The 121,896-nt window shown below is 37.8% G+C and overlaps 6 protein-coding genes across 11 annotated transcripts; 2 read left to right on the top strand and 4 right to left on the bottom strand.

Moving 5' to 3' along the window:
• The first annotated feature begins 18,539 nt into the window (after positions 1-18,539).
• cgref1 (cell growth regulator with EF-hand domain 1) lies at positions 18,540-27,378 on the top strand. 2 transcript variants are annotated; one of them, XM_088935220.1, is made up of 6 exons: positions 18,540-18,797; positions 19,576-19,687; positions 20,933-21,010; positions 21,535-21,608; positions 22,903-23,027; positions 25,580-27,378. In XM_088935220.1, exons 1-6 carry the CDS (start codon positions 18,788-18,790, stop codon positions 25,955-25,957), a joined length of 777 nt encoding a protein of 258 aa, XP_088791346.1. In that variant the 5' UTR covers positions 18,540-18,787; the 3' UTR covers positions 25,958-27,378. The 2 variants fall into 2 exon arrangements, with proteins under 2 accessions (XP_088791346.1, XP_088791340.1); XM_088935214.1 differs by having other exon boundaries at positions 18,646-18,797; positions 19,564-19,687.
• prkg3 (protein kinase cGMP-dependent 3) lies at positions 25,171-52,913 on the bottom strand. Of its 3 annotated transcripts, none has more exons than XM_088935174.1 (22): positions 52,840-52,913; positions 48,517-48,614; positions 47,093-47,155; positions 45,528-45,663; positions 44,647-44,813; positions 43,908-44,021; positions 42,856-42,961; positions 41,459-41,522; positions 40,789-40,866; positions 39,758-39,846; positions 38,756-38,821; positions 38,162-38,209; positions 37,569-37,610; positions 36,989-37,100; positions 35,847-35,983; positions 35,180-35,269; positions 34,251-34,392; positions 33,057-33,220; positions 32,374-32,490; positions 31,496-31,558; positions 30,557-30,632; positions 25,171-28,576 (listed from the first exon to the last, which is right to left on the bottom strand). In XM_088935174.1, exons 2-22 carry the CDS (start codon positions 48,602-48,604, stop codon positions 28,490-28,492), a joined length of 2,049 nt encoding a protein of 682 aa, XP_088791300.1. In that variant the 5' UTR covers positions 48,605-48,614; positions 52,840-52,913; the 3' UTR covers positions 25,171-28,489. The 3 variants fall into 3 exon arrangements, with proteins under 3 accessions (XP_088791300.1, XP_088791290.1, XP_088791280.1); XM_088935164.1 differs by lacking the exon at positions 52,840-52,913 and adding an exon at positions 49,055-49,180; XM_088935154.1 differs by lacking the exon at positions 52,840-52,913 and having other exon boundaries at positions 48,517-48,837.
• A 4,570-nt stretch (positions 52,914-57,483) lies between these two features.
• On the bottom strand, positions 57,484-72,194 carry LOC148839929 (phospholipase ABHD3-like). Of its 2 annotated transcripts, none has more exons than XM_088935184.1 (9): positions 71,124-72,194; positions 70,322-70,482; positions 68,193-68,375; positions 65,986-66,031; positions 64,140-64,252; positions 63,161-63,334; positions 63,020-63,068; positions 62,747-62,912; positions 57,484-62,337 (listed from the first exon to the last, which is right to left on the bottom strand). In XM_088935184.1, exons 1-9 carry the CDS (start codon positions 71,268-71,270, stop codon positions 62,129-62,131), a joined length of 1,248 nt encoding a protein of 415 aa, XP_088791310.1. In that variant the 5' UTR covers positions 71,271-72,194; the 3' UTR covers positions 57,484-62,128. The 2 variants fall into 2 exon arrangements, with proteins under 2 accessions (XP_088791310.1, XP_088791317.1); XM_088935191.1 differs by having other exon boundaries at positions 72,017-72,165.
• A 5,929-nt stretch (positions 72,195-78,123) lies between these two features.
• LOC148839930 (uncharacterized) lies at positions 78,124-86,249 on the top strand. Its single transcript, XM_088935230.1, has 5 exons — positions 78,124-78,254; positions 82,035-82,352; positions 83,384-83,572; positions 84,438-84,481; positions 84,801-86,249. Exons 1-5 carry the CDS (start codon positions 78,212-78,214, stop codon positions 84,900-84,902), a joined length of 696 nt encoding a protein of 231 aa, XP_088791356.1. The 5' UTR covers positions 78,124-78,211; the 3' UTR covers positions 84,903-86,249.
• Positions 86,250-87,417: 1,168 nt separating this feature from the next.
• On the bottom strand, positions 87,418-100,905 carry ctsba (cathepsin Ba). The gene is made up of 10 exons (XM_088935204.1): positions 100,765-100,905; positions 93,342-93,465; positions 92,327-92,412; positions 91,625-91,739; positions 91,197-91,312; positions 90,343-90,428; positions 89,970-90,116; positions 89,471-89,587; positions 88,976-89,104; positions 87,418-88,650 (listed from the first exon to the last, which is right to left on the bottom strand). The coding sequence occupies exons 2-10, from the start codon at positions 93,462-93,464 to the stop codon at positions 88,574-88,576; spliced, it is 996 nt and encodes a 331-aa protein (XP_088791330.1). The 5' UTR covers position 93,465; positions 100,765-100,905; the 3' UTR covers positions 87,418-88,573.
• Positions 100,906-103,842: 2,937 nt separating this feature from the next.
• Positions 103,843-119,134, bottom strand: fdft1 (farnesyl-diphosphate farnesyltransferase 1). Of its 2 annotated transcripts, XM_088940013.1 has the most exons (8): positions 118,901-119,134; positions 116,667-116,764; positions 113,980-114,163; positions 112,734-112,862; positions 111,519-111,710; positions 107,565-107,741; positions 106,545-106,697; positions 103,843-106,213 (listed from the first exon to the last, which is right to left on the bottom strand). In XM_088940013.1, exons 1-8 carry the CDS (start codon positions 118,997-118,999, stop codon positions 105,992-105,994), a joined length of 1,254 nt encoding a protein of 417 aa, XP_088796139.1. In that variant the 5' UTR covers positions 119,000-119,134; the 3' UTR covers positions 103,843-105,991. The 2 variants fall into 2 exon arrangements, with proteins under 2 accessions (XP_088796139.1, XP_088796132.1); XM_088940006.1 differs by lacking the exon at positions 118,901-119,134 and having other exon boundaries at positions 116,667-117,181.
• Positions 119,135-121,896: the final 2,762 nt, after the last annotated feature.

The raw sequence follows: 121,896 nt of genomic DNA on the forward strand, positions 1-121,896 counted from the left end.
GTAGGAAGGTATTCTAACCTAATTCGTAAGGCAGGTGGTATTCGTTATCCAAAAGGTAGCAAGACAAGCAGGCGGCGAAAGGGATAGCTCAAATAAGTAGAACTCAATAGTGAGCATGGAGAGGTGAGGTGGAAAGGTTTAAGTAGAACAAAAAGGGGAACAATGGTTGGATAATAGGTTAATTCGAGTGGAGAGAGCACGTTGGAATGCGGCGGCGGGTGCGTGGAAGCTCTGACAGGAAGGCACTATGGGTCCATATCAGACTATGGTTTTGTTTTTGTGTCCTTTCCTTTATGTAACTGTTCATGGTTTCTAGGGGGTTCTACTGCAGTATTTGCTATTGCTCTGTGTTTCCTGAGTTTTTTTATTTTTCTGTTAGAACACCTTAGTGGTTTAGCGCCTTGGGATGGGATCATTCTATGTTCAGCAGGGTATGTGAACAACCCAGTGGTGCTTTTGCACATAGCTAATTCATTATAATTTCATTGCACTTTGCACTTCTTACCACAAGGAGGTACCAACAACACAGCATATTGTAGCTTGAGGGAAATATTTATAGAAGTCAGTTTTGTTTGATCATGATTTTGGTATTTACTCATAAAACATCTGTCTCATATGAAATATTGTTAAAATTGGTTTATCTACAGTCCTTGTCTGACACAGAGAAGCTAATAAATGATTTTCTAGAATAGAAATTCATTCTAGCTTCTAGAATGAATTATTGTCAACATGGTTATCTGGGACAGTATTTTTATTACTCTACGTTCTTGGCAGGAGTTCAGGTCCTGGGAAAACTGACCACACCATCCCTAATTATACCTTCATTATACTAGCATTAATTATAGGATTTTACTTTAAGTTATAAGAACATAACAGTTTAGAACCAGCGTACTGAAAGCGTATTGTAGCGCTACACGGGGTACTTTAGCCATGCGCAAGCAAGGCGGGCTGGGAACAGCGCCTGGGGGCGGGACTACGGGGCTGTATAGAGTGAGGCGGAGGTTGGGAGACAGTCTTTTCCCTTCGTGTCTGTGTGTTAGTGAAGGTGCAGCGCTATAAACCCTGTCCCTGTGAGTGTACCTTTCCCCGGTTCGAGTTGAAAAATGTGTTGTTTAACCCCATGTCTGCTCCATTCCGTACCGAAACCCGCGGTCGTTACAGTATAAACACTTTTACCGGTACAGTATATTTCATCTGGGGCTTGATAACAGCTCGATAGAAAATTATGTGTGCAGTTGCTTCAAGGATCAAAGAACCTTTACTTATCCCGAGTCATGAAATTCTGTTTCCTTGAATAAGGAATGTAGATCGTATCAGCAGTTTTGTGTCCAGCTCAATGCTAAACACTTTTATAATGATTTTCAAACACTTTTTGATCATTTTATTGCTTTTTCAGTGCATCTTCCAGAGTAGAACCTTATTCTTTAGTAAAGTCAGAGAAGGTCATTTTTCACAGTATGTCATCGTTGTCTTGGTAATCTTTTGAAAAAGTTAGATATGTATACAATTTTCAGGATAAACATCGTCAAGATTTGTGGTTTATAAAGTGGGCAACGTGCCTAATTCCTGAAATTGCAGAGACAACCAGGTGTTGCAAGGTGGAGTAAGTGTGGAATGGGGGCGTAGAACTCTCCCTTAGGCCATTGACGTTTGCACAGCCACAGCATGTTCAGAAAGTATTCACCCCCCTCGGATTTTCTCACAATTTGTTATGTTGCAAACTCAAATAGAAATACATGTACTGTGTATGTTTTTTTGTCACTGATCTCCACAAATTACTCAATGACATTGTTACAAATTATGTTAAACTGAAAAAAATATCAAAAAATACTTTATATCTCTTTTTTTAGGCTGGTTAGGCATTATATAGGTTGTGAATACTTGGTAGCAGTCTGGAGCTTTTCTCGTTGGTCAGGATGTAGGTTTTTGAGACTCCTTGTTGTAAACAGTGTAACTTGCATGTTGATGTTCAAGTAGGTAACTCCGTCAGCATGCATAGACAGAAAAGGAACATGTAAAGTTTAATTCCTTTCTGAAAAGTCAGGAAAAGAAACACAATGTTTTAGCTGTGGAACCTTCTTCAGGTGTGAGGGAGAAAGGCAAAGCAGCAGGTAAATAAAAAGTAGGTAAGAAAGGGTGGGAAGCAGTAGGGAAATGGGCATAAAGCAGGTGAGAAGAGATGTGAAAAGCTAAAATCTGCAAATGAACAGAGAATTTAGAAGGAGATGTCGTTAAGAGAAGGGGGAAGTTATGATCCAGGTTTTGGCTGTTGTTCTGCAATAGGAGTTCCAAAATCCCTCCAAGATGGGCCTTGAGGAAATTGGAACATTGGCACTTGGCCTCCAATGTTTCTCTTACAATGATAGAAATGAGAGTAGAGGAGTTACTGGGGTTACCAACCTTGTGGAGAATATAGCCAGCTGCACACAGCTACACAAAGATCGCTTTTGCCTCAAAACGGAGCATCCAGCTTCAGACAGGACAATACTCTGCCAGCAAATTTGTAGAATGGAACGATGAACTGATGAAACTGCTCTAGAGCCTTGATTTGACATTAGATCTCATCTTCCTACAGTACTTCTCACCTAACAAGTATAGCAATGACCATTGCTTGACAGACCATCACCATAGAATGCATATGCAGATTTCGCTCTTCAAATTACTCTGTCTTAGGCAGCCAAAGGAACTACTGTAGATGCACAGTATTGAACTTCTTAATTATTGAGGTCTGCCCAGGTATGGGAAATCCTGAACTATTTTAAGAACGCTTCTGTCAAAGTTGATGAAGCAGGAAAAAACAAGATCCACAACAGAACTAATAACAGTAATGAAATGTACTTTATTTATTGACTTAGCCTCATTCAAATGTGCATATAACTGTCCTAAATGCCAAATACAAAACTGCCTTGGTCAAAGTGGATTTATTTATTTCTTCACTCTATCACAGCACTTTACATGTTCAAGAACTAACACAAATACAGGTGAACTAACATGCGTGCCACATTAATTTTTTAAATGTGGATTACTAACTGCATTCACACAAAGGTAATCTATTCCATAAACCATCACAAAAACATATATACCGGCATAAAGCGCTGATCTATCTGTATTTGTGAGTATTTTTTAACTTCTTAGCTGTGTCTCCTCTGAACTTGCAATGTTGCACTTAGCTTTGTAGACTTCTTTTCTAACAGAGACTCAGCCATGATGTTGTCATAGAAACAGCCAATTTTCAGATAGAAACTGTGTTAAAAAGGGGGCAATGTCATATTATGTGTCACCAAAACCCTAGTGGATTTTCCACATGGCTGTATCTGTAATTCTGTGACATTATCTATTGTTTGTTTAATGTAAATCTGGTTCGGTGTTATAAATCCATTCTCTTCAGTTTAGATTGCCACTTTATGTCTGTGTCTTTACAAAAAAACGCAGTGTTAAAAAATTATGATGCTTATCAGTTCTACTAAACACAATCCTTCCTTGCATTCTGGGAAATATTTGTTGTTTTTCTTAAATTAAATCTATTAAATATCAGGTTTGGCACCTTAATACAGAGTTGCTGAAAATCCCTGAAGCTAGACAAAACAAGCATATTTTAAGGTATCTTTTTTAAATCAATCATTTAGCATTGCATTTACGATCTACACGTTCTATTGGCAATATGTACAAAATATGTGAAAAATGTCCAAAGACATTAACAAGGTAGATCATTTAACAAATTCGTCCGTCTTCCTGCCCTTCCCCTTGCAGTTAACTGCTCTGTGTGTATTTAAATAATTGACAAAGGTTACAAGTGAACAGTGAATAACAGTGAATTGTTCTACCTAAGAGAAACATTTGGGTTTTCCACCTCAGAACCCCTTAGGTACCTCGGTACTGAGCCAGATCCCATGCCTGTTCAGTTGCCTCAAAAGTATTAAATTGAAAATATGAGGCATAGCATAATGACAATCATAAATATTCACTTTTTTTTGTCCTTAACTTTCATCAGACGTAAAGACCCATAATCATTATTCTTCAATGAACATAAAATACACCCAAAATTCAGACTTGGGGTGCATTTTTATGCACTTCACTAAGATCACTTTATTAGCCATATACAATTTCTTGCATTAGGAATTTGTCTTTTCGCATACCCCAGCTTGCTCTCCATGAGACACAGACAGCGAGAGAAGCTTGGGGTCAGAGTGCAGGGTCAGCCATTGTATAGCGCCCCTGGAGCAGTTGGGGTTAAGGGCGTTGCTCAGGGGCCCAACAGAGTAGGATTCCTCTGCCAGCCTCAGGATTTGAGCTGACAACCTTTCAGCCACAGGCACAGCTCCTTAGCCACAGTGCCACCACTCCACACTAGCAGTCTTGAAACTGGTACCCTTGTTATTTCCATGGAGATTTTGCAAGGCCATGAGGATTATTTCACTGTTACTGTAGTAGTTCTTATAAAAAGGAAGCAGATCTTCCATAGTGCTGTTCTCTGTTACTTTATTAGTTACTTTTAATATTTAAGTTAACAGTCACTGTTTCCGTTTCTCATTTTGTAAACACATGTTGAATAATCCCATTGCTTGGGTAAAAATTATATAACATAATGATCTCGCAAAAGAACCTTGTATAAAATCCTTTAATTTAGTTAATACATTTTAAAATATGATTTACAGCAGGGGTGACATGGTGGCACTATGGTTACCATTGCTGCTTTACAGCCCTAGAGCCCTGGGTTTGAGTCTTGGGGTGCTATCACCATGGAGTTGGTATTTTCTCCCTGTTTACACTGGGCGCTCCAGTTTCCCCCCACAGTCCGAAGACATGCTGGTTGGTTTATTGGCTTCTGAGGAAGTAAGCCCAGGTGTGTGTGTTTGCTTGTGTCAGTGAAGGCCTGCGATGGACTAGCATCCTGTCCATCCAGGTGTACCCTGCCTTGTGCCTGTTGCTTGCTGAGATAGGCTCCAGCTTCCCTGCGACTCGGTATTAGATTAATCAGCTAGAAGATGGATGGATTTACAAAAGGTCACTATTTTATAGGTAAATATAAAATGCTGAAATATACAGTACATAAATACCGTAGATTAATTTCCAGTTCAGTAGCATTTTATAAACGTAAAGTGAGTATGAGTTATTTCATTCATCGGCCAGTTCTCTCTGCTTATTGTCTCTGTCATTATTTTTGTACGTGTCTTTAAAATCTTAAAATAACTAAATGAAGAGATAAACAACAAAAGTAGCACATCAAACCAGTTCAATCAATTGCAAGGCAATTGTTCAGAGGTAACAGTAACCCATCTTAACTTTCCTAAAAAAGTGAGACCAGCCACTGTACATCTGCATATTGGGGAAGAGTAGGAAAGGGGGAGGTAGGATAGGAAACCTATCAAAGTTAGGGGTTTGGGATTCTTAATTTCAGAATTTGTTATATATGTTGATTAAATAGTTTCAGTGGGTTCCTGTGATCTGTGTTAGACTACCGAGGTTAGCTCCTTGGCTCTACAGACAGTATAAAGAGAGAATATTAGAGAGAAAATAAAGAATTCCAACAGCACACATGCACTTGAACAGAGGTGGAAAAGGAGGTAGGTCACTCTCCAAGACTCATACAATAAGCCCACACAGAGATGCCCATGTTTAAAGACTCTGCTGGGTGAAGAGGCAAAAGATGAAATAAGGGATACTATGTGCCACCTGCGGCAAAACCATCTTTAGCAATCCAATCTTGTACATGTTACTATCCATTTAACCTAATCCAGCATCTTGGTTTCCCACACACCTCTTACTGTATATAGCTATGGCTACTATTATTTTACAAATAAATGTCTTAGCAGCAGTACATGCAATGCTTATCATCACAAAGCTTAACACTTATGTCTACCTATAACCTCACACACGAGAGTGCAGCACTGCAGGCAGTAGAATAAGGCACATTAGGATTCAAGGAAACCATTTTTTTTTCATTTTACAGTATTTAACTCTAAACAAACTCCAATGAACAAGAATAAGAACTCTGTTCTGTGATATAAGTTTAATTTAGTTTAGTTTTAATGGCAGCAGTAGCATCGTCCATGCAGGAGCTGCTCATTGGTGGAGGTGCAGGGCAGTCCCCGTTACCTGTAAAGCGCTTTGATGGAGATTCATTAGTCGCATGCCTGAACAGACATCAGTATCTGCAGTACAGTGTATTTCTGTTGTATGCATTTGTAGTTGTAAAGGAGATGGAAAATTCTATTTTAACGTATTTTAGGTTTAAAGAAGCTGATATTCAGTTACTACCTGTCCCTTGGATCTTGAATCTAAAGCATACTGTACGTTTGCTGTTTCTTTGTCAATAGCAAAACCAAATGTGAAAGAACTCGTAGAATAGAAAGAGGAACATTTCAAAATATCTTCATCTAGCTACTAATGGTAGATTAGCCATCTTAAAGCGTATAAATTAACATTTGTGCTTGAACATAAAACTCATTTTCCTCTGGAAACTGAAGGCAAATAGTACATCAAAATTCAATGCAAATCATTGTGCCCCCAAAACACTCCTCTTTTATTACAACACACAAAACAGAGCATTTTTAAAAATTGCCATTTTTTAAAATGTTTGCATTTATTATTGATTGCGATAGTTTGGAAGTGTTTTGAAAACATTTACTGACTCAGTGGCTGACTGCGTCATAGAACCAACCTGGCATACGAGCTGAGAGAACATGCTGAGTGCCTTCACATAGCCTGCTGCCTTCTCCCTTTGAGAGCCTTTCAATGAATTCACAAACCAAATGGAATTATACATGATATTTTAATGTAGTTTTCTTCACCCGTATATTTTACGTCTTTAATACACTGCGCTCCAATTCTTGCATTTCTAAGATACAGTACATCACAACAAAAAGGTTTCATCATCTAGGAACACATTTTTGGAGTACACTGTAAATGATGTCACATGAAAATAGTTATATTTTCCCATTCAGTGGTTTCTCATTTTTGGAAACTTGGGGCTTCTTTTATTTCTAGTTGGTTGTAATCTTTTTTTCTGTAACTCTGTAAAACAGTTCTACAAAGCAGGTCATTTTCTGGGGTTATTTAAGTTGGTACACCAAGGGACTACAAGAACAGAATGCTTTAAGTAACAGATGGAAGAGAGGAGAGTTATATTGTATTCATCACCCCTAGAGGAACAAAAGAAAACCATGCCCACCAGCAGAGTAAATGTTCTTTCCTGAATAATGAAAAAATGACTATTTATGGTATGGGGTTTTGATTGACATTTACATTCAACTCACAAAGCTTTTATTTTCATCCCAGCCTACACCGTGACAGATCCTCCTCCATATGTCTCATTTCCACAACACAGTGTGACAAGAAACGTTCTCTCCAGAGCCACGTCTGTTTGTCTTTAAAACCAATACCCACTCTGTTTTTGCAGAGCAGGAACCCAGTTATTGATGTTCCATCTATCTTTATCGCCGGTTTAATTACCACAGAAACATTTACATCAGGGGTTTTAAAATCAGTACCTGGGGAGCCTGTTGTCTTCTGGTTTTGTCCCTTTGTAAGTGTGCTGCTCCGTGTACTGTAGGTGGCCTGCTATACCATCTCAATACTAACTCAGCACATCTCTATCCTACAGTAACACTCCTCTCTTCTTTCTGTCTAAACTGTGGTACATCTATAGGACACATCTTTTCCTAGCAACCTACTGTACTCAATCCCTGTACTTGTCAGACACTAGCACTTTGTAGACTGTTAACTGCAGCTCTCTACTTGCAAACCTTTCTTTCTGCTTCAGCAGTCTACCCTCTTGAACTCAATCATAAATCTACAGCTTGTCATGTGTTTACTTTGCTTGGATTCTTTCTTACACTTCCTCTCCTTCAGTCTCTTCATTATTCCCTATCTCTGCATTCATCCAGTTAAAGATTGTTGAACTCTTACCTACTGTAGCACTCTACATCTCTCTGCTTCATCCTACCTTATTGTCTTACCTTAAAATCTTTCACTTCCATTCTTCTCAATTTACTAACTGCCTAATGCAACCTCACCTTTTGTCTTTTTTTTCTCTCCAGCCCACTTTTTTGCTTCTCCCATACCTCTGGGGTAGAACCAGCTACCTTTGGATCTTCCTGATCAACTTTTAGCACCTTTGCAAAACTCATTTTTAGATTGTACAGTACCTGTGATTCCTACCCCGATCTCCTGATACTTGTGATTCAGAACTGCACTGTTTGATATAAACTAAAACATTAGCATTATTAAATCACTCTGCTTCTTGTGTGACTAATTTACATTGCACAATGGAACTGTAATACCTCATTACAGAAATCATGATCATTTAAGTCATCCTGAGTAAAGGCATCTGTAAATTACAAAAACAATTCTGTATTTATGTACAGTATATATACTGTATATGTTTTACTTGCTTTCTCCATTCCATATGTACAGTATATTACAGAAGCATCTATATTTAAAATTTCTGCTTTTCTGTTGTTTGCGAAGGCCCTTCAGAGCTATGGTTGTGATCCCTGGTCCCTGTCTGTTGAACTAAGTTTTCACTGATGCTTGGATGTTTACCCTTTACCGCACTTTTTAGTTTAAAACATAAATCATACATAGATTATAGCCTACTTCAGCAAACAGACCTTTATGCAGTTATTTCTTCTCTATCTTGTTAAGTAAGAGTTTAGCTCCCTTATTTCTGTCTATGCAGCACTAAATGGCCAGTGAGAATGGCCATCTACAGTATCAGACAGTCCCACAGTGCTGCTCCCCTTTCTCAGAGGTCCAGACGAATGAGGGCAGGTCTGTAACTGGGGAATTAGTACAGCAGTGATACATATTAGAGATACTGTAGCATTCCATACATTAAGAGCTAAAAGCAAGTGTATTAATATGCCTTCAATAGATGATTTAAAGTAATTAGCCTGTGATTAAGAATAAAACCAGAAGAGAGAGGGATCATCCAGGATCAGAGTTTGTAGTTTGTAGTCTCTGTAGCATGCATTTTTCTTTTACCATCTTTTACCATCCTTATAGAACCAGTTACATCTCATTAAAAATGTCAGCTGGAAACTAGGTCAAATAAAAAGAAGTACAGTAGGTAGACATTTGCCATTTGATTATGTAATTATGGAAACACAGATCATATCAAATCATGGTGAATGATCTGGAACCATGCGGGCAAAGAGAAAGCTAAGTTTTATTTTTTAAAATTTTTTAAATGTTCATAATTTTATGAAAATTCATATAACCGCTTTAAGTGTATAGGACACAATAATCAATAATTTAGAGAATTACTGTTACTATTATATTATCATTAATGACACCTGAAGAAGGCTCCACGGCTGAAACGTTGTGTTCTCTTTCTTCTTTTTTTCAGCATGGAATAAACCTATTACTTGTTCCTTTGCAGCCTATGAATGCTGACGCAGCTACCCACCTGAACTATTATCATTAATATTTAAACTTAAATATTGTTAATATTAATAAATGCACTAATATTCCATCAACAAATAAACACTTATTTGCAGGTTTTAGAATTCTTCTCTGTTCATATATTTTTTAACTTTTTCATTTATGCCCAAAACTTCATTTTATGCTGTTTGAGGTGTCTTTACTGAAACTGATACATTTGCATTTCCACCCAGTTCATTTCAAGATAAAGAAGAAAGCAGACTGCACTGTGACAGTATTATCCTACTGCATGGTTACTTCACAGCTACAGTTTTCTCCGTAAACTTGTTGTTCTGAGAAATTCCAGTAAGGTTTATATTGGTCACAGTTTTGAAAAGGAGAACCCAGCTGTGCTTTCATGTTTTACATATTGCTATTCATTAAAGTAACACAGGTAACTGTAGAAACCTGTCCAAACTTGTTATTGCTCTTTCATAGTTCCTCCTTCCCTCGCTCTTTTCCCCTTAAGAGAATGCGGTGAGGTACAGTATGTTCGCGCAGTACCTTGCTGATTTCATTTTTAGAAATATTACTTGAAAAGTATTCCAATTCATTTCTGCATTCTTCAGTTGTGTTCTTCCACTATGAGGTTAGGGTGAGGAGCTGCAAAGGAAAAAGTAGAGACTGATTCCATGCTGAAAGTAAAAATAGAAAAGAAAAATATGTCTGGTACATCTGATGAAGATGCTATGAATGCAATCTTTTTTTTCTTATATAATTTTTATTGTAGAGTTTCTTCAACTGTTTCAAAGTAAGAGATTAGGAAAAGCCTGTAAGGAAAAGCCTATGGACCAACTCAGAAGTGAGACTAGTTAAGAAAAATGTCACTTAGGTTAAAATATCCATCTGCTTGTCATTTTAAAAGATCAACATTTCACTGACCACTGACAAAAATGTACACAATTGTTATTGGACAGATGGAATGTATTCTGTGGTGACACAAAATCACACAATTTTAAAACAATAGAATATGAAATGAGCAGAGTGTACAACATAATATGGATGTGACTCATTTTATAGTTAATTTTCCCTGAATAGGTAGCAATTCCTGCCTTTGAAATACACAAAACCCTATAGAAACTCATAAAGAAGGCATAGAATAAACATATTACTTGTTCCTTTGCAGCCTACACATGCTGATACAGCTACACACCTGAACAACTTCCACATCTATGTGATTATTGCAATATAGGATAGAAAGTATTGTAATGTCTGAATATAATAATATACAGTAATAAGATTAGACTTGGGTATCTTTTACTGCATACCTTTACACTTTTTGGATCAACCCACTGGATCTAATTTACAGTATGTCTAAATCAAAATAAATGGTGTAAGCCTTCCACCTGCTGTCAGTTTCATGAAATAACAGGTTTAACTAACTTTCTTAGGCAGCTGCTCTCCTCCTTTTCAGTTAGTGTCAGTGTTTCTTAGTGCCCAAGAGAAAACATGATTATTGTGTACATCCTCAGCAATTCTGTGCATAACCCAAGGAAATATAGCAAAGAATCTAGCACAGTTTTATTCAAACAGCTCAAATTTTTCTTAACTATATTCAGCTTAGAAAGGTTGAAGATGTAAATTACATGCACATGCTTCACAAGACATTCAAATGATTTAATAAACTCACTTATCACAATCATTTTCAATATCCAGTTATCCAATTCAGGGACACAGTGCCTATTCTGGGAAGCACTGGTCACAAGGCAGGGTGGGACACTAGTCCATCACAGGACACACACAAACCTTATTTTTCTCTTAAGTTAATCTACCCATAAATCTTTGGATTGTGGAAGGAAGCCCAGGTGAACACAGTGAGGACATATACTGTATAATCTACACAGATAGCACCCCAGGAACTGAACCCAGGACTGAACCCACTGTGAGGCACCAATGCTCACCACTGTGGCACCATGCCAGCCATTGAAGAAATTAGTAATGACCAGGTTAGTTAGACCAATTAGTTTTATCCAGTAATCATTTTAGAAGAATTTTAATGTGTTCCAAAGTGCACCCCCTCAAAACTAGACTTACACCCACTTGCTCGCTTTTTTACTTGACTGTAGGAACTCTTGCATCTAGCAACTTCATTTCTATAGTTAAAGACTTGTAGTGATTTGATGGTTTTAATTTACTTAGACAATTCAAAATTTGATCAGTAATATCAGAGGATATGTATAATAATATAGTTTATGGCTATTGGGAATCAAACAGAGCAACTAAATTACACACAGTATATTACAACAATCTCAAAGAATACAAGATACAATTTTTTAACACAATAATAAAATGTGACAATTTACAAAGGCAAGTGTAAATACAGTATAAGCCAACGTGTTATGATATATGCAAATGACTGATAAATCACTCTGGGATTGCAACTGCTGACTCATAAGGAGTTAAATAGCTTAAAGATACAGTAGATGACAGTGTGGTCAAACTCATAAAGTCTCAAATCATGAAAATGATTATTTAGAGTAGAAACATTTAAAGAAGACAGGTAGATATTATACCACTGGTATGAATTAATATGTTTGGAACAATGGTTTAATTCTAGAGTGTTAAATTGTGAATATTTAATATTTTATCCATCCATTTTTTAACTGTTTTTTCTAATATAGGGTCATAGAGAAGCAGAAGCCTATCTTGGCACGCAACAGGCGCAAAGTGGGATTCACACTGGATGGGATGCCAGATCATCACAGAGCACACAAAGAAGACATTCATACACACTTAAACCAGGGTCAATTTTAACAGAAGCCAATACCTACCACTATGTCTTTGGAGTGTGGAGGAGACCCACACAAACACAAGGAGAACATACTGTACAACCTCCATGGAGATAGCAGCACGGGAACTGAACCCAGGGCCCCAGCACTGCAAGGCACCAATTCTAACAGCTGCACTGCTGTGCCATCTTGGAATGTTCTACAGTATACAGTGTACATAGGAATTAATACGCTTGACCATGCAATGTTTCCCGATGAAGACGGAAAGTCCTGTGGTGATAGAACTAGCTGAACCCAGAATCTATATTAAATTGTATCTGATATTCAGTCATGTTGACAAATAGCACATGTCCGGAATGTCCTACTTTATTACTTGGTTCTCCATTAAAATCACACTTAAGAACATTCCAGAATTTGTCTGGTTGCCTAAGAAGCTTTGCATAGTATTCTGTTCTGCACAGACTCTTTCTCGGCACAGCAATGTCTCTTGGCTGAAATTCTTTTTTCTCTGCAGTTCAGTGAGGACAGTTTGTCTGCTGTTAATGTAGTATGTGGTCAAGTTGCCAGGACCTCGGAGAGAAAGCACAGGATGTGGTGAAACAAGTTTTCAGTCATCCACACGGATGGTGATTGTTGGACATATGGCAGACTCATGTGTTATTCTGCTTACTGGTGTGTCATTCTGGCCCTGTGATTGGTGACAGCTGCCACCCATTCAGAGCTCAAGTCCGGATTGCAGTCTTCTGGGAAGACCTGGTCATAGACTTTCTGTTACAGAGTCCTAAACTCTTTCATTGAAATCTAATTGTGCAAACAGCATACCCTTAGCTATGAAAGTTTTCAAATTTTTCATCATTAAATTGCAGTTTTCCTAATAAGGAAAATAGACGAAAGAAAACACAACGTTTCGGCTGTGGAGCCTTCTTCAGGTGAACAAATGTTTTCCAAATGTCCATCACTGAGTGTATAAATATTATTGTTCTTGCTGAAACAGATTCCTTTTGACAGAAATAATCATTTTGCAGGGTTATGTCACCAACATTAAAGTGAAATAGAAATTGGAGTATACAGTAATTATAAGAAATCTCTTTGTTACAAATACTTTGTAGAACACTTCAGGGCTGTGTACTGTAGGAAGCCAAATTAAGTTCAAACCTTTAGAATCTAAAATCTATTAGAATTAGAATCGAGATGCTGTTCAAGGACTAGGGAGTATTCTGGATTGTCTTTCCACAGAAGGTGATATAGACGTTCAGCCTATACTTTACATATATTTTATGTTTTAAAAAATTGTCTCTCCATCGCTATGGGCTGGAACCCCCTCCAGGGTGTATTCTGTCTTGTATCCGTTGCTTGCAGGCTCTGGCTCCCTTGCAACTCTGTATTGGATAAAACAGTTAGAAAATGGATAGATGAAAGTTGCCTCTCTCATAATTGCTGTTCTCTAGTTCTTTTTCCAAGCCCCCAATACTTGCTTTCAATGAAATAAATCTATTTTTATTTCTTTTTTAACACTATGATGAATAATACATGAGCAGCAATTGTAAGACAGAAGCACATAGCAGTACTTTCTGAGATGTGTTTATTAAGCTGGTTTCGTCTGTGTAGGTGGATTACAGATGGAAATTGGATAAGAGAATGGCCTAACTTGTAAGAGTGAGCCCCCCAGGTACACTTAAAATCTATCACTTGACATACTGACAATAGGTTCAAACATGGGCAAAAGGTTTTTTTTTCATTAAATTATTTTTTCCCGTACTCTAGATTGAAATGGAAGTACTGTGTAAGTGTTATAGTTGAAATCAAATCAATAGAAAACATCAGTGGGACAGTATAATCAAGCTCCTTTAGAAATACCGGTTGAGTTGAATATCGACAGCACTTTGAAAGTGTATGAGTCATCTCATCTCAGCATAATATTTTTTATCTCTTTCAGTAACTGAATACATTGGCCTTCTTTTTTTGTGTATATATGACAATTTGGCTAGTTAAAACACCAACTTACATAATTAATAATAGCCCTTGCATGTTCTAGGTAAAATAAATTACATTAATAAATTAAAATAATTTATGTCAAATATCAAACTGAGATAACAATCTTACTGTGCAATTAATAAATAGCATAATACATATAATACATGAGCTCCACAGCCGAAATGTTGTGCTTCTTTTCTTCTCTTTTCAGAAACCTTTACTTCTTCCATAATATAATATTGTTTTTTGACCCACAAAAATGTTAAATAAAATGATTACGTAATATGAATTTAACTTTCTCCCATGATTGCATTGCCTCTGAAAACAGTTTAGGAATTTCAGAATAGAAATGTTAAATGAGTTCAGTTTGTAGTCACCTACAGTATCTCTTTATCTGTATCAACCTCTTCGAGGCACATGGCTGCAGGGTCTCATGTTGCACTGTATTGGGCTCATGACGCTGAAGAATCTTGCCTTCACATCTGGAGCCCCAGACATTCCGAGGCCACTGTGGGTCCTGATTAAAGAGCCCTCGGCAGGGCAGGAAGGATTTGTGTGTTCGCAACACTGAACTGTTTAGTTATTAAAGATACGAACATTTTACTTTGCCCTGTGGTGTGTTTATTACTAGACAGTACAGTAACATCTGAGATATATTTACTTCTCAAGTTTTTAAAGACCTTGATCTTTTTACCATGTGGAAAACCTGCAGTGTTTTATTACCTTGGACACCTCTTGCGCTTGAGGAATTGATTTACTCCCCATTTTTTAAATTTACAGTGCCCTCCAAAAGTATTGGGGTAGTGAAACTCTAAACTGGGATTTTCACTATGAATTGTAATTGGAATTTCTCATAAAAATACCACGGATAACTACAAGTCATAGGTTTTATTTTTGATTAAGCTACTTTATTTCTACGACCCTGTGTCAATTAAATAGTTTTGAATGTCTTTATTGCAGTATGAAGGAGGAAAAAACATTGGGAAAATTGGCTGACAGGTGTTTGTTGTTGGGCAATTAGTCACTCATAAAAGAGGTGTGGACATTCTCTCAGCCTGTCTCCCTTGAAGTCTGTCTGTAGCTGTCAAACTGAAAAATGAATTTTTGTTTAAAAAGCTTTTTTTTTGTTCTACCTGAAACTAATAGAAAATACAACCTTAATCAGAACTACAGTACAGTAACTGGGCAAGCCCTACTCATCTATTTGGAATATAATGAAGAACCAAGAAAACACAGGCAAAACAACTACCAATTAACTGTAAATGAAAAGCTTAAAACAACTGTCAGTGAAATCACAGCAACCTTCAGAGTGCTGGGGTGAAAGTAACAAAATACACCATTTCAGAAGGCTGAGATGCACCAGAAGACTCTGTGCACAGATAGGACCAAATTAAAGCTTTATCAAAGTGACAGATAAGTTAAAGTGTGGGGAAAAAAAGAAACTGCAGATATTCCAATAGCACCAACACACCAATGAAGCATGGTGCTGGTAATGTCATGTCCTGGGCCCACATGCCCACCTCTGAAACTGGCTCCCTCCTCTTTATCAATGATGTAACTGTTTATAGCAGCAGAATACATTCTGAAGTTTACAGGAACATTTTGTCTACTTATGTACAGTAGTACCTACTGGGCTGTGCTTTACTGTGCAGTATAACAGTGACCTAAAACATACAGTAGGAATTTATCAATAGGAAAGAAATGGAAAATCTTAGAATGGCCAGGTCAATATCCAGACTTTTGTGAATTCAGTGAGTCAGTGACATCATAACATTATTGCCTCAAACGGATATAAAACCAAATACTGTATTTTATACACTGAAAGTACTGGAACTGAATGTGTCCCAGACTATTCTCAAAAACATTACCAAACATTGCTCAAACTCATAGATCTCTTTGACCCTCAGACAGTTGCTTCCTTCTCCCTTCCCTCTGCTGATGTTGCAATGAACAAGATTTGCCCTCAGTCCTCCAGACAGCAGATATGACCAACTGTTGAAAGCCTCTGGTTCCTGCTTTTTAAACTCTTACCTGACCAGTCATCATCCACTAACTAGCCAAGTGACCAAGGGCTGCAGCTTATTATTCACAGCTTCTTAGGGAAATTTGTCTGGATAAGGGCTGCCATCTTCCCTGGACCTGTTTTATCTGTTTATACCATCCTGCAACTCACATCTGGCAGCCCACTGAATCTCAGTAGATGTGAGCCTGGCCAGTACCTGGATGGGAGACTCCTGGGAAAGCTAGTGTTGCTGCTTTAATAGGTGTAAGTGGAACGAGTAGGGAGCTCTCATCCTGAGGGAGTGGGTCTTTATGCTCCAGAATAGTGATGGGGACACTATACCATAAAAAGTGCCATCCTTCGGATGGGACATAAAACTAAGGTCCTGAGTCTCTGTGGTCATTAAAAATTCCAAGGTGTTTTTCAAAAACAGTGAGGGTGTTACCCCATCGTCACAGCCTAATTTCCCAATGGCCTTTAACAATCATGGCCGCCTAATAATCCCCATCTCTGAACTAGCTTTATCACTCTGTTCTCCTCTCCACTTACAGTATAGAGGATGTGTGTTTAGAGTACAAAGGGTCATTTATACAATGCAAAAAAGGGGGCTCAAATTTTTCATTTACTTCCTGGAAAATGATATTCATATTTATTCAAAGACTAGGAACACTGTAAAGCTCATAATGTGTCTAGTGGACTTACAGTATTCATCTTAATATCCAGCAGAGCAGTTCTTTTTGTTTGCTGTTCGTGATGCTATTTATGGTCTTTCAGAAAAAGAAATATACATAAAGCTAAAGAACATTAGTGTAGTCACTACATTTCAAGATTCCCGTGACTTTTGAAGTTTATTTTTTCACTTGATCTTGCAGAAAGTAGAGTAAATGAAATGTCCTTGTAAATATTTTTTAAAATCTGCTCAGATGCAATAGATATTTTTTCTCAACTTTCGCATGAAATATAGGAAACCAGTCTGAATCATACAGTATACTGTTTCCTTTCCTACCATGATTTGGTTAGATTTTCTTATAATGTGAGGGCCTATTGTGAGATAAGGCTATGTTATTCTGTTGCTGTGCTGTGTGGCTATTAAAGTATAAATAATCAAGGGATCCCAATGAATCTGCTGTTCCTTTAGTGGCTGTGTTGTCCACAGGTAACTCAATAAGCTTACTGTAGCTAAAGTAGTTAAATGAGTATACTGACTTTCATAAAATTAATGCTTTTTTCTTTAAAACAATGGCTTTTATTTTCACCACTGAGCAAAATATAGAGGGAGAGATTTTGGATTTACTTTATAGACGTGTACTGTAGCTGATAAACAGAATTCTTTATTGAAAACCAAACTATTATTCATATTATCAGCGGATGGTATTTATAATATCTATCAAACAGAAACATCACATTGAAAACACATAATTCAGACCCAGTATAAAAGTCCAAGACATAATCCCTTAAAATGTTGCTGCTCTGTGTAATATCTCTGTCATATCAGAAGTCTGAGAAATGTTCTGTAATATAATGATGGTAGTACGGTGTGTAGTCTTAATACTGAGATCCTCTTATCAACAAGCTCTTAGCAACCATGCTGGAATAATCTGTCCATTCTAAAGTTCCCCTTAATTGAATTGGTGAAGCAATTCTCAGTTATCTACCAGGTTTTCTGTATAGTGTGGCTGCTAGTGCATAATGTCTGCTGCCCATCAGTCAGGTGTTTGGTGCACTTTAGTAGGGGAAGAAGTTGGTACCCTCGTATCTTTAAAGTGGTGTTGGACCTTATGAAAGGTGGTCTATAAATTAAAGCAAAGAATAACAGATGAGTAAATCTGCCAAAATGGCCACTTATTGTTTGTAACCTTTATGTTATCATGAGTGAAAATATTGTATTTACTATGCAAACGACTATACAAATGAACAGTAAAATAAGGTACCTACCCCAACACCCACCCACATCACCCTTTTCCAAATAAGTTCATGGTGTTTCTCTGCAAACACCATACCATACTACACATCGTTTTTAATCTTTTCATTCATGTGAAAATAAAGACCTCGAACATTACATTTTAGATAGGAACTACGATTCAGGTCAGTTGTAGCATTTTCATTTTTTTAAGATTTGTTTTTACCCTCCGCGATGATAGTAGCGCTTATTAGTCAGAGGTACTTATGAAGAACGATAACAGTTGTTCTAATTACCGAATCAGTAGTGTAACGGTAGTGTTGTGGCTTCATCCAACTAAGTATCTTCTCTGTTTCAATTTTGCCGTAGGACTACGCTGTAGGAAAAACGAAAAGGTTTGAGTTTAAAATATCAGGTTTAATTTCGAACAGGGTGAGGGTATAAGTCGCTGACGAGAAGTTCAAAATGTGTGCGTTCTCTTTGCCCACTACAGCCAAGATGAGGAGGCGCTGCAGCTACGTGGCGCCAGTATCAGATGGCCCAGAAAGGCGGAAAGACGGCAAGGCGAGGCGGAGCAGGCAGTGCGGTACCGAGAGAAACGCGACACGTCCTCGCGATCCACGTGGAACCTGTCATTGACCAAAACAGAGCTCCGCAGTGCAGAACACCGGGGTCGAGTCGATAGCGAGTGCTGTTGCAATTTGTGTACAGTATTTCCCTGAGGCAGCGAAGAACACATATCTCGACTCAGCAGCCATCATGACACAAGGTACAGTACAAATGCACAATATACGGCAAGTGAGCTATGGCTATTCTATACTGCATGTATTGCATATTTAGAAATATGGTAAATGGTTAAAGGTCTAACTTGGATTGCATCAGTTTGTATTAGTAACAGGAAAAGCTCATGTACTGTAACTGTACAGTACCTGCTTCTGTTGCATAGGCTACTGTGCGGAATGTATTACTGTTGCAGAATTGGAGCATTGTATAGTAAATGCATTAAATATGATTATCGGTAATACAAGAATAGTGTAAACGGTATAACAGTGGAATGTATGCCTGATCTATATGGTTAAATGTATTAAAATTTTAATTTCGTTTTCGATCTCTTTTCTATACTTGAAAATAAAAGGCATTAATTTCCAACAAATGTTTTATTATCCTTTCTTTAGAAAAAAAACGATTGAAAAAAGACCATTCAAACGGCATATGAGCTGTGATATAATCTGCTTATCGAAGATAATATTCTAATTGCATTCATAACTATTTGTACGTACATTGGAAAATTGGCATTTTATCGCACTTGCAGCTTTCCGTGTAATTATATTAAGTTGCATACATGGATTTTCTTGCGTTTCTTTTAATCAATGTATGTGTCCGATGGACAGAAATAACAGGCTACTCCTTTAAGGAGTCAGTTCATCTTATTGTCACCTCTGAAGTGTACTCTGCGCGATCATTTACACTGGATCCCGTTGTCAACCTGCAGCAACTCAGAGCGAAACCCGGAAACCTTTTGAATTACTGCACAGTGTTGTTTCTAGGGCTGGCGTCGTGGGTCTGTGGACACAAGGAGGTGCTGAAGGCGACCGTGGTTTTGCTGCTTCTGTTTTCACACCAGTGCCTAGCGGCGCCTCAGGTCTCTGCCTCTCAAAGGTAGGCAACACGACCAGCGACTGGACTTGTTTTGTCACAAACAGTATTCCAGAAAGTTATGTTTATGTGAAGCAGGGGGGATTTTACAGGTATTTTTTTAGTACCAGCTGCCCTTGTGCTTGGAGAAAGAGTGGGTTTTATAATTAGAGTACTTGGCAAATACAGTATCTAAAACTTTATGGCCTTTAGAGTAACGAACATACCCTGGACGAGAGAACACGGACACTAGCTATTCTTAATAATATATTTAATGCCATCCTACTTCATTTTCTGTAGTGTAAATGTAAAATGTCAAGCTTTTCTTGGTTATGATTTGGAGAAAAATATTTTTCAAAATATCATTTTCACCATAGAAACTTGAACTTTATTTACAGTATTATTTATGCTACTTGTATTAATGTTTGTATTCTTGAAAGAATACTGCATTTGATGTATGTTTCCTTTTCTAAAAACTGATCAACAGGCAAGGCAAGGATCAAAGGTTCATTTAAGCCCCAGAAAAATAAATGTTCATACATATTCAAAGGTTGGAGCAGAATTACAAATCATTTTTAAGAAACAGAAGCAGTAACTTGTTAAAACAGGTTATTTTATTAGTTTTGTAAAAGTAATGGATGATAAAGTTTTCACTTCAGTAGTCTACTTTAATATAGTATGCCTGGTAATGTACAAATATAAAAAATACTTTTACTTATATTAGTAACATTTCATAATGGTCTTGTTACCTTGTTTCTCAATAACAAGTTATGACAGGATCTGGAATGTTTAACGCAGGCTAGGAAGAAGGTCAAACCCTGACCTCTCTCTTTTCCTCTCACCTACATGTACTGTAACTATCTTGATTCTAGGGCACCCCCTCGTGCATCATGGGCTGAATGGGTTCATTCATTTTTTTTAACCTTTCTTATGTCCTTAATTTCATCTCATATCCCTCCCTATACTCCATAATCACTCTGGCAGCAGCTTGTAGGCTTCTCTTAAAGGAACGGAGGAGTAATCCTCATCCTTCTGTTCAGTAATAATTTTATAATTAGAGTAACCTGTTCAGGTTGTCATTCTCACATTCTCAGGCAAGTTATGCAAACAGGAGAATTCATCCTATGCCTTCCCAGCTGTGCAGATCAGGGAATTCCCTCGGACATCTGCAGCGAAATTGATGTTCAGAGCCTTTGCTTTTCCATTCTTAAGGCAAAACCTGGCACTGCATTTGGTAACCAAATACTGTATGTCCATATCTTTTCCCAGGGCAGATGCAGAGTTGGGAGAAAAGTCTCCATCTTTAACTATGACAAATCCGTTTAGCTCTGGAGAAGAAGAGCGCAGGTAAAACTTTCTTTCTCTCTTTCATGACCTAAAAACATTCTTAGTGTAGTTGTGCAATCTTGCATTATGTTGAGCCTCCAAAACCAGAATAAAACTACTGTACTATTTGTTCAGCTATCATGTGTTATACCCTATATCCTATGGTTGAAATGAAAAAAAAAAGCTTATTTAATGTCTGTTATCTGCACAAAAAATAACCTGGTTTGTCTTAAGCACAAAAGTCTGAAATGGATTTGTGCCTGGCACAAAAATGATGGATTGATAGAAGATAATGACACCACATTCACTGTCATGAAATGTGTAACCCCTATAAGCTTTGAAGCTTTGCAAAATATATTTGATATATTTGAAGTAAAATAGTTACTTCACGCATGAAGCTCATTAAATTGCATTCACAGAGGGGTCAGATAATTTAACATATTACTGTAAATTCAATTAGTCAGTGTTGAAGTGTCTTCAGATCTATAGTGGTAACATGGTAAAGTGGATGATAGCTATAATCATGTTGTTGCTTTCTTGGACAGGCTACTTAAGATGTACATTAATAGTAATTTGAAGGAAGTACAAGGGAGTCCTGATCACATGACATGGGAACAAGGTAAACAGCAACAAATATCACTGCCTGTTGTTTTTGGGGGGTTTTGAGTCCCACAATATTCAGATTTTTTTTATGTACATTCTTCCTCTTTCAAAAAAAAATTGTATATTGGAATGATAAGGGTAAATAATTGTACAGTATACTTATGGAAAGGGACACAGATCTGATGACACTGAGTAGACATGAGTGATAAGTAATTTAAGATCTCCCACAATTTAGTTGAAAAAACCTTGCAAAGGTTACACCCAAGCAACATTTTGGTCCAATAAAGTGTTTATTTAAGGAAATTGCTCAACTGAAATGAAAACTAGCAGGTTTTTAAATTCCCAAGAACATGATTGGGAACCTTAGACAAGAGGAGAATTTCATCTTTTGCTAAGATATTTGGAAGATTAACATTTGCTCTCAGACAATAATCTAAATTATTTAATTTTTTTGTTATTATGACCCATCAGTTGGTATTTGACAACTGTCATTACAGTTCACCATTACAATCCTTCTGCTAACACAGGAAAGAGGAAAGCATGTGCCTTCCACCAAAGTGTTTTTCACATCATGCACCTTGAATGGAGCAGCATCCCATTCCGATTGATGCTTTTGTCAGAGCCAGTCAAAGTGGTCATTCTTTCATAGCACGCTAAAGATATCCCAGCTGTTCCAGACCCCTCCAGTTTTGGCTGGGTTTGGCAATTATTTCACAACAACTTGGAGATTCCTGATCACAGTGACTTAATGATGATGTCTGAACCATAGGGCTCAAACTGTGGTCCAGCAAAGTGCTTTCATTGGTAGAGCCACACAGGGTCGGATTGAAATATTTGTCTTTTCAATTTGAATCCAACATCTTTCGCTTTTATGTGCTTCTTAACTGAAATTCACTGTCTGATCACCTGGCTGTCCCTTTTCACTGCTTGGCCTTTAAATCTCTGTAGTACCACTGTTTAGGTTTTCTGTTATTGAGCGCTTTTTGTATATGCAGTTGAAATTTAGTTTGATTCAATTCTGATATACTCTTTTACACTTGAAGTTTTATGCATTAAGACTACCACATAATTTGTATTTGCTAGATCACACTGTCAAATTATAATTGTTTTCAGCTTTAATTTCGTTTTAATAAGATTTTGCAAAGTAATTATTGTTGCTTTTGTGTCAGGACTCTATTGTGATAGAGCACTTAGAATATATGCAATTTTATGGTGAAATTGTAATAATACCAATTAAGCTGTTGTCAGTTCTTCTATAACCCAGGGAATACTTGCTGTCTTTGATGTTTAATTCTTCTTCCTGTTTACAGAGATATTCTACTTGTTCTCTCTCCACGACTACGATAAAAGCGGAGAAATGGATGGATTGGAGCTCATGAAACTGCTGTCTGACTTCATTTCTCATCAGTCTCTGACACAACAGTCATCAGAGTCTGTTAGTAGCACTTGAGTCTTTTGCGTCACAACAAAGTGTGAAAGTTTGTGTGAGCGTGGGAGTGTGACAAAAAACTTTTCATGTGTTTGTTTCAAATCATTTTAACTATGGTATAAAAGTGCAGTTATTTCCCCTTTTTCATATTCAGTTAGAAACCAACAAAGAAAAATACTGAAACTTTATCTTAATGTCTGGTAAGAAGTATCAGAGTATATCAGTTACACAAATATTCCTTCTTTAGTTAAGTTTTCATTGTAATCTGGCGTTTATTTGCTTCCCTCCTACACATCTGGGCAGTCAGTTCTTTCACATAATTTGAGAAGTTGATACTGTCAATATAGTAGCCCTATGAGCCAGCAGCCATATAACCCTGCAGCCCTCAACTGGCTACCCACTGAAGCTAAGCAGTGTTGAGTCTGGTCAGTACCTGGATGAGAGACCTCCTGGGAAGCTATGGTTGCTGCTGGAAGAGGTGTTAGTGGGATCAGTGGGGGGCGCCCACCCTGCGGTCTGTGTGGGTCCTAATACCACGGTATAGTGGTAAGGACTATACCGGGGCCCGGTATAGTGGGCGCTGTCTTTCAGATGAAACATTAAACCAAGGTCCTGACTCTCAGTGGTCATTAAAGATCCCTGGGCATTTCCAACAGGAGTAGGGAGTTATCCCGCTGTCTGGGCCAAATTTCCCCCCTCAGCCTTTACATGACATGAGTAGCTCTATGAACCACAGCAAATACAGAAGCAATTAAAAAAGTAAAACTTTGCTCTAGTGCATTATACAGTATGAAGCATGCTAGGGATGGAGTAACATATGATGTAATACATATGATATAATGTTTTGGTTAAATAATTGCACAAAATGTTGTGAACAACAGTCGGAGAGCCCTGGACTCAATTCCAGACTTGGGTGTCTATGTTTAATGTCATCCCCCTGTTTGCATGGGTTTTTACCAGGTATTCCTGTTTTCCCTATCCTACCAAAGAAATGGTAGATTAGAAAAAGTGATCCCTATGGACTTAACTCCCACCCACTGGGAGAGCAATCAGGTGTTTGGAATGCTGCTATGCATCCTGTAAAATTCAGGAAAGGCTCCGGTATCCTGTGACCATAGGATTACTGAGCCACTTACGGATCATGAATGCATAAATTAATGCACCAAAATATTTTCAGTGTTGCTCTCTTATCACTCATCTCCACTTAGAGTATAGATGCATTGCAGTTATTTTTTGTTTTAATTTTTCAGATAGTTGTCTCGCGCTGTATCCAACATCTGATGGTATTGTAGCTGACACACTGTGTTTATTATGTTAGTGTCAAAGATGGCTTTATTAGATTTGTGATCAAGACTGTTCCTGGGTTGAAATCTATTCCTCTTCACATACAATGCTATGTACAGGTTATGGACTTTGGGCACCTGAAACATAGTTTGGTAATGTTCAGAGGCAACAAAATGCAGTAGAAATTGAAAGCTTTTTTGGCTCCAAATATCCAAAGTCGTTATCCTTTCTCGTTACATATACAGTGCCCCCCATAAGTCAAAATGGCTATTTTTGCTGTATAGCCAAATAATTAGAATTTGAGATAAAAAGAAAAAGTTACAGCTTTAGGTCACAAACATAGATAAACCTCTAACCAAGTGAGGGCAAGTACAAGTATGGAGAAAGAAACGAGCTGCACATCATCCAAAGCATACCACTTCATCTGTGAAACATGGAGGTTGTGTCATGGCTTGGGCATGCAAGGCTGCCTCTAGAACTGGCTCACTCATTTTTATTCACGATGCTTCTAATTATTGTAGCAGCGGAATGACTTCAGATGTACAGTATGTGCAAGAAAATGCCTCTAGACTCATTGGCCAGTGCTTCATCATGCAGCAAGACGAGTTCATCAGGAGGAAAAATTGGAAACTCTTAGACTGGCCAAGTCAATCTCCTGATTTAAATCCAATCCAGCATGCATTTCAGTTACTGAAAAGGAGACAGAAGTCAGAACCCCACAAAATAAACAGCAACTGAAAATGGCTGCAGTAAAGGCTTGGCAAAGCATCTCAAAAGAACAAACCAAGTGTTTGTTGATGCCAGGCAGTCACAAGATTGATGCAGTTATTGCATACAGTACAAATGATTCCCGACAAAGTTCTCAGTTTTATACTACTTTAATTGAATTTAAGTTAATTTGTCCCAATATCATCTAAAATGGGGATGATGGAACACAAAAGGTGGTATTTTTCTAAAACATCAAAGCAAATATCCAGGAATAAAAGGTAAAATTTCTGTATTTTGCCTCATATTCATCTTTTCATGTCAAATCCAAATTGCTTGAGTTTACAACAAAATAGCCATTTTAATTTCACTATCCCAGTACTTATGGTGGGCACTGTATGTCTTTATATAAATATGTTGACCAAGTTATGGAATCACATTACCTCTAAACAGTAACTCTCTTTCTATGGCTAATTTTGCGCTCAGTGATTCACCTTTATAAATGTGAGCCTTTTTTAGTTTCATTGCAAGTGTGTGTGTAGTTACTCTCCTCCCCCTGCATTTCCCAGGTGATCTCCATGGTGGACGTTCTGTTGCAGACCCAAGACCTCAATCAGGATGGAATGCTGAACCCTACGGAACTGCTGTCTCCCCCCATAGAGCATCGGTCAGCACCAGCTGATCAGCAGCCAAACCAGGTAGAGGCTGACACCACTGCCCATGCTCCACCAGAGCAGGGAACCCAACCAGCATCGCTGCTGCAGTCAGAGGAGAGTGTGCCGCAGACAGAGCAATTGCAAGACAGCAAGGCACCGGAGCCACCTGGCTCTCACAGTGCAGAGCAGCACAGTCTGGAGATCCAGGACCAGCAGATACAAGAAACAGGGGAGGAACGGGAGGAGCAGTTCAAGGAACCTCCAGGGCATCAGGAAGAACCCGACATGTAACTGCACTGAACAGAATTAGGAATTAGCCATATAAGAAGCCACTGCAGGCACAATTATTAACATCCTGTATTTGCTTCTAACAAAAACAATGAAGTTGCTTTTTGTCTTGCAGCCGCAGTATGCAGTAGAGATGTATTTGATTTTTTTTATGATTTGTGCTCCTTTTGGTATAAAACCACCAAAGCAGAAAATAATATTTGAAAACAACTTCTTTTGTTTCGGGTACGTTTCCCCCTTCTGTCCTTAAAATGTATATTATGAACATTAGTACTGATGTTTAATTCTTGGTATTTAAAATACAAGGAAAGCTTTCTTGTGCACTTTTGTAAATAGCTTCAAAAAGTTTTACTTTTAAAAAATTCAAACAGTGTCTTTTCAAGCTGATTTCTTCATAAAGGAAATGGCTCTGATAAAAAAAGAAATGGAAAACTGAAGAATAATTCAGTGGCTGAAAACAAGTACTTGAAATCAATATCTGTCGTATAGACTGCACTGGCTTTTTAAAAAAAGTGTACTGTTTTGTTTTTCCATTTATTTTGATCTACAGTATTTGCTCACCATACACAAGTACTACTATGTAGCTTTCAATGTGCATAGTGTTGCAAGTGAGGGATACAAATTTTATTAGTTCAATATAAAATTATTGAATACTGTAGAAATTTACAGACCACTTATAGGGCCTGTCAGCTGGACAACTGACATGCATGAAATAATATAGTTCTATTTACCAGGTCATTCAAAATTTTAAATAGATCCAATCCTATGCATATAAAAGATGTTGTACATTTATTCTTCTGCTGTGGCTTTAACAGCTCTCATTAGCAGTCTAGAATCATGTAGTCTGTAAGACATGTTCAGTTTCTTCCAATGTTTCTCATGGAAAACAATACCAGTCCTTTAAAACTACAGTTTGAATAGTTTCAATATTTTGTTTCACATGTCAAAAGGCAAGGCACTGTGTGTCATTTTATATTCTTTAATGAAAAACTATTGTATCCATTAGTTAGCTTTCATAAAACCCCATACTGTATTTCTTAAATATTTAAATGCATTGATTTCATACTTGGGAGCAAGGTGGTTGTTTTTCATACTATATCCAGGACTAACTGAGGGAGTTAAATTGTAACCACATAGTCTCGATGAGCCAAAGGGCCTCCTCTCATGTGTGGCCTTTCCGATATTCTGATTTCAATAGTTGAAATGAAAAACAGAGAATTGAATCTCCCGGGAACAGGAAATCCAGTTGTCTAAATTGATTGAACTACAGTATGAATTACTGTTCTTTTTTATTGTATTTACAATTTGGAAGTTTCTTAGCATTTTGCACCCTAATCGTGGAAATCAATTGAGCATGCCAAACTGCCTTTGAATTTCTAGAAGAAGATGTAAAATTTGAATAAATAAAGACATTTGTAATAAAATTGGTGTTGGTGTTGTTTTATTCCTGACACAAGCTTTTGCATTGGTGAATTTACTCCTGGAGCTCAACTAACAAATTTACTGTACAAAGCATCTCTGGTACATTGGGAAAAAGCTTTATTAGTATATTATAATCTGTCTTTTTTAAATTAGGTAGAAATGAGAAAACACCTATAAATCCATTGATAAAAGTTGTTACCTTTTCTTTTATCTTAGATCTAATGCTAATGTCAAACAAAAGTGCAAGAGCTATTTTAAGGCCTTCCAACATTATAATGAAAGTTATAAATCATGAAGGAATTCTTGAAAGCTCTTAGACAAAATAAGTACATACAGTAACTGAGTGTAGGCAGTATGTAGTAGCTTCTACTATAGTGGTAACCTGATGGCTATAATAGTTTAATAAACCAAAGGAGGTCAGTAGTACATGTAACATGTTATGTAATTTCATCTGTACCTCAATGTCTTTATCAACTTCCCTACTTTAGAAACTGTGGCATTTCTAGGGCAAGTATACAGTATGGGTTTTTGCACCTAGCCGCTTTTGTTTCCTTAGATAAACTTGGGCTGTTCACACAACCTCCCTATATATATTTTTTTTTTATTTTAGCACATGACATTGATGGCATCCATACACTAGAGGTCTCTTTTGTTTTTTGTGCTAGTTTCTGTATAATAGTTCAATAGAATAGTTCTCACTCCACAAAGGAAGGGTGTCTGTATTTCAGCCTTCAGCATTTTTTGCTGTTCATTATTTACATGCTAAAGGCTTTCTCTTCTAGCACGAGAGGCAGTACTTACACAGTGTATAACAAAGAGGCAACGGTGACCCTTACAGATCATCTCTTCAGTGCTGTTCTGGAGTAAGAGAAGGAACCAACAAGATGTTAATCCTGTTCATTGATTGAATATTTGTGTCCTGAGACCCACACAATAATTTACGGGCTTAGACCAGGCATCATTTCTGCTGGACTAAATGCTTAAAATAACAATAGAGGAGATTCCTTTGTTGTTGCAATCTCTGAGGATTAAATGGACCTGGACAGTCCCATTGTGTCTCAGCAAAGCCAAAGATAATAGCCAGTCACAGACGAGCCAAGACATCTCAGAAATTCAGAAATCATCATCCCAGCCAGAGAATTCCTCTTCTGCCTGTGTATTATCTGGAGGGATCCTGTCAAAGTTCACATATAAAGGACCCTAGAGGAAGACAATTAGAGACCAGTTCAATTAGTATCAATTTTCTGTCACAACTACCACAATGGAAAAACAATTTCATTTAGCCTGGCATGCCATTATAACCATATTTAGACATTGATATTTACTCATGTGTTTTCATTACATTTTCTGATTTTCTGAACCAGTTTTATATCTTGAACCATTTTTGCTTTATGTGCTTTATACCAAATCTCAGTCGTCATCAAAGAAGTATCCATCAAAGAAATCCAGAAATGGAATGCAACGGCTGCTCACGACAGAAGTTGTACCCATGGAGTGGAGAATTCCTAATACATAAGAAGGGTAACAAAACTGAACCACATAACTATAGACCACTCCATCTGATCGGAATATCCTAGTGGATAGTCAGCATGGATTTAGAAAACATAGGCCTTGTTTAACTTATATTTAGAACTACAGCAGTGGACACAAGCACAGCAAACAACATGGTGTATTTAGATTATTGAAAGACTTTTGACAAAATTCCCCAATAAAAGATTAATTCCCAAACTACAGGCAATAAGCACTGGAAGAAAATCACAGAGTAGAGATGGATGAATACTCCAACTGGGGTGAGTAACAGGGATCAGTACAAGGGCCAGTGCTCTTCCTAATTTACAGTGTATCAATGATGTGGATGTAGCAGACTACCAAATATGATAGAAGCAGCAAATGAAGTTCAAGAAGGTTTGGACAGAATTCAAGACTGGGCAAAACCTCAGTAAGTGACATTATAATATAATGTAGACAAGTACAGTGTTGCAGTGATTTAGAGCTGATGTGAGAAGCATATTTGACAATTGTAGGTGCACTGGATGTCCTCCTAGTATGCTGCCATTGTAGTCAATGTTTCAGTTTACACTGGCATTGTGTGCAACACATCAGCATTGCAGCACAGTAGGAGGTTCTGCATCCCATTTGGGTCTGCAAGGGCTCAAGCCCAATTTTTTCTCCTACTTACATTACTGTAAGTGTATAGGGTGCTTGTAGCGATGCTGATGAGCCTCTTGCTCGCTTCCCTGTGCTATCATGTAAAGCATTATGGCCAACTGATGACGTCGTGGGCCAAGTAAATAAATGCCCATAAATTAAAGGGTATAATATTTAGTTTTGTTAAATGGTTAAGTTGGCATCTGTGCTATATTTTATACAATAAAGAAATGTCGAAGAAGTTGAGAAGTTTGTGTTATTGTTCAATAGGCAGTGGTGCAGAATACACTTTGGAGATTAAACTAGTACCGAACCCCATACCGAATCTTAAAAAATGCTACACAATTTGAAAACAGTGTACTGTAGGTTCAGCTTTACACGAAGGTAGCAATGACATAAAATACAGAAAAGATGGGAAAAGCTGACCTTGAAGAGACTACCTAGAAAAATGACCTATTTAGTGACAACAATGAATGTTATTTAAAATGGAATAATGCATTAGTAGAACCACAACTAGGTTATTGTGTTTAATTTAGGTCAAGAAGATACAAACTATGTTTTTAAAAATAAATCCAGAGAAGAGTAACCAGATACAGTCTAGGGTTAGACGTAATGCCCTATACTGACAGATTAAATTTAAATTAACATTTTAGTTGTTAAATTAACAACTTAAAGGCAGTGATATCCTCAAAGGCAGTGCTAAAGTCAAATCACAGAGTTTCTTCAGAATAAGTAGTGAAACACAATACAGAGAACACAACTGGAAATTACACGCAGGAGCATTTAAAACAAAAATCAGGAGGCTTTTGTTTACATAAAGGGTTGTGGAAGTATGGAAAACGCTATGCAGCCATGATGGTGAAGCCCATAAACTGGCTTTGTTAAAAAAACAAGTGGTTGAGATGCTCAGATCAATTAGATACAAACTACTAGAAGGGCTGGATGTGCCAAATAGTCTCCTCTCACTTGTAACTATTCTTATGTTCTTCATCCCCCTGCTGTCTCTTGGCACTATAGGCCTTCAGCCCTTACCTTTCGTATGAGGCACATAGTGGGAGCGTCCAGTTGACAAGCCCGCAGCTTCTGCCAGTTGAGGTTATTAAACCACCTAAACACACATATGAAAAGCGGTGAAGGCTGTTGCAGTTTCCAAAGTGATGTAGGCTTTTTACATCAAAAATATCAAATATACTTTTGATATATATATCATATACTTTGATATATCTTTGTATCTTCTTACAAATGTAAAGACTTCTATGACAGCAAATGCAAATTAAAAAGCAAAAAAGCCATATTTGTTACAGCATGTTGAAAATTAAAACAAAAACATGGTTTTAGTTTTAACTCGATTAAAATGCAATTTAATGATCTGAAAGTTAATTTTTAAAAATTTAAGTGTTTGCTTTGTGAATCAAACCAGAGAAGATTTCTCCCCATACATTATTTTACATAGGGGATATGGAGAATAAATTATAGATCTAGTAGTTTGCACTTCATTAACATTAAGGGCTGTGGGGGTATCAAACAAGCTACCCAGCCAAGTGGTTGATACACTGTTGATATACTGGTTTCTTTCAGGAAATGACTGAATGTGGTCCCGAGTTCATTTACCTGCTAGAAACCAATAGAATCTAAAGGGCTAAAAGGCATCTGATTTGTACTCTTTCTTATTTTCTTAATACATTTCTTAAATATTTGTCATCTAACAACCAGAAAAACTACAGTTAACAATGCTTATTCTCAGATGATATACTGTACAGTATACCAACCACTCAGACAACTATATATCACAAAAGGATACAATGTCAAATATAACCAAACAAAACTGGTTACAACAAAACTCACTGGACACAAGTAAAAGAGTATACAGTATATACATTGTTTTAAACTTTAATTGCTGTAGGAACATACACTGTAAATCAAATCTGTTTTTGCTATGAACTGAATATCCATATACTGTAGTTTCAGTACCTGTGGTTCCGAATATCCTTTATTCCATTTTTAGTGTTTCCCAACCGTTGGCCTGGTCGTAGCCTGTGGAAGAACATACTGCATATTAGAAAAGAAATATTGTAAGTCTTACCTTAAGCTAAGACACACTGATTGCATTTTTGCAAAGGTTAAATTGCCTACAGTACATCATATTTCTGAAAGACAGATTGATGAACACATTTTTTGACTTATTGTTTTAGTGATTAGCTAATTGACTTTATTAAATATTACCTTCTGTGATGGAAAAAGCTGAAAACACAACTAAAAAATCACCCATAACCTTTTATGATATATAGCTCATACATGATGTTGTTTGTATATTAAGAGTGGTCAATTTCCCTTGATATAATTCTATACATGTCCACGTCTGAGGCACACAAAAGTGGTCCATGCATGAATGACATGTAATGTCTTCTGATAATTACATAAAAACAAACAACACCATTTTCCTAATTTCATCACAACACACTAGCATAAAACTTTTCATCTTAATGTACTGTAATTGTTGCAGATGAGCTTTGTAAATGATAATTACATATGTAAAATAGAAGTTTTATTATAAATGGGTTGTTGATGTCTTTAGAATATCTGTGTCTGAATGTATTTTTTTCTTTTTTATACAGTAATTGCCAAAAAAACATTGAAAACTTTATTTGTTAATAAAAGGAAGCGATTTTGGTCATTTGTTAATATTTCTTTATCTTTCTCACAATGAATATGATGTTATTTCTGTCTTCTCTGATTTTTACTATCAAAAACCTCTTCATTAAAGAGGTGTTTTCCCTTTAGTGCAGGAAACTTTAAAGCAGTGTGAGTGAATGTTATGCTTCTGAAATATGGCAAATAATGTTATTTACCTGCAGAGCTTACTGATAAGAGATCTGGCTCCTTCTCCCATGTAATGGGGGAATTTAAGGATCCCATCAAGAATCTTGCTGTATATTCTCTGAGGGTCTGAGCTTGTGAAGGGGGGGCTGTGAAAAAGCACAAGACACCATGCATTGGCAAAGGCGTGGCCAAGACCCCCCCCCCCCAAAAAAAAAAATTATTATAATTAAATGTTCATTCTGTTCTTTAAAAAAAAACATTGATTTAGACAACTACTGTATAGTTGTCAATCTGCTTTTGTCTACTTTATCCTTTAATCTCTGTTTCACTATGGTAGCTTAATTCTCAACTGAATTAAATTATTTCATCATTCAAGACATCAATTCATCAATGCACTGACGCTAACAGTATCTAACAAGATAAGGGCCTAAAACATTCTACTCATTTTAATTATTTGTATCGTGAATACAATGAGTTCATCATTGCACTTATCTTACAATGGCACATGGCACTTATCTAACAATATGGCTGGAAAACATACTATTCATTCCACTGCTACCTGGTCCTGGAAAATAAATTAAAGCACACTGTGGCAGAACCAGCAAATTTTAAGGTAACACTTGCTGAGTTTTTGAACATGTACTGTACATAGGAAAAAATATGAAAGCATTGAATAGCCAAATTTATAACATATTTTTTACCATAGACTGACCTGCCTGCCAACAGCTCAAACACCAAGACTCCCAAGGACCAGAAGTCAGCAGCAATGTCGTGGCCTTCATTCTTTATGATTTCTGGCGCCAAGTACTCAGGAGTGCCACAGAATGAGTATGTCTTCTCTCCTCGAGATAGTTCCTTTGCAAATCCAAAGTCTACCTATCAATGGCAAAGGATCTATGATTAGATACAAGGATATGAAGACCTTGTATCCAGTTATGGACATTGTAGATATGTGGTTCAAGTAGGGAGCTGCGTCAGCATGCGTAGGCTTCAAAGGAACAAGTTAAGGTTTATTCCATGCTGAAAAGGGAAGAAAAGAAACACAATGTTACAGCTGTGGAGCCCTCTCTGGGTGTGAGAGAGAGGAAAACTGGCAGCTGATAAAGCGTAGGAGAACAAAAGCCAGGATTGGAGAGGAGGCGGGAACAGGAGAGAAGCAGAGTGGACACCCGGTGTGAAGGTCGGTGTGGTCACAAGAGTTGAAGAAGGGTCAAAACCTGCCAATGAATAGAGAAGATTGGAAGGAAACAAGTCTGTCATAGAGAGAAGGGGAAAGGTGTGATCCTAGTTCCAGGAAAATTTTGGATTCGGATGTCTTTCTGCTATAGGAGTTCTGAAACCCCTCTTTGAGAACGCAGACGGAGAGATCAATATGATCATGGCCGTTAGAGGTGAAATGGGAAACTATGGGTTTGCAGGGATCTTTGACATGTTCTCTGAAGCGGTTTCCCCTTCCTGTGTCACCAATGTACTTATGTACTCTACTTGTAAATGACTGTTGGGTAGCTATAGTGTAAAACCATGTGAACCAACTATTAGATCAAACTAAAAATAACCTTAAAAAATAAGGTTTTAAGAAGGGGACAGCCTTGTTGTTTTAATTCATCAAGAAAAACTTGTTCTTCTTACACCTGTGGCTAAACCCAACTGTCCAAAAAAACAAAGCCACTGTATTTGAACTCACATTTCAAAGCAGTTATAAGAGAAGAAATAAAAGTTATTAGGTAACTACTATTTTGTATTTCTAATGATCTCTCTGGAGCAAATAATTCAGTATTTTAATTAAAATAATAATAAATTTAGTAAAAAGATTATAGAATAGATTATAGATTATAGAAGTTTAAAAAGTTTGACTGTTATGAAGGAGCACTCACTGAAAATGCAAGGGAAAAAAAGAAAGTCTTACCAGTTTCACATATCCCATCATGTCCAGCATTAGGTTCTCAGGCTTCAGATCCCGGTAAATAATTCCTTTCATGTGGAGATAGGCAAAAGCCTCGACTACACAAGCTGAGCAGAAAATTGCTACAGGTTCCTCAAAACGACCTCTGCAAACAGGATAATAAACTCTTTTACATAGGCTCCCAAAGTTTACTTTACTCCTTGTTAGTTTCTGATATCCCATTCTCACACAATCAAAATCAATTAATGTTAGTATCTGACTTGTTAATCCGTGCACACCTACAGTATACACATTATGCTGGCAAGGACTGATTAAGGACTATTTTCTCAATATTGTTCACTGCTGGGTGCTTAAAAATTAGATAAATATAAACATTTACCTGTCAAATTAGAGGAAAACACACATAGAATGTGACCTTTCTAAGATATATCAAATATAATTATAATTGAGATCTTCTCAATTAAGATGATAATCAAAGAGCTTTTTGCTTTCTTTCACAAATGCTTGCTCAAATGCTGAACTCACTGAGCTGGTCATGTCAAGGCTATTGTTCCAGAAGCAGCTCAGTCCTATAGGAAGAGCAAATCTGTTTCTCCTCCTATTTCACAGACACATGCTCATAAATCATTTATATAACATCTAAAATAGTCCTCCAGAATGCAAACTTTTGGAAAATGATCAAATCATAGTAGATGACTGAGTGATCTTGACAAGTAAATAAAGGAAACAAATCTTATACCGATTAGTGTAAATTCGCCCTTTAGACATGAGCAAAATAGCTTTCAAGTGGACTTTGCTCTGCATGATCTCTGGGGCCAAGTGCTACAGAATGAGTCATAAGTTATAGCTATAGTAATGCCTACACATAAAGCAGTGAGAAAAAAAAGTAAGCTCAGATGCTGTAAAGGAAATTCTTAGCATTAATTTCTTACTTTTCTCTCAGTTTGGTCCATACTTCCCCACCAGAGCAAAATTCTAAAACCATATAGATGTTTCTTGTGTCCTTAAATGCAGCATAGAACCTGATAAGAGAAATAGAAGAGAGATTTTGAAAGTGCAAAAAGAGAAATATGTTGCTCTCAAAGTTGCAGTATCCAAAAATACAGCTTCATGTTATGCAAAACAATCTAATTTAATATATACACACATCTTGAACTAAAGCTTGGTAGCCTTAGTTCCCAGAATAAAGGTTTCTGTATGCAATTAAAGCTGGGATAAAGTTTGTTTTTTTTGTCAACAAGACTCGTTTCTTCTGGGATGCAGGTCTCCCATCATGCCCCACAATTATAATCCATTCAGTAACTGGACTTCGATAATTGTTTTCAGTTACAGTGTTTCACTTCAGCTGGATATTCAGTCCCTGTCAGAAGTGAGAATGTAATACTACTGTAAATATGGGGCACTTATAAAAAGAGCAACTTCATAATGCTTTTCTCCCAAAAAACTATAGAACAAAGACAAATGCCTGAATTTTCACAGCACAAAGAAAAGTCATATGTAAACGTTTGCCAGTCACGATTCAATCTTTTCTGATTTGCAGTATCTCATGACCCTATTTAATACTTTATTCAAAGCCATTTCACTAATTGTCAAGTTCACCTGACAATAAAATTGCATTGTATGTCCTGGAGGATGCGCTTTTCCATTTTGACATGTTCCTGCTGTTGCTTAGCAACAATATGCTTTTTGTTGACACGTTTCAGGGCAAAAAACTTGGAATGCTCAAGACTTGTCACCTAAAGAAAAAAAAAGGTATTAAGGATATAAGTAATATCTTTCAAAATTACACTTTATACAATATGGTTTAATTTATTTACGTTATACAGGTACTTCATATAGAATGCAAAGTTATTGCAACAAATCATGCATGCAAATACTATATATAAATTCAATATTATAAGCTAATATAGGAGTAAGAATTCTTGTAAATAATTTCATAAATAATTAAAGTTTTATTTGATTAGTGTTTCAGATACAAAAATCTTTGTTGAAGAAATTACATCATGTACATTTTGCTGTCCTGTAAATGAATTTCATTTGTACGTAATTTGGAGGACATCAATCAAGCTGAAACACAATGTAATAAGGCCAAAAGGTTTTCATTCTTATCACCTTTCATATTGCTACTCAGTTTTCAGCTCCAGCATAAGCCCAAGTGCTTTTCTGTTAATCGTGTCTTAGACATCTATTTTTTATATACAGTATAGTAGGTGTTACACATTAGGACGAAAAAAAATAATGATATGTTACTATATAACTCATATTTACAACATAAAATGTACATCACACACACATGAAATTGCTGAAATACTGTAGTTTTACATTGCCTCAGATATTTAGTGAAATGTTGTCAGAAAATACAGGGGTATTCATGCCAAAATTAACAAATCTTTAGAAAATAAAGGCTTCATTTGCACTACAGGCTTTGTAGTCATGAATGTTTTTTAAGGTAAGATACAGTATAAATGGTGAATGGCATGAACCTTTACTGCTGTTTTACAAATTTTGTAGAAATATCTGGTGACCCTAGATCTATATATATCTCAAGTATTTTATTTGGATTTTTAATTGGAATCTTTAAAGGACTTTTCAATGTTCATTTTGGTTCTTCATCAAACACATCAAAATCACGCCAGACCTGCAACAAACATTCTTCCAGAAGACATTCAGCTGAATGTCAAACAGTGGACAGATGTTATGGAGATTTTGTGGACGGCTTCTCTTGAAGTCTGTGAACTTACCAACTCAACTCGCCCAAATCCTCCCACTCCAAGTGTGACAGGCTCTCCGTGGAACCGGCCTTCTTGGTACAACACTGGAATAAGATCCTGCAGCCGTAATGTTGCACCTAGCCTGGAAGAAAAGAAAAGGGCAAAATATTGGCCTGTCTGATTATTTATTTCCCTTCAAACAACACCAGCAAACTTATCAGTTGTACTAGTACATTGGCTTTATTTCTGGTTTGTGTCTGAAAATTAGGAGAGACTCATAAATAAATGGCTTTTCTTAATTTCACAGTAACTGCTAGTCTACATTTCTAAAACACAAATAACGCTGCACAATTTGATTCTTTGGAGAAATCTAACTTAAATTAACAGTATGCGTCAAGAATTAACAATGGAGGATATTTAAGCTTACATATGAGAAAAAATTATGAATGTATTCACAGGTATTAGTTATTGCAGTATATAGATGACATACCATTTTATGTCCTCCTTAAATAAAGCATTAAAACATCATATGTTTCAAAATATGGCTAATGCATTTAAATATACTCTTGCAATATACTTGAATAATCTTCATATATTTAGAGATACTCACCTCTTTCTCTCTGGCAACATTATGTTTTCAAAAACATCAGAGCTTTAAAAAGAACAAGGTCATATTAAAAGTATTGCAACATACATTACAACATTCTGGACAGAGGTTTATGAAATACACCATTAATTAGCCATACTCTATATGAGAACTTCTCAATTCAGCCACATGGCAAAATAAAAGAATAATCACAAATTCTGTTTTCTTAACAAAAAGAGTGACAGGAAATTTGAGTTGAACAAAATCAGCAGTACAATAGAGACTTTTCCAGTCCATTAAGGGAGGTGAGCACAACTCCAGTCCTAGAGGTCAGAAGTATGGTTTTCTTTCCACCTGTGCCCGTAATTGCATAATTGAACTCATTATTGACTTAATTGGACAAGTTAAAGCCTCTCCATGTTCTTAGATTTAGAGAGACCTATAAGACATGCTGGACAGTGACACATCAGAGCTTAAGCTGGTCTCCCCTATGTTAAGGTATACACTTGCAGGACCTTTCAGAAATATTAACAATAATTACATTAAAGACATATTGGTAATAGGTAATAAAGGCTATTGCTACTACTAATAATAACACATGCTTTAGTAATACTCACTCATCAGGCAGTTCTATATTCTTAATTGGTATTGTTTCTTCAAAAACCCTAAGAAAAAAAGGCACATTTATTAAATTATGTACAACGTTTTAATTTCACTTAACTACTTGTCGCTGAGACAAGTTTAGGTGGAAAAGGCTGTTGATTCTAGGATCTTACTAAATTTCATTAGAGACAACCAGACTTTCTGAAACTAGCACAAAATGTTACATCTCATAACAATTGCAATGTCCACAAAATGGGGTTTAAATTTAATGACAGTGCTTCATGTAGTACTACTGATTCATAATTGTTCAACAATAACAAATCAATCGAATTGGTCTCTAACTCACTTTCAGAAGGACTATTTCCAAGCTTCGGCTTTGATAATGGGATGTCCTTTTTGATTATCAAGTCCAATAATTTTAAGGGCTTGATTAATCTATAATAAATCTAGCACCAAATGATGGCTTTTAATTGTGAGTGAAGTTATGGACACAAAATATAGCTTTCTGATAAAACAGGTATACTGTATGTTTGTTCTTAACTAAAGTATTTTATCATTTTAATTAAAACTTAATTCACCTCAAAGGCAAGTATAAAACATTAACTTACTCTTTATCGATGGAAATACATGTGACAGATCCCACTGCAGTGCATGTTGCAGTTCTGCAAATTTCACTGAAAACAGAAGAAAATTAAATATAATTATTTACATTATATGCCCATATTTGAAGAAACTAAATCTAAGCAATAAAGACCAACTCAATGTCTTTCTATTATGGAATAATGTATATATCAAAATCAGAATTTCTAAGTGATAAAATGTTTAATCTGTTATAAGTGTTTTTCACCTTACAGAAAATGAGGCCTAAGAAATGTTTCACAATTCTGCATTGTTTTCTATACTGTAGACATCAAGACTACAGAATTCCACCTTTGCCATAATGTAGTAGTGATGTAGAAACATCATGCAATGAATAGTAATTATGAAATGCCATGATTAAAATATTATTACGAAAATGTTCCTACATTTTTATTAACATGAGCCCTAAGGACTAAACAACCGCAGTGTGAAGGGTGTTTGTGTTTTTGAGATTTGTGGTTTTTGACATGGGATATTGCTGTTGGATAGCAGATAGAAACAAAATGGACTGGTGGTGGCAATTTGGAGCAAACAAACTAATTTCACTGAAATATCTAGAATTTTCAACAGAATAGAACAGTCTGAAATATGCTATACACAGAGCACATAGGAAAGAAAGAAAGGGACAAAGGCTGTCCCTTTAGACTCGGTCACCCAAACAAGGACAAGAGGAAGAAAAAGAAATCTCGACAACGATAAGAAATGCATTTCCCAGGGGCAATGAGGGCCAGCACTACTGTAAGCCCACTCTTGCAGGTTCAAACAAATAGACAGATTTAACACACAGCATAAAAATAAGTATTTTGAAAGGCTAGTGATATTTAGAATAAAAGCATGATTTAAAACTGCTTCTTTTTGTGATTTTAAATGTATGGGAGGGCTTCGGCTCTGCCATTTCCAGGCAATGTTCAATAACACATGTACAGTACTGTAAGCAGGGTAATGTTGCATACTGTACCACCTGACATTACCGTATTAAAGCTAGTTCCCCAAAGTGCTCCCCTTTTCCCATTATCCGGATCTCCTTCTGTTGCCCATTCACCATTTTTGTCACTTGCACCTGAAACACAAATATTGCAAGAGAACACAGGTGAAACAATACTTTCAGATCTAGGTTTATAGCAATAATTAGAGAAAAAAGCAGAAGTAGTGAGAAGTGCTGTACATGCAAAACTTGACTTGCGAGACTGACAAATGACATTGTATACATCATAAGAGCAGGTGGAGACAAGATTCCCTATTTGGGAATGACCAGCCATCTCATGTCACTTGAACAATTGGAAGAAGGCAATTGGTCAGGTGACATTCAGAAACCAGGAAGCATCAGATTCCATCAAGCTCTGCTCTCTAGAAATAAAACAGAGCCTCTGATAAGCGCTGCACCAGAAGTGAAGGGAGCAAGGAAGCAATCCATGGGCACATTTAAAATGCGTTTTGAGACTGATACTTTGGGATGGGGGGCGGTTTGTTGCCTGCCCTTAATCAGTTTAGCTGCACAGCAACATGTCTTGAGAGGACAATTAAAAATAAGTTTTGTTTGCAGTTTGCACTGTTTTTCCCTCACTACAAATAAAGTACAATTTGTTTTAACTTTAGAGCTGTTGTGTGTCCTTTTACCAAGAAGTCCTGTTAAAGATAGTTGCCATGGCAACCTGCCCAGGTGTTAGAATTTGTATCCATTTAATAAAGCATTTCTAGAAAAATCTGAATTTTGTTAAATCCTTTTACATTTTTGACAACAGATCCAAGTTCACAAAGGCAGTCAGAGAGCCTTGGTTCACAAAAGTCAAGATGATGAAAAAGATGCATTTTTAAGCAAATGTTCTATAGTGCTGCATTTTGATGGACACACTTGTCTCATTTACTGTTGCAACTTTTGCTACCTTTTTCAATAAAAGTCTGAATTCAGACAAAAAACAAACTTTTATTATCCATATGAACTATTTTCTTCTTTGGATTAACAGTGTGTCTAAAACATACAATTAATAAACTGAACACATACCTCTCCTTTCAGAATGATATAAAATGTATTGCCCTCTGTTCCTTCTCGGACAATAACCTCATTATTTTGGAATTTACACTGGAAAAAAACAAAAACATACACAAACTGTATATGTAAAGAAGATCAACAATCTTGTTTTTAACATTTTTCAGCTATTTTTGGCAGGACTATTTTTGTAGTCATGTATTAAACACATGTAAAGTTTGTCCATTTTCACTCCGAGTAAACGATAAATGGTGACTGTGCTAAATACTGTATGTTAATGCAGAAGTGAGATCAAAGCTTAAATGCAATAGTCATCAAAAAATAAAGACCATTAATATTGAAAATGCTTTTAGGGCAAATTTGAATCTTCAGTGTGAAACATTCAGTCTTTCTGAATGACAGAACGTCAGATGTGTGTTTCCAACTTTTTTGTTTGGATATTACAAAGTTGAAAATGACAATGTAGCAACAAAGTAACATTAAATAAAAAATAAGGCCTTTTCTGTTTCATTTGAAATGCTGGTACACAGCAGGACCCCACAAAAACAAGATTTTACTATTGATGAATATTACAGTGGCCTTCCACATTCCGGCCATTGAATCAGCATTGTGAGTAAATTATTGAGGTGGGGATTGGCACCACAGTGTGTTCAGAAGAGAAAGCAAATAAGACCAGAGCACAAACCTCTTCCATGGAATCAATTATTTTTGAGAGCTGTGCATCACTTAGGTCCTTCAGAGTTCGGGCTCTGCAGGAAGTCACAGGGAGAGATGCTTTTATCTCAATTTCTGTAACATTATATTTATTCTGTACAGCTTACTGTTAGAATTACGGGTAATGGTGTGCACACACTTTGTGCATAATGAGGCCATGTAAACGTTTGGGCAAAGAACAAACATAATGAAATAAATATCCATAGGCAGTAAAAACATATTACCAATTGTATTTAGGTGAAAAAGTGTGCAGGCACCCTATGTTATGTAAACAGTGTAAATAACAGCATCCTCTGTAATACTGTGTTACCCTTAATAAGGGTAGAACTGTATTTTAAAGTACGATATTATTTAAAATTTATTGTTAATTATTTTATAAATTTGGAACTGGCAAATGTTAATCGCCTAGATTCACTGCTAAAACTCTCAGACCAGCATAGTGAATGAGGGTTGTGCACACTTTTTTTCAAAATACCTACTGTATTGTATTTCCAAAATTTGAGATTTGTGGTATTTCCAAATTCACCTGATATTTTCTGCAGGACCTATAGTTTCTAGCAAGAGAACAGATAACAATTTGATGTATGATGAATATCTAAATGATGGAGCTGCAGACTTGCTGCCTGGAAAACTCCAGAGATGACTGGGAAATCTAAGATTTCTTCTCTGACACAAGTCCTTTCAAATCCAGCACACCTGGACTGGGTGAGTCCTGGGTACAGGTAAGATTACAGCTCAGGTCCAAAATGAAATCCCTGGTTTATAGAACCCATCTTGTGCTATGATTGAGTGGTTTTATTGGTAGAACAATAACTTGGAATATTACAAAGCTTGTGAATCCCAAAGTATACAAAGTTTGGCTACTTAGCAACCAATATGGTGTCTACAATTGCTGTGTCTGTAGGAGCCAATGACACAAGGTTTGCACGTTCATCAACAGCTCATGTAGTAAACACCAAAGCCAACATTATAATCTGATGAAAAATATTTTAGGAAAAAGATTATTATATTGACAACACCATTCTGAGGACTTGCCAATACTAATCTTTATAGACTGTGCCATTAGATTCCACAAAATTGTAAAGCGAAAGCTTATGTTTTAACATTATACAGGTAGTCCATAACAATAGAAAAAAAAACTTTGCTTTTCAGTGCTTAAGGTTTATTATTTTCATTTGCATTTGCAATTCTCTCTCAAATTCTTGAGGGCTGAGATCTTATAGCCACATGCTCCTTAACGAGACAAAAACACAAAAATGGAATATGTTTCACAGTAACTCTCAAAAATATGCTACTGTATTGAGAATATCATTTCAATATCAATATCAGTACAGTATCAATAATGTTTCTCTTCACACACACACTTACATCTTTAAAAAACCCATAATTTGCTCCCTTTTCCGTTTTGACTTGTTGGTCATAATCATTCGATATGTCTGCCTGTCAATACACCACAGTCGGATGTCTGTGATAGCTGTAATAAGAGAAAGGGAAATGGAAGGTAATTTGACACACGTGCTGCAAGAGCAAAGGACATGAATGCCTTTATATTTTCTTTACTAACTTTAGTTGCCAGCTAATTGGGTATCAGATTTAAAAGGTAACCGACATAAGGCAGAAGCTAGGAAAAATCATGGGGGGATTGGCTTTATTATTTTACTTAAGAACAAAAGAAAGGTTTAAATTGTATGTGCTTCCAAAGAAATCTTACAAATTTGACCTTCCTCCACATTTTAACCAGGATTACATTTGTCAGATAAATACAATAATAAAAATAATTAATATAATATTGATGAAGTCTGGCTTGGACATTAAACCTTGTTGGTAAAATTGTATTTAAGACTGCAGAGTATCATTTAATTAGAAACACAGGGTGGTGTAGTTGGCTACTGTTAGTGCATTCCTCCATGATTATTTATGAAGTCTTTTAAATGTAAAGGTATCACCTGTTGCCTTTATCTCTGACACTGCCACAGTATACAGTATGTCTGTTCAATTACACTACTTTGTACATACGTTGAACTTTGTACATACTGTAGATTGCTTCCAAGAACTAATCTTCTTGTAATGTGTCACTTGTATTTTTACTTTAACTTTTCATGATTACGTTCAAGCTTATTTTCTTAATGAAGGCACAGAAGCCCCATATTTGCAGTCTTCATGCTTTATCCTCCCACTAAATCTTCTGAGTTGAGATATTACACTTAGGGTGTATAAATGCAGTCACTCGCTCTACGGAAAATGAGCGTTTAAACAAGCTGCTTGTGATGCTTACCTGAAATTGCATCACATTCCTATTCTATCTGTCTCGTCACACCTCCCTTTCTCAGGACATTACTTTGAAGGAGAGATTTGGAAACTAAAATTAATATTGTTGAACAGGATGTACAGATGAATATACAGTATGTGCCTGGCATCACCTCTGACTGTAGCCGTGCGTTTGCAGTTGTACAGGATGGCCAGCTCTCCAAAGACATCTCCAGAGGTCAGTGTCCTCAAGTGCCGACCTGCCTGGGTCACTTCCAGTTCGCCAGCTGAGAACAGCAGCACACAAGCATTAGCAAATCTCAGACAGACGTATTGTAGGACTGCAGCACCTGCAGCACTTGTACTGGAATACAGGATAAATAACGAGCTTTGATACAGAGATTAATATTTTCGGCTACCCTGTATTTCTGTAGAATACATAAAAGCTCTATCACAGAGAAACTGATGTTAATCAAATGCACATACCATAATAGCTCCGAATAAGTACCAGGCATGAGGGATGTCACATGAACTCACCATAATTTACTGTATAAGGACATCCATCCATTTTCTAACCACTTTATCCAGTACAGGATCGTGGGGAGCCAGAGCCAAATCCGGCAAACAATGGGCACAAGGCAGCTAAGCACACCAGTCCATTATAGAGCACACAGAGACACAAACAAGCACACACTCACACCTGGGCCAGTTTTCTAGAAGCCTGTTAACCTACCAGTATGTCTTTGGACTGTGGGAGGAAACAGGAACCTAGAGGAAACCCTCACAAATAAGGGGAGAACATACAAACTCCATGCAGATAGCACCCCAGGTCTGGCGTTGAACCCTTGGCCCCAGAACTGTGAGTCAGTTAACCCCTGCGCCAAAGTTTCATTTGAAAATACACATGTATACCTGCAACAATGTACATGGTATTCCCCTCAGAACCCTCTACGATAACAACTTCTCCCCGGCTCCGTTCAGCAGGCAACAGACAGTCCAGCATCATCGCGATCTGATCATCATTCAGGCGGTGCAGGAAGTCATTTTGGTGGATGGCCTTTATAATCTGGCTGGTTTCACTTAGGGCAGAAATGAGAAAAAGATATATTTGAAGAGAAATTGATTTAAAAAAAGGTACATATAAAGTAAAGTCTACTCTATTTTTGTTTTAGTGAAATAAATTATGGGTTTTTACTTTAAAATTTGATAAGGTTTACAATATATACTGTAGGAAAAAGACAAAATTCATCAATCATTTTAATACTTAAAACAACAGCTTCTGCTGTGGTTTTATTAACATCTAATAACTGATCATTCTTTGTCAAATATATATTTTATGACTATGGGATCAATTCAGTTTTATTACCAACAGAAATTTAAACTTAAAACCTGTATTCATACAGTATATTCTGTAGGACAGGTATGTACTGTATGTTATTCTGTTTTACAAATTGTAAATCAAGTTTTTCAATGCTTTGTGACTCTTGCACAATTATGAATTGCTGCTGTATGGTATTGAAATTAGTCACTCAAATGTAAAGTAAATTAATGTACTGTGTAGTAAGCTTGTACTAAACCAAAATTCAAAGGCAAGTACAGTAGATGTGTGAGTCAGAGAAACAAACTTTATTTCCAAATGACTTTTTTTGGGATGGTAGCATAAGTGAATGAAAATGCTGTTTGTAAATATTTGGTTCTATCAAGGTTTCAATCCGTATGTTTCACAAGAAAAAGACACAAAACTACATTTTCTTGTCTGTGTCATATTTTCTTTCTGTGGGTGTGTTCAGTACCTGATTGTTTTATGGTTTTTGTGCTCGGTGGGCTCCCAGTCCTCTGGAAGTGGTTCAGGAGCGATGGCTGCTGTGCGGCTCTTCAGCACCTGTGGCTCATTGTTCACGCTGGCTCGCCCTTGCTGATGATCTATGGCTGGGTATACATGGGAGTCATGAGAGACAGGACACTGCTAGTTTTCAGTTCTGATTTTTTTGTTAGGTTCATTAAGACAGGCATGCCGTGTCCCAATTCTTCTACTGAGTTGTAAGCCCTTCCTCCAAGTTCGCACTTCTGTGACATAGCGCAAGTGCGCGAGTATTCGAGGGCGCATCGTTATAAAAAGGTTAATGGGACAATCTCGGGACAAAATGGGACAGAACTCACTGGTTACATGGCTTAGGGTCAAAATGCTGTCTGTAGTTGATACTGTACAGTACGTGTTTTCCTGTGGCTAAGTGCGTGTCGGCAGATAATTTTTTTAAGTTTTTCATTCTCCGTTCGCAATTGAATTGAAATTGAATTTCATCTGATCTATTCCTGCACAAAGGTAGTGACACATCGTGTTTATTCACGTTGAGCAGGCTCGACTCAAAACGGGCAAAGTAAACTAAGGAAAACTTGGCAATACCATTCTCTGTTTATTAAAAGCTTTGTACTACTACTTTCGTCGTCTGCCCCAGTACAAAAATGACAGTTCGAGGAACATAACGCATTCATTCAACTAAACTAAACAAGGTAAACTTTGCAATACATCAAAGCTTTATACTATTAAATACGTGTACTATTAAATATTCCGTGAATAAAATACACTGCAGGTAAACGAATATTCATCAGTCAAAATCAGGTGACGAAATAAAAGCTTTATGTCAAAACTTCGTACCAAGAATACATACAGAATGAATTTAAAGTAGCCCAATAAAAGGTTGTTTTTACATAAAATATAATAAGTTTTAAAACTAAAAAAAGTTAAATTGTACTAATTGTAACAAATATACCCCTGCGTATAAGAGGGATCTCAGCCGGCTGGGTTAGGGGAGTTTGTCTTTTGCTCAGCTGGCAATTTCCGTTGCGTGACACCGGAGACCGGGGTTCGAGCCTAGGCAGTGAGGGGCGAACTGCCAGGGCAGGAGCGGCAAGAGCAGAAACCCCAAGAACCATTACATAATGCTTGAATATTTTATTCTCCCTAGTAAATTCTCTCCGCTTTGACTAGAACATGAAACGTCACCATTCCGCAAAGAATTGAGGAAAATTCCCTCAAACTATGTCTGCTCCTAAACTATGTAGTTTCCCTGGCTTTGCACCCCTTTTATACATGTACCCCATTTCCGCCCTATAACTGTGTAACTTTACCCGAATTGACCCCAATATGTTGCAGAGCTGTTTCTCTCTCTCTTTCTCCCCTTGTTGTGGTTGCTGTACCGGACGCACATCCGATTATTAATAAAGCACCGTGTTCTCATTTAACGAGAGCTTGAATTCCTGTCTTGATCCTCCCCGATCCCGTCGCGTTACAATATAAAACCCCACAAGTTCAGCGCATACATCAAGCACAAATCCAGATACAGTTAAAAATCCTCACCCAGGTCATCAAAACGGGTCTGTAAGTCCTTAACCTGTTTTTCCTTTTCTTGAAGTCGTTTCTCTAAGGGAATAGAACAATTATGAAAAAGTGTATTTAAACTGTGTATAATTGCTTGATTAAAAGCATCATATGAATAGCACAGCATATGCATATTGTGTTTCATTGGGCTTCTTTTTATTATTGTGGCCCTCTAACTTTTTATAGACTTTGCTGTAAACCTAACAGTGATGTTTACTGTACATCTCCCCAAAAACCAAACATCGGTGAATACAATGAAGTTTGGGTATGAATATTAACTAGCACTTTGCCCAATTACATTGTAATAAGTATCATCATTATCAATTAAAATAAATTAAAACCTGACTGAAAAATAAAACTGGGAATATAGTTGCAATTTAGTTTTTATTTAGAATTTCTTTATCTGTTCAAACCAAGCCCATCTAAATAAAAAAATATTCCGTGCAGGAAGCTACTTTAGTTAAGGGCAAATATTTCACAGTTCACAATGCATATCAATATCAGGTTTCTTGTTATATTTCTTGTTTTGGTACTGCAGATGTTAGGTTACTGCCATTGTGCCAATGGCCTAAGACTGATTTTAAAATTTGATTTTAACCAGAACTCAAAGACAGAAAATTACTGAAAACAGAGGGTCTGCACTGTGTGGGAAGAGAAGATCACTGAGTTCACAGAGGTCAAATCCAATTGTTCCACTCATGTTGCACCAAAATGAAACTAGGTGTTGCGAGCGCAGCTAGCCCTAATTAACTCCCATTACCCAATTACCACACCACACCCCCTTCCCTCACTATGCAGAGCAATGGCACTGTGGCTAAGGATCTGCACCTGTCGCTGGAAGGTTGCTGGTTCAAAACCTGCGGCTGGCAGAGGAATCCTACTCTGTTAGGTCCCTGAGCAAGGCCCTTAACCCCAACTGCTCCAGGGGTGCTGTACAATGGCTGACCCTGTGCTCTGACACCAAGCTTCTCTCCCTGTCTGTATCTCATGGAGAACAAGCTGGGGTATGTGAAAAGATGAATTCCTAATGCAAGAAATTGTGTATGGCTAATAAAGTGATCTTATCTTACTTAAACCCTCTGCTCACCTTGTTCACGGCTCAGTATTAGGAATCGTTCTGCCTCCTGAGCTCTCGTTACTTACAACCTTTGACATCTTGCACTCTTGGACCTTGCCTATCGGACTTCTTTCCAGCTTGTACATTTCGACCATTCTTTCGTCTCGTCCTTCTTGGATTCGTTTGCCTAGCTCTCCTCTCTGGACTCGACTACGGCTGGGTCGATCGACTACTCTCCTGCCTCGCCCCTCTCGGACTCGTTCACCTCGGACTCCGTCAAAGACCTGCACAGGGTTCGTTATACTCGCCGTAACACTAGGGTTTCAAGGATTTTGTTCTGTCTTACCCAGCTCCTGATTCTGGATCTGCAGCTGTTTGTTCTGCATGCATTGCCTTTCCAGCTGTAACCTCAGATCCCGAAGCTGTGCCTCCATGGCTCGGAATCTGTAATCGAACATTGCTGAGCATCAGAAGGCTCTCATTAACATTGGCGATTCCTGTGCTTCATTCATATTGAAAGAATACCAAACAAACAAAAATTCCCATCAACAGGAACCATGGGGGTCTTTGAATTTGGAACATAGAGATTTCAGGCTCCTTCATGTCTTTGAAATCTATAATATATGCTATAAATTACAATAAAAGAGATGAGAGATTTTCTGGCCTGCTTTATGTGGAAAAGGTGTTTCCATTCTGTGTAAGGAGGCTTGCAAACGTTCCAAAGAGGCCATTAGGCATTCTCTAAAATATTTTCACCTGAAATCACACTAGGCAATCCAGTTAATATTGCTAATCCAGATATATGAAGCCAATGGTAAGAGTCTCCAATGAATATTGATCTTTTTTTTACTAAAGTAGTAGATTTGACGTAAAGTATTACTTACATTAAAGTCATACCTATGGAATAGTTGCTGCAGCCACTCTTACATTAAGAACATAAGGAGAAATAAGAAAGAAAGGAAAGAGCACTTACTTTAATGGACCAAAAGACCTTAACTTGTCCAGACAATCCATGCACTAAAGAGATCAAATGTTGATTTAATGGGATTAATAAGCTCCACGTGTTGTATTATTTTGTGGAAATTCAGATTTCTTACTTATCCACCAAGCTAAGGTAATTTTGCATAGTCCCACTTGTTTAGTACAGTAATGCGTTTTGTGCCTCTGTCGACGGGTACAGTTCTGTGTTTCCATGTCTGTGGAAGACAGGGCTCTGATACTCACAGTATTGTAAATATCCATACATAGTTGTGAAATGTTGCATATTTTGTAATTCTGTATTATTATAAATATCTGTTTATTTCACATTCATCACCAGGTTAATACTTTGTTACTTTTATTGGGAAAAACAAAGAAAATGCATGTGACATTCAGTCCCTGACAATAGGGGTTGTAAAATGTGAGTGTGTTTGTAATTACACAAAAAGCAAATGCAGTGGATACTGTACAGTACTGTGATGTACTTAAGTATGATTAATGATGTGTAACTAGTTAAACAGTGTTGTTTTTATTACCAGTAACCACAGTATGAATGTTAGTTGTTATTGGGTTTTTTTGTCATTTTTTGGTGGAAAAAGTGAAAGTAGGAGTGAGATTTTTAGGAACTGAAATGGATTGTAAGTTTTCTCCATAAGAAATAATGGATCTAAATAATGGTTTTTATTTATATTTCTTACTTTTAACTCTGTCCCCACACCTAACCCATTGCAATATTTGCTCTCAGACATATAGACATAAATCTCAAATTTGCCATTTATGTTGGTGATTGTGTCACACATAATATTGTAACTTACCTGATATTTAAATATTACTTTTATTATTTACACGATGTAAAGATGTATTAGTCAGTTCATAAGCCATAACAAAGCTATACAATTACTAGTCTTATTGTAGAAACACTCAGAGTTTGACTCAGTATGACTCCTTGCTCTCTATGAATAATGAATACTGTGGAAACTGCTGGGATTGCAATTAGGAATATTGACACACTCCTGTCAACAGAGAAATGCCATGATACAGAGGTGTCAGAGAATACTGACATAAATCTGCAATTATAAAGTCTATTTAATGAGGTTATTAATCTTTTTTTTCCTTCCTTGGAAGAATATTACAATTTCTGTATAATTTAGATTTAGTAGCACTGAACATAGTATAACAACGAATGTCATCTACAGTATTTGCCGAATACAACAAAACATATTGAAATGAATACAATTGTTGTGTTTTAAGTGGTTCTCAGTATATATTATATTGCATTAATAAAGAGTGGTGAAGATTAGTAATGTTAATAGATTATTGCATTGCAATTTGTGAAACTGTCTTGTGCAGTACAACAGCATGACTTTTCAACATTCACAATAACTGTAATGGCCTTAACAAATGTTGCTTCAGAGCGTTGTTTCAGGTCGAGAGCAAATGTCTCACAGGCAGTCCATGAGAAGTTTTGTTTTTTTTAAAGTTGAGCTAAACCTACACTAGAAGTACAGTACCTCAATAACATTAAATTTTATAACTGGAGCTAAAAGTAATGTAAAAATCTTAAATGTAAAGGAAAGAAAATGCCTTTCTGAATATAATTTTCATTATTTTCATTTTCATTTTCAAAATATATTAATTTCAAAAGTAAACAGCTGTGGGCTGCTTGATATAAATGGCACAGATATATAAACTGGTATAATATATAACAGTACATAAAATCGAAATCTAAATACCAATATAAAATTGGTATAATATATACAGTATAAAAATGCAAACCTCACACAGATAGCACTCTAGGCCTCTGAAACTAGGGCCCCAGCACAGCAAGGCAGCAATGCTAAGCACTGCACCACTGTGCCACCCGCTGATTCCCTAATTGAAGCGTATTACTCTTTACAACAATAAACAATTAATTAAAATTGCTGAGATTATATTAATATTTCAACTTAATAACTTCAGTATATAAGAATTAATTTGACTACATAAGAACAGGTTAATAGAATATAAATATTCATACTGTACAACTAATGTTAATAAGTACAGTATATTGTGACTTTTGTTAAATTTAAAACAGCTAGAGAGGCATTTGTAAGACAGCATCTCTTTCACCAGGTGCCATGTGCCCACAATGAAATATTTTGAGATTTGTTATTTTAGCAGGCTGCTATTTTTTGGCCCAGAACTGAGATATCATGTGACACACGTGCAATGCAATAATCATTGTGTTTCAATTTGCTGCTGAGCTTGTGCCAATTTTGTTTGTTGACTCTGGACACTGCAGTGATACAGTGATCAATAAGCATTACAATATTTTATTAAGAGTCAATAGCAGTTACAGTATATATGTAAAAAACAGACAGCATAGATTATGTATCTATTATGTATTTAGTGTTGAATAGTGTAAATGCCCACTTCAGAATACAGTAGACACTGATTGAAATATCCTCCTCCCTTAGCCCAAGTATGATCTAAAGTTCTAGGGAGCCCAGATCTGTTCTTTTTGTTTGCTTGCAGATAAGTATCAACAGTGTGGCTTGCTTCATACTTGAAAACTAAGCATTTCTTTGGTATTTCTGACAGTAAACATCATATTTCTGGTTTAATCAACCATTGTTGCCAAAGGCTGGTTTAAAACCACAAGTTTCTTTGGTTTAACTTTGGCTTGGGTCAGTTAAGTCCAATATTTGCCACAACAAACCATGCTGTGTTTTAGGCAAGTATCCCATCACTTGCCAAACATCACTGTAACATTGTCAAGCTAGATTTATTTACAGTATGAATGGATTACAATGCAAAATGCCCTTATTTTTTCATTATTTGCAAATGGTTTCCATGATATAGATTCATCCACACAAGCCTGGAGATTAATTAAAGACACTAATCAAGGTGCCTGTTACTCTTAAATGAAATGTCATTTATATAATAGTAACATGAGGTAAAGTGATATAAAACATTTCAGTGTAGTTTTTATTTTAAGCTGAATGATGTAAGGATGTGAAAGAAATTCAAGAAAATATTTATAAATGGGTAAATGTACTAACACTGTACTTGCTTTTATAATAGTACAAACCATGTCCCTTTATTTCCATAGATTTTTCACATAAAAAAATCACAGGATCTTTCAGGGTGTAAAGAATTACATGGAAGTTTTTTTTTTATTATAACTAATTGTCAACAAAAATACCAGATATATAAATTACTTAAAGGCACTTAATAATCATACTAATAAACATCAAACCCCCGGGTAAAGAAGGAGATAAATCAATTAAAATGTTGAATTAATTTGTTATGTACAGGTACAGTATATTCTTCAAATTATAATTGAACACTAAAACCACTTTAAAACATAATACCAAACTTCAAAGACTTTTTTGCAAATAAATGAAAAACAATATGCTCTTGATGAAACGCTTAAAAAGCAGCCTAAAAATATCAGGTGAACACATCAAAATGCTCCTAACATATTTTGTAATAAAAAAAGAAAGAATCATTCTTTAGAATTTTGATATCATTTGCCATGATGCCAAATTATATTTTAACATAAAAGAACATTTACTCATTAGCAAAGAAGAAATTCTATGCTGTGATAGAGTACTCATGCTTAGCTGCTGTCTGACTAGCTGCTCTGCCTGTACAGCACACCTTTGGACTTTAATCCAAGAAATCTATTGAGGCAAGAGTCTTAACTCACCCAGCTCAGTGGAGAGGCTTACTGTTAGGAAGAGAATCTGGGGTTTTCACACTACAGCAGAACAAAGAATCAACTGAATCCTTAGAGCTTGTGCTTCCTTGTGGACAGGTAAAGGTGTAGTTCTTGAAATCTGCTGGCAGCACAAGAAGGCAAAACAATATGTCTTATCCGCACATAATCTCTCTCCCAGTGTGCCTACTGTATGTGTCCCTGAGGCTCATCCGGTCTGCCTCCTCTATCGCAGCATGCACTTGACTAAAATGAAACATTAACCAGCTTCCCTCAGGTTTGTTTCCTCCTTTAGCATGAGGTGGGAGGGGTAAGCTCTTTCTGATGCCTTTGATCTGGGCTCCTCACCTTAGTGGCATTCTTGTGAAGGTGGGAGCCAGACACATAAGGTAATGCACAAGGTGGAGTTCCCCTTTTAGGACAAGGCTAAATTTTGATCTCACCATTAAGATGAATGTGAATTGCATTTTGATAGTCTGAAAATAATATAAATACATACATTAGATATACAGTATAGATGTTGTGCTAATCTTCAAAATGAACCTGAATGATTATGAAGGAATTAAGTCAAAGTAGAAATCCCAGGTGTGATGCTTTCAAATCACAATATGTTTATTTATCTCCACTCATCCACTTTATCCAATACAGGGTCGCTGGGGAGCTGGAACGTATCCCATCAAACAATAGGCACAAGGCAGGATACACCCTAAACAGGATGCCAATTCTACATAGGGCAAACACAAACATGCACACGCTCACACAAGGACCAATTTTCCCATCAAACAACTAACCTACCAGTATGTCTTTGGACTTGAGGAGAAAACTGGGCTGAAGAAAAATTAAAAACTAAAATATGTTGCTTGCATAAGTATTCACAGAGCTCTTGGTGGACACCTTTGAAGGGAATTTCGGTCTTTTTGGATACATCTCTACCAGCTTTCTTCACTGGGATGGTGCAATCATTGTCCATTCTTCTTTGCAAACTTGCTCTGTCTTTGTCAGACTGATTGGGGATCGTGAATGGACAGCAAATTTCAAGTCTTGCCACTCCAGAGCATTCCCTTTCTTATCAAGCCCATTGACCCATTTTCTTCCAAGAGGTGAATTTTTGGCCCACTTTTAAGTCTCTAGCAGGCTAAAGAAGGTTATGCTTTTTAACATTTGCCTGTACTTTGCTCCACCTATTTCCCTGTCAATTTTGACAAACTTCTTAGCTGCTGCAAGTGAGAAGCAGCCTCATAACATAATGCTACCAACAACATGCACTATGTTGGGTTTGCTCCAGACATCATGATTTGCATGCAGACATAAAAGTTACAATTTTGTTTCCACAGAACCTTTTATGACATGTTTGCAGTATCGCCTAAATGCTTAGTACAAATTCCATGATTGAGATGTTTTTTTTTTCAATTCTGGGGAGTCACAGGGGTATTGTTAATTCATGGACATTTTCTTTCTTGTTATTCATTGAAGTCAGTTAGCTGTCACTACAAGCCTCACAGCAGTATCCCAAAGAGAGTTTTCTTCTTGCCTGTTTGGTTCCTTAATTTTGGAGGGACAGTTTGATACAGTATAGGTAGTGTCTAGCTGCTGGTTGATACAGTACTTGCTGTCTCTGTGCCTTTTTCTGGTTTTATCACTGAGATGTTTTAAAAACATGCTGAAATCATGTCCACGCTTATTATTGCACACAGAAGCCATTCAACTAATCATGTGATTAGTCATACAAAGTAATTTGTGTATGTGAACTAATTTAGGCATATTTAAGCATAGGCATGGAATCAGTTTATTTTGATTTTACATTGCAGCATGTTTTTGACTTTTCTTATTTCACCCATACAAGTGATCAGTTTGAATCAGTGAAGTTTTGATTAAACATATTCACTTAGAATGTGCAGATATCTTTTGTAATTCCACTAAATATGACATCATTTAAAGGGAGTGACAACACCTGTATGTCACTGTATATCCTGACAGGTATTAAAAATGCTAAAAAATAATATTGCCCATCCACTCGTCATCACTACAAATATTTCTTTGAAATACTCCATTGCTATATTCTAAATTGGTAGATTAGGATTTTATTAGACCATTTTATATCTATCAGTTGTTTAGTCAATTAAATTAGTTGTTTTCTCAGGAATCCTACCAGCACCTGGCATAGGTGAGTAATTACAAATGTTAAAATGTTGCATTTTTAATCTCTCTCAGTAGTGTCCTCCAAATTGATTAATATCACTGATCAAATAACAGCAATATTTAAATGATGAATAATGTTCTTTGCTTAAATATAGTTCCTAAAAATACCTTTAAAATGTTATACAGTAATCTTAATAGCACTGCACAGAGAAATTCATACTTGTTATAAAGTATAAGAGATTTCAGTGAACTAAGAGTGGGGGGGGTCACATTTTCTGTATTCACACCACTGTAATTAGTTTATTGTCAATTCTTCTTGGCAGGAATTCTAGATGCCTCCTTTAGTGTGTTATTTATTCTGGCACTTCAGATGTGAAAATTATAAACTCCATTACATGGATGAGGACAAGAAGGCTTGGCAAAGGATACCTGCACAGATGTGACAGTGCTTCTAAATAAAACCTTCCTCATATTCTTGTCCCTCAACATCTGGAAGTCAATGACTACTTGCCTGTAGTCTTCGATAAGCTCTCTGACCAAAATTGTGATGATGCATGCAACTACAGAATGTTTTATGTGCATCACCTTATTTTTGCAGTATTTTATTTAAAGGACAGGTTAGGGTGTGCAAAAATGTGACCCACTGGTTTTCTGGAATTCAATTATTGATGACATACATGACTTTGTTCTGTGCAATGCTATTTTGATTAAAGTCTAACATTATTAGAAGTTTTGTGACAAATTATCCAAACCATAAGTAATTCTACTGTTTTTGTTTCTTTTTCATAAGAAATCTGGAGGGTACTATAAGCCTGTATGAAGACAGAGAAAAGGTATATATATAGATATGGTGGACATGGCAATTCAACCACTTACCAAGTTTGTACAAAACAATATGTACAGGAATATTTTTTTGCCTTTGAGGACTCACAGACAGAATAATTTCTGTCACTTTTCTCTCCGACCCTTTATCAACTTGATGGCTTTGCACCTGGGTAACACCAGGAAATAAGATTATATAGGGAGCATACACAACATAGTTGGGAATGCTGCTTTTGGTGCATTTACTGTAATGAAAACTGCAATAATGTCAAGTGCCTCTTTAGTCAGTGCAGGAGCTTGTTTAAATGCTAATCAGCCAACAGTGATTAAAGGAAAAGATAATAGTTGACCTTTGCTCCTTCAAGCTGCTCCCTTCTCCTAATCCTCTTTATTCTCTAAGCTCCTCATAAAACTTTTAGGACTGCTTTAATTACCCCTTGCTATCACCAGATTCCCTGGGCACTAAGCAGGAAGCAGGCAGAACTCCACAGCAGACATGCACCAGCAGGAGGAAGAAGCTGACTTTGTACAGGGCTGAAAAAAATAATTTCACAGCCTCTGGCCCCAAGGATGACAATGATTTTTTTTATAAGAAACAATAGTACCTGTCCAGTCATCATCACTGAAAACAAGGTATTGAATTACTCCAATGCTGTATTCTAATAGTTCCCTACAAAGAGAATAATAAACAAGCTGGCTTGGTAAATGTTCATAGGTTCAAACCTTGATTGCAGTGGTGAAAAGAAAGCAAAAAAAACAATTAATCTTGTAATTGTATAGTTTAACGTGTGAAACGTGAAGGAGTTCACTCCAGGGATAGTTTGATAAAATCATATCACTAAGTACATGCTCTCGTCACAGAATTTGACAATACACTTAAAAAGAAAATATCCCAAGATTCAAATGTTCAAACTTATTAAAGCTATATAATAAAGATTTACTTTATATAGTACTGTACAGGATAAAAATATAAAAACCTAAATGTTTATATAAGCACTTGAAGTGATGTTATCTTAAATACTGTATATCTGAAAAAATAAGCTGAATTTGCTGTGGCAAATCACTAATCTCTGATGTAGGAAGAGTAAAATGTAACACATTTTGTATAGAGTCCCATTAAATGTTTTTTTACAAAATCACTTAAATACTGTTTACATAGCCCTCCAGTAAAATATTCTTTGAGCTGAAAAAATGGTCATGTGGATTCGTGAAATAGTGTCTCACTTTTGCTTTCTCTCCATATTTAAAGAAATGGCCACTACTCTCATTGAGAAAATGACTGAATATGGAGTGTGGATGAAGAGGTAGATTTACATATCATTTCCTGCAGCAAATCACTTCCAATTTTTATATATTCCTCTGAGGTCTAGATAATCCATTGCTATAAATAGCTGTTTCTGAATGATTCAATACCTTAGCTGGAGATGATTTTCTCAGATCCTACTCCTGCCATTAACAAGATGCAATTTTGCATCGTCCACATACAGTACCTGACAGTTTTCCTGAAAGGTGCTCTTTAAGAACTCGCAAATTTGCACCAGCTTCAGAGAAAAGGGGAAGTGGAGAGGTCACAATAAAAGCTTTGGAACTAGTGTTGGAACTCACTGGCTGAGTCAAAATGTCAGAAAAAAACTGTTTAGTTTGCAAATAAAATGAGACATTTAACAATAAAGATAGAGGCACACCGAAGCAACATTTTTAATGAAGTACAATTTGCCTTCACAATCAGCTGTTAAACAAAAGAGAACTTTTTACAAAATTAATGGAATACTGTCTGCAAAACAAAGGTTGCAAAATGAAATGTTTTAATTACTTATTATGAAAGTAATACATCAGAATAACTTCCTAGTCACAATTTATTACTATCCTTCATGTATTATCTACTATTGCTTTAAAGACAGGGGCCCCAGAAGAAAACAAAATGTTGGGCACTGTTCTCAATGTCATTTCTTAGGAGAATGTGTTCTGCAATTGAATCTGAATCTAGGATAAATGCAGTATTCTAATGTATTCTCCATTTGCACAGTAGACAAAAGAGTAATTTCAGAGAAGTAATTCAACTGCCACTGGCAGTCAGAATAACAATCTTCAATTATTTTTCTTCAGTCTTCTAGATGGCCTAAATGCCCTCTTCTCATTTACAATATTTGCATTTTCATGGTCTAGCACAAAATTTCACAAAAAAAAGTATATCAGTGGGTTAATAGAAAAAATCAAAATTGAGCTTGTTTTATTGAGTTGTTTATACATTGTTCCATTCTTTTAACCAATCATATTGCAATGAACATGTCTTAAAGGGTTAACACTATTCTTAGTATTCCTAATACATGTTTTTGAAAATTATGCAAATCTCATTTACTAAATCCTTGTAATAATAGTTTTGCAATCTTGTTTATCTCAACATTATGTATCAATAATTGAAATTAAAGTGATGATAATGTGAAAAAAGTAAGCAATACTACATGACAGGTTATGGCTAAATCAAAGCAATAACAATATTGCTCAAATGCACATCTAGGGCTAGTGCAAGGTTTCTACCCAATCCAACTGCAGGGAATTTACTTCATGAAATGCAAAATGATTTCTATGACATGTTTGAAACCCATGAGCAGGAAATTATATTTTTAATTACAGCATAAATTACAGCAATTCTCCTTCAAAATTCCTTTGAAACATTTTGGGAACAGTGCCCACCGTCATTTTACATTCAGATACATACAGTATCTGTTGTACTACTAATGCCCATTGAGTAACATTTACATACAAAGACGAGTTCTATGGAACTAAGCAGCATAAACATAATAAAACATTTAAGACGGACTTCATTTGTTCCCTATGGAATGCCCAAAGTGTGTGCAATCGTGTTGAAAAAAATATTTTTCCCTAATAAAAAGTGATTAAAAACCAACAGCTAAAACACACAATTTTAGAAAACCAAAACCTAGGAAAAGATTCATGCAAACTGAAATCCAAAAAGCTAAGGCACGTTTTTCTTGTATGGACTGAACTGCTGCGTAACATAAAAACCGATATTCAAAACACAGACAGCTCCAAGCTGTGACGGATTCATGAACTTCCACAGGGTGGCAGTAAATCTGCTCTGCGCAGACCTGTTACACAATTCCTCAGTCCTGATTAGAAGTCCGATACCTGCCCCGAGCCGAGTATCTGGTTTCAAGACGGTTTTTCACGTACAACATCGGACTCGGGCCGGGTTCGGTTTTTTTTCTAATAAGTGAAAATTAGTTATTATTTTATCTAAATTTATTTTTATTAGAAGAATTTCGTAACTCATTTTGCGCGCTCGTTCTCTCTCTCTCGTATGTGCGTAATACAGAGCAAAACCCAGTAATGCCTGCGCGCATATTCACTTTGCTTATAGCGCTAGCTTTGTTTAGAAGGCCTATTACGGTTATCATCCGTTCCCCACTTTAAAAAGTATTGCAGATTGATAAAATACCAGTTTTGCCTCAGTGCACGGCATTTTCTATCAACTCAAGCGCATAGCAGCCGAGCAAAGCACAGTAAAACGACGCCTGTGAGAATCCGCCTCCGTGTGTGCACGTGTGTCTACTAGCTCCGAGAGGAAGAGTGACCGATTTCAGGGTCAGGTCTCAAGGTCTCGGGTACGGGCCGGGTTCGGGCTTCAGTTTCATGCCCGTGCAGACCTCTAGTCCTGATACAAAAACCCAGTGCTTCTCAAACCTGAGCCCTGGCAACACAATTACATTTATATTGTGAAATAAAATGTTGTAAAATTAATATAATTAATTATATAACTATTAATTTCTGGCATAGTTTACCAAAAAATATTTTTGGTAAACTGGGCCAGTTTGCACACAACTTTCCAGTCTTCATTTAGGACTCATAATGTGATTTAAATTTAATCCCATTAAAAGGTTAAAATAATCAAAACATCTGTCACTAGCACCTAGACTGTCACACATGCTGGATGTGTAACATGTTATCATCACATGCTGGGATTTCAGGCCATTTTGCTGCAGTTTCATCTTTCATTATCATCATTACACGGAAAAAAAGTTTTTTCAACTGTTGCTAAAATAAAAGACACCAAAACATTTTGTGAACTTCAATTTCTGGGAAACGTATTTGCTAGTCTTGAAGATTAATTCTACATGAACACATTTCCATTCCTATAGATCCAAAAATACAAAGCAGAAGATGGCACGGTTTCAAACATCTACCAGCTGAAGTATGTTTTTAACTAGGCTTGTGATTGAAGTTGCCGATTTAAAATACATCCAAAGTGAAACAACAATTGCATATCCCATATTTAACTTGTATGTATACAAGTAAGGCAGTTATTTAATGGCACCTGTAATCTCATATACAGTACTATGTGGTGTTTATACTTGGACCCTATGACAGATTGTTTTCCCTACCATATACATATTTTTGTAAAAGTGGTAAGAATTCTGTGGAGTCTACACATACAGTACTGTATATTAAACAATATACATGCCATATATTATGCATTACATAGGTTAGAGTGCTACCCATTTTAAACCAAACTAGTTTTGAACTACTGTAGCACTGTCTGTAAAGAGCTGTCTGCATGTACCTGTAATGTACTTCTACATTGTATCATAACATAACTAAAATCTGAAGTATCGTTAAGCAATTCATATTCAACACGTACAGGAAGACAACAAAAATCACTGTTCTGTACTCAATGAGAGAATAGGGGAGGATAAAAGAGAAAAAAAGGAAATTCAGAAACTGTTTTTAATATTATGTTTTGTTTTTCTCTCGATAATTCTGATGTTTTGTCCTTCATTCGTTGTGTTGCCCAATTTTTATTCCTTTTTCTTTTGTTCACCCCCAAACATTTGCTCCCCTACCATCTAAGAATATGCCACTTCAGCTGAATTTACTACTCTTTTCACCTTAAAGACAGTATAATCTCACTAGATAACATGCAACTCAAGCATAACAAGCGTCATGCATCTTCAAGACGTAGTTTATATATTTTCCTTTCATGTATAATTTTAAATGCCTTGGCTCTATTTTTATTTCAATTGCCTATTTTTTAAATGATGGAATTTGCTCAGTAACCTTGATCACAGAGATCAGAGATGCAATATACACAGCAATGCTTCTAGAACAGCAGCAGCAAAGCTGTTCTGTGTTTTTTTTTTCTCAAACAGACAAAATCTGAAGAGCAGCACCGGTCAGTGTACAGCTAGGATATTAAAAAGAAAATGAACCCAGCCGCCAGCCTACATGGCCACATTTCCAAAGCAGCACCATTACCTGAAATACCAATCAAATGATTGTGAATGATCTGATTATGATACAGTAGTTCATAAAAAAATTAAATATTCACAGATGTTACTCACATAACTTCTAAAAAAGTTTCCCAGTTGTGTAAAAGATCGTTTCATGCTGTAATACCGTACATTCAGTTAAAACATTAAAAAATCTCAGTTACATCCTTCAAAGCATGTGCCAAACATTAGTTGTCACTAGCACTGATTACCAGAATACTACACTGCATTGGCAATATTTACACATTTTTAATTCACAATAATGTCATCATTTTATTAGGGTAAAGAATGCATACTTATTCTGACTTATTTTGGGAGAAAACGGTAAGCACCGTGTTAATCCATTAAAAACGGCAAATTTCAAGAAGTCTGAAAAATGCCAAAGGGTGAACATTCATTGCATCTATCTAAACCTTTTACAACAATGTACATTTGGAATATTTGTTTAGTTCAAACAAGAAAGGTGTTCCAACCACCCTCGAGGGATTCTTGACTATTGTCTTACCCTTCTGTCAGCACAAACACTCTTCAAACTACACCCTTCATGTGGAGAGAAAACAACTTGCTTATGTGCACTTAGCAATTAACTGAACATTCTTCTTTCTGATTTTGATTTAATTCAAAAGATGTCAGCCCACTGGCTATCAAATTTAGAATAAAGGCAACCCGTTATATTTTAAGGTACACTAGAATAATTAGAAATTAATTTGAAAAATATTCAGAACAGATGGAATGAGAAGCATTTCCATAAACCTTATTTGAAATTCACCACATTCCTTCAACAAGTATGAATTAGAGAAGCCATGGATCTCATTACTTGCTGCAATCTCTTCTGTCTACGAGTTTACAAAATACAAAGCATTTTTAGTCAGTATAAACTTAGAATGCTTTCTTTGTGTTGATTACATTTTTTTTTTGCTAGTGATGCATTTAACACTTAGAGAAATAATTACAGCACTTTGTGTCAAAGAAGTAAAAATAACTGAAATCCATGCACCTGTTCAGGTACTAGGACTGCTAAGGGGACAGAATCAATCAGTGGGATCATTCTCGATACTTTTACACGCGCCCCTCAAGTCCCCAGGGTTTTCAAAAACCGCCTGCACAAACTGACCAAACAGCCGGTCCATGTAGCTTTCTCCTCTCGGGAACAAGCCCTCTAGAAATCCGATGTGGCCACCGCGGGCTGTGACCAGGAGGGCAACGTTTGGTAACTGCTGGGCCTGCTCCACGGGGATAGCTGAAGGAAGAGAATTTACACAGCTGTCATAACACATCTCTGTTAAAGGGCAGGACAGTCACAAAGAAACCACTCAAACAGGAATTTAAATCTGCAGAATACATACAGTAGATGCAACAAAGACTATACTAGTACAGTATGTTACCACTTTGGTTGAGAATTGTATTGCTCCAAGCCCATGTGTTACCATTTTATAATGATACAGTTCAAAATGGAAACCACCATAGTACAGTTTTGTTTTCCTTTTCCAAAGCAGCCATTCTTTTCAACACCTAACATATTATCCTTTTTCTAAATACTGATCCTAGTGTAAGATAATGTTGGTGTTTAATCTCAGATAGCATTTAAATAATGAAGCAGACATGTCCGGTGTTTGCATTACACAAGACAAGTGTGTAGACCATCTTACTGTGCTCTGGGGAGAAGGGGTCATCTGCTGCATTAAGGCACAACACAGGGATGGCAGTGTGGGCCAGCTTGTAACAGGGACTGGCATCCCTGTAGTAATCTCGGCATGTCTTGTAGCCAAACATAACAGTGGTGTACCTCTCATCAAATTCACGGATAGTCCGAGACTAGAAAAGCAAAGCAGATGCAGTTTAATTTCAAATGTCCTCCATTCCAGCTTTCTGCTTCCTTTGTCCGCTTGGATAAAATGTGCTTGTAAATTCTGTTGGAATACCTGCAGTACATGGTCCACATCAACCACGGACTCCAGGATCTTCCTGTGCCTACAGACCAAACAGGGATTACAGCAATGTCAGACATGCCCGAGAGCTCTCAGTAATAAAAGGCGGCTCCCATGTATTCACGGCAGGGCTACCTGTTGACGGCTCGGCACAGGTTGGCAGCGAGGTGCCAGTTGAACAGCACCTTGTTGAGTGGTCTCTCCAGGGAAGCGCAGGACTCCAGAGTGTCCCAGCTCACAGACATGGTGAGACCTGCCAGCAGGCCAGCCTCATTGCCCTTCCGTGCCAGGTAATTCAATAGGAGCATCCTGAGGGACACGGAAAACCTTTCATTTTCATATAGTGGACTTCTTTAGACACATTTCAAGAGATACAGAACATGCCCAACAACATAATATTTCTTAAATGTGTTTTTTTTTGCTCAAACTTGTTTCTCTGGGAAATTATTACACGGTAGTTGGCACCCAGTCACTTGAACGATCCAGAGAGACCCTATAAGGGCAGTGACAGAGAAGGAGAAGGGACGCAAAGCAAAGAACGATGGACTCTGTCCTTTTACCACCAGTAAAACGAGGCCAGTGATGAAAGTTAAGGGTCTTATCCCCCCAACCTTTAAGTTTTAATATCCTCTGAAAACTTTCAAAAGCTGAAGCATTTTTACCTAGTCCATGTGCAATGTGAAAATTTAATGGCCTGGCATGGTTATTAATGACAATGTGGAGTGCCTTCAGTAAATCTTCTTTGCCAAGGAGTGTCTCCTCTGTAGCAGACCAGTAAGTGGCATTAGTTGGGATCAGAGGTAGGGCAGAAGTCGAAATGAGCAAAGTGAAATAAATGTATGGAGTTGTTCCTGAAGAGATATGCAAAACAGAGCGAACCTGGCCTCTATCTCACAAGACGCCTGAGTAGGTAGCTGCGTTAGCATGCACAGGCTGCAAAAGAACATTTAAATGTTTATACCGTGCTGAAAGGAAATGAAACACAATGTTCTGAAGAAGGCTCAAACAGCTGAAACATCGTGTTTTTCTTTCCAGCATGGAATAAACCTTTACCTGTTCACTATCTCACAATACTTATATACTATACTGAATTTTTTTTAAAAAAAAATCTTACCCTCCCAGTGAAATACCAGCTCCCATCAAGGGAGCCTTAGGATAAAGATCCTTAATGTGAGTAACCACACACTCCAGATCTGAAGTGTCAGCTGCAGAGAAGGTCTGTGGAGTCTAGAGAAGAAGATAAAGGACTGCCTTGAGAGATGAACAGGTGATTGCTCAGTGACTATCGTAGAAGGTTACCGAGAATCCTCAAGGGTTTTGTTGGGAAACGAAATCTGAGTTACAATGACATATGACTGCGCGTGTTGTTTCATTTTAAGATTTTCATGTGTTTAAAGTACAAGAATAAGTTCTGCACTCTAAGGTCCTTACCATTTCTTTGTGAAAAACAATTACAAAACTCTGTTTAACCAAGCTTCCTAGTAAAAACAATCACACTACTGCTTCAAGTTAGAAACAACTTGTTCAGATACAGAAAATCCTGATAAAGGTGAAGGAGGTTATTCACAAAACTAATATATCCACATTACAATATCACAATGACTGTTTTACCTTATTCATAAATCTTTTGTCAGGAAAAATTACATGACGGGAATATGATACTGGAAAATTCAAAGTAATGGAAAATTATTGTCAAAGCAAATAATAAAAAACAATACGTAAACAAGAGTCCGCTTCATTACTGAGCTGATAGTAAGGTAGCTTGTGCTAATGGCTTGAATTCTAATTAATTTCAGAGAAAAGGCAAAGAAAGACAAAATTCTCCACTCAATAACATTATTCTAAGAGAGGAGCTTATGTTTTTTTTTGCATAAGCAATGCTAAGTAGGTCACAAACAGACAGCATTAAATTATTTAAAATGTGAGTGTCATGGGTGTTAATTTGAAGGCTTCATAATTATACTTGTTCATTATAAGGGAATAAACAGTAGGTAACTACTTATCTTCAAATTTTCTTTACGGCATACACAACTAAAAATAGTGTGTAAAAGCAATTACAAGTACACCCTGTTCATTATTATTTCATAATACAAAATCATTTTTTTAAGCCATGGGAACTTTCTCCAGAATTCAAGTATATGTCAAATATTCAGTATTTCAATTATAACATACAAAAGTTACCAAATATGAAGAGGTCATTTAGTCCATATGGCCTGTCTGGTTACTAGCCTATATTTCTATTAGTTATAAAATGTTAATATTATAATAAATAATATTAAAAAATATTAGTTTTTCTTGAAATACATTAATGGGTATCAGCTTCAACAGCAAGGTTTGTAGCTTGTTTCTACACTCTCAAAGGCCTCTGTGTCAAGAAGAGCAAGAAAAAAATTGTATTTCTTTTCTTCGTTTCATTTCTGTTATGACAGTTAACGGAATAACTGATGTTACACAAAAACATATTATTGTATTGTATCAGGCAGCCTTTCAACACCACATCAGAATCACATCTCACTGTTACAACGGGTACTGTACAGAATTCACCCAAACACTTCAAGGGGCCACCATTACAGCATACAGTCATGGAGTCTCAATATTTGAAGTGCAATTCTTTGTCAACCTTACTTTCCTACAGTGAGACCAGACACCTTTAAATCACCACAAACACTAGACTCTATCCTGTTGTTGCTGGGATAGGCTCTGGCTCCCCCGCGACCCTGAATTGGATGAAGCAGTTAGAAAATGGATGGATAAAAATGTGCTTTTTGTAAGAAATCGGAACACATCTGGATTATTAAGAGAAGTTTACAATGACAGAAGTAACAATTAACAATGTCAGAAAAAATAGAAATGTGCATTATTTATTGGAATGGTTCATTACAAGCTCCATCAGGTTTCTTTACTTTAGGTCTGGAAACCTGGAGGCCCTATTATCAAGACACAGTGTTGATTTCACTCACCAGTAAGTCCTCACCCCCGAAGCCTCTGTTGTTAAACACCACAGTTCTAGAGAGAGTGCAATGTAAAGGTAAGAGAAGATTCCACATAAACCACCCATAAACCTATGCCCTGTGTGCACCAAAGAGCAAACCAAGAAGTAGCCCCAAAATAGGAGAGAACAGCTTATGAACCCATTTTGAAAGAAAGAATGAACTGGTAAGAATAACCCCAAAGCAATATGTTTATAATCATCGTATCCCTTAATACAGCACTTGTTCAAGGGTTTGGAAACGTACAAATATGCTGAGGAAAAACTACATAACTACAGATGTGCATTACGCCTCAGATATAATCTCTGGGTACTTGGTATCTCTGAATACATAAATGGTCTTAATCTAAATTTCAGAAATAGGGATGAAATTGGTGGTTTCTATTCACTCTGAATTTTGGATTACTTATATCTTTTCGAACCTTGTCGTGGTAGCTTTCTCTACTTTAAAAATGTATGAAAGATGTTAGTGAGAAATGAGTCCTATAAATGTATTGGTCACCCACGAAGTGCTCCCTTACAATTTATAAGGGGCTGTGTGACGGCTCAAATTGGGGTCATCGCCTGAATTACTGTTGAAAGTAACTCCTGCTCAAAGAAACCAACATACGGAGGATTTAATACACAAGTACCCCATACAGTGAGTGAAGAAACACACCGAGGTGTGGAAAAAGCACAGCGCCTGAAATATAGGCAGGTGGGAGGAGTCTGCCTACACTTTCTCATTCTCTGGTGTACATATCTGTGAACCGAGATGTGAAAAACAACTGGCCATTTAAAATAAATCAGGGGAGTACAGAGAAAAGTAATTGGTGACTCTAAATTCAAAATAAAGGCCTACATAATTTACTCATAAAAGTTTAAATGCCCCATCACAAGATTATTTACTGTATATTAAAGCTTCTGAGGTTTAACCATTTTTGTCAGTTTTTTGGTGCATTAATATTATGCAAAAACCTTTGGAACACAACATTTTTGTTCTTAGAATATCAGGGCATAGTGAATACAAGAGATTAATTACTCTTGCATGAATGCTGTTCACAAGTGCTACGCTACGGTTTCTATGCATGTCAAGCAATCACACCACTGTCACACCTTTACTTTTAAACTAAGAAACATTTTTATTAACAAGACAAGAGAGACCAAATGAGATCTTTAAACCACAGGAATAGATTTGTGTCAATGAAAAGATACTAATTCAACTATAACTGGATCTATCATGAGTACCAGTATCACTTTTTGCACAAGTTATTAGAGAAATAAATAAGAATTTTGTATATTGCATTAATTCACTTTATCAGTGAGATACCTGATGAGCTGATTTACCTGGTTTAATGTCATGCCTACTGATAATAAAATGCAAGCATGGGAAGGAAGAAAGGAACACTACTATGGGACATTTGTGAGCAGTATTTCTCAGCTGCTGAGCCTTCAGACATTAATGACTACACCGCAAAATGTTGGAATGTTCACATAAGAGAAAAATAGAAAATTAATAAATTAAATATTATTTAATATATATCTATAAGTTTTGTGGAATAGCTAAGTGTTGTGTTGCATGTTCAGTGCATACACACAAGACAGAAGCCACACTCTTAAGACTTTTATTAGCACTTCCACTACAGGACATACTGTTTTATCATTTTGACCAACATGAAAAACTGGAAATGTCTGAAACCACTTTAGAAATATGTCTTGTGTTTTATTGTCATTAATTCCTGCCAAAACATGCACTATCACATGGGAAAATTCAGATTAAACACTGAAATAAGTTTTGTTTAGAACAAATAATACTGTGCACGGGGAGATGTACATGTTTGTGGAAGAGGGGAGCAGTGTGCACATTTTGAAAAAAAATCAAAATTTTGCTGAGGGATAAAAAAGATTGAGAAACACTGCTAGAGACTAAACCAAGCCTGCGCACCACTCCTTGCATCTGGAGTGCTTACAGACAGCATGTTCTAGACTGATAAACATTTACCAAAAGACACAGTCCGTCAATGATAGGTCACATTCAGGGACACCATGAGTTACAGTACCCTGGCAAAATCAACACAATATTAAACTCTGTTTTGCTGACTGCTTTTTGCACTACAGATTATACTGCACCTGATAATTATCTACAATAAAACTGTGAGGAAAGCCATTACGATGACTCAATTTAGGCCGTAGTCTCACCTGTAACCCCGGCGTGTGGCCTGACTCACTGCATGAAGGATGTACGTCTGCCGGCTGTTTCCAGTCAGGCCTGGCAGAATTAGCACTGTGGGCCTCAGACCACAGTCCGGGAAGACAGCACTCTCCAGGTTGTCAACCCAGTCCAAAGAGATCTGACCACCATCCACTGTCCTGATCAGCTCACTGGAGACAAAACAACAGGAATCTTTAGATACAGTGACTAAGGTCCCACACACCAGTGACATGTGGTGCACTTTCAACTAAGTCATGTCAGAATAACTTGCTATTGTATTTTCAAATACATAATCTGAAACCATGAATACGCTCTAGAATATACACATACTTGTGAAATAACAACCGTCATTACTTGTAGATGAAATCTAAGTCGATCTTTCCTCACAAACAAAAAAGGATTGAAAAACAACAAGATACAGTTAAAGAAAAGAAACAATGAACTGCAAAAACAGGTAAAGAAAAAGGATATTGGAAAGACCAAAGGAGAAATTTAAGGGAACATTGTAATGGTGGTTAAAATAAATAATTTCAATTTCCTCGGTAATACAACAGCAAAGGGAACATTAAGAATGAAGTCAAATACTATATATTTGGAAAACTAATGGGAAAATGTCTAGACAATGAAAGGGAAATGCCTGTATAGGCAGCATAAGGTCAACATTCTGTATTAAACAGTATTAATGTCTTGGGTATTAGAAGCACTCAAGATTAATAAATCCCCGGGTTCCCATTGTATCCTACTGATTGTATTAATTGTAGTAAGGCAATAAAATAATTCTTTCAGAATATGGCATACATTGTTAATCACCATGTTTTAGAAAAGATAGTACTGTTGTTTAAATACATGTCTTCCCCTGACCGGCTGAAGGAATTGAATCTATATTATCTTGCACAGTGACATCTAGAAGGAGACCTCATACAAGCATTAGAAAATACTCAAAGGTATATCAACTTCAGGAAGAACAATGAAACATGACATGTGGAAACCATCTGAAAGTGTGTTTAAAACATGATGTTGCATAAATCACACAAGATGGACAAAAAGAAAAGTAATATCACTCAAGTCAGTGAGTGATGTACACGGAGGATGTACACGGAGAGAACATATAAAACTCAATGCAAATAGCACCCAGAGCCCCAATGCTAAATACTGCGTCATTATGCTGCCCACAAATGTGTGAGAGGTACAAATAAATATTGTGCAATTTATATCACCCTGCTTTTGTAATTTATGTTAAAATACAATTTGAAAAGGCATATTTTCAACCTCACACAGTAAACTGACATTACTCAGAAAGACACAGAAAAAAACTATGAGCGAAGTCATCGGTGGACTTTGCAAAAAAAAAGCAGCTGAATGTGGCTTTTCACCCACAATACACGTGGCTCCTCTCTTATTGAAGCATAAAGGAAGTTAGTTTCGGGTTAATGAATAAAGAAATCATATTACAAAAGCCCACAAGCTCCTAGCCCAGCTACACATTAACAACAGAAGTTATTCATTTTTGTCAACCTCTACAATTTGATCAATGAAAAAATGACCCTTTAATTAATCTCACATTTCTATTACGATGACAAATCTTTCACAAGAGCCCCCACAATTTTCTGAAATTCTCATACACATGACATCAATTATAAGTACTTGCATTTAAAAAGGACATCTGTATTAAGTAGCTATACCCATGTGTCCTCAGTGTATATTGACAGCTGAAGCATCAGTTTATTCCATTTTCGGAACAAAAAGGGTCACAGAAAAACTAGATCTCTATACTTAACCGAAAAGAACAATAAATTAAATAATCAAATTAAAGTCAATAACAGGATCAACAACTGGATTGAGGCTCGATGCACCCGGGACTCCAGCCAACCGCCCGTCACAGTGGACAGTTTTCCCTCTTTGAACTGTGGAAGGAAAGCGGACCACCCCAAGGAAACCCACGTGAACACTGGGAGAACACACAAACTCCACACAGATAGAACCCCAGGCCCAGAACTGAACACAGGGCCCCAGAGCTACAAGGCAGCAATGCGGACCACTGCGCTGCCATACCATCCATCATACAATGTACAATATACCGTAAAAACAGATAATAGATAAGAGATGGGGTTCTCACTTCCTGTAGCTGATGGGAGGGCTGGATTTGATGAAGACACGGGTCACGGTCTGAAGACGGCCTCCCCAGCACCAGGGTGTGGGTATGAATCGCTCAGCCACCACAGGGCAGTGTCGCTCCAGGAAGGCACGGAAGCCATCGCCACACACCAGGATCGGTGTCTGGATAACAGCAGAGAGAGTCACCACCCAGTGTGTCCTTACAAGTCTTTAAAAGTCTTACTACAGCTGCAAAGGTAGTGACAGAGGGAAAATTACAGCAGCTAAATTGGGCACCGCTGATGTTTATACCCCTCACTTGTACATATGCTGTTAGGAAGCGGGCGGTTGCACAAATAAAAGAAAAGAAAGTAAGTCTGTAAACATGAGGGTTTAATGTTTCTTTGAGGATTTAAACTAAGAATCTTACAAGATTTGCCAAGTAGTGTTATTTCTTACTGATTTCTTGCTGGTACTTTTTTATTTGTTGCTCTAGCTGTCTGAACTGAAGAGCAATTTTAAAAAGTAGTTTGGTGCTAATAAAAGATGTTCAAAATATATATTTTTCAAATTGTTAAAGGAAACGATAAAAAATTAACCAATTTAAAGATCTCAAAACAACACTCCCCAGTGCATACAGTATGTGTACTGTAGCTGTGTGATTAGTAATAAACTGTAATTGAACCATGGCAAAACTGAGTAATTTCTCTATTTGACATACACTGTCACTGTGGTTGTGCAATCAGGCCTGAGCACCACAGCTGTTGTAGTTTTGGCCATAACTGAGCCTAGTGATTGCCGTGGTTCTCTTTGAGGAGACTAACCTGGCCCTCACATCCCCAGACGGAATAAATGAAGGCAGTAACAGCACCGAGGATCACAGCACAGGGTCGAGTGAGGTAGTCCAAGCACACTTTCCACAAATCACCGTGAGGTAGTTGCATGGCTATATAGTTTAAAACAGGTAGCATATTGCGATACCGCAGCACCGATATAAACACCACTTGGAGATCTGACCTCTAAACCAAATCTAACAAAAAAAAGGCCAAGTGAAATCTGGTGTTGGAAAATTACACAATTACCATAAACTGAACGGGAACCCTTAAAAGTGACAATGCAAGCAGTCCGCGAAGCAGCAAATTCCTTTGCGAAATTGCAGAAACTAAGAAAAGCCACAAGAAAAGGCGATCTGGCAGGATGCGTAAATACCGTGAAAACTGTGCTTGTGATAAACACATATGATTACTGTAATTCACAATAAGGCACCTAGAATATCTCATGCGGCATCTGCATTCTTCAGTTACAGCACAGAATCCCGACAGTGCTCCGCTCTTTTAGAGCGGATCTGAGGTAAGGGAAGGTACAGTATCGGAGTAAAAGAGCTAACGACGTTACAGCATTCTGTGCCAATCTGTCTAACTAGCATGCTAATTCAAAATGTTTCCGTTGTGCAGTCCACCGCTAGAACCTTAGACTTCCTAAGCTCTTTTAAGTTAATTATATATACATTCCGGCTACCACAGTGTCACATTCACAAATGACTTCTACAAGTAAATGTTTCATTCTCCAAAACTATAAACATAAAAACAGAACAACCACCGACAAAGACAACATAAAGCAAAATGCAGGAAGGTCAGCTAGTCATTGCGGTGTCAAGATATAAAACACCGCACTGATCAATTCGCCTGGACCCAAACATAGCTGTCCCCAAACATGCCTTAAAAAGAAACATGTATAAGATTGCTATTTAGTCGTCCTTTCCTCTCCAGTCCCGGTGCTTCTGTCTTAATATTCCCAAGAACTTCAAGTGCCACCAAAACGTAAAATATGTTTTGCGAATGGCGGTATCTCAAGGTTGTAAATTGATCCTCACTAGATTCAGGAAACAGAAAGAAAACCTGTCAGCTGATGTGACATCAGAAAAGTAGGCGTTTCTATCAGATTGCTTTTGTCTTTTTCTGTTTTTGCTCTTGCCAAGTTTTTAATTGCAAGCAAATTGATTTTAAATGTGCTTTTTAAATAATCTATTAGCTTTTAGTAAGTTAAATAAAAAAACCTCGTACTTTGCGTTTCTTTATCAGTCCCATCTGTTTCAGTTGAAGAACGTTTAGACACAAATAAAAGAGAAAATTTTTCATTAGTAAATTGAAGAGATAATTCATAAACTTGAGTATGCTGAAGTTTCTAAATACAATACAGTACGAAAAACAGACGTGTTCGTGTAAACTTTGTAAATGAGGTATTCGTGTTTTACGATAACTGTTTCCCGACTAAAGTCCATTACTTTTTTGTTAGTGTAAACATTATATTTAGTAGCTAACATTTGTTCATCTCCAATTAAGTTAATTGTAAAAAGTTTATCATTTTTGTTGTAAGAAGAACAGCACATAAATATACAGTATAAAGAATTTTATCGTATACTGGGTCACTGAAAGCAGCAGTTAGTACGCTGTTCTGTACTAAACTAGCATGCTAAATGCAACAAACATGGCTGCTGAAATCAGTCTCCAGCTCCATACTAAAAATGTTCTCATTTACCCAAAGTAACAGCTGCTGTAATGATATTACATTCAGGACTAAGTTAGTACAGGTCTTGCTAATCATCCATACATTTTTTTTATGGTCAAAGGCAAGCCAGAGCCTATCCCAGCCAGCAAAGGGCACAAGGCAGCATATACCCTGGACAGGACATCAGTCCATCACAGGGCAGAGACACAAACAAACACACACAGCAGGGCCAATTTTCCCATGATCACAGGGAGAATGTGGAGAGAGGGACTGTACAGAGCAGCTCTCGTGGCTCACATGAGAAGATCTGGTACCCTTATTCCCTTATTATTACAGCAGGGCATGCTAATCACAGAGAGTAAAAGCGAGGAGAAGAGGGAGAGAAAGACAGGTGCTGTTCTTCAGAAAGTCCCAGGCAATAAAAAAGAGAGAGCAGTGGTCTCTCAGTCCTTTTATAGGGGTGAAAAAGGCAGGAAAGGGGTGATCCAGAGGGGAAGTGGAAAAAGGCATAGTCCATTCTCAGGGGGTGAGGGAGTATATGAGTGAGTTACTGACTTCTGAGATCTAGATTGAGATCTTATTCTGTAAAGGGACGTAAACTGCTCTTAAGGCAAACCAGATACAGTAGTTACACAGAATGTGTCTCTTAGAGATGGAACAGGTGACTCATCCCAACCCTTAGCAAGATTGTGGAGGACAGTGTGTGACGCAGTGATGCTGCTGGCTTGTACTGGATGGGTACATAGACCAAATTAGAGACAAGCAAAGAGCTGTTTTAAAATCCCAAAGATTCTCTCAGTGTGGGCTCTTACTTTATTATCATGTATCACTTATTGACTGCTCTATCACAGCTCTGTATGATACGTGTGGGGATGCAATGACTCCTCTGATTGTGTAAAAATCACAGTGCTCTCGTGTGCACACATAATATCGCCACCACAAAAACACAGTGGCAAATAAAAAATAAGATTGACATAACCTGGAGTGTCAGGTCATTATTCAGCAAAACAATTGAGCCAAAGAGGATCAATACTTATTTTATTGTGTTTATACAGTACAGCATATTCACACTCTCATCTAGACTATGTGAGGATGCAATAGAAAAGCAAAATAATGTTAGAATATATTGTAAAAAGTCATTGAATTCAAATCAAGGGATGTTATATTAATATTTTCAAATACTCTACTAAGACCTCATTTAGAATATAGTGTACATTTGTGGTCACGATATTATAAAAATATATTGTTGCTAGGGTGTTATTTTGATGAAGTGGTTAACATTGCTGCTTTCAGTGCTGGAGCCCTGGGTTCAGTTTCTGGGGTGTTATCTGCATTGAGTTTGAACTTGAACTTAAACTTTATTGCCATATGTAATCGATACATGTACTGGTACAATGGAATTCTTACAGAAAGTCTCTCAATTGTTAAAAAAATGTGTAAAAAAGTGCAGATAGTGCATCAAGACAATATACTGTAATGCGATGGGTTTGGCGATGATGGAGACAGGAATTCAGGCTCTTGTTAACTGAGAACACAGCGCTTTATTAATCGGATGTGCGTCCAGCACAACAACCACAACAGGGGGAGAGAGAGAGAGACGGACAAACAGGCTACAACACACTGGGGTCAATTCAGGTACAGTTACACAGGTATAAGGTAGAAATAGGGTACATGTATAAAAGGGGTGCAAAACCAGAGAAACTATTTACAGTCCGGGCGATCTCGCGACTGTGTACACCAGTTCCACAATTGGTCAGCTGCACTGGCCAGTGGCTCTCCTAGTCCCCGCCCCGGCCACCACTACTCCCGTCCTGCCCCTCGCCGCGCACCCCAGCCGGGCGCTCTTCAGGCCGCAAAGCCAGGCGAGAGTGCTACAATACAAACAGAGTAGATAGATAGATAAGACTTTATTGATCCCAAATGGAAATTGATGACAATCAATTGTAGACAAGTAGAAGCAAACAGTTCGAATGTAAACAATGCAGACATGTAAACTATTACTGCAGATGTGCAATAAATAAAATTACAATGAGGTAGATGGTGTAGATGTGGTCGAAGGGGCATGGCCAAATGTGCCCGCCAATTGCACTGCTTGTGTGTAGAAGCTATTAAAGAATCTAGTGATAAGTGTCCATATGCTCTTGTTTCTCTTGCCTGAGGGCAATGGGGTTAAGAGCTCATGCCTGGGGTGGTGACTGTCCTCTGTGATGGCCAGAATTCTACCATGGCAGCAGCCCACATAGAGCTGTTTAATCTCGGTGAGACCACAGCCGATGATCTTCTGGGCCACATTCACAATTCTCTGCAGTGCCTTTCTCTCCCGAGAAAAGGTTTTGCCATACCACACAGTGAGAGCGTTCTCAGTGCAGCGGTAGAAATTCACCAACACAGGTATTAGCGTCCCCCATCACTTGAGGCACCTCAGGAAATAGAGGCACTGCTGAGCCTTCTTCAAGATAATGTCCGTGTTTACAGTCCAGGTTAGGTCATTAGAAATGTGAATTCACAAAAACCTAGAACTGGTGACTGTTTCCACTTCCTTCCATCAATACTGAGTGGGCTATGAGTGTGCAGCCTGTGTCTCCAAAAGTCCACTCTTTGTTCTTTTGTTTTACTCACGTTCAAGTCCAGGTTATTGCTATGACACCACCTCATATATCTTGATAACTAATGAAGTAAGTGTAGACAGGACCTTTGCTGCAAGTCAGTACATTTATACTTCACTGCTCCTATAAGAACAGACCTTGCAAAGAATGCCTTGAATGGAATCTGTAGATCTGCTGTTTTCTTTGATCTATTCTTAGAAGAATGCTAATTCATTATTTGTAAGGCTACCTGAAAAACTGGATTGTTGAGTTTTTTCTATTTGTATTCTTTTTACAACATAAGTAAAAAGAGACTGTCCAAGGTGTCACCAACAATAAGGAGAATAATTTCAAACTAGACTGTAACAATGTGTAAAACTCAAGTGTCACACAGTTAATCTGATTCTTGTTGATATTCAACATGGGTTTAGAAAAAGGGTGTCTTGCTTAACCCATTAGACTTCTTTCAATAAGCAACAACAGTAATGGATTTTAACAAAGCACCTGATATAGTATTATTGTGAGTCAGGGGGGTTTTTAAAATGTCTGTAAGAAGTAATGCAACTTATTCTAGAAAGGGATCTTTACCCATGCCAAGGTTCCAGTTTGTCTGGGGTCTCTAGATAGTGAGTATCAGTGTACTGACACAGCTGTGAATGGTATCTGGTAAAATAACAGCCTAGTTTGACTGGACCACATAATGGGTTACCATGTCAATTCAGAAACACTGGCCCAGAGACACAAGAGAGTTCAACGAGACGAACAGAAGCTAATAATTTCTCCATGTAAGTTCTCTATTGGGCATGTGGCTTTCCTCCAGGTGCCCTGGTTTCCTTCTGCAGTCCAAAGACATACTGGTGGGTTAATGGCTTCTGGGAAAATTAGCCCTGGTGTGAGTGTGTATGTGTGCCCTGGGTTGGAGTTGAATCCTATCCAGGTATCCTGCCTTATACCTGTTGCTTGCTGGGACAGGCTCCAGCTCCCTTGCAACCCTGTATTGGATAAAGTGGTTAGAAAATGGATGGATGAAATATGTAATGATGTTCTTAAAATGTGCATAGAATGGCTTATGTAATTAAATTCTACCCTTCATATTTTTGTAGGGGTTAAATCATATTCACCAGATAACACTAGATGCATCACACTTACCCAAGATGCAATGTTTCTCACTCTTCAACGTCCCTGTTGTCTTCAAGTAATATCACTCTTAGGAAGATACTGCTGAACTAAATTGGTACTTGCTGTCATCATGATTAAGGCATAGCAGGGTGTTCGTTAAGGGGAATTGGAATAAGATCCATTCTGCCACTAGATGCGATAGTCGAAGGCCTTTATCACGTGTAAATAGTTTCACTGGGTGTCAAATTGTTGTTATTATTATTCTTATTATTGAGAGGTAGATTACATATTCTTACATCGCTATTAATGATGTTTTGGATATATAAAGTGCTTTTACAGTTTTAGTAATAGTTGGATTTTAGGAAACAGTCAGGAGAGACTGTTAGAGTTTAGCAGTAATAGAGTAATGGGCTTCTCTTGAGTCTTTGGAGTACGAGACCTACAGTATGATCTCTGCAAAAAGAAGTCTTCTGCAACATACAGTGTTGTCCTCATGAGTTCTAATCTGTTCTGATTGCTGCAGCAACCTTGTTTACGATAGTGATCAGACACAAAGACAATTTTGACTTTGAAACCTAGGAGTTTAAAAGTATGTAAATAAAATGACCAGAAATAAAAATGCTGACATTTTACCTATGTAGTTAAGGTTGCACAGAGAGATACAGAACGCTGTACATTTTAGAACATCAATACATTTTCTTTACAAGGTTAATTAGCAAGCTTGATTAATATAACAAATGGCTTCAATGTATATCTAACATAATCCAGAGTCATGGAGGGATACAGGCTGATAATCTGTCATTATCATATTACTGACATATCTGCTTTTTGATTCAAGAGGTCAGAGCACTTTCACTGTGAGGAGTCCTACACCTGGATTATTACTGTTCATTTTGATTTGATTTTTGACATGTTGTAGTCAATTGGGGAGTTTGCATTTCCTCCCAGTGTTTGCTACAGAGAGTCTGATCAAAAACATGCAGATCAGGTTTGATCAGGTATTCTAAATTTCCTAATTTCACGGTAAGAGTCTGTCCCCAGCATGACCAGTGTATGGGCTTTGATCCAAATACGACCAACGAGCTAGTTTCAAGTACAACTAATACTGGTCATGATTTAAAAAGAACCAAATAAGCATGGTAGTCTGAATGGCTTCCTCTCATTTTATCAATTAGTTTTCCTAATGCAACAAAGCTCTTATGTTTCACTCCCAAAACACATGAAGGGCGCTAATCTCCCAGCACCACAGAATGTCAAAGTTTTACAATTACTCTTTTCAAACTGGGTAGCAGGGGAAAAAATTGTATTCCTAACTTGAAAATGAAAGTTAACCTTTCAGCTAGGACTCATTTAATCCATAAAGTTAAAATGAATTTAATAGCTGAGATCTGCAAGATGATGAGGTTCAATTGCAATAAATAAGACATCATCTGAATATTTTGGTTGCTGAAAACAAACTGCGGATAGTCTTCCTAGTTATGCTTTTCGCAAAGAAATTAAACCTGTTTTGGAGCAAACTATTTCTCAGAACAATCTCTCAGGTTGTAGTGTTTACTGATATGTCATATGTGCAGCCACCTTTAACTCCTCCTACTTTTTCAAGGTATTAGTTACAGAAAGCATGTGAGTCTTTTTCATCCACACACAGGGATCTGTTGTCTGATGTGCTGTCCCTACAGTAACATTTCTGCTGTGTCACAATGGGTTCAAGGCTGTTTATAATTCTGCTTGTGGTGCATTCTGGTGAGTGAAATATCTCTCATTTATTATAAAGAATAAAAAAATAAATGTGTTGACTTAATACTCTGACATTAAATTAATATGAAGAAAGAAATCACAAAAGTAGGAAAGGTAAGAACACATACCACATGGTGAAGGGTTGAACATTAAAGACCTAAAGAAATATAGTCAGGTTTAATATCCTCCATTTTGAAGTCAAGTATTCCAAAGGAACCGAGTAAATATGATGTTTCACACATGTAGCTAAAGAAAAGTATTTGTATTAAAAAAGTATTTTTAACAGACTGACTTGATTAGCCTAGTCTGTCAGCAGCTGTATCACTCTGCAACTCATACAGTACCTAGCAACACACCGAAGGTAAGCAGGTATGAGCCTACTGGAAGAGTATTAGAAGGGCCAGTAGTTCACAGGCGTTCACCCTGTGTGGCTTTATGCCCCAGTATAGTGACGGGGACACTATACTGTAAAACAGCCCTGTCCTTCTGGTGAGATGTAAAACCGAGGCCCTGACTCTCTCTGGTCATTACAAATCCAAGGGCATTTCTCAAAAAAGATAGGAGTGTTACCCTGGCATGCTGGCCAAACGTCCCCCTGGCGTTTACCAGTCATGGCCTCCTAATAATCCCCATCTGTGAATTTGCTTCATCACACTGCTCTCCTCCCCACTGATAGCTGATGTGTGGTCAGCGTTCTGACACACTATGGTTGCCGTCATATCATCCAGGTGGATGCTGCGAATTGGTGGTGGTGGAGGGGAGTCCCCATTACCTGTAAAGTGCATTGAGTGGAGTGTCCTCAAAACACTGTAGAAGTGTACGGAATTATTATTGTTATTAATTTTTTTTAATCTGCATTCTGCATTTACAATTGTTTTCTACTTGTGTTTAGGATGATCTTTCATATCAGTTAATATGCTTAAATGACAATGGAGTTAAATGCATGTAGTTATTTAAAATCTTAAAATTATGTTTTTGATTTTTGTTCCTGCATGTTTCAAAACAGTGACAACAACCTTCTTGCAAGGGCAAATTTCTCTTTTCCCTGTTTTTGAAATGGCATTCGTCATATGCTTACACAATTTGTTTACAGTTTACGTTATGTCCATTTAAATTTAAGATTCCTCTAGCAGTTCTTATACACTCTTTATTGATTCTCAATCATGACCTAACCCAGGGCTGGCTGATCATTATGTCAGAAACTGGGGGAGGGAGTGTGGCGTGGGGCGCTGTGGGGTATGAGAGTGTGTGTGTTGGGACAGGGGGTGGGTATTGTGCCAGAATCTGCCTGCAGAAAGGTTTCCCAGGCTACTGTCTGCCCTGATCTCTAGTCTTATACAGGAAGTAAATGCAAAATTAGAGTTTCTTTATTGTAAATGAACCCTGCAATTGGCTGTCATGCTCTACAATATTTAAAGAATGAAGTTTGGCCAGTCACTGCTTGCATGACGTCAGGATCAGCCAGTGATTGCTTTGGTAACACTCAAGGATTAATGCCTTCTGTCTTGACAGTGGCACAATGTTCCTTGTTCCTTATAGAGTCACCTCTTCTTTCTGGTTTTTCTGGTTGTCTGATGACAATAGTTGGTTGATGTCTGTTATTAATACAAAATGCCATTTTTGTTTTATAGAATTCAGAAAAACATTCCTCAAGGAATTCCATTTATAGATTCATTTCAATTCTTATCAGTCTGAAATCCAGTTTTCAAAAGCAACGGGGGGTGGGTATTGTGCCAGAATCTGCCTGCAGAAAGATTTCCCAGGCTATTGTCTGCCCTGATCTCTAGTCCTATACGGGAAGCAAAAGCAAAATTAGAGTTTCTTTATTGTAAATGAACCCTGCAATTGGCTGTCATGCTCTACAATATTTAAAGAATGAAGTTTGGCCAGTCACTGCTTGCATGACGTCAGGATCAGCCAGTGATTGCTTTGGTAACACTCAAGGATTAATGCCTTCTGTCTTGACAGTGGCACAATGTTCCTTGTTCCTTATAGAGTCACCTCTTCTTTCTGGTTTTTCTGGTTGTCTGATGACAATAGTTGGTTGATGTCTGTTATTAATACAAAATGCCATTTTTGTTTTATAGAATTCAGAAAAACATTCCTCAAGGAATTCCATTTATAGATTCATTTCAATTCTCATCAGTCTAAAATCCAGTTTTCAATACAGACATGAGCAGGACAGCAGGCTTTTGAACTCAGCTGACAGCATTATCAGCATTTATATTAGACAATTGCTAATTGGACAGATATAGCTATTTAAAATGATAAAAATCAAAAGAAAGTGTTTTAATAGTAATAACATCTGTGTCATTTCAGCCAGCAAATACTGTACCATAACAGTAGATCAAGTAAAACAGAAGAGTACTAGCACATAATATTATAAGGGATAATTTTTAATGGAGTTAACACTCATTAAAGTTTCGTATTATGCATTAAACCACCAATATATTAATATTAAAAATAAAAATACAATAACAATGAGAAAGAAACAGTTCAATAGCAGGAAGATACACTTTGTTAATATGTTAATAAAATACCAATCACGTGGTTTAGAAAGATTTTAAATACCTAATTTCTAATGTTAAATCTCCTTTGTGAAAAAAACATACTAGATCTAAAGCAGTTAATAATAATAAAGGAGACCATAGAGAACACTGACTGATCAATTGGTAAACAAATGGTATCTATGACCATTTGTGTATTAATAATCAATACATCAATAATTTGGCCTTATATAGTGCCTTTCAGTCAAGAGCAATCTCAAGGCAGTTTACATAAATTCTACATTAAAAATGTGCAATAAGTGTATAAAATACAAACATATATAAATTATTAAATTCATAGAAAAATATGTTAGTAATTGAAGGCCATCGAGAAGCCTTGAGGTGAAGTGGTAGAAATTTAATGAAAGAGAACCATCTAACTCAAAAGATAAATCGGTGGTCTGAGAATGTAAGTAAATAATGGAACAAGAACAATAACATACAAAAATGAATAGGAATTTAGTAGCAGAGGCGCAGATTAAAGTACTGCCATGAGATGGTTGAAACAAGCATTTAAATGATGAAATATTCAAGTAAAAAAAAAAGAGAGAGATCGACTCAAAACAGATCAGTGACACAGCTGCAGCAGTGTATGCAGAATGACAACAGAATAACTCCCCGAGTATCAGATATTCATGTGAGAGTATACTTGCCTTCTTTGTGCAACCAAAAAAGCGCTTGGATTCTTAGAAATTAAGTTACAGGAGTTCATATCCATAACACCCAGAGCTCAGGATAATGAGGACAAACCCTATAGACGGTGTGAAGTCTGACATGAAGAGAGTGACCTCTGCTGAAAAGAAATAAGATTACACCTATGTGATGAAGGATGACACAGCACAAATATGAGCCTTGTAAAATAAATAAAAGTAAACTTTCCTGAACTTTCTTCTGGGTCTCATTTTGTTTTGTTTTGAAATATATTTATACAAATGCTTGGCAGTTTACACTTTTTGAAAAACAGCAATTAGCTACTTACCTACGCAAAGATCTAATTAAGAGATCTTTGCGTGAAAATGACTTGTTGTGGCATCTTTTAAAAATGCTTAATTTTGTAACTGTCAATGGTTTTGATACTTGTAATTTAAAAACAAATGATAAAATCCTGAAAAATCTATTGCTTGTGTCTGAAGCTCAGAATTGAATTGATCTCACCGTGATGAAATAATACAGCTGAAGGTGAGAAGATATAGGTCAGTACAGAAATGTACCATCATTCTTCTTTTATTTTCTTCTTCAGTGTCTTCCATCGATGAAAGAAAAGCATTAGAGGGGACAGAAGTCATTCTTCCTTGCTTTGGTAATGTAAGTGAGGTTGAATCTGGAGTGGTCAGATGGTACAAAGCAGGGCTTGAGAATCCAGTCCTAGATCTCAACATAAATGAAGACAAACACACTCAATACTCAGAGGACTTCTTGCTTTCTGGAGATCCGTTGCTCTTTGATTTCTCCTTGAGTATTTTGAATGTCCAAGAGCAGAATGCTGGAACTTACAGCTGTTTGGGAAGAAATGGAGAGAATTACACTGCAATAAATACCGTTGTACTGCTTGTGAAAGGTGAGTAAAGATAATGATATATTCAGATTTCCTGTTTCAATCTGCATCTTGAATATACATATGTATTCTATATACAGTACTTTGCAAATGTTTCCCCACTTTTCTGATGATGTCCCATTTTTGTTGAATTACAAATGATGTGTTCACATTTTTTAGACAGAACACTTTAATGGGTGAAATATCCAACTCAAGATTTCGATTGGGCCACTCAAGGGCACTCACTCTCTTCTTGACAAAACCACTCCAGTGTGGCTTTGGCCTTATAAGTATTCATTGTGCTGAAATGTGGATTTTCTCTAGAAGTTTTAGATTACATTACATTTGTTGTTGTGAATGATGTGCAATAGGTAATGATCTTAAATCTTACTTCTATGCTAAAGAGTGCTTATTTGCAGTTAGGGTTTCTCCTGGTTCTATATTGCATCTCTGTAGTATTCTCCTTCAGCCATTCTTTAACTGGTTACTGCCTTGAAAGTGTAGCGTTGAAGCAGAAGAACCACGAATGCTCAGTAGCTCCGTGTTTAGTATTGTATCTTTTAAGTTTATGCTGCAATGTGAAATGAATGCACCATACAGTATGTTTCCATACTCCTGTGAGACAGAATGTTACAAGCCTCTATACTATTTAGGTTCAAATTTATTTAATACATTTTTTCCGATTTCTTTGAACAGACATGACTTTTTAAATTGTATGTGTGTGTATATATAACTTGGTTTATGGAAAACACACTTTTTTTACATTTATGATCCACCGTGCTCATATTCAGCTTATGAGTGCCGGTATGTTCTGTCTATAGTCTTCTTTCACAAAGAGAGAAGGAAAGAAAAATGAAAGAAATTGAAACAAGAATCAACAAGAACACAGTAAACAATGTACTGACTGTATCAACTTTCAAATAACGCCTTCAACAAAACAGTACAACCTTTTACTTCAAATAATGTTGTTTCAATAATGAGTGCCCCATTCTAAAAGCTGCATGTACAGTAACTGTGTAATTGTGTAAAACTTAATTTTATTGTGTGCTTTACAGTTCCTTCCACTCTTGTGCCAGTTCCCTTGCCCGAATTAAGACACAAACATAACGACAATGATGGTGATGATGATAATGACAGTTATGAGGACAACTACCTCAAACCTGAAGCCACAGGAAAATTTCCAATAGCAGCCATTGTTGTACCTGTTGTAATTGGGATACTCCTAGTGGCTGCAATTGTTTTGGGTGAGTAAATGTAACAGGGCCCTGGTGTGAGTGTGTGCATACCAGTGTCTGTGTGTCTGCCCTCCATTGAACTGGTGTCCCGTCCATTGTATATCCTGCCTTGTGCCTGTTGCTTCCCAGGAGAGGCTCCGGCTTCCCCTCAGGCCAGAATAGGATAAAAAGGTTAGAAAATGGATAGCTGTTACAAGACATTACATTCTATTGCAGAAAAGGATCCCTGGCCTTGAAAATCTGGAGATTATAGGATTCTCCTGCAGCAGATCTCTTGCAGATCTACTGTAGTCTTTGGTGTAATGGAGGATGTCACTGGCTAAGGAGCAGCACTGTGTATGCTCTGACTGACCTTGATCGATTCTTGATGGGGTCAGAGTCATCTGCAAGCCATGACATCAGATGAATTGAAAAATAAAAGTATCACCGTAACCCAACAGAGATGTGCTGTATTACCATCTAACATAATACACTAATAAGATTTCAGTCCCTTTTGAAAGGGAGGCCTCAATGGTAAGAATCTGGATGGAAGGCAAGTGAAAAGAGGAGTACATTGTACTAAGCTTTTCCAAAGAGTGAAATACACCCTGTAGTTGTATGAGATGGAAGTGGCACATCCATACAAATGGAGTGCCCTTGCAGCGCTCTGAAATACAGGGAGAGACGATTTTTAACATTACATTCGTGTGAGACTACAATCTATCAAAATGTGACTGACTACAGTGTTCTTTTTATTGGATCAGCTCACGGCTTCTGGTTTTATATGTTCTCAGTGTCAACATAAAGAATGAACTTATGCATTATTATGTCTGAAAAATATTACTTTCATACTACAGAGGTGACAGTCATTCATTTCCACATTTTATTTTCATAGGCGTTATTCTGTACAAGAAATACTCCCACAGCAGCCCAAAAAAGGTAAAAGATGTCATTTTTATGCATGTGACAATAGGAAAAAAAGTACATGCTTATTCAGTTTTATGTACACATTACAAAATGTACACAGTGTAAAAAGTATTTTGCATTAGAGTGGCCATTCTTTGCCAAGGATTCCTTTAATGTAAACTTAGAGTAAAAGTATGTATTCTAAGAAAATGTTAAACATTGCTATGCTGAAACCTATCAAGAAATACCATTTTGTCAATAATATTCATTTTAAATGAATAGTAATACTGAATGATGGTACTGTAAATGTTTATCATGTTAAACGCCTTATCTTAATTATATTTCCCCACAGCTAAACCAAGTCTCAATCAAGAAGCCCATCCCGAAGGCTGTAGAAAACATCTATGAAGAGAAACCTTATTACATAAACTTTACCTCTTTTCCCATAGAGTAGATGTCTCACTTTTGGACAAGAACTGCAGAAGCATTTTTGTCCAAGAACTTTGCATAACCTTAAGTCTTGCTACCAAAAATATTTTCTCAATCAAAGCACCTTATGTCAGAGTTAAAAATGGAAATAAATAGAACATGTAGATAAAATTCGTACATTAATACAGATTATTCTTTAAAAAATGTGTTTGTCATATATTTAGGCACAACCTTAAACAGATCCACACCATTTGAGATTTAAAGTTTTTCTCATGAAATGCAATTTCAATCATGAACTGAAAGTAGGAAAAGAACTCAGGTAGGACAGGTATTCAATATAGATGTTTTACTTTTATTTCAGTAAATTAAAATATATTGTAGCACCTACAAAGTTCTAGCATTCTCAAGGGGCAATTAAGAACAGGATGAACTATGCCATAGAGGAAATTTCTTCCTCAAAATATGTTTGAATTCCCTTTGATGAGTTCTTAAAATTGGCATGGGATATGAAAAAAAAAAGAAATCAAAGTAAGGGATTAATTGATAATTGACCAACAGTGGTTACAACTGTTTTAATCTTGTTGACTGGGATCCACTCCAAATTACTAAGTCTGAGGTATAGATGGGAATTGGTAATATTCAAAGCCAATAAAAAATGTTTAGGTGCACTACCAAAAAGAAAATATCAATACACTGAAGAATCACTGCATTTCATCTACTCATTTAATGCTTATCTCTTGCACAAGAAATGAGTGAATGAACACAGGAAAATGGACTCTGTAAATAAAAATAGTTTATATGTCCAGTACCTGCATACTGTATATAGACATACTTCATTCACTTTGCTTCAGTAAAATACCAAGCTATGTTACAACAGACAAGTCTTATTTTAATGTCCTGTTTACACCCACTCCTAAACCAGTCAATATTCAACTATTGTGTGCTTAACTTGGTAAGCATCCTGTGCTTCAAGATGCAAAATAGACTCCAAGAGGGCAATGGCAGTGTTTATTTTTAATTTTCTTTTTCATATTTTCTGTCGTGTGATCAATCTGTAAAAAATTATAAAACAATATGAACAGTGTATCATGATGTGGCCGTCTTGATCCAATCTGTGGATAGCTGCAACAACTTTGTGGTGTTGCTTTCCTGTTGAATCATGCTCATGTAAATGTTCAATTTACACTGGGTGCCGCGAGTCACGGGTTGACCACACTTCTCACAACCTGCTGTAACCGTCACACAAGCGGAATCCACCCAAGAGTGGAAACGTTTAATCTTCATTTCTAGGATGTGTTCAAGAATTGGCGTCACTGCTTCATAAATTAGTTTGCATTTATTTGATAAAGTGTACTAAAATACTTATGGTAAATTTCATGTCGATGTTTTTTTTCCAGAAAAATCCAAAACCATAATAGGGGTGTCAAAAACAAAGGAATGTTTGTACAATACAGAAGCCTTGGCATCCGAGTGTGTTTTTTTTAGTTATGACTTGTAAATTGATCTGCAAGGTGTGCTCTTGCAAAACACAAAGTGGCATTTGGATAATGTCATGTAGAATATGCACTTACAGCTTTTAATTATAATTTTTTAAAGTTTGTTTTTAATTTTATAGACTATAAATCACAATATTTACCAAAAACCCTGTTGTGAATTGACAGTGACTGAACATAAGTGCATCTTGATTTCTGGCCATTGAAGTCTTCAGATAAATGAGATCTTAAGCATCAAACAGACAAGTGATTTGTAACTAAGTTTCTGAATTAATGTACTACTTGTCTAATGTAAGAGTGCCTTAGCATGAAGCATGTATTAACCACTGACCTACCACTAGAGGCTGCCAAATCACTCAAGATTGCATGTTAACGGTTTCTCTTGCTTTTGTTTGGAATATTTCATATGCTTTCCCCACCACCACAGTGTCAGCTTGGTGTATGCAAGTTTATTTGTTTGGTCACTAAAGCTAGGTCTAGGAAGACTAACTGGGCAAGTTTAGATGTCCCAGAACCTCACACAGGAAACAATACATCAACTCAGGGGATCTAGGTTTAATACTGGTTACCTGGTACATTTACATTGCAGATCAGGTGTGCTATCCAAAAGAAAAACCATTGGCTTGCTGTTGGAGTCCAAAACTATAACTCCCACCAGTCATCATGAATTGATCACCCGTTAAGAGCAGTTTAGTCCAAAATAAGGACAAACTTAATTATCAAGCTGCAACTGCATAATGTTCCATGTGCTATAGTTATTACATTCAACTACAGCATTTTTTAAACCAAGGACCAAGTAGAGAAAAAAAAACTAAGCTAAGTAAATCAAATCACAGGTACCAATTAGCACAGGTGATTTAGGATCAAGTTAAAACCAATCCAGGAGGTACTCTAAGACCAGAACTGAGAACTGGTGCAGTACAAAAAAAAACAGCAAGTGGAAAACAAATGCTGATGTTTTGCAATTTCATTTGAATTGATAGATGTGTAGAAAATTTAAGTAACAGCGAGGTCGAAGTCAAATATACTGCAATGATCAACACCAACTTCAGATTCAGATCTTTATTTTGAGTATCTTTCCATGGTGACACCACCTCAAGGTGGTCTTCCATTTATCATGATACAATTGGGCAGAAGGAGGAAGAATAGTAAAAGAAATACAACTTGAATAGAAGGAAAATAAAATTCCAGAAATAAAACATCAACCTAAGCTTCATCTTTAAAAACAAATATTTCCCTAAAGTTCCAAATGCATCAAATACAAAAATTTGTCAGTGATTATTAATAGTGCTGAGTTTGTTACAACTCTCATCCTGCTTTGCAGGAAATTCCAGGATTAAGTAGCAGGCTATGTGCTCCATTCACACTTACAGCACTATGATCTGTATTTTCATCTTGCTCTAAAACCAGTTCTGAGACGTATCCATTAGAATCTCAACCTAGTTTCCCCAGCAGCCCAGCCTCTCAAGCAGATTTCAGTCAGTTATCCATTTCTAAGGAAGCAACACGGGTCACCTTTTGGAACAGTTTCACAAAGAGAACCAACTGAAGAGAAATCGTATGTGTACCTCATTTAATGCGTTAAAGAATTTTTCTTGGAGCCTTGCCATCATGTTGTGGTAGAACAAATTTGCCATTTGTTCAAACTTCATAAACGAAAGGCAGCTAAAATAAGGATGAAGGTTTCCCCATTGGCTGTTTTTTGTTATGGAGGGAAATGCTTTGGTGTTAGATGGCCTCTGTTCTTATCACATTGCACTTAGTCCTTTGGTTTGTACACTAAAAGTGTGAATGGTCACCTGCATTCTTAACTTATCCTATTCTTGTGTCAACCTGTTTATTACAACACATTTTCAACTTCACTCCATGTTCAGAAGGCAATCAATCAAAGTAGTCAACTACAATAACACACCAGCTGATGGATGTTGCAGTAAATTTCAAGCAGCACATGAAAGCACTAAAAAAAGTCAGTGATTCTCAACTAAAAAACTAAAATGTGGATAAAAATATTTATAAAACTCTTGTATCCCATCTGCAGACAGCCAGCATAATAGGTTTTTGAAGCCTAATATTATACAGCTAAAAGCTGGAAAGGGGGCAGATCGTTCATCTCCTCCATTCCAAGCAGGACACTGGAACAGTGGTGCTTAACCATAACCAGATCCTCACTGCAGCCCTGCACAAAAGCTAGCTGTATGGAGTCCTAATCCCGGGGTATTCCAGCAACGATCTCCGATTCGATCCCACAGTGGTCCTGCCCCCGAAGAATCTTAAAGTATCCTAAAATGGAAACAAGCATTTAAGATTAATAAACAGATCTATGCTTAAATCTCAGATATTCTGAAATTTGAATACTCAGGGGGGAAAAAAAAGCCAAGCACAAAAGGAAAAAAAACAAATCCAACCAAAAATGTTGAAACTGTTAGTGTACTCATTTCTAAAAAGCCTTTCATAAGCAATGAAGACAAAATTAACTTCTAGGACCCATAAGAAATTATACAATTATAAATGAAGTGTTTCAAGTAAGCCTAAAGGCTGCCATTTATGTTTTACCAAAAACATGGCATTCTGAATTATCCTGTTCAAGGCTGTGAAGAGTTCTTACCATTTTCACCCCAGTCTGTGTTCCAGGAGTTGGCACCCAGCCAGTAGGGGGTGCCCTTCTCCTCCCCCCAGCCAAGAATCTTGATGGCATGGCCCCCAACTGCTGACCCACTCACATGCTGATATACTCCTGAGAGAATGGAGGAGGAAAAAAATAGTCATCTGGATCAAGGCACTAGTTCACATTCTAGCAGCTTTCAGCTGCTAGTTTTTAAATCAGCATGGAGATCAAGATGGAAAGGATGGCACAGAGTAAGGCATTAGCCTCTGGGTCCTTAACCAACAGGTCTTGGGTTGAAGTTCCCACTGTAAATACTGTTGTACCTATGAGCAAGGCACATATACTAGGGGATGGACTACAGTAGGAGTGGCCATTAGTTGGGCAATAGTCCCCACAACAGACCAGCATCCCATCCCAGGGTGGAAGGAGTCAAATGAAGTCAGTCTACAAAACGCTAAAGGTAACCACAAGCAGCTGGACAGAGCAGAAGCCTACCTGATTTGTACATGAGGAAATCCTCATACACAGTGAAAGCTCCCTCTACAGGTCCGTTTTTGTAAATTTCCGTCATGATCTGCGTCTCGTCGGAGGGCACACCATACGATTTCTTCCCTGCAGAAGGCAAGACGCGCACACTATTACATACAGGAGCGAAAAAGGTCAAGCAGCAAAAGTCTCTTTGAAGATCAGTGGGAAAGCATCGAAAAAGTTACTTTATTTAGAAGAGTGGGATAAAATACGTATAGTTCCAAAGCACATAACCCAGACATAACATAACCTCTTTTAGTTTGCATAACTTAATTCATTAGATTAAAAAAAACTTGAAATCAGACATATGCAGGAGAAGCAAAATCGGAAAGTGAGCTTGGACCGTGCAGAGAAAACAATCCGTGCCAAAAGTCAACAGCATAAATATGAAGAGGCTATTGCATTCCTCCTGCATAGGATGGGGGAGGAACAAAAAAACAGTCCAATGTTCACAGACACCTCTTACCATAGTGTTTGTCCTCTTTGTAGGAGGGGGTGTAGCCAGCTTCACACTGCATCCGGCATTCCGGGGTGTCTCCGCCCTCCCCAGTGCACGGAGGGCGTGTGCCGTTCACATGGTGCTCGCAGGGAGGGATGGTGTATGGCCGGCAGCCTGCGTCAGAGCCACAAGACAATCAAGTCACAGGGATTTTCACCCAGTGAAACCAACAGCCCCAGGAACATGCATTTCCGTTTCAATCTACTTCTGTCTAACTAGGACTACTGAAATATTTGGTCATTTCTCCAAAATGACTAAAAAAAAATAATGGCGTTAAACTGCATTACTTGAGGGAAGCGCTGTCCTTTGCGGCAGGCATGTCTTTCCAAGGGATACTTACCCACATGAGAGTCGTAAAGACCTCCAGACACCAGCCCACTCTCGGTCCAGTACTGCCAGGCTGATGCAGGGTAACCTCCATCACACCTATACAGAAAACACCAGTTTCACTCATCACGGAACTCCAAACTAAATTTATACATCAAGCGAAGCATTCAGCTTTGAGACCTACAAAACCCTATCCTTAGTTTTACAAAAGGTGGAATTTAGGAAGGTTTTTTTTTTATACACTTTCAATGTGGTCAAGGCAGTTTTCAAGACCAGAGCATGGACTTCCGTAGAGGAACAGGTAAAGGTTTATTCCACACTGAAGGGTAAAGAGACACCGTTTCAGCTGTAGAACTTTCTTCGGGTGTAAAGGAATACACCTTTACCCATTCCTTTGCAGCCCACGTATGCCGACAGTTATCTACTCGATGTACTTGAGTAATCCGGCAAAGTTGCTCACCCTATGCCTACACTATAGAAACACCTTCAAATTAGTAAAGAGGGAGTTATCAATGATCCTGCTTTACTTTTACTCCTTTCTAAATCCACGAGAAAGACCAACAAGCTCATCTTTTTAAAAAGTAACTGAATACAGCATACATTTCCACCAGCTCAAGTTTCCAAATTCATATATATATATACACACACACACACACACATTCCTTCAACTACACACAGCAGTGTAACAATTAACAGCTTTGACAAACATTTAAAGTAAAAAAAAAAGCTATGGGAATGAAGTGAAAACTTACATTCAGATTCTCAATAGTATATCCAAGACAAAAGATCAGGCTGAAGTCAAGTATGCATTGGAGGGCACAAAGAAAAACAAAGTTAATGGCCACTAGACAAGAGTGTGGCTCTTACCCCATCCCACATGAATCACAGCAGGTGAGCAGGTCCTCAGCAGAGATCTCCACACTGACCTTGCCATTAGTGTGGATGCACACACGGTCAGATATTGCCTCTGCTGCTCCAAAAGCCTAGTGCAAAAGACGTAATTAGGGTACATCCAGGCACCGATACCCTTATCCCACTAGCAAACGTATGTAGTAGAACTCTGGCAAGCTATGGCTTAATTGATTAAATTAGGATCAGTGAAACCGTAACTGCGCTAAAAAATTCACTTGAGACTGAACCACTGTCACTGAAATAACCATTTCTTTAAGCCATACTATGTAAATTTTTCTCATTTGTAAAGAGCACAAAATGTTACAATTCATTTTTCATGTAGTACAGCCATTATCTACACTCCACATTTTATAATGCAATTTATTAGGCATGCAAGATCTTACCCAGCAAGAGCCACAGGAACCTTGATCTCGGATTTCCTTGATGGTGGGACAGTTAGGCCACTGCTCACGGGAATCAAAGTTCTTAGGGAGTTTAATTTTACCAGCATACTCCACCCTGCAGTGAGGAAAAGGCACCAACAAGGCTTTTTAGGGTGAACTAGAGCACAAGTTTGTGATGGGGACTGCTTCCCCTAATTATGAATTGAAACCACCAAAAATACTCTGAAACCAGGTTAACTAGTCTATCCAGTCTAAGGCTATCTAATCAAGGATTTCAAAGTCTCTTTGAAGTACCAGCTCCTGATGAGCCAGATGAAGCTGTAAAACTCAGGTAGCTTAACCAGAACAATATATGAGCAAGGTTGGACTAAAACCTGCAGAGAAACCAGCTTTCCAGGACCAGATACCCCTGCTACAACCTCACATCATGCAAGGCAGAGGGCAAGGTTAATAAAACAGGATTTCAATTGCTGATATGGGCACCACTTTTCCTACAGGGTATTTAAGATAAAAACATACAAATTTTACCAACTACTTTAAGAAAATTTTCTAGATTAAAAGCCTAGAGTTAAATCTACTTTTAAAAACAAGGACAGAAGAAATTTCTACAGAAGTAAATTTTCTGCATATGCACACCTAGAAGCCAATACTAACTTTAAAAAATGGTTTATTTTCATCTTCCCAATCAACTCTGAGACTTACATAACTGGGAGCTTGGGGCCTTTGAGTAGTGTTCCACACAGTTTCTTTACATAGCTGAAATCCGCATTCGGGAAATTGTGTCCAGCCTGGGGAGAGAAAAATCTGGCTTAGAGAATTCATACCAAAAAAAGAATTTTATTCATCGTTCTGCCTGTTATTGACCAAGGAAACCGTTTCCATGTCCCACATGGAGGGCCGTTTCCAAAACGAAGGGACAAAAGTATGGGAGAGGGAGGCTTGAGTCCTTTTCTAAACCATATTACACAATGCATTAGAGACATCTAGACTGACATTCTATGATGCTTTAAACAATATTAGAGTGACTAAAATGTACCTAAACACCTATGTCTACTGTACCTACATGTAGGTATTAAAATATATAATATGCATTCTGACAACCATCTAAATAGCAATAATAATTGTAATGTTAAGCCTTATGAGACTGACATTCATGAACTTTTTATCTGGGGAACCTAGTTAACTAGTTCTCCTAACCCAATTTCTAATATACACATTTTCTTAGGAAAACGGGAATGTGCCTTGAGTACTGCCCAGTGTTTAATTCCGGATACAGTTTAAGACAGCAAAAGCCACATCACATCCTCACTTGAATGGAAGCTGTTAATGTCTTTGATCATGAAAATAAACTAAAGTTTTGTCATTCTGATTTCTGAGTGACAGAAAAAAAATAATCACTCACTTTTGATAGCATTTTTATTAAAAGTGGATTGAAGAGAATCTTTTCTTTCAAAAGGCTAAAGGGGAAATACCAGTCACCATCACAAGAAAAAGGTTTATAGACTTTTCACACTATTGTATAATGGATGCTCAATCTAACGTCTCCATTGCCTCGGCCACATTTTTCCCCCCCAACACTGGAATTATAATGAAGAAATGCAGCGACCTTGTTGGAAGAAAAGTACATCCTCGACACTACAGGAAGTTTCCACATGACAAGTTTGTAAAACAACAAACGTTACTCTTGGGAAATCTTCAGGCATAGATGGTCATTTACCTTCCAGGTGGTGTTGATCTTGTTGACATAGTTGACAAGGTCCTGTGACATAGGTGGGATCCGTGGTCGGGCCCAGGCAATGGTCAGAACCGAGAGCAGGCAGAGAAAGGCGAGGCGCACCATTCTAGCAGAGGTGAAAAAAAGGCACAGCAAAGGATTAATCAATCATGGACAAAGGACAAACATCCCCGCTCCCCCTCCCCCAAAGGCTTGAAGTAGTGCATACAGCAAGGGAGTCAGAGGGATCCAACTACTGTACGTGATGGTGAGGTCAAATATGCTGGAAGCCAGATATGGGCTTCATCCTTTTAGCAAATGGGAGGTAAAAAAGAAAATGCCCTGCTTACAGAAAACTAAGTACATCAACACACTGAACAACACTTTCATATTCAGTTTATTTGGCCTTAAATCTCTGCAAATGAATCTTGGGAGGTAAAGACTGCAGTAAGTCCCCACTGCGAGTCTCAAATTCTTATGAGCACTTTTGTAAATCTTAAAACTGGAAACTCAAAATAACATACAACAGATCCCAAAATGTGCTAATTTCTATCCCATACTTCAGATATAATGCCACATCTGAGGTATTTTCCTCCCATATCACAGCTGCAGTGCAGACTTCTGCTTAGCAACAGGAAATCGTGGATGACTTCAGTTTTTGCCTGTGACAAACTTAATCATGGTAAAGTCTAAAGTTCCCTTTTATACTTCTACCACTCCAACCCCAGTATCCGTGCTTGAGTCAGCTTTTTAAAAAAAACATTAGTCCCACTGCTGATTTTCTTAACCCGCTTTGTGAACTCTGGCAGAAGTTCAATTGTTCTACTGAAAAAGAAAGAGGTGGAACAAATTTAAAATTGGGTGTAGATTTATCCTCGACTTATGTCATAAGGTATTTTCGCTTTCCAATGCAAGTTACACTACATCATCTGTTCCCATAAAATGCATTAAAAACTGGGGATGCCATCCACCTTTACTGTAAAGTGCTTACTTGCTGCCCACCCGTAAAATTTGCTTTGTCACTACTTGGCTTCAAGGAATTTGTTGGCAACCAGAGTACAATGTCACACAAATAGGTGTGAGAGGCAGGAGATGAGGTGAAGAGGATTTAATGTAAATTCACCTACATAACGAAACTGAAGACCATGTTTGTGCGTAATCTGATGGAGGAAGTATATATAAAAAAAGCAATAGCCCCAAGGCTCAACCCAGCAGCATGTTTGATCGGGGCCATGGGCGATTGATTAGGACCAAGGGAAACCCGATGCTGCCAGCTTAAATGCTCTTTGCAAATCTTTGTTCCTCCTGAAACAGTGCGAGCTGTGAAGGTAAAAATACATTGGAAACATCAATACGTCAAACTATTCACCTATTACATAACACGTTAGTCGAGCCCTAACAAATCAGTCATGTTTTAGTTCATCCATGCAGACTTTCTTGAAAGAAAAAGTATGTGAGCCACTTGTTCTGTTAAAACAAGGGACCTTCTGTTCTGCTGAAAACCTGACAGGAGGTTTTCAGTACTGTTTGTTCCCCCTATGAGGGCTTTGAAGTACTCAGTCTGAACAAAAACACTTCTTCAGAGTGCTTTTTCCCCATAGAGTGTGATGTTCCGGATAATTTTCTAAAACTTGAGGAGAAGTTAAGAGAGCAGGGAGAAGCAGGAACCCCTCCCCAATATTATAAATATCCTACAGTGACATCTGCTAACTGCTTGATTCAAGATGGCCAGCAAGTGAATTGTTACTCCGGTTCACTGACTCATGAAGATGTCATTTAATCCTCTCAACTCATTATTTTACGAAAGCATATAGATAATTTAAGAAAAGAATTCAAGTTGCATAACTGTTTCTGGGAAGCAAATAATTAAGCAGACCATAAAATTTACATTTGAGCTAAATTTAGTTTTTCAAAAGAGCATTTAGGAGATACTGGAGAGAATTCCAGTTGTGGAGCTGTACAACAAAGCCATGTATCTCACTGGGTGGAAACGTGGACTTCACTAAAAGTAAGAGGGACAGAATCGGCAAGTTACAGATGAAGGGTTGGACATGAAATAGAGTATACACAGACTGCAGCTGGACAGTGCTTCAGTGCCCTAATAGACCAACAGAAGAACCCTGAAGTTCCACTAACTTTCACCGGAAGTAAATGCAATTTGCACAGGACTGTAGTTATGCTTATAAATGCATACTATTATATGTAGTTATATATAACTTGAATTAACAAACAGCAGAATTGGGAAAAACTAGTCTCTTCAGCACCTTTCCATTACCAATCCTGGAGGTCCCACACACCTGCTGCTTTTCATTCCAGCTGAACTCGTTCTGCCCTCCAAGGTTCAGAGGTGAGCACTAAGCAATCTTATTTGCCTATTCCTCTTTCATCTCCTCCCAGATTTATTTTTATGTTACTGAAAGACTCTGGATGAAGCCTAGACAATTCAAAAGCAAAGACGGCCCCAGCAGATCACATCAGAATAGGTTGTTCAGGGCTCTTAAATCGCATTACAGTGTATATATAGTAGGCCTAGGGAGGAAAAAAAAAAACTCAGCAACCACTTACACATGAATGGATAGCAAGTCTGATCCACTGGCGACAGGAAGGCACTTAGCAAATGAGATAACCAAAATACTGCCCACTGCAGTAGGAGGGCTGCTGGGAATGCAGCAAGAACAAGGTCTTGTGGAGAAACTCCTCTTCCGAGAACCGCATGCCACTAAAAAAAATACAGCAGGACCTTTTACTGCCGGCTGCTTTTTGAACAACCACTACCGCCTTCAACCAATTCTTTGGTCTGCTGCCAGTGGGGCACAGCAAAAAGAGGAAGAGGATTTCGAATGAGTACTGCACTTATCAGATAGCTTGTTTTTGTTATCTTAACACTAGCGCAGACAGTCCCTCGAGTTAATCACAAGATGAAACAATAGAACCTAAACCAGGAAGGACAAACCGAGAACAGAGAAGCACAAGACTGAGGTTTGAAATAGGAACAATGAAAAGAATTTAGTTCCCCATATACAAGTTTGAATGGAGAGGTTTTGTGAAAATGTAACAAATGTTTAATGACAAAAAAAATTAAGTTACTTTCTGGAGAAGCCTTGCATGCCCATCTTTGTGTAAGGACAAGAGTATTCAAGCCTACATAAAATACATGTACTGTAACAACTGGAACTGAGAAATTAACAAAACAGGGGGGAAAATGAATTTGAAAAAAGGCTGCTTTATGACCATTGCATTAATATTGTATACTTCAAACAGGCTTGCGTGGACTGGTTGGAATATTACAAAGTGGCTGAACCAAATGGATTCAGAGGCAATGCATTTCTGTGCTGCTTATTGCAATGCAAAAGGTGAAACTGCACAACAGCTCGTGTAGAATGCTTCTCATCTGTAAAGTCATTCACTTGCTTCATTGTTTTTTTTTTTCCCCAGCCACACATACTGGTACTTGCTTCAGTGCAACTAAACCAATACTGAAAACCAAAAAATGGAAACTTTGAGCAATTTTGAAAGTCACACATACACACAAAGGCATAACTATCTGGAAAAGGAAGTTATCATAACAAAAATACCCCTATGGCATGAAAAGTTTTATGACAAATATCAGCTACTCATTTGTTTAAACAAATCTATCTGCTAAACGTATGATTTTTAACTTAATTTTGTTAAGTTACATGGACAGCACTTTCAGTCACTGTAAATAATTCTCCATTGAGAAAAGGCTTATACATGAAGGGCTGGTGTCCCCAATGTTGGTCTCCAGCACTTAAATGCAAGACACTCCTGTCTGTTATTGGCATACACGTTATAAAACTGTGCTTCAAGTAATAAAGGTAATAATGTAATACAATTAAATTTGAATTTATTACTTATCAGTTGTCATATTTGCTTACTTCTTTTAATCCATTTGATTATTTTTATTGAATTATGAGCACAAAAACACAAGTGGGGAAACTGACCTGCAAAGTAAGTTACCAAATTTAAATTTTCAGGTGACCATTAATATACAAAACCTTTTTAAATATTTTTTATCCATTACGTTCTCCAAAACATTTCACAGCAGACAAAATTATACCTGCAAGGATGTTTGTTGAAACATGCCGTATAAAATGAAAGCAAGATTTACTGGGTTCACACTCGCAATGTAACAGTAAGCATCAACAAAGGTCACTGACTGACAGGACAAGTAAAACTACACTCAGGTCACACATCGAGTTTATTATCTTCGAGGTTACATTACTAGTACTAGGCTCAGCGCCACTCACTTTTTTTAAAAGGTGCAGGTCATTTCTAGGATACTCCTGTAGCACTTTAGAATTACACTATTTAAAAACATTTTCAATCTTAATATCTTGTCATTTAACCCTTAAATTCTAGCTCAAGCATTTGCATTAACTGCATATTTTCAGTGATGTGCCAGATTTATAAAACTGGCTTAGCTGTAATGCATACTTATGTGAATCTATTCAACTGAACAAGCCTACAAGAAAATCTTAAAGAAGAAAGGAAATTACTACTATGGGAGCAAAAAGCTACAACTAATTTCAGAAGCAACCAAACTGTCCCAGTTATTTTCCCCAGTGTCAAATGTAGTTAAATAATTACAGCTTAAAATGGTAACTTGAAAGCCCTCTCTATCGTGGCCCAGCACTAGGCTTCTCTTGTTGTACACGTATTTCTGAGCTCTTCCAATTCTGGCAATCGGTTTTCATTTTAACAGTTTACTTTTCACCAGTCATACAAGATGTTTACTCCCCCCCCCCCACACACAATACAGTTAACAGCTATTATGTACCAGTCAATGAACAGACTACTATATCCAGCATTTTCAGTCAACTATTGTAATTCAGCCAAACATACACAAATCAAGTATGCAGGAGTTCTTAACCCCCTTCCCCATCAGTGTTGCCCATAGGATGCCGACATTCAGCACATCTAGCTTATTTAATTGCTGGTTGAAGACCTACCCAAAACAACCCTTCTTGGAAGGGAATTTGAATTTTTTTTTACTTCTGCTTCTGAAGAGCTCTATAGGATTGACACTGGGAGCTCCTTTCAGGATTTTAAAAAAGGAGCCAAATCAGGTTCCCTCCATCTTCTCCGTTTGAGAGAGAAAGAGAGAAACCCTTTTTCCCCTTAAATCCATCCCAAACCCTCATTAATCTAGAATCCGATAGCATCTTCATTAGACATCTTGTCCAAATAATTATACCCAGTGTAAAGAAAGTATCGCTATAACAAACTCAGGAAACCAGCAGAGGTTTTAATGGACTAAATTAAAACATGCACCCAGACGAGTCTGCAGTAATGTTTAATTACATTGAATGGCCTAATGTAGCCCAAGCAGGCATTTGCCAATATAAAAAGATTGCTTTTCTCTTGTTTTCAGTAATACCCAATTTAAAAACAGCCTCTTACAGGGCATTTTATGACAACGTTAAGGTAAAGTGGACAAAAAGAGGGATAATCATTTGCACGCAAGAAGGTTAAAACCCGTGTACATACGTGGCCATTTCCACATAAAAACATTAACATGCTCAGTTGCAGGCCACACATTTCAGAATTGATGTGGAAAACTCTCAAAACCATAATTATATTCTTATCACGGAGATCTGCATCGGTTTGCGAAATTCAGTACGAGAACTAGACAGCAGAAATAAAACAGAAAATCAGAACAAACCGACTTGGTTAAACCTAAAGAACCAAATAATTATATTCCATGCTAAAATGAACAAGTCTTTAAGAGTTCACAGATGGCAGTCACAGTTTCTAGTGGCAAGTTCCACAGACCTGGTGCTGCACACAAGGAAGGTCTATCACCCACTGTGTGGGGCAAGAAATCCCGAACTACAAAACCGTAGAATAAAGTACTGGATTTTACCTGCGAGATCTGACAGCAAGAACCTTAACCCGAAATTTTGCAGGGAGTCAATGAAACTCACAAAGCAAAGGCGTTCTGTGCTGATGCAGGTTTTTATATAGCCAGTACACACCAAAGCTACAATAGACAATACAATAGTCTAATTCTGACCAAATAAAGCCACATTCATTTTCCAGCATCAAACAGGAATTTCAAAGGATCTTAACCCAGCAACAGTATCCAGGTGGAAGATGGATAACCATGCGAGATTCCCCAACACGGGCTTTGAATGACAATATTGAAATAAAATCCTACTTCGTGACTTCCTTTTGCAGACAAGTAGGCTACTATAAAAGCCCACTATTAGAAATGTATAACAAATCGTTACAATGAAAGAATCCAGAGGGAGAGCTCCACTTGGGGGGGGAACTGAAATCACACTACAGGAATGAAAAACTGATGGTTATTTCCACAGTCCACACAAGAAATATTATACACTAACAAGACAACTATCAAAATATGCTTTTTCACCCCTAAAACGGACTCTCAAACTGTTTTAGTAATATAAAAGCATCAGAGAGACTTCTCCCCCCTAGTACGCATTCCACCCTGGATGATAAACATAACCGCAATGGAAATCTATAATCAGGGGCCAAGAGGGCAAAGAAAAACGACTGCTTTCTTTCTTAAAGCGTCACTCTAGTTGTTCCCCCATTTCCACTATCAAAGTTACACACACCAAATAGATTAAGAGCAGCAGCGTCACACCCTCCAAGTGCTACCAGACTACCAAGGCAACTTTATCGTACTACCAGCGAGAACGGGGCATCCAAGACGCAGTGCCCAACCCTAGAACTGCGCCCTGTACACGTCAGGGCACGGCTGTTTACATTCGAAGGAAACGTGCTTTTCACTCAACATCCCCATATTAATCCTAAAGTACAACCAAGATACTCAGATCACGATCCCCGTACGTACTAAATCTAGTGTACTACAGGAAGTGATGCAGACCCTGTACATCTCTTATCAAAGGAACTCCAGTCACCCATCTTGTACTTTAATTTTACTTCTCATCACGTGACGCCGATCACACTCAACGGCACAAAACACTTTTTCACACGATACCAGTAAAACAAACTGGTACATTGCACAGCGGAATATAGGTATAATTTTAACCAAAACAAACTATGCGTTTTAAACAAACCTGTTCATATAGGAAAACAGCGAGAATTGGGTAACGAAAGCATTCAGTACTAGACCGACGCTTCAAATGACTCGGTAACCGCGATCCAAATTAGCTGAATTAAATTACTACAGCCACCGGTAGCTACTTCACCCACAGACCAACTCGAGAAAATAAATCGGTTAACATGTTGAGCACCCTATAGGATCACTGAACAATGCTCTATCCCAGGCATACAATCGGCGCAAAGGACAAACACGCTTGAACTCTAGCATGACCAAGCAATCACTGCATTTCTAAAACCAGCTTCCTGTTTGAAAACTCTCAGCTTCTCTAGACAAACATAAAAGGCCGCCATGGGCATCACAATATCTTGATACCTGTTATTTCGAGTCCACAACCAACTCTTAGAATGATCTCCCAACTCTCAGCGTCCTCCGCAGGTTTCAATCCTCGCCTGTACTCCTGCCCTAAATAAGCCTCCAGCCAGGCTGTCGTCATATGACCGGTCATGTGCACCAGGGGGCTGATGACTCTCACGTGGTTTGACTCTGAGTCGAGTCGAGCGAGTGCTTAAAGTATAGGTGGGAGTTGTGCGTTTGCTAAAACCAGACAAATGTGTTTAACATTGTTCGCATTTTTTTTTCTGATTTGATAGGTTGGACGACGTGTCTAGTTACTTCTGTTGGTATATATATATATTTAATTCTTAGTTTGGGGTGACTGACATTTGTTTAAATTTGGCGGTAGGAAACTTATAAGTAATAGATAAAGTAGGTCGCTGCGTCAGCATGCGTAGGCTGCAAAGGAACAAGTAATAGGTTTATTCCATGCTGAAAAGAGAAGAAAGGAAACAACGTTTCGGCGGCGGAGCAGCACCCGAAGAAGGTGGCACTCGAAGATAACTAATCAATTACTACCTGCTGTAGTAAGATTTTTTCCTTTCAAAACAGTACCCTAAGAAGATCCTCTGCGGTTTTTGTGTTACTTGCACGAAAACAGATTATGTAAACTTTATCCCCACAAGCTCCTGATAATAAAATGCCAGTGATATTAGTTATGGTAGTCAGATTTGAACATTCACAAAAGAGGAGACTCCCGGGTGTTGGTGGTATTTGTACCAATATCTATTCCATCTTGTTCAGAACGAAAACTCAGCGCGGCAGCGAAACAGACACGTCTACGACTAAGCAAAGTACGATCACAAAAACCATATCGAATCGAAAACCTTTGTGGAAAAAGAATAACTAAAAATATCGAACTGAATAGGTACTGTACGTGTATGCTCTTCGCTTACACCGGCTCGACTGTAGACTTCCAACAGGTGGGTCTCAGCTCTCGGAGGATTACAACACAAAATACAACTGCACCCAGTATATATCAGTTTTCTAAGAGATCGGAAGGTTAGCTACTGAGCCAGATACAAGAAAATGCGATGAAGAAGTTCTTATGAGCAGATAGCACCACACATAAAACAGATTTTATTAGATGTTTCATAGTTTTCACTGTTTATACTCGTTTATCTGGGACAGTTTAACAGCTTCAGGTCCAACTGTTCTAATGAAAACTAACGAACCTGCAGAAACACCGGCCTTCCAGGTCCAAGACGGGAGACCCCCTTCTTTATAGACCATTTTTTTCAAACAAAAACTTGTTGAGTCGATCTTTTGAAATGGGCAAATAAGACACGAGAAAGAAGCAGCTGGTTTTGCTGATACCGTGACACTGAGACCCACAGAAGTGCAAGTATGCAGTAGCAAGAGTGCTTGCAACACTTCCCTGAAGTTGTGTAAGATAGTGTGACAGAATGATGAGGTCGCTGGATTCAGCTGTACAATAGTGATGAGTCACTTCTTCTTTCAAATTCACTGTACCACAATGATTCAATTTTTTTTATCTCTTATCATATGACCACTGAAGTAGACTGAATTTGCAGGAACGTGCAACACCATATTCTGCGATTCAAAATAAGGTATCAAAACGTCTGGTGATGTGATGTGGCCCTATGACATTGTAAACAGGCAGGCTTGTGAATACATCTCTTTTAATCTAATAGAACTATTGTTCTCGATTTCAAGACAGTTTTCCCTACAAATACTACATACTTGTTAATTCTGCATGCAGATCACGCTGAAACATTTCTGAAGTACAACCTGTACTTACTCGCTCGTACATCACATTACATTGGTCAATGCAGTGACTAGAGAGAAGGAAGGGGCTGCATCACAATGGAGTTTCTTGGGAGCTCTCTTTTTTTAAAAAAAGTCACGTGTTTTTGATTCAGTATGTCTTTGGACTGTGGTAGGAAACCAGAGCACCTGGCAAAAACCCACACAAACATGAGGTGAACGTACTTATAACTCCATGCAGACAGAAATCTAGATCCAGAATAGAACCCACGGCCTCAGCATTGCGAGGCAAAAATTCTAACTGCTGTGCCACCCTAGATTTACTCCATCATAATGTACATTATGATTTACAAGGAATTTTAACATTATAGCACTCAGCTCCGTTCTGTAAAAGACTACATCCTTTTTTGTGGATTTTGTGTAATAGACTACATCCTGTTTTGTGACATGCTGTGTTCACCAAAGGAGTAGAGTGCTGCATGTAAGAAATGTACTCCATCCACATTTAACTGCTTCATCCAATCTAGGGTCTTAGGGGAGCCGAAGTGTATCCTGGTAAGCAACGGGTGAGGCAGGGTACACCCTGGTTGGAACGCCAGTCCATTACAGGGCAGACACAGACACACACTCACACCAGGACCAATTTTCCCAGAAGCCAACTAACCTAACAGTATGTCTTTGGACTGTGGGAGGAAACCTAAATGAACATGAAGAGAACATGTAAATCCACACCCTTGTGCGACTGTGCATCATAGGACAAGCTGGAAAATTCCTTCCAAGTCCCTTTACTGAAAATGTTCTCCGAAACACAAAAAGAAACAACTGACACATAACTGGAGAACAGCAAATCTGTGGTCCAAGTTCTCCAAACTCAGTCCCAGCTGCGGAAAGGTAGCTACATTTCAACCAACAACATACTTTCTAATACCATTCATGTATGATACAAGTACAGTATGTCTATTATTTGTTAATGGGTTCATGTTGTGTTTCATTTACAGTACATGCCTGCAAAGAAAATGTCCCATCTGGGACAATTAAGTAAGTGTAGCTCAAGAGAGAATCATGGAAAAACTTGTAATTGACTGCTAAAGCTCAAACAAGACTAATGCTCACCTGTCAATTTCTTTTGTCATAAGGGAAGAGGAGCTGAAGGACTGCACATTCAATATCAAATTATTTTCATACATTCTGGGAATATCACATGAGCACTGTGGGTTGAGTAATTTCAGTGATTTATGAATCCAAACAGGATAATGACTATTACACTCCTGGGGTGCTAGGAAACTGAAGGAAATAGCAAAAACACTGGCAAAAGAAAACACAACAAAGTTTCTATTTTAACATTTATTATTTAATCAATTATGTACAAATCAAGATGACACATTACATAGCAATGGTATAACGCCACCTTATTTATTTCAAAATACAATCATGCCAGCTTCTACAGAACAAAGCTCTGTGTTAAGAATAGTTAACAGCAAAATAATGCTGCAATACGGTATACAGCAAAGACTTCAAAAGAATGCATGGCTGTCAATAACTCTCCTGCAGGTTCCATCATACAGAAGTGTTTTTTTACAAGTTTGTTGTTGTAATTGACCCTTCTAACATAAGTTGGTTTAGCGAAATCACCAAATTAAAAATGAACAATAAAGGTAAAATTATTTTCAAAAGTGTTTTAACTTGCCTGACTGGCACACATGCATTGCATTATCAGCAAGCCAATAGGCCAATGAGAGCTAGCTTAGTAAGACTATAATATCAACAAATATCTTAAACATCACATGTATCTTATCTGAAGGTTAAATGTCTCTCAAAGTGCCAGAGATGACTACCTACCTAGAGGTTGCAATTGGGACTAAATTAATATGTTACAGTAGGGTGTACACTTACACAAGCAATGAATGAATTTAACAGCCCAAAACACTATCTTCTCTTTTAGGACACTGTATGCTTTTAATAGGATTTAAAATAAATAAAATCAAGAATGTGTTAATGTTACTGAAAGTTGGTATAATCAAACACTCTGGCACAGTCCATAAAAAGCACCATGGGCTTATCTGAACAAAAGCACTTACATTAGGGGTCAATTAAATCTCTACACTGAATTAAGTTAAGGCAGGATCTTAATTGACCTACTGTGTATTTTGTTCTTAAATCAACTTTTAACTCGTTTTTTTTAAATTTCACACGTCAGTGTGTAGTATCACCTGAACCGGCATTTCAGGTTAAAACCTCAGAACATCAACTCCAATTAAATTGCTCACTGGAGTTGATATACAGTAGTAACTAACACATCAACGTATAGTTAATTATTGATTCTGCCCTAATAATGAGGGACATTTACAGCAACACTATAAAATATAACTTGAACAGACCAACATCTTTCTTACAGAAGGTAAACTATTGTACAGGACACGTATTCCTTTTACTTCCGTAAAATGTGGAAATGCATTTTAAAGCAAGAACGGGATGCACTTTCCACAAAAGGATGGATTATAGGAGTATGGAACACGTTACCCAGCCATGCTATCAAAGACAATACCCTAGCTTTTTTGGAAATGGGTAAAATCCTTAGATCAATTAGCAACTAATAATTTTTCTACATGGGCTAAATGGCTTCCTATCATGTGTGATCTTTATTATTTACAACAAAGACCTCAACACTGATGCTAGTGAAAAACAAAATCTGAAAAAAGACTGCAACATCAAATGTTGGATTTGTGCTTGATTTCTGTCCCTTATGCAAGTTTACTTGCATAACTTGCATAAGTTTACTTGCATAAACTAAATTTTCAGTTTTCCTATTTGTTTTACAATGCTAATGCAATGCCTTTACAGCGCTTGCCTTGACTTCCATTTAGCTTCCCCAAATCATGGTATGTTCTACCATTCTCTAGCTTGATTTCAATGTGCTTCACTACATTTTCTGTTTTTCCAAGGTATAGCACAGTATAATTTTATAATGGATGTTAAATAACTTTTAGAATCTATCCAGGGGGAAATGGAAATGCTTACCTTGTCTTTTACCTTATTTTACCTTTACTCTTCACGCCAACTATGGTTCAGACTACAGTGTGACTTTTTTGTTAAAACAAATCTTGCTATACTGTATTTTCCATTAACACTGCAATCGGTTTAATCGCTAGATGAATTTCAAATGGCCTGCCACCTTCCCTTGTTCTCGTCTGATCATCACAACGTCCTCTCAAGAACTGCCCTGTAAGCAGAGGATTGTGGAAGTTTACAATGTGTTACCCACACCGACAAGGTATTGATTTCAGCCACTGCATATTGAGTAAGAGAAATAAAACTCAAAAGCACTGCTGTAGTAATAATAAAGTGCTACCCTGCTGTCAACCACCGTTAAGATCCCTTACATCTATTTTTTAGTCACAAGTGTGTAAATATTAAGGTGGGATGCTTCCCTTAGAAAAAGAAGGCTCCCCAAGCCTGCCAGTCAGTTTTCCAGGCTCCCTCAGTGTCCTTGCATGTCGCCCGTGCTGTTCTGCCCTGTGGTGGCACTCAGGTACTGCCAGCTCAGAGCAGCCAGCAACATGGCAGCAGAAAGATAGACCGGAGAGAGACTTGAGACACGGGAGGGCAGAGGGTCCTGGGACAGATTCTTATCGCGGATGGAATCCAGGATTTGTAACGTCCTGTCCTGTGTAGGGTCTGTGGGTGACACCTTCTGTCGAATCTGGTGAGGATGAGAAAGCCAAAAATTTATTTTAGTTCAGATCCGATGTAAAAAAAAAACATCTGCAGTTTTACTTTAATGAAGGCAACTTTTATTCTCTTTAGTTGCTGGTTACAATAAAATACCAGTCACTTGTTATACAGAACAGAAAGAGAGAACAATGAAGATAAAAAAAATAATCTGTCTGATTAAAGGCAGTTCAAACAGTAAATATTTTAACTCACTTCACAGAATAGCCATAGTATAGGTTCCTCACTTGCATATTCTCTCACACACACGAACATCCTTCCTTTCACATCTCATACCTAAAGACTGACCGACTAAAACCCACCTCCTGAATGTACTGAGAGATAATGACCCGCACTGCTCCGATGTTGGTGGCCTGCATCATGAGGGTCACTGCCTGCCCCTTGCGGATTTTCACCACACCCTGGAAAACCTGTGGGTTGTTGTAGCAGGCTGACAGAGTGGCTATTGCCATCACCTGGGGTTAAAGAAAGAGAAGTATGAACAATTGAGGTTACAAAGAGGAAAACGTGGTCTGCCTTGCTCTCTGTAGTGTACAAGTCAAGAAAGCGGACATCCCTTTAGAATTTTTTTTTAAACATCAAGCAATCATCAGATGATAGTATAATCATAGGAACCTCCCCTTTAGCCTAAAGCTCTCTATACACATAAAGAACTGAATTCAGTTCAGCTTGTGCCGTAGTGTCCTTGTAGGTTAGCATGTTCTGAAGTAAACATAAAATGCAAAATAAAATACATTTTTTACATTTTAGATAATCCATTAAGTCCTGTGTACATAATCAGCATTTATACACTATCTTAACTTGCATGCACCTCTACAAAAAATCTTCTCAAGAGTTAAATCTTTACTCTTCCTAGGATTGCTAAGATGAAACAAATGAGAATTAGTTGAAGGTATTCTCAACCTCCATCTGATTACTAATTAACTTGACTGGCACTTATTCAAAAGTCATTTACTTCTGCACCCACTTAAGCAGCTGCATATTTAACTAGAGAAAGTTTGGGTGAAGTATCTCACTCAAGGCTACAGCTACAGTACAACAGCTCCACCTGGGATCTGAACCCTCAGCTTACTAAATGTGAGTCCAGAATCCCTAACCTCTACTCCTCACTTCTACCCTTGTTTACAGTATGTTGGGATTTTGGATTTCAAGGTAACCTTCCCCAGTGTGGTCAGAAAGGGCTATATGAGGATTCTACTCTAAATTACGCTGACAACACTGCAAATGTGCCTTTTTTCTCAAAGCAATTTTGGTGTGAGAATCCTTCCCAGTCCCTGTTAGAGAAACAAGGGCAGGGAGGTCCAGGTGTCTAGGAGACCCACCTGAGGGATTGCGCAGAAGTTAAAGACACTCTGGTTCCGGAGGCGGGAGAGGTAGCTGATGACGTCTGGCACGTGATGGAGAGCGTCTGTCACCAGGAGGTTGAGACAGCTCAGGGCTGAGTCCAGGTGTTGCGGCTGTGCAAAGTCCTCCAGCCTGGCAGCAAACTGACTCCATGCCTGGAGGAACCACAGAGAACAACGTGCACAAAAACACAATACTTTTAAACAGGAGCCCTTAGAGCATAAGGCACCTGCCTAATTAAGAATGGCCGACCTGATATCAGGTGGAAGATGAAACTGGAACAGATGCGTTTGTACATGACACCTTAACTTTGAGTATCATCTATTAGGGAAACATAACAAAATAGAACCAGATCGGAGGTGCTCATTTTAACATTAGAGCGCTCAGCTCTATCAGCGTATTAGGTCACAACCTGTTTTGTGTCATACTGTATTCACCAAAAACAGTAAGGTGCTGCACAAATGAAATGTCATTCTCTAGATAACCATATAGCCACTTCATCCACTTCAAGGTTGTGCCTATCCTAGCAAAGCAAGGCAGGGTACACCCTAGACAGGACACCAGTGTATCACAGGGCAGACGGATAAAAATACACACTCACACCAGGGCCAGTTTTTCCAGAAGCCAATTAACCTACCAGTATGTCTTTGGACTGTGTGAGGAAATCAGAGCACCTAGCAAAAACCCATTTTAATATGGGGAGAACATACAAACCACACAGATAGCAGTCCAGGTCTGGAATTGAACCCAGGGTCCCAGTGCTACCCTATATGTGGTCTATCATAATGTAAATTATGATTTACACCAGGAAAAGAAAACCTAATCCACTCAAAAAACAAAACAAATCCATCTACACCATTACAACGATTTAAATACAGAAAGTGATTTTATGTAGAATTCATTATCTTACTCTAAGAGTACATCATTTCCATTTGTTTTTATTTACATAAAGATGGATACAAAAAGATGTAAATACATACACATATAGTACTATAGCTCCAATTATGTGTTAACAATCATAATAAAGCATTTTTTAACAAACATATCCTAACATGAAATACATCTATGGAATTGAAATCTCTTATGCCTTTAGAAAACCTTCAATATCCTCAGAAAGTATTGGGACAGCAAGGTCAAAACTGTTATTTTTGCTTAACAGTCAAGTCCATTCTATCTGTGATGAAGAGACTAAAATGAATTAGAAGTGCTGTATAATATCTCTCTAATTCATCAGATAATGTTTTATTTTGGGGGAATTCCAGACATTTGATCACATTTTAATTTCCCTTCAGGATCAATAAAGTCTTATCTATCTATATTAGAAAACATATTTTATGTTAGAATCAGTGACTTCATGTGTCAGAAGTATAGGGATACACAAAAAGTTCAAAGTCAGTTTTTGGTTGCATATTCCCTTGAGTCACTAAGTGCCTTAGTGACGTCTATGGCCCTTTGAGTTCACCAGACACTGCGTAATTACGTGAGCTGCTTTGCCAAGCCTTTGTTGCAGTCATTTTGAGTTCATGCCTATTCTTGGGGTGTTCTGACATCAGTGATTTTCTACACATGTAAAGTGTTCACTTAACCGAATTTAAGTCTGGAGATTGCCTTGGCCAGTCTAAGATTTTCTGCTTTTTTCTCCTGATGCACATCTTGTTTCTATTAGCTGTATATTGTGGTTTCATTGTCATATTGCATGGTGAAGCTCTGAACACGAAGAATGGAAGCTTTGTCTTTCATATAAGCAGACAAAATGTTTCTGCAAAGTTCAGTGTTCATTCTGCCATAATTATTTACATCATCAGTAAAGGCCAGTGAGCAAGTTTCACAGACAGCCACGCATGCCCAAGCCACGACATTTCCTCCACAATGCTTCATAGCTGTTTTGGAGAAAGAGCCCTTTCAGAATCTGCAGTGCTTTTCCTTCTGTACTCTTTCAGCTTCAAAATAGTCTGTTTTTCTTTAACAAAGTACTGTAGTTTTCACTTTGGCTTTCAGTTACAAAGTCCACAGAGTGAAGTCAAAGCAACAGGGGATTGGTCTTTTATGAGTGCCTAATTATGCCTGACCTCACTAAAACACTGACAACTGTCATTCAGTTGCTCCAATACTTTTGGTTCTTCAAAATAAAGTTGTTGAGCACACTTCATTTGTTTAATTGGCTCAAAGGGGTAGAAATCAATTTACTTTACTAAAAATATACTACTTAAATGATGTACGTTTTTGTAAGAAAATGGTTTTTACCGGTTCACAGTAAAATTCCCAGGTCAGACTTATGTGTCCCAATATGTTTGGAGTTCATACTTCTTAAAATGTAAATACAACGGTTAAACTTTTGCAAACATGCAATAACCAAAAAGGCTACTCTAGGCTTAATGTCATTGATGGTATTTAAAAACATTAAAAAACATTTTAATTATGAGATATAAAATGCCAACACTATCTTAAGTAAAAATATAGTAAATCACTGTACTATTCGTCAACTTTTTCTTATTTTCGAGATATCTTATGTTTAACTGTTGGTCAAGTCCGTGACTTTTTATTCAGAGTTAAGAAATACTCTGCTGAGAAAAAAAAGTATTGCTCAATACTTTTTTTTCTCAGCAGAGCGCTCAAGTATGTGGTTTGTGAAACAAATCAGCATTAAGGAGACTGTGGTCCTTATTTATCTTGTGAGAAACAGCCCATTTCACAGTAGATAAAATTAGGGACCATTTCCCACAGTTTGCCTAAAGGACAAGTCAGGCTCTCTGACTTCCAGCTACTTTTCCATCATGGGTCTGAACTTTCATATAGAGGAACAAATCTGTTTTGTGCAACATAACTGTGTAACTGATAATATTATCAGTTGCAGCAACATCCTGAATGACACACCCTACCATGGAGCAAATCCATTTTTTTAATTCTAAAAAAAAAAGTACCATGATTTTGTACACATAGTGTAACCTGTAAGGAGCATGTTTCAGTTTTAAGTTACGCATCACTGAGAAATGTAATTACAGCAAAATGTCAAATGCAGCAGGCTAGTTCTCTAAGCCGATAATGTTAACATAACACACTATGTGCTGCCATGAATATGTTACACACAACGAACATGTTATGTCAAAGCCTTGCTAGTGCCGCATGCATCCAAATTGTCAGCAGCCATATCACCCTGCAGCTCACAACTTACAACCCACTGAAGCTCTGCAGGTGTGAGCCTGGTCAGTACCAGGATGGGAGACTCATGGGAAAGCTGAGGCTGCTGTTGGAAAAAGTGTTAGTGGGGCCAGTAGAGGGCCTGCAGTCTGTGTGGGTCCTAATGCCCCACAATAGTGACAGGGACACTATACTGTAAAAAGGTGCTGTCCTTCAGATGAGACATAAAACCGAGGTCCTGACTCTCCCTGGTCATGAAAACACCCAGGGTGTTTCTCGAAGAGTAGGGGTGTTACCCTGGCATCCTGGCCAAATTTCCCATTGACCTTTACTAATCATGGCTTCTAAATAATCAGCTTCATCACTCTGTTCTCCTCCCCACTGATAGCTGAGCGTTCTGGCGCACTATGGCTGCAGCTGCATCATTCAGGTGGATGCTGCACAGTGGTGGTGGTGGAGTCCCCATTACCTGTAAATCGTTTTGAGTGGAGTGTACAGAAAAGTTCTACATAAGTGTAAGGAATTCTTATTAAAATGTAAAAGATAGATAGATAAGACTTTATTGACCCCGAAGGGAAATTGAGGAAAACCTTAAGACAGCGTTGTTTCATGCAACAAATTGAACGATAGTGTAGCGCTCTCGGGGTCAAGTGGGTATGCGCCCTCGCCGCTGCCGCCTCAGGTCGGACCCCACCGCTGGGGACTCGAACCTGAGACTCCGGCGCCACTCAACAGGGACCCAGCCAGTTGAGCTAAAGGGAGATCTCTAAAAGGGAAGAAAAGGCTACGATTACCTCTTTTGGCCAGAATGCCCGGCCCTCCTTCTGGTCCTCCAGGTAGTCACGGATGATGTTGGTCTTTTGCAGGAAAAGGCCCATGGAGTTGGCGAGGTCTGTGGCTCTGCCCACCTCAGGATCCTCCAGCTGGGAGGCAGAGAAGAGGCGCGACAGCCCGATGCCAACCAAACCAGCCACATAGTGACAATACTGCCAGAGATGAGAAACACGACTACATTAAACCTGAGGGGTTGCACGCTGCTGTAAGGCATTTCAAAAGACTCCATTAATCACTGCTGCAGTGTACAGCTAAGACTTTTTATTTCTCACTCCCCTATAAGTACCTGTTACACATCTGTAAATCTGAGACAAACACAAATATAACTAGAAAGCTTAACAAGCATGTTTCCTTAATCTATCTCTGATTCTCTAAAGAAAAACTCTACTAACTTTAAATACATTTTCTGGACTAGTGTCAGATGAATGCCTTCCTTTTATATTTTTATGGATATGTTTTCAAAAGGATTCAGCATATATAGCACTTTATTAAATTAATCCTTTTTAGTTTGTCTTATTTTTTAATTACATTTCTTTTTTTTAGTCTTGTTTTCTTTAGAAAACAACAATAGAAGAAGCTGGAGGAACATTGGAACTTTGTGCAAACTTAAAATCAATAGTAATGATTTGCATTTTATACTTTATAAGGATGGGACTCTATTACAGATAAAGGGTGAGGGTTTGTTATAATCCAAAGCTATACATGTATGAATTCTGACTGATGGATCCGATATGAAATTGTAAAGTAAAATGATTATTAAAGCTTTGTGCTCAAACACAATGACAGATACTTGATTGCTGGATGCTAGCATGCTTTTCTAAATCACTTCCATACTAAGGAAGATTTTCCTTTTTTCTTCAGACAGAAAACCTGAGATTCCAAGACACTGCTTCTGAAAACAATCAGTGAAGTGCTCTGATAGCATTGTCTCACTAGTCATTTTTCAGCATTGCAAGATTGTGTTTGAATCCAAGGCAATAGGAATAGACAGATTAAGAGACATCATTTTTGTACAACATGACAGATCTCCACTAATTTTTTCTCTGCTCTAGATTTGAAGGACAGAACTACATTTCTATTCACATTGAACACACAATCAGAATCACTACAGCAGAATCTTCTAAATAACCATGTACGGCAGTATGTTCTAAGGCTAGGAAGAGGGCTTAAGTTACCTTGTCCCATTCCTTCATGGAGCCCACCTTCTTCTCCAGGAACTCTGCCATGCCCACTCCCATGCAGTGGCAGATGTCAAAAATCACATCCCGGTATTCCTGGCCCAGGTTACGGAATTCTAATGAGATCTGCATCAAGAAAATAATAATCACTACACCATGCACAGGGACTAACTGGGAAGAAATATGCCCTCATGCACAGGAATGTGTTGTGTAATCAGGGCGCAGCATTTTCTATTCAACACCCTGTTATTCAAGAAACCTTCACAACGGTTACTAATGTTCTTAGGATTTGTCGTGCTGACTTGGTCAGTGATAGAAGTGAAGTCATTGGTAAAGTGAGCCACCTTCTGATGCAGACAGATACAAATAAAATACAGTAAATCATCCATTTGAAAACATCCTAACATTGCAGTGCCAGTCTACTGAAGCAGGACTTGTAGCGTGATCCAGGGACAGGAGAGAACCCAATTGCCGGGCAAGAGGCAGTCGAGTTAGGGAACCTACAAGCAGCACGCAGAGAACAGTCCAAGACTGCATGCACCCAGGACCAGAGGGAACCCCAAGCTGGGTCACATCCGGGGATTTATTTTGAAGAACACCTGGAATGAGCTTGGTCGCAAACCAACTCCAGGTGCTCCTACTCTGCAGGTGATTAACTTCCCCAGCAACTTTTGTAGGGAAACGAGTTAACAATGACATACAGTGCAGTCCATAAGCATCTGGACAGTGACACATTTTTGTCGATTTGGCTCTGTACTCCAGCACATTGGATTTGAAATTAAACAATGACTATGAAGTTAAAGTGCAGAATGTCAACTTTAAGTCGAGGGAATTTATTCGAGGATCTATATTGGGTGAATCGTATATGAATTACAGCCCTTTTTATACATAGTCCTCCCATTTTAGAGGACCACAAGTAATTGGACGGACCGTACTGTAACTGGCTGTCCAGGCACAGCTACAGTAGCATGACACAAATATTACTGCATCTTTGACCCTTATAAATATTTCAGAATACATACTGCTGCTACTTTCTACTCTGGAGCACTGAATTTATCATTAGTTTATTGAATGCTCCATTTATTATCCCTGTGATTCATTGTCAAGTGGTAAAACACACTCATGCTCTATTAAAAACCTCTCTGAATTGGAAATGAGAGAACATCCGTAAATGAACAGAAGACAAAATTCAAAGGGGAACTCAGCTCAGTGCAGTTAACTCCGTCCCATTGGGAATACTGACCGTTGGGAAATCCTCCAACACCTGCCGGTCCTTCTCCTGGCTCTCGGTGAAGCGCCAGTCTTCCTGGTACAGAAAGGTGTTGAAGTTGTGTAGCAGTGGGACCTTCTTGTCCAGTGGAATAGTCATATCATCTTCCACCGTGTCCAGAGCACGAAGCACCAGATAAAAGATACACACTGCGTGTCTGAGGGAACAGAGAGGAGCGCACCTGCTCAAACACCCGGAGAGGAGGGGCGGTGGGCAACAGTGACAGATAAAGTACAGTACATGACCGCGTGTACACTACGACCACACAGGGGAACCTGCCATAGGAGAGGCCCAGAATTGACCTCCCCCCACATACTGTATATGGAGTGTGTTACAAGTATGGGCCCACTTGTAACTCACAGTACAACCCACAGTGAGTTAAATTTCCTATGGTTCAAAAAAATAGTTACTATTTGATTGTTACTGTAATTTCATCTGCATTTGTACCACTAATATTCAAATCTTGCCTAAGTCACAAGATTTTCTAAGTATTATCTCGTTATTTGCTTGGTGATTATGGTAGTTGTAGAGTTAGATATATGGATATACAATTTAATTAAAATGTACTTATATAATTGGCAGGGCTTATCCAAATGACCACATAAAGGTCTGTGATAGACAGATTGATTTGGGTATTTAAAAATGATACTTACAAACTAGTTTTAGAAGCAAATGGAACTTTGCTGCAATTTTTTAATTACCCACAGGTCATTGCCACTGCACCACTGCATAAAGTTGTATTATGTCACCTATACCACAAAAGTTGAAAAGTGGGACTCTCAAAAGAAAAGTAAAAAAGAGCAGTTTGGGTTTTTCTGGGCCACCACCAATGAAGACTTCAATACAAAGTCAATCTTAACTCTTGCTCATTGCTTGTTAGCAACACGTCACCTAGCTATTCCTGCGGTGACTGGTGAGGAAATGGTGGTATCTAGTCCGATGAAGAGGTACTGTATTCACCAAACCAATGATCTCCAATAATGGTGTGGGCAGTGAACTATTTATCCAACTGAAAGGGGACATTTTACAGAAAATACAACAGCTAGACAAGTAAAGCAGGATATTGTACCAAATGGCTCCTTTGAACTCCCTGGGCCTTTCCTTAGAGACATTACCCAAAACAATGATCGTTGGCTCAGAAGATGAAAATCAAATAAATGAGTTAAGTTACTTTGTTATCGTGCTATTAGTGTGTAATGTGAGAGGAGAGGGCAGAGGCCCAAAAAATATTTATAATTGGCCTGTAATTGGAAGGTTATACCACTGAATCACACAGATATATCTGGATTGCTACAAAGATAAATTGTATACTGTAGCTATCCTAAACCATACTTGCTGAATAGTTTGCAAAGTAATTATGCGTCACTTATTCCTGTAGATTTATGTCTACAATCTATGTCACTCTACATTGTTTTGTCCTTGCTTACTTTGACAGTTAATTGTTCGTATCTATTAGTTATATTATACAAGTTTCCTAACTTTCTATTCATCGATTTTCTAACTGCTTTATCCAACACATGGTTGCAAGGGTGTCAGTGCCTGTCCCAGCAAGCAACGGGCACGAGGCAGGATACACCCTGGATAGGATGCCAGTCCATTACTGTGCTCCTACTGTACAAACGCAAACGTGCGCAAACTCACACCAGGGCCAATCTTCCTAAAACCAATTACAGTAACTTATCAGTATGTCTTCGGATTGTGGAGGAAACCCACGTGAACATGGGGAGGACAGACAGTACTGTACAGTACAAACTCAGAAACTGAACCCAGGGCCCCAGCGCTGTGAGGCAGCAATGACAACCACTGTGCCATCATGCTGCCCACCTAACCTTCCATAAAATATTTTAGAACGTATTTAGATCACGGTGTATTATCTTTAATGTGTATTTTGAATGGAACTGGTATACAGTATAAATTAATATTAAAAGGCAGTTGTTTATTGTATAGCGAATAGTACCGGTTGCTTTAGCACTAATTCGCTGATACTGTCTCAATTATTTTAAAATCAAGGAACGACTGGCTGTCGAAAAAAAAATACTATTCAACTTCGGTCTTTTTCGATGAGCAACTATCCAATATTATTCATGAGGGAAATCTACATTTTCTAAAGCGCACTGAGCTGGTGTCAACGTCCGTGTTTAACCTTTCACAAGGGCGACTAGAAATTGTTTACAAACAGTCACGGTTCTGAGAGCTGAAACTCCGTGACCGCCCTAAAGACTGTTCATATCCCTGTCTCGAAGTATAAACGGATATACGTAAGCATATTATGTAATAATATCAACATGGAGCTGCTCCCAGATTGTCAATATATATATACATTTACCACCCTCATATTTAAAATAAAAGTTGCAATCGTTATGTAATTCTTTGGTAATATTTTGACGTTCTCAAGGTCAATGAATGTTGTTTCCATAAAATTAAAATAAACGTAGAGTATTCTATGCGTATTATTTCTCATAATGTAGTTATTAGCCAACACAGTTTAAAAGTGAATTGCATTTTCATTAATTTAATGGGCGTTATCGGGTAAGACCAACTCTTTCGTTGTTTACTATCTCAAGCAAGACTCGGCGCTTCGTGCAGACTCCGCGGGGGCTCGACGCAACCGAGCTTGTCAGTAGAGTCAGTGACACTGTCCAAATCTCACGGACACCTACCGTAACTCTCCGTCGAGAGCCTGGATCACGGCTGCAAAGCTGCGGCTGGTCTGATTGAGGTAGAGGTAGCAGGTTCGCAGGCTCTCACTCATCGACTCCTGGCATGAGAAACACAGAAACACCGGGCGTCGGTAAGACAGCCCCGTCTTCAGGGCAGGGGGACGGGCCGCCCACCAGCCTTCCTGGGTACCCCTCTCACTTCGCCTGCCCCACGACAGCAGAGGCCGCGAAGTTGTAACGGGGCCCCGTGGTGGCGCAGAGAGAGTCCGTTTGAACACCGAGAAGGGCAAGGTACTCTTGCAGCATGGGCCGGCCATGAAAGGACTGCACTGCCGCAGTTTTAAACTTTTATACTGTTTATATTCCTCTCATCTCCGTGTCTGAATATCCCGTGCGTGCTCGCTGTTCAGGGGGAAAGGGCATGGCAGCCATATCGCCCCAGTCCACACAACACCTTCCACTCCTCCTACATCCCCCAAAACAGCGCTGCATGGCACCACGCCTCTCTCACCCATACCAACTACAGACCAAAACACACGCACACACTGTACTGCCCCCTCGACTAGCCCGGAGCTGTTACTGACTGTACAGACTTTATACATCCTTTAAACAGTACATATTGAAAAATAACCTAACGTCTTAATACATAAAGTGTACTGCAGGACGTGGTTATCTTTAAGAATCATCTTAACGGTTTAGGAAATACAGAAAATGGACGCTATCGTATAATTTTGGAGTCTCGATACATTATAATTTATATAGCTGGTCCGACCCCTAGTGGCAACTGGTGACCCTTTTCATTGCTTACTTTTCATCACAAACACACGCTGTAAATGCTTGATGGTTATCATAGCTTTTGTCAGGTGAGAAGGACTGATTAATAAACTAGCGATGTTTCCAGATTATACCAAATACCAAAGCAGCAAATTAAATTAAAAAAGATGTCCATAAAATTCAAAAGTGGGCAGATACCTGGCAGCTTCTGTTTAATACAAACAACTGCAGAGATTTAAGTACAAGCAGAAAAAAAACTCATTAACTATAATATAAAATGGGAAACTTTGAACTCGAAGAGGATACTTAGGAAAAGACGTAGGTGTTTATATGTTCACACACCTTCTACATTTTATAGACAATATGGGGAGGCAATTAAAAAGGAAGAAAAATGCTAGCATAGTTAAAAGTAGAAGGCCTAGAATACTGAGTAACATTTTTGGTCACCATGTTATAGAAAAGGTACAGTACAGGCTGGGGCTTAAGGTAATGTCCTACATTGAGAAGCTGAAGAAAATATCTTTTGGGTATTCAAAATCTTTAAATGCATAGACAGTCACCATATCAGATTTCTTTAAAGTGAACAGTGAAACAAACCAGAGAACACAAGTACAAACTCCTGTTTGGTATTTTAAAGGTAAAGCCTATACACTGGCTTCTTTCATGAAATGGCCTCATCTTGCTTGTAAACTTTTAATATTCATATATAATTACTTTACTGTCATTTTATCTAGGTTGTACTTGTGCAACATCATATTTTCTGCTTGTATACTTTAGTGCAAGTCAACAAGCAGGGTTTGCTGCTTCTACAGTGTTTGACTATTCAAGACTCCACTTACAAATAGTTGCATTCCTAAAAAGAGGTCAGTTATTTAACGCGTATGAGAGCAAACCATTCAACACTCAAATCAACAGGAATTAACTAATAAATGCTATATATGGTTTTTACTATCGCGAAAGACTTCAATTTCCTCCAGAGCATGCTGCTATCTATGATGTATTAATATAATTTGTTTGTATGGCTTTACTTTTAAATAGTGGGAAAAAAAACAAATGTGTTCGTTTAAAACCCATATTTATGCTAATTTAATTAAACTATGCACTACAGTGCATTTCCAATCTTTCGAAACCAATGGGGGAAAAGCAATCTACACAGCTGTAACCGGGATTAAAAGATGCAATGACACATTTGAATAAAAACATTTAATTGAAATGGTCATTTTCCTTCGATTTGTGTAATGGTGTGTTATGTGGTACTTAATATCACTTAATTTCCTTATAACTCAGGTTTTTACTTTACTCTGACTTGATGGAAATAATATAGAAAACTAATATTAGCGACACCTTCAGATAACATTTTTTGCTATACCTCACAATACAGCACAGTGCCTTTCTTAAAAATGCTAGACCTACTACAATGAAACAAAGTGTCTCCTGACAACATTTATTTTTATACTCACGTAGTCCAGTTTTGGCATAACCGTCCTACAGCCTCCCATTTTAAATTTGAAAAGATTATATATCTCTTCTGGGTGGCCAAGTGATTTCAGTATATCCATTTTTACACTTGATCTGTAAGAGCAGTAGTGATGCTGCAGTAAGATGTACAGGTGAAAGATGCAGGTTTATGGCTCGATAGCCTCTTATTTGACATTAGCATGGTCGGCCAGGAGAGGTACCGCCTCCTCCACTCACTCTCCAGTCGATCAAATAGTACGTCAGATGGACTGACGCTGGCGATAGGCCGATCCTCATGGGCTCAGGCGGGAGCGACCAATCACTGCACGGGAAGACTGGTGTGATAGCCCGCCTCGCTGAGCAGACCTACAAGCATAGGACATTTCAGTCAGCTGCAAAGCGATTACTGGGCAGAGGTTTTGATTGTGGCTTGTAGGCGTGTGTTAGCGTAAAATGAGAGAAATGGGCAAAAGGTTTAGACCACAACTTCTATTACCAGGAGCGGGGAAATGACTGGACCTGGTATAGTACCTCCAAAACCTTATTTTCTCCTACTGTGAGATTTTTTTGGTTTCCCTGTCCTCTGAGTCCAATCAACCGTTGCTATAATGAAAACTACAATACGAATCTGCAAAGCGCTTTGTTAAGGGAAGCCCGTTTCTGTCAGGAATTTAAAAAAAACGCTCTATGGTATCTCAGAATTGCGACTTAGTAACTCAGAATTCCGACTTTATATCTCATAATTGCGACTTTATATCTCACATTTGCGACTTCGAAATAATTTAAAATTTTAATGAAACTTAAAAAGTCTATTATGGTTTTTTGTGTCAGCTTGTACATGGCTTACAAGTATTTAGGACATACAGTAGTTATATATAGTAATGTCACAGATGTCGTAAAAATACTTTTATCTTAACAGACACAAGAATAGCCTTTGTTAATTGCCATTTACAGTATCTATGCTTCCATTTGACAATTGTGGGCTTAATATTTTTTTTTATTAGAATGCTAAATAGAACGAACCAGTGCTGTGAACTGAACCGAAAAACAAAACAATTAAATGATCACCCAACTAAAATGTATACTTAGCAGAAGACAGTGGAAGACCCAGAATAATGTGGAATAGAACAGTCAGGAAAAAAAAAATCTCTGAACCAGATCTGAGGCACCAGAGCAAGAGCAGGCCAGGACAATAGATAGTGAAAGCATGACTTTGTGTGACCTGTAGGTGGCAGTCACAGGGATGCAAAGGACTCACTAGAGAGAGAGTTAGGTAGGTCTGGTTAAAAAACAATAATAACTTTATACAGAATAATGGATTTTCTTCCTGTCCTTTGTAGCAGGAAGCAACTGTACTGTAACTGTTAACATTTTAAACAGGCCCAATATTTGCTATAACATGTAATTCTGGTAATTCTTGTGTTTTGAATGATTTATTGTAATCGTTTATATTGATCGATTAATGAATTGTCAGCATGTTATTTATAATGTTATGAACCCTTTTAGATTTAGTATAGTTCATTTTGTGCTCAAGTTTAAAGTTTTGTTACTAATATGTAATTAATTTACAGTAGCAGTTGGTCATCATCACTTGTATATTACTCTATTAAGACTTTATTATTGTATTCCATGTATGAAGTGATTAGAAATGTCATTTACAACCCCTAAGCTTACCAATATTATTTATCATCACATTCTGATAATTCTGATCATCAGTAGTCGCTCTCATGTTCTGTGTAATGCTGCTGTCTGATCGTGATGTCTCTTCATTACAGTCAGCGCACAATGCAATCATTTGTGCTTTGTGACTTGACCAGTAGAACAGCCTTGTAGCTGTTACTTATCTCCAAAGTCTATTTCCCAAAAGAATGAACTATTTCACTCTCGAATTTTAAGTTTCTTAGTACTGAAATATGATCATTGGGAACCTATCCACTGGCAGGCAGTGGCTGGGAAGAGCACACCTCCAGCCGTGCGGAAAAGCCAGCTCAACGGAGAGGAGAACCACAGTGCAGGAAATAGTGAGGAATCTGGAGGAAGAGAATCAGAAGTCCAGAGCAGTGGAGTTGGGAGTGCAGGACAAAGGGGAATCTTCCTGAAAGGAGATTGACTTGGACAGCGTTGTAGAGGTTGGAGCTCTTTCAAATCTCTTTCCCGTTACGGGTAGTCTGCAACACCCTCCCATCCGTAACGAACCTGTGCAAGTGGAGTATGAGCAGTGGCGGAATAAGGTGGTCAGAGGCCCCTAGGCAACATGTGTAGCCCCCCAGGCAACATGTGTAGCCCCCCATCCCATTACCAGAAAAAAGCGAGAGAAAATACTGTAATAATTCAGTGACGCATTCGGAGTATGAGCTGCTACCGCCGATTCAAACGGAATGTAACGCGGCACACGCAGGGAACACACACGTACACAGGGAGCCCAAATACACACACACTACAAAAGCCTTTAATGTAAGTACAGCAATACAACAAATAAATCAGATTCACAGCCAATCTGCGAGCTGACAAGAGAAATCATGCGCACGCTTACTTTGAAACCGACGATGCACAACAACAAGATCAACACAGCAGAGACCGATGCCCACCCTGTTTGAGCGCATTATTTCAAGAACAGCAGGACACTCCGAGCTCGTCCCAAGTCCATTGCAGTCAATAGACTCAAATCAGTCAATACACTGCATTGACGATTAGATATTTTTCTATGTGGGCTTTCAAGAAGGGATCAAACTCGCTGATAACTTCGAGGACACCCATGAAGTTCCCGTTGTCGGGGCGCCCAAACGTTTCTCTGCGTCCCCTAAAAGGCAGCCCTCGCTCTGCTAAAAACTTCAACACTGCAACCACCCTTTCTCAGTTCGTTAGTCCAATACTCGTATTCATTGTCAAACTGACTTTTTAGTTCTGAATCTATTAGACCATTATCAGCACAGCGCATAATGTATGCAACTATATCCTTTTTATGGCTCTCCAACACTTCGTGTTTTTCCAGTCACTA

The sequence above is a fragment of the Atractosteus spatula genome, chromosome 2, assembly GCF_055471065.1.
Source record: "Atractosteus spatula isolate fAtrSpa1 chromosome 2, fAtrSpa1.hap1, whole genome shotgun sequence".
Taxonomy (NCBI): domain Eukaryota; kingdom Metazoa; phylum Chordata; class Actinopteri; order Semionotiformes; family Lepisosteidae; genus Atractosteus; species Atractosteus spatula.

Excerpts from the sequence above, each read along its gene's own strand:
- cgref1 (XM_088935214.1), top strand. Across the intron at positions 21,011-21,534 it reads TCTGGAGAAGAAGAGCGCAG|GCTACTTAAGATGTACATTA; the intron begins GTAAAACTTTCT and ends TTTCTTGGACAG. Across the intron at positions 21,609-22,902 it reads TCACATGACATGGGAACAAG|AGATATTCTACTTGTTCTCT; the intron begins GTAAACAGCAAC and ends TCCTGTTTACAG.
- prkg3 (XM_088935154.1), bottom strand. The coding sequence starts at position 48,628 with ATGTTCGATTACAGATTCCGAGCCATGGAGGCACAGCTTCGGGATCTG. Across the intron at positions 42,962-43,907 it reads ACGCACGGCTACAGTCAGAG|CTATCACAGACATCCGACTG; the intron begins GTGATGCCAGGC and ends CTCTTATTACAG. Across the intron at positions 28,577-30,556 it reads CTATGTGCCTCATACGAAAG|GGTCCTTTATATGTGAACTT; the intron begins GTAAGGGCTGAA and ends GTCTTCCTCTAG.
- LOC148839929 (XM_088935184.1), bottom strand. The coding sequence starts at position 71,270 with ATGCTACCTGTTTTAAACTATATAGCCATGCAACTACCTCACGGTGAT. Across the intron at positions 64,253-65,985 it reads TCGGGGGTGAGGACTTACTG|ACTCCACAGACCTTCTCTGC; the intron begins GTGAGTGAAATC and ends CTTCTTCTCTAG. Across the intron at positions 63,335-64,139 it reads GCTGGTATTTCACTGGGAGG|GATGCTCCTATTGAATTACC; the intron begins GTAAGATTTTTT and ends CGTGTCCCTCAG.
- LOC148839930 (XM_088935230.1), top strand. The coding sequence starts at position 78,212 with ATGGGTTCAAGGCTGTTTATAATTCTGCTTGTGGTGCATTCTG. Across the intron at positions 78,255-82,034 it reads TCTGCTTGTGGTGCATTCTG|TGTCTTCCATCGATGAAAGA; the intron begins GTGAGTGAAATA and ends TTTCTTCTTCAG. Across the intron at positions 84,482-84,800 it reads CCCACAGCAGCCCAAAAAAG|CTAAACCAAGTCTCAATCAA; the intron begins GTAAAAGATGTC and ends ATTTCCCCACAG.
- ctsba (XM_088935204.1), bottom strand. The coding sequence starts at position 93,464 with ATGGTGCGCCTCGCCTTTCTCTGCCTGCTCTCGGTTCTGACCATTGCC. Across the intron at positions 92,413-93,341 it reads AGATCAACACCACCTGGAAG|GCTGGACACAATTTCCCGAA; the intron begins GTAAATGACCAT and ends TTCTCTCCCCAG. Across the intron at positions 89,105-89,470 it reads TTTCCTCATGTACAAATCAG|GAGTATATCAGCATGTGAGT; the intron begins GTAGGCTTCTGC and ends CCATTCTCTCAG.
- fdft1 (XM_088940006.1), bottom strand. The coding sequence starts at position 116,983 with ATGGCCGGCCCATGCTGCAAGAGTACCTTGCCCTTCTCGGTGTTCAAA. Across the intron at positions 112,863-113,979 it reads TGTTGGAGGATTTCCCAACG|ATCTCATTAGAATTCCGTAA; the intron begins GTCAGTATTCCC and ends TTCTTGATGCAG. Across the intron at positions 111,711-112,733 it reads CCATGAAGGAATGGGACAAG|TATTGTCACTATGTGGCTGG; the intron begins GTAACTTAAGCC and ends CATCTCTGGCAG.